This window comes from Conger conger, chromosome 3 (genome assembly GCF_963514075.1).
Source record: "Conger conger chromosome 3, fConCon1.1, whole genome shotgun sequence".
NCBI lineage: Eukaryota > Metazoa > Chordata > Actinopteri > Anguilliformes > Congridae > Conger > Conger conger.
In genome coordinates this window covers 49,369,893-49,514,071 of record NC_083762.1, presented here as the reverse complement: position 1 = coordinate 49,514,071, position 144,179 = coordinate 49,369,893, and the positions used below count along the sequence as shown (strand labels likewise).

At 42.7% G+C, this 144,179-nt stretch overlaps 1 protein-coding gene and 1 long non-coding RNA gene across 2 annotated transcripts; one reads left to right on the top strand and one right to left on the bottom strand.

Annotated features, from left to right (window-relative positions):
• The first annotated feature begins 79,649 nt into the window (after positions 1–79,649).
• LOC133124977 (tropomyosin-like) lies at positions 79,650–119,975 on the top strand. Its single transcript, XM_061236615.1, has 13 exons — positions 79,650–79,701; positions 79,813–79,981; positions 89,686–89,796; positions 89,903–89,958; positions 90,067–90,235; positions 97,852–97,962; positions 98,174–98,229; positions 101,658–101,826; positions 102,066–102,176; positions 102,754–102,809; positions 102,922–103,084; positions 105,636–105,709; positions 119,634–119,975. The coding sequence occupies exons 1-13, from the start codon at positions 79,673–79,675 to the stop codon at positions 119,782–119,784; spliced, it is 1,425 nt and encodes a 474-aa protein (XP_061092599.1). The 5' UTR covers positions 79,650–79,672; the 3' UTR covers positions 119,785–119,975.
• On the bottom strand, positions 89,560–90,436 carry LOC133124978 (uncharacterized). The gene is made up of 3 exons (XR_009708372.1): positions 90,368–90,436; positions 90,045–90,124; positions 89,560–89,688 (listed from the first exon to the last, which is right to left on the bottom strand). It is a non-coding gene; the product is annotated as an uncharacterized LOC133124978 (long non-coding RNA).
• Positions 119,976–144,179: the final 24,204 nt, after the last annotated feature.

Here is a 144,179-nt window from a genome sequence, read left to right as displayed (position 1 = left end):
TACGTGAAAGTATATGTCCACAATATTAGAAAAAAGCCATAGGGGGCGCTGTGTAGCCACGCCCAGATGAATGTGGATATGGATGTGATTGCACTCCAAAAGTGAATATATTTGTAAAATATCAGCCCGATCAGATGATGTAGAACGGAATTAAGCCCACTTCCTGTTTTTGGGCGTAACGTGTGTATTATACGCCTCGCCATTGCCAAACCGTTTGAGATATCAAAAATCCTTTCGTCATTTAGGGTCAGGACTATTCTAAGATCATGATGACTACATTTGGTGTGAATGTGATGAATACCTTAGCAGGAACGCATACAAACATGATAAAAACCTCACTTCCGTTGCCAGATGGTGGCGCTATAACATTGATTTCTTCTTGGTATTTGGATGTGATTAGACTCTAACATTGAACATATTTGTAAAATATCAGCCAGATCAGACAATGTAGACCATGAATTTATGGCTACTTCCTGTTGGCGTGGCGTGACATGAAAATTGTACGCCTCGCCATGACCATACCGTTTGAGATATCAAAAATATCCTTCGGAATTAGTATCATGACTATCCTGAGACCACTTTGACCACATTTAGTGTGAATGCAATGAACCCCCTAGGAGGAGTACTTAAAAGTGTAGTACGTGTAAAACGCACAAAATTCAAAATGGCTGACTTCCTGTTCACATATTTGATTCGATGCGAATGAGAAATGTGTTTGGGCAGAGGAGCCCCACAACCGTACAAAATTAGGTGAAGGTAGCTCAAAGTGCCTGTCCACAATAGAAGACAAAGCAATAGGGGGCGCTGTGGAGTCCCTTGGCCACGCCCAGGTCTGAGCATCTGACAGTTCTTGAGAGACACCACTTCTCAAGTGTGTGCAAAATTCCGTGAGTTTTCATCCATGGCAAGCACCTCAAAAATGCACAAAACATAGAAAAAAAAGATTATAATAATTATAGGGGGCGCTGTCTAGCCACGCCCCGATTGATATGTATATATTTGATATTGTATTCAAACAGTGAACATATTTCTAAAATATCAGCCAGATCGGACGATATCGAAAAAAAAGTCATTTTTTTGCACGCACTATGTCTACTCTACGACTCGCCATTTCCATACCGTTTGAGATATCAAAAATCCCTTCGCAATTTAGTGTAAGGACTATCTTAAGATAATGCTGACCACATGTGGTGTGAATGTGATGAATGGCCTAGCAGGAAGGCATACAAATATGATGAAGACCACACTTCCTGTTGCCAGATGGTGGCGCTATAACATTGACCCGTTCTTGGGATATGCTTGTGTTTATACTCCAACAATAAACGTATTTCTAAAATATCAGCCAGATCAGACGATGACGACCATGAAATTACGGCCACTTCCTGTTGGCGTGGCGTGACATAAAAATTGTAATCCTCCCCGTGACTGTCCCGTTTGAGCTATCAAAAATATCCTGCCAATTTAGTATCATGACTATCTTGAGACCATTCTGACCACAGTTGGTGTGAATGCGATCAACCCCCTAGGAGGAGTACTTAAAAGTGTAGAACGTGTAAAACGCACAAAATCCAAAATGGCTGACTTCCTGTTTGCATATTTGATTAGATGCAAATTTGAAATGTGTTTGGCCTGAGGAGTGCTATATGCATACTAAATATGGTGCAGGTAGCTCAAAGTGCCTGCCCACAATAGAAAACAATGCGATAGGGGGCGCTGTGGAGTCCCTCAACGACGCCCAGGTCTGAGCATCTGAGAGATCCTGACAGCCACCACTTCTGATGTGTGTGCAAAATTCTGTGAGTTTTCATTCATGGCAAGCACCTCAAAAATGCACAAAACATTGAAAAAAAAAGAATAATAATAATAAATATAGCTGCAAGCAGCAATGAACGGGCCCAAGCACCATGGGCGCAACCGCCTTGGTGGCATAGTTGTGCCAATGACATGTTTCACAATATGTACACACTTTGGAAATAATCACCTTCCTGGACAACGTATAGTGTGCACAGGAATTCCCCTTTGATCAATGAAGATGTTTCTGCTGCTATTGGAATGCATCAATGATATAAGCCTCACTTCCTATTGCCAGATGGTGGCGCTATAATATTGAGCCGTGTATGGTTTATGGATTTGATTTCACTCCAATAATTAACATATTTGTATATTTTCAGCCAAATTGGAAGATGTCACGTAAAATTTAAGCCACTTCCTGTTGCCAGATGGTGGTGGTATAATATTGAGCCGTGTATGGTTCATGGATTTGATTACACTCCAATAATTAACATATTTGTCCATTTTCAGCCAAATTGGAAGATGTCAAGTAAAATTAAAGCCACTTCCTGTTGCCAGATGGTGGCGCTATGCCATTGAGCCTTTCTTGGTATATGGATGAGATTACACTCCAAAAATGAACATGTGTGAAGTTTCTGCCACATCAGACAATGTAGAATGAAACAAAAATTACTTCTTGCTTGCACAGTGTAATAATATGCTCCAGTCCTGTATGGAGAGCAGAGATTAATTAATTTCAATAGATTTTACAGCGGGAGGCACAATTTACGCTTGAGAAGTCATTCGGTTATAAATATGCACTCAAAATAGAACCATTGGCGTAAAGAAACTATTCATCTTTATTGTGGCCGCACCGGGGATGGAACCGCGGACCTTGCATGTCTTAATCCACTGTCTGAACCATTAAGCTATGCTGCCCTCTTATACACGTGCGTTATCTATTGGCCAAAAGTTGTATGTTTCCTTTCATCCTGGTTAAATCATTTCTCTCCGAAGTGTCGGATAATATTGCATTAAACGTCGAGTTAGCCAGCATCATTCTTTTCCATTTCACCGGTAATTATGCTGCCTGAAACGCATTTGTTCAGCCAAATCTAAAGGAGATGCCAAGTCTCTGCCCTCAATCCGGTATTTTCATATTAAGTCAAAAATTCCTAGCGAAATTGTATGTTCTCTTAATTCGTGTTTAATGACAAGCAAAATAAACTAAAATATCTGGCGATTTAACTGAAAGTTTTCGATTCATGTAAACAAACGTAGCTGACCTGTTTTTTTGACTCACACAGACAGTGGACAGGCTGGCTGCTGTTAGCCAATGCGCGTCATCTCGCAACGACCTGCATGCCATACCTTTGTTGAACATAACGGTCTCATGTTAACACAGAGTTGGACCACAGCCATCTCAAACGTTAACGTTTCTTTTTGACTTTTGACTCTTTTAAATATATGCTACTCTCCTGCCAGTTAAAGACAGTCATTAAATGTCTTTAATATTTATTTCAGATATTCTATTCAAAAATGAAAATAGATGCAAAGAAACGTCGGGCTGGGTGTTGTCAATACATTTTGTCACGTAGGCTGCATCTTTAAATCATACATCGTTATGCCTACTGGCTCGCTAGAAAAAAAACAAAAACCTATCGTTGAAAAATCACTTGAAGGAAGAAAAATATAAAAGTTCCACTTTCTGCCAATAAATGGAATCCCCGTATCAGAAATGGGGGGAAGTTACAGCGACGCAGTTAGTCTGTGAGTAGAATAGATTGTGTAGACAACTTCACTGTTTCCACAAAGGTGATGTGCTTTTTAACAGGACTTGGTCAGTGTAATGATATAAATGCTAGCATTCGATTATGGTCAACGGTACCGAAAATGCCCGTTGCACCAGCCATCATAAAAAATGTCCCAATATAGGATCGATTTAAACCTCTATATATTTTTATTTCACGTTGACAGTGTAGGCTATTATGTGTATTCCGACGCGAATTACATTTAATTGGGTTACGGCATTCACTTCAACCGAATGAAGTCAAATAGAAACGGCTCGAATTCCTTAATAAGGCTTCTTGATTTTCAAGCTAACTTTCCGAACAGCTGTTTTGTATTGAGTCCTTAAAATGCTACAACACGGTTTTTTTTAAACCAAATAACATTGAACGTCATTGCAAGATATATGCAATACCAACTTTTGCCAGTAGATGGCAGTCGCGTATTAGAAATGGGAGAGTCATTTGCGACTTGCGTTGAAGTTTTAAGACTGGATATAATGAGTCTCCAGCGAAAATAGTGAACTATTATTGCTTAATGGATGTGATGACACTCCAACAATGAACATATGTGAAAAGTTGTAGCCTCAAAATCAGGCAATGTAGAATTTAATACCTTTATGAAATTATTTAATACATAATTGTATTAAAACATGAACTGTTTGGGCAGCATTTCAAGTTAATTTTAAGGCTGACCATAGCCATACCATTCCAAGATATTAAAAATCAGTTCATAGTTGTGTGTCAGGGCTAAAATATCATGCTGACCACATTTTGTGTGAATGTGATGAACCCCCTAGGAAGAGTATTTCAAAGTTTGGTACGTGAAAAAACACTTAAAAACACACAAAATCCAAAATAGCTCACTTCCTGTTGGGAAAACTTAAGGGATGCAAATGAAAAATGTGTGTGTCTTGAGGAGACCCTTATGCCTACCAGACGTGGTGCATTTACCTGAAAGTATATGTCCACAATATTATAAAAAAGCCATAGGGGGCGCTGTGTTGCCACGCCCAGATGAATGTGGATATGGATGTGATTGCACTCCAAAAGTGAATATATTTGTAAAATATCAGCCCGATCAGATGATGTAGAACGGAATTAAGCCCACTTCCTGTTTTTGGGCGTAACGTGTGTATTATACGCCTCGCCATTGCCAAACCGTTTGAGATATCAAAAATCCTTTCGTCATTTAGGGTCAGGACTATTCTAAGATCATGATGACTACATTTGGTGTGAATGTGATGAATACTTTAGCAGGAACGCATACAAGCATGATAAAAACCTCACGTCCGTTGCCAGATGGTGGCGCTATAACATTGATTTTTTCTTGGTATTTGGATGTGATTACACTCTAACAGTGAACATATTTCTAAAATATCAGCCAGATCAGACAATGTAGACCATGAATTTATGGCAACTTCCTGTTGGCGCGGCGTGACATGAAAATTGTACGCCTCGCCATGACCATACCGTTTGAGATATCAAAAATATCCTGTGGAATTAGTATCATGACTATCCTGAGACCACTTTGACCACATTTCGTGTGAATGCAATGAACCTCCTAGGAGGAGTACTTAAAAGTGTAGTACGTTTAAAATGCACAAAATTCAAAATGGCTGACTTCCTGTTTACATATTTGATTCGATGCGAATTAGAAATGTGTTTGTCCAGAGGAGGCCCACATGCATACCAAATTAGGTGAAGGTAGCTCAAAGTGCCTGTCCACAATAGAAGACAAAGCATTAGGGGGCGCTGTGGAGTCCCTCGGCCACGCCCAGGTCTGAGCATCTGACACATCCTGACAGCCAACACTTCTCATGTGTGTGCAAAATTCCATGAGTTTCCATCCATGGCAAGCACCTCAAAAATGCAAAATACATTGAAAAAAAAGAGAATAATAATTATAGGGGGCGCTGTCTAGCCACGCCCCGATTGATATGTATATATTTAATATTGTACTCCAACAGTGAACATATTTATAAAATATCAGCCAGATCGGACGATGTCGAAAAAAAAATCATTTTTTTGCACGCAATATGTGTACTGTACGACTCGCCATTTCCATACCGTTTGAGATATCAAAAATCCCTTCACAGCTTATGGTCATGACTATCCTAAGATCATGCTGACCACATTTCGTGTGAATGTGATGAATGCCCTAGCAGGAAGGCATACAAATATGATAAAGACCTCACTTCCTGTTGCCAGATGGTGGCGCTATAACATTGACCCGTTCTTGGGATATGGATGTGATTATACTCCAACAATAAACGTATTTCTAAAATATCAGCCAGATCAGACAATGTAGACCATGAAATTACGGCCACTTCCTGTTGGCGCCGCGTGACATAAAAATTCTACGCCTCCCTAGGACCGTCCCGTTTGAGCTATCAAAAATATCCTGGCAATTTAGCATCATGAATATCCTGAGACCATTCTGACCACAGGTGGTGTGAATGTGATGAACCCCCTAGGAGGAGTACTTAAAAGTGCAGTACGTGTAAAACGCACAAAATCCAAAATGGCTGACTTCCTGTTTGTATATTTGATTAGATGCGAATTAGAAATGTGTTTAGGCCGAGGAGTGCTATATGCCTACTAAATTTTGTGAAGGTAGCTCAAAGTGCCTGCCCACAATAGATGACAATGCGATAGGGGGCGCTGTGGAGTTCCTCAGCGACGCCCAGGTCTGAGCATCTGAGCGGTCCTGACAGCCACCACTTCTGATGTGTGTGCAAAATTCCGTGAGTTTTCATCCATGGCAAGCACCTCAAAAATGCACAAAACATTGAAAAAAAAAGAATAATAATAATAATAATAATAATCCTTCCAATAACAATAGGGTCCTTCGCACCCTACGGTGCTTGGGCCCTAATAATAATAATAATCCTTCCAATAACAATAGGGTCCTTCGCACCCTACGGTGCTTGGGCCCTAATAATAATAATAATAATCCTTCCAATAACAATAGGGTCCTTCGCACCCTACGGTGCTTGGGCCCTAAATATAGCTGCAAGCAGCAATGAACGGGCCCAAGCACCATGGGCGCAACCGCCTTGGTGGCATAGTTGTGCCAATGACATGTTTCACAATATGTACACACTTTGGAAATAATCACCTTCCTGGACAACGTATAGTGTGCACAGGAATTCCCCTTTGATCAATGAAGATGTTGCTGCTGCTATTGGAATGCATCAATGATATAAGCCTCACTTCCTATTGCCAGATGGTGGCGCTATAATATTGAGCCGTGTATGGTTCATGGATTTGATTACACTCCAATAATTAACATATTTGTACATTTTCAGCCAAATTGGAAGATGTCAAGTAAAATTAAAGCCACTTCCTGTTCCCAGATGGTGGCGCTATGCCATTGAGCCTTTCTTGGTATATGGATGATATTACACTCCAAAAATGAACATGTGTGAAGTTTCTGCCACATCAGACAATGTAGAATGAAACAAAAATTACTTCTTGCTTGCACATTGTAATAATATGCTCCAGTGCTGTATGGAGAGCAGAGATGAATTAATTTCCATAGATTTTACAGCGGGAGGCACAATTTACGCTTGAGAAGTCATTCGGTTATAAATATGCACTCAAAATAAAACCATTGGCGTAAAGAAACTATTCAACTTTATTGTAGCCGCACCGGGGATGGAACCGCGGACCTTGCATGTCTTAATCCACTGTCTGAACCATTAAGCTATACTGCCCTCTTATACACGTACGCCATCTATTGGCCAAAAGTTGTATGTTTCCTTTTATCTTGGTTAAATAATTTCTCTCCGAAGTGTCGGATAATATTGCATTAAACGTCGAGTTAGCCAGCATCATTCTTTTCCATTTCACCGGTAATTATGCTGCCTGAAACGCATTTGTTCAGCCAAATCTAAAGGAGATGCCAAGTCTCTGCCCTCAATCCGGTATTTTCATATTAAGTCAAAAATTCCTTGCGAAATTGTATGTTCTCTTAATTCGTGTTTAATGACAAGCAAAATAAACTAACATATCTGGCGATTTAACTGAAAGTTTTCTATTCATGTAAACAAACGTAGCTGACCTGTTTTTTGACTCACACAGACAGTGGACAGGCTGGCTGCTGTTAGCCAATGCGCGTCATCTCGCAACGACCTGCATGCCATACCTTTGTTGAACATAACGGAGTTCGACCAGAGCCATCTCAAACGTTAACGTTTCTTTTTGACTTTTGACTCTTTTAAATATATGCTACTCTCCTGCCAGTTAAAGACAGTCATTAAATGTCTTTAATATTTATTTCAGATATTCTATACATATAATGAAAATAGATGCAAAGAAACGTCGGGCTGGGTGTTGTCAATACATTTTGTCACGTAGGCTGCAGCTGTAAATCATACATCGTTATGCCTACTGCTGCTAGAAAAAAAACAAAAACCTATCCCCGTATCAAAAATGGGGGGAAGTTACAGCGACGCAGTTAGTCTGTGAGTAGAATAGATTGTGTAGACAACTTCACTGTTTCCACAAAGGAACCAAAAATGCTTTTTAACAGGACTTGGTCAGTGTAATGATATAAATGCTAGCATTCGATTATGGTCAACTGTACCGAAAATGCCCGTTGCACCAGCCATCATAACAAATGTCCCAATATAGGATCGATTTAAACCTCTATATTTTTTTATTTCACGTTGACAGTGTAGGCAATTATGTGTATTCCGACGCGAATTACATTTAATTGGGTTACGGCATTCACTTCAATCGAATGAAGTCAAATAGAAACGGCTCGAATTCCTTAATAAGGCTTCTTGGTTTTCAAGCTAACTTTCCGATCAACTGTTTTGTATTGAGTCCTTAAAATGCGACAACACGGTTTTTTTAAACCAAATAACACTGAACGTCATTGCAAGATATATACAATACCAACTTTTGCCAGTAGATGGCAGTCGCGTATTAGAAATGGGAGAGTCATTTGCGACTTGCGTTGAAGTTTTAAGACTGGATATAATGAGTCTCCAGCGAAAATAGTGAACTATTATTGCTTAATGGATGTGATGACACTCCAACAATGAACATATGTGAAAAGTTGTTGCCTCAAAATCAGGCAATGTAGAATTTAATACCTTTTTGAAATTATTTAATATATAATTTTCCTGTTTGGGCAGCATTACAAGTTAATTTTAAGGCTGACCATAGCCATACCATTCCAAGATATTAAAAATCAGTTCATAGTTGTGTGTCAGGGCTATAATATCATGCTGACCACATTTTGTGTGAATGTGATGAACCCCCTAGGAAGAGTATTTCAAAGTTTGGTACGTGAAAAAAAACACTTAAAAACACACAAAATCCAAAATAGCTCACTTCCTGTTGGGAAAAGTTAAGGGATGCAAATGAGAAATGTGTGTGTCTTGAGGAGACCCTTATGCCTACCAGACGTGGTGCATTTACGTGAAAGTATGTGTCCACAATATTAGAAAAAAGCCATAGGGGGCGCTGTGTAGCCACGCCCAGATGAATGTGGATATGGATGTGATTGCACTCCAAAAGTGAATATATTTGCAAAATATCAGCCCGATCAGATGATGTAGAATGGAATTAAACCCACTTCCTGTTTTTGGGTGTAACTTGTGTATTATACGCCTCGCCATTGCCAAACCGTTTGAGATATCAAAAATCCTTTCGTCATTTAGGGTCAGGACTATTCTAAGATCATGCTGACTACATTTGGTGTGAATGTGATGAATACCCTAGCAGGAACGAATACAAACATGATAAAAACCACATTTCCTGTTGCCAGATGGTGGCGCTATAACATTGACTTCTTCTTAGTATATGGATGTGATTACACTCGAACAGTGAACATATTTGTAAAATATCAGCCAGATCAGACAATGTAGACCATGAATTTATGGCTACTTCCTGTTGGCGCGGCGTGACATGAAAATTGTACGCCTCGCCATGACCATACCGTTTGAGATATCAAAAATATCCTTTGGAATTAGTATCATGACTATCCTGAGACCGCTTTCACCACATTTCGTGTGAATGCAATGAACCCCCTCGGAGGAGTACTTAAAAGTGTAGTACGTGTAAAATGCACAAAATTCAAAATGGCTGACTTCCTGTTCACATATTTGATTGGATGCGAAAGAGAAATGTGTTTGTCCAGAGGAGCCCCACATGCATACCAAATTAGGTGAAGGTTGCTCTAAGTGCCTGTCCACAATAGAAGAAAAAGCATTAGGGGGCGCTGTGGAGTCCCTCGGCCACGCCCAGGTCTGAGCATCTGATACATTCTGACAGCCAACACTTCTCATGTGTGTGCAAAATTCTGTGCGTTTTCATCCATGGCAAGCACCTCAAAAATGCAAAATACATTGAAAAAAAAGAGAATAATAATTATAGGGGGCGCTGTCTAGCCACGCCCCGATTGATATGTATATATTCCATATTGTACTCCAACAGTGAACATATTTGTAAAATATCAGCCAGATCGGACGATGTCAAAAAAAAAGTCATTTTTTTGCACGCAATATGTGTACTGTACGACTCGCCATTTCCATACCGTTTGAGATATCAAAAATCCCTTCACAGCTTATGGTCATGACTATCCTAAGATCATGCTGACCACATTTGGTGTGAATGTGATGAATGCCCTAGCAGGAAGGCATACAAATATGATAAAGACCTCACTTCCTGTTGCCAGATGGTGGCGCTATAACATTGACCCGTTCTTGGGATATGGATGTGATTATACTCCAACAATAAACGTATTTCTAAAATATCAGCCAGATCAGACGATGTAGACCATGAAATTACGGCCACTTCCTGTTGGCGTGGCGTGACATAAAAATTATACGCCTCCCCAGGACCGTCCCGTTTGAGCTATCAAAAATATCCTGGCAATTTAGCATCATGAATATCCTGAGACCATTCTGACCACAGGTGGTGTGAATGTGATGAACCCCCTAGGAGGAGTACTTTAAAGTGCAGTACGTGTAAAACGCACAAAATCCAAAATGGCTGACTTCCTGTTTGTATATTTGATTAGATGCGAATGAGAAATGTGTTTGGACCGAGGAGTGCTATAAGCGTACTAAATTTTGTGAAGGTAGCTCAAAGTGCCTGCCCACAATAGATGACAATGCGATAGGGGGCGCTGTGGAGTCCCTCAGCCACGCCCAGGTCTGAGCATCTGAGACAACCTGACAGCCACCACTTCTGATGTGTGTGCAAAATTCTGTGAGTTTTCATCCATGGCAAGCACCTCAAAAATGCACAAAACATTGAAAAAAAAAGAATAATAATAATAATAATAATAATAATAATCCTTCCAATAACAATAGGGTCCTTCGCACCCTACGGTGCTTGGGCCCTAATAATAATAATAATAATAATAATAAATATAGCTGCAAGCAGCAATGAACGGGCCCAAGCCCCATGGGGGCAACCGCCTTGGTGGCATAGTTCTGCCAATGACATGTTTCACAACATGTACACACTTTGGAAATAATCACCTTCCTGGACAACGTATAGTGTGCACAGGAATTTCCCTTTGATCAATGAAGATGTTGGCGCTGCTATTGGAATGCATCAATGATATAAGCCTCACTTCCTGTTGCCAGATGGTGGCGCTATATTATTGATCCGTGTATGTTTTTTGAATTTGATTACACTCCAGAAATAAACATATTTGTACATTTTCAGCCACATCGGAAGATGTTCAGCGAAATTAAGGTCAATTCCTGTTTCCAGATGATGCTGCTATAACATTGAGTCGTTTTTGGAATATGGATTTGATTACACTCCAACACTGAGCATCTGTGTAAAGTTGCAGTCACATCAGAAATTGGAGAATTTAAGTATGACCACTTCCTGTTTGTCTGGCATGATGTGTTTTTTATGTGCCTGACCATAGCTATATCATCCCAGTAAATCAAAAATCTGTTTTGTCAGGACCATCCTAGCATCATGCTGACCACATTTACTGTGAATGTCATGAACCCATTGAAAAATAATGCTTAGGAATGCAATGTAAGGCTCACTTCCTGTTGCCAGCGGGTGGCGCTTTGCCATTTAGCCTTTATTGGAAAATGGATGAGATTACACTCCAATAATGAACGTGTGAAGTTTCAGCCACATCAGACAATGTAGAATGAAATAAAAATAACGTCTTGCTTGCACATTGTGATAACATGCTACAGTCCTGTATGGAGAGCAGAGATTAATTAATTTCCATAGTTTTTACACGGGAGGCACAATTTATGCTTGAAAAGTCATTAGGCCATAAACATGCACTCAAAATGAAAACAATTGGCTTCAAGAAACTATTCAAATTCATTGTGGCTGCAGCAGGGATCGAACGGCTGAATTTGCGTGCCTTACACCACCGCCCTAACCATTACGCTATACTGCCCGCTTATACACGGGTGCCATCTATTGGCCAAATGTCTTTTTTTATCTTGGTTTAATAATTTCTCTACGAAGTGTCGAATAATATTGCACGAAACGTCTAGTTAACCAGCATCATTCTTTTCCATTTCACTGGTAATTATGCTGCCTGAAACGCATTTGTTCAGCCAAATCTAAAAGAGATGCCAACTCTCTGCCCTCAATACAGTATTTTCATATTAATTTACCATTCCTAGCGAAATTGTATGTTCTCTTAATTCGTGTTTAATGACAAGCCTAATAAACTAACATAGCTGGCGATTTAACTGAAAGTTTTCTATTCATGTAAACCAACGTAGCTGACCTGTTTTTTGACTCACACAGACAGTGGACTGGCTGGCTGCTGCTGGCCCGTGCGTGTCATCTCGCAACGACCTGCATGTGATACCTTTGTTGAACAAAACGGTCTCATGTTAACACAGCGTTGGAGCAGAGCCACCTCAGACGCTAAAGTTTCTTTTTGACTTCATGTGTTAATCTTTTAAAAATATGATACTCTCCTGCCAGTTAAAGCCTGTCTTTAAGTCTTTAAATGTCTTTAATATTTATTTTAGTTATTCAATTCATGTAATGAAAATAGATGCAAAGAAACGTCGGGCTGGGTGTTGTCAATACATTTTGTCACGTAGGCTGCAGCTGTAAATCATACATCGTTATGCCTACTGGCTCGCTAGAAAAAAACAAAAACCTATCGTTGAAAAATCACTTGAAGGAAGAAAAAAATGAAAGTACCACTTTCTGCCAATAAATTGAATCGCCGTATCAGAAATGGGGGGAAGTTACAGCGACGCAGTTAGTCTGTGAGTAGAACAGATTGTGTAGACAACTTCACTGTTTCCACAAAGGAACCAAAAATGTGCTTTTTAACAGGACTTGGTCAGTGTAATGATATAAATGCTAGCATTCGATTATGGTCAACGGTACCGAAAATGCCCGTTGCACCAGCCATCATAACAAATGTCCCAATACAGGATCGATTTAAACCTCTATATATTTTTATTTCACGTTGACAGTGTAGGCTATTATGTGTATTCCGATGCGAATTACATTTAATTGGGTTACGGCATTCACTTCAATCGAATGAAGTCAAATAGAAACGGCTCGAATTCCTTAATAAGGCTTCTTGGTTTTCAAGCCAACTTTCCGAACAGCTGTTTTGTATTGAGTCCTTAAAATGCTACAACACGCTTTTTTTTAAACCAAATAACATTGAACGTCTTTGCAAGATATATACAATACCAACTTTTGCCAGTAGATGGCAGTCGCGTATTAGAAATGGGAGAGTCATTTGCGACTTGCGTTGAAGTTTTAAGACTGGATATAATGAGTCTCCAGCGAAAATAGTGAACTATTATTGCTTAATGGATGTGATGACACTCCAACAATGAACATATGTGAAAAGTTGTAGCCTCAAAATCAGGCAATGTAGAATTTAATACCTTTTTGAAATTATTTAATACATAATTGTATTAAAACATGAACTGTTTGGGCAGCATTACAAGTTAATTTTAAGGCTGACCATAGCCATACCATTCCAAGATATTAAAAATCAGTTCATAGTTGTGTGTCAGGGCTATAATATCATGCTGACCACATTTTGTGTGAATGTGATGAACCCCCTAGGAAGAGTATTTCAAAGTTTGGTACGTGAAAAAACACTTAAAAACACACAAAATCCAAAATAGCTCACTTCCTGTTGGGAAAAGTTAAGGGATGCAAATGAGAAATGTGTGTGTCTTGAGGAGACCCTTATGCCTACCAGACGTGGTGCATTTACGTGAAAGTATATGTCCACAATATTAGAAAAAAGCCATAGGGGGCGCTGTGTAGCCACGCCCAGATGAATGTGGATATGGATGTGATTGCACTCCAAAGGTGAATATATTTGTAAAATATCAGCCCGATCAGACAATGTAGACCATGAATTTATGGCTACTTCCTGTTGGCGCGGCGTGACATGAAAATTTTACGCCTCGCCATGACCATACCGTTTGAGATATCAAAAATATCCTTTGGAATTAGTATCATGACTATCCTGAGACCACTTTGACCACATTTCGTGTGAATGCAATGAACCCCCTAGGAGGAGTACTTAAAAGTGTAGTACGTGTAAAATGCACAAAATTCAAAATGGCTGACTTCCTGTTCACATATTTCTTTCGATGTGAATGAGAAATGTGTTTGGCCAGAGGAGCCCCACATGCATACCAAATTAGGTGAAGGTAGCTCAAAGTGCCTGTCCACAATAGAAGACAAAGCATTAGGGGGCGCTGTGGAGTCCCTCGGCCACGCCCAGGTCTGAGCATCTGATACATCCTGACAGCCAACACTTCTCATGTGTGTGCAAAATTCTGTGAGTTTTCATCCATGGCAAGAACCTCAAAAATGCAAAATACATTGAAAAAAAAGAGAATAATAATAATAATCCTTCCAATAACAATACGGTCCTTCGCACCCTACGGTGCTTGGGCCCTAATAATAATAATCTTTACAATAACAATAGGGTCCTTCGCACCCTACGGTGCTTGGGCCCTAATAATAATAATAATAATAATAATCCTTCCAATAACAATAGGGTCCTTCGCACCCTACGGTGCTTGGGCCCTAATAATCCTTCCAATAACAATAGGGTCCTTCGCACCCTACGATGCTTGGGCCCTAATAATAATCCTTCCAATAACAATAGGGTCCTTTGCACCCTACGGTGCTTGGGCCCTAATAATAATAATAATAATCCTTCCAATAACAATAGGGTCCTTCGCACCCTACGGTGCTTGGGCCCTAAATATAGCTGCAAGCAGCAATGAGCGGGCCCAAGCACCATGGATGCGGCCGCCTTGGTGGCACAGTTGGAACAAGTCAACTTCCTAGGAAAACGTATAGTGTGCACAGAAATACCCCTTTGATAAATGAAGATGTTGGTGCTGCTATTGGAATGCATAAAACTATGATATAAGCCTCACTTCCTGTGGCCAGATGGTGGCGCTATAGCAATGCGCCTTTTTTGGTATATGGACTTGATTGCACTCCAATAATAAACATATTTCTACATTTTCAGCCACATCGAAGGATGTCGAGTAAAATTAAGGCCACTTCCTGTTGCCAGATGGTGGCGCTATAACATTAAGGCGTTTTTGGTATATGAATTTGATTACACTCCAACAATGAGCATCTGTGTAAAGTTGCAGTCACATCAGACATTGGAGAATTGAAGTATGACCACTTCCTGTTTGCCTGGCATGATGTGTTATTTATATGCCTGACCATAGCCATATCATCCCAGTAAATCAAAAATCTGTTTTGTCCTAGCATCATGCTGACCACATTTACCGTGAATATGATGAACCAATTGAAAAATAATGCTTAAGACGACAATATAAGGCTCACTTCCTGTTGTCAGCAGGTGGCGCTATGCCATTGAGCCTTTATTGGTATATGGAAGAGATTACACTCTAAAAATGAACATGTGTGAAGTTTCAGCCACATCAGACTATGTAGAATGAAACAAAAACAACTTCTTGCTTGCACATTGTGATAACATGCTACAGTCCTGTATGGAGAGCAGAGATTCATTAATTTCCATAGATTTTACACCGGGAGGCACAATTTATGCTTGAAAAGTCATTAGGCTATAAATATGCACTCAAAATAAAACCATTGGCTTAAAGAAACAATTCAACTTTATTGTGGCCGCACCGGGGATGGAACCGCGGACCTTGCATGTCTTAATCCACTGACGGAACCATTAAGCGATACTGCCCTCTTATACACGTTCGCCATCTATTGGCCAAAAGTTGTATGTTTCCTTTTATCTTGGTTAAATAATTTCTCTCCGAAGTGTCGGATAATATTGCATTAAACGTCTAGTTAGCCAGCATAATTCTTTTCCCATTCACCGGTAATTATGCTGCCTGAAACGCATTTGTTCAGCCAAATCTAAAAGAGATGCCAAGTCTCTGCCCTCAATCCGGTATTTTCATATTAAATCAAAAATTCCTAGCGAAATTGTATGTTCTCTTAATTCGTGTTTAATGACAAGAAAAATAAACTAACATAGCTGGCGATTGAACTGAAAGTTTTCTATTCATGTAAACCAACGTAGCTGACCTGTTTTTTAACTCACACAGACAGTGGACAGGCTGGCTGCTGTTAGCCAATGCCTGTCATCTCGCAACGACCTGCATGCGATACCTTTGTTGAACATAACGGTCTCATGTTAACACAGAGTTCGACCAAAGCCACCTCAAACGTTAACGTTTCTTTTTGACTTCATGTGTTACTCTTTTAAATATATGACACTCTCCTGCCAGTTAAAGATAGTCATTAAGTGTCTTTAATATTTATTTCAGATATTCAATTCATATAATGAAAATAGATGCAAAGAAACGTCGGGCTGGGTGTTGTCAATACATTTTGTCACGTAGGCTGCAGCTGTAAATCATACATCGTTATGCCTACTGGCTCGCTAGAAAAAAACAAAAACCTATCGTTGAAAAATCACTTGAAGGAAGAAAAAAATAAAAGTACCACTTTCTGCCAATAAATGGAATCCCCGTATCAGAAATGGGGGGAAGTTACAGCGACGCAGTTAGTCTGTGAGTAGAATAGATTGTGTAGACAACTTCACTGTTTCCACAAAGGAACCAAAAATGTGCTTTTTAACAGGACTTTGTCAGTGTAATGATATAAATGCTAGCATTCGATTATGGTCAACGGTACCGAAAATGCCCGTTGCACAAGCCATCATAACAAATGTCCCAATATAGGATCGATTTAAACCTCTATATATTTTTATTTCACGTTGACAGTGTAGGCTATTATGTGTATTCCGATGCGAATTACATTTAATTGGGTTACGGCATTCACTTCAATCGAATGAAGTCAAATAGAAACGGCTCGAATTCCTTAATAAGGCGTCTTGGTTTTCAAGCCAACTTTCCGAACAGCTGTTTTGTATTGAGTCCTTAAAATGCTACACTACGTTTTTTTTAAAACCAAATAACATTGAATGTCAATGCAAGATATGCGTTATAGGTGTTAATCTTTTAAATATATGATACTTTCCTGCCAGTAAAAGCCTGTCTTTTATTTTAGTTATTCAATCCATATAATTAAGGTAGATGAGAAAAAACGTTGCTGTGGGCTGGGTGTTGTCAGTACATTTTGTCACGTAGGCTGCCGCTGTTACTCATACATCTTTATGGTTACTGGCTCGCAAAAAGAAACAAAACTTGTCGTTGAGAAATCACTTTATCCAAGAAAAAGAGAAACAATACCAATCTTTGTGGGAGAGTCAGTTGCGACTTGCGTTGAAGTTTTAAGACTGGATATAATGAGTCTCCAGCGAAAATAGTGAACTATTATTGCTTAATGGATGTGATGACACTCCAACAATGAACATATGTGAAAAGTTGTAGCCTCAAAATCAGGCAATGTAGAATTTAATACCTTTTTGAAATGATTTAATACATAATTTTCCTGTTTGGGCAGCATTACAAGTTAATTTTAAGGCTGACCATAGCCATACCATTCCAAGATATTAAAAATCAGTTCATAGTTGTGTGTCAGGGCTATAATATCATGCTGACCACATTTTGTGTGAATGTGATGAACCCCCTAGGAAGAGTATTTCAAACTTTGGTACGTGAAAAAACACTTAAAAACACACAAAATCCAAAATAGCTCACTTCCTGTTGGGAAAAGTTAAGGGATGCAAATGAGAAATGTGTGTGTCTTGAGGAGACCCATATGCCTACCAGATGTGGTGCATTTACATGAAAGTATATGTCCACAATATTAGAAAAGAGCCATAGGGGTCGCTATGAATGTGGATATGGATGTGATTGCACTCCAAAGGTGAATATATTTGTAAAATATCAGCCCGATCAGATGATGTAGAACGGAATTAAGCCCACTTCCTGTTTTTGGGCGTAACGTGTCTATTATACGCCTCGCCATTGCCAAACCGTTTGAGATATCAAAAATACTTTCGTCATTTAGGGTCAGGACTATTCTAAGATCATGATGACTGCATTTGGTGTGAATGTGATGAATACCCTAGCAGGAACGCATACAAACATGATAAAAACCTCACTTCCTGTTGCCAGATGGTGGCGCTATAACATTGACTTCTTCTTGGTATATGGATGTGATTATGCATGGAAAATACCTCAAAAATGTCCATTTGCCTATAGAAAAAAGAATAATAATAATAATCTTTACAATAAACAATAGGGTCCTTCGCACCCTACGGTGCTTGGGCCCTAATAATAATCCTTCCAATAACAATAGTGTCTTTCGCACCCTACGGTGCTTGGGCCCTAATGATAATCCTTCCAATAACAATCGGGTCCTTTGCACCCTACGGTGCTTGGGCCCTAATAATCCTTCCAATAACAATAGGGTCCTTCGCACCCTACGGTGCTTGGGCCCTAATAATAATCCTTCCAATAACAATAGGGTCCTTCGCACCCTACGGTGCTTGGGCCCTAATAATCCTTCCAATAACAATAGGGTCCTTCGCACCCTACGGTGCTTGGGCCCTAATAATAATAATCCTTCCAATAACAATAGGGTCCTTCGCACCCTACGGTGCTTGGGCCCTAATAATCCTTCCAATAACAATAGGGTCCTTCGCACCCTACGGTGCTTGGGCCCTAATAATAATAATAATAATAATAATCCTTCCAATAACAATAGGGTCCTTCGCACCCTCTGGTGCTTGGGCCCTAATAATAATAATCCTTCCAATAACAATAGGGTCCTTCGCACCCTCTGGTGCTTGGGCCCTAATAATAATAATCCTTCCAATAACAATAGGGTCCTTCGCACCCTCTGGTGCTTGGGCCCTAATAATAATAATCCTTCCAATAACAATAGGGTCCTTCGCACCCTCTGGTGCTTGGGCCCTAATAATAATAATCCTTCCAATAACAATAGGGTCCTTCGCACCCTACGGTGCTTGGGCCCTAATAATCCTTCCAATAACAATAGGGTCCTTCGCACCCTACGATGCTTGGGCCCTAATAATAATAATTCTTCCAATAACAATAGGGTCCTTCGCACCCTACGGTGCTTGGGCCCTAATAATCCTTCCAATAACAATAGGGTCCTTCGCACCCTACGGTGCTTGGGCCCTAATAATAATCATAATAATCCTTCAAATAACAATCGGGTCCTTCGCACCCTACGGTGCTTGGGCCCTAATAATAATAATAATAATAATAATCCTTCCAATAACAATAGGGTCCTTCGCACCCTCTGGTGCTTGGGCCCTTATAATAATAATCCTTCCAATAACAATAGGGTCCTTCGCACCCTACGGTGCTTGGGCCCTAATAATCCTTCCAATAACAATAGGGTCCTTCGCACCCTACGGTGCTTGGGCCCTAATAATAATAATCCTTCCAATAACAATAGGGTCTTTCGCACTCTACCGTGCTTGGGCCCTAATAATAATCCTTCCAATAACAATAGGGTCCTTCGCACCCTACGGTGCTTGGGCCCTAAAAACATGCACTAACCAATTGAAATTAAATTTGTTCATCTAGGTCATGGGTATCAAAAGATGACAAAATATTGTAGCAAATCCAATTAGAAATATAAAATAAATTACATTTGTCAGCACTATTTGTCAGCACCAGTTGACAATGGGAGGGCTAATGGAATTTCCTCAATTAATATTTTTGTGGCATGCAGTCCTGCCAGGTAAGTAGGCTTTTCACACCTGGCCTACATACAATGAAGATGCCATTCACAAACAGATTCCTTGGGTACCTTCTGTGAATTGATCCTCAGCCGTTGGAGTACTTTGTGTTTCTTCTGAATCTTCATCCCTGAAAATAAAAGCAAAAAATGTTTGGAAATGTGGCATAGTTACATCATATAGCCTACAAACAAAGATGCCTCTTTAGCTATTAGCCTATGTCTAAGACAAAAACGCAGAGGTAATATTTTGAGATGTAATGGTGAGAATTGTTCATGGAATTCATAAGAGAGTGGGAACTTATAACTGAATATTCAGACGAACACAGAGAAGTAGCAATATAGCACACGTATTTACCAATATGATCGTAAGAAATACACTTGCTCTTGGAGTTGATCTGTTTTGCCAAGTTATTTTTTTCTGCTATTTCCCTGAATGTAGATACAGTATGCTAATATTGATTGTGCAGGGACAGAATCCTGGCAATGCTACTACACATTACGTATGTGTTATTTTGAGATGCGATGGTTAGTGTGGGAATTTACAAACGCATATGTTAATGAATATTCAAACAAAGCTGTCGAAATTGCAGTACACACATAAGAAATGCACTTACTCTTGAAGTTGGATCCTTTCAGTGTTCGAAGTGACACTGCTCTTCGGCTTCAGTGTCGGAATGAGTTGTTCGCATCTTCTTCATCTCCGCACTCCTACAAGGCATGCAAAACCTGTCCAGTCCAGTCATTCGTGCCATTTTCCGTAATGAAAAATGTTTACCTCAAAAAAGTGAATAGCCTATGCTTCTGTATGTCATTTTATCGTGCTTTACAGTAGGTGTTCTCGCACATGGCATCACCCCTCCCCCGTCAGATTATCACCTCATTTCAATGTGAATGAGATGGGCCGGAAATTCACGCTGAGTGAAACTCACATATTAATGAGTAAAGATGAAGAAATCACAGTGATTTCATTTAATTTAAAACATTTTAAAACAATTAATATTATGTGTCTATGTGCATTGGGAAGTCAAGATTCTGAGGTTTCTATCAAAATGTTTGTTGGATCTGTGTAAAACCCCACGCTAACCCAATGACGGAATTTAGCGAGGGCCGAAGGGGGTTTTGCGTGCTTGTCCTTCTGGCGTTGCTGGGAGAACATTAGTAGGGTTCATTATTATCCTCCGTTCAAGAACAGAGCACAATTATGTTTAAGAATATACTGGGTCCGTTGCCATAGGTCCGTTGCCTGCCCTATATCCTGCTTACAGCTGGCTAGAAACGGATCAGTACAATTCTTAATATTCTCCGTTCTCAAACGGGGCCGTATTGTGCGCTTAGTGGTTACTATAGTTTTACTCGTTTATCTGACTCCATTTAAAATATAATTTAGAAATTTGGGTTTGCAACTTACGCGGACCTCGGGAGGGATTACATTCGACTTGTACCTGCGCCACCATTACTCAATATATGCTCCCGGGATTAGCATTACTGCTGAAATCTCAGTTTGGTGGAGAACTCAGAGGCTGAGGGTCCAGTCAACACAATACATGCAAACCTGCCATGATAGTTGTGAGCCCAGGTCGGGGTAGCATTGTCTGGGCTCCTTAGAGCTAATTTGGCAGGAACCAGCGCCGTAACGCCCAAGGGTTCCCTTCGCACCAAATCACAAGAGCCGTGCGTCACCCGACCCTTTAAGGGACAGAAATTGCTGGCCGCACAGCTTAGAACTACCACAGGTGTACCGCCCCGCCGATCGGTCGGTCTTCGGCCACCATTTCCCCCTGAGTATTCAGTTGTAACTTAGGCTGAAGAGGTACAGGATGAATTAGAGTCATGGAGATCACGCAAGTTCCAAACAAAATAGTTTATTCGCAGACAGGTAGGTTATTAGCTTTAGAATATCACAATCAAGTATAAAATACACAAATTAAGAATAGAGATAGAGTAAATAATCATACCTAGCCTGCTTGGACTACACACAAACACAGAGTATAGAATATGCCGTGTGGAAAGTCGAATACGATCTTCCGCTGCTACACATACATACACGTACAATATGCTGTGTGGGAAGTCAAATACGATCTTCCCAGATTGGTCTGTCTCCCTTGCTTTTATGCCAAATCATACGTTTGGAACCAGGCGGCAGTGCCATAAATCAACCTGGAGGGGTGGTCAAATCTGGAATTTAGACCCCCACCGTTGGGGGTTGTTGAGTAGGGAAAATGAGATGATTACCAGGAGAGGACGTGTAGGTTTTCCCTTGGGATACTGAAACTATAGTTTATTAAATTCCATTTGGTATGAAATGTATCTCATCCGATTCCTTGATTTTATCAGATCACATCCATACCAAACAGATTACCCTTATGTTTTATTATGTTGCAGTTATCATGAAACTTCCCTCCTGATTATCCATTTTACATGCAATTCCTGTTACCATTATATAAGACTTAATGCAATAATACAAGGATCACATGGGCAATGTTTTCAAGGTGTTACCGGGTCTATTTACTATCTTAATAGCAGTTTTGAATATTTAATCTAGGAGAGCAGTCCTAGATTAAATGAGGGCACTGTGGCATTGTCCGGAGTCTTCCCCCTTGGAAGTGACCAGGTATGGGGTCACAGGAAGGTCACCAATGTTCGAGAGGATTCTTTTCCCATGACCCAACTGCCCTTGGACCACTCATACATCTTTCTCTTATCTTTGCCCGAAACTCCCCAAATCTAGTTTAAACAACATTGAAACCCCAGCTCTCAGGCCCCTCACAAATGGCAGCCCTTCCTGACCTTAACCACGATGCTACAGGCCGCCCCATCATATCTATGTATGCTGTAGTTGGGAGTTTTCATGATAACTGCATTATGCTGTAAATATGTATTTGTGCCTCTCATGGTAATATTCCTTTTGGATAAACCTGATTTGGGTGAATGAAAGGAAAGGAGACACAACCCCAGATTGCTTGGTTTCTTCTACTTATCTCCGAAATCCAGGCCTTAGTTCTTGACCCTAAACGTGAGTCACCCATCTATAATTTACAGCCAGGCCCACGAGGCAGGGGGCTAAAACACATGGCTTCTACAGAGACAGCTTTTGCCCAGTTTCCCCTCGGCTCCTGAATGGTTATGCTATCAAAGGTAGACTGTTACACCAGTCGCACTGAACCAATCAGAATAACACCAAACATTACTATATTCTGACCTGGGATTATATGAAACATCTTTATGGGATCTCCAATATTCCTGTGCTCTAACCTGTCAGGAATGTGAGAAAAGGGGGGCCCCCAGGGCCCAAGAAGGCGCCTCTAAGAATCCTTCTCTAGCTCTCCCCCACAGGCATGTGTGCCAACAGTGGGGGCTAACAATGTATGCTCCAGGAGGGGGAAGTCAGCAAGCTGACCAGCGCATGAGACCAAATGTTACTTATGACTGGTTTACATCTGTATGGCAAAATTTCACAAAGTTAATCATCCAAATAGAAAGGTAAGTTGATCTGATCTCGTCGACACCGCCGACCCCAGAGGGTTAATTTTGTGGTGGCGGAATCTCAGAAACCACTAGGCCCTGGAACTAGTGCTTTACTTATGTTGTGCAACATCGTTTTTGCTGATAACTCCAAAACTATATATCAGATCGGGACAAACAACATATCAATTTGAAGCTATACTATATAGGCCATGAGGCTGCACACCCAGTGCTCTTGCAACCAAACTATTAGAGGAAGCAACAAAATATGTATTCCAGTTTCAATATTAAGCAGAGTACTATAATCTCTTCAAATACGGAGCTTCTAAGTACCACCATTGTCGAGAAATGGCACTTTTTTGGCTGACAGTTGTCTATGCTGTTTGTCATTGCTCATCAGAGATGGAAATTCCCTGGAGTTGTGCAACATCATTTGTTTTGTGACGTTAGCCTACTTTTTATCTAATAGGGCGGCCATCTTAGAAAACATGTTTTTGCTGATAACTTCAGAACTATATATCCGATTGGGACAAACAGTGTCAACTTGAAGCTTGACACTGGGCACATATTTCTCAAATATTTCCCAAACACAAGTTGATATGGATACGTTCGGAATAGATGCAACAAATTTTGACCATTTTTGGGGCTAAAATTATGTGTGAAATGTGGTTTGCATTAAATCTATGCCATAGCATAGATTGGTCATTTTCTGGCCAGGCTCAAATTATACAAAGTTGAGCCAGCAATCACATGGGGTCTATCTTGAGTTCATGCTCCAAGATAGACCCCATTGTCCAGTGTCTCACGCTTGTTGCAAATGATACTGGGCGGGGGGTTCTTGTTAACTGGCTGAACTAGGCAACAATGGTGGTACTTTGAAGCTCCGTATTTGAATAAATTATAGTGCTCTGCTTAGTATTGAAATTGGAATACATATTTTGTTGCTTCCTCTCATAGTTGCAGGAGCATTGAATGTCCAAGATGAGAGCCTCATGGTGCGATGCCATGGCCACTAGGGCACTTGTGCAAAGGAGTTAAAAGGATTTAACAATGATTATTTTCTCATTGACTTTAAATTTCTCTCTTTAGTGAGACACTGTGATTATGAAGCGATTGTGTTATCCGATCATAGCCCCCTTGTTTTTAAATTGACATTTCTTAACAAGCACCTGCCCAAAACCTGGAGATTTGATAACTCGCTATTATCTAGCAAAGGTTTGGTTCAGGATATAAAATTCCAAATACATCTATATATCTATATATCTATATATATATATATATATATATCTATATATATATATATATATATATATATATATATCTATATATATATATATCTATATACATATCTCGACAAATGATACACCAGATGTTTCTAAAAGCACACTCTGGGAAGCCCTAAAGGCTTATGTTCGCGGGTTCTCTAAAAGTATCGGCCATGCGAGTGAGAATTGAGCAGCGAAATACTTTGTCTGATAAAATTCTTAATCTTGAACAATATGCAGTCTCTCCCTCACCCAAACTGTACAAAGAAAGGGTCTCCCTCCAAACTGAGTTCAATATTCTTTCTACTTCAGAGACAACTACTTTGATGACACGAGCCCGTCACAGATTCTATGAACATGGCTAAAAGGCGAGCAAAGGTCTAGCACTTCAAATCAGAGAATCAGCTGCTTCTAGATTAATCACAAAGATTCGTACTAGTTCTGGACAAATAACGATAAACCAACAAGAAATTAATCCATCCATCCATCCATCCATCATCACCCGCTTATCCGGAGTCGGGTCGCGGGGGCAGTAGGCAAAGCCGGGTATTCCAGGCGTCCCTCTCCCCAGCAATGCATTCTAGCTCCTCCTGGGGGATCCCGAGGCGTTCCCTGGCCAGGAGAGATATATAATCTCTCCAGCGGGCTCTGGGTCTCCCTCGGGGTCTCCGCCCAGTTGGACGAGCCCGGAAAACCTCCAAAGGGAGGCGCCCGGGAGGCATCCTGATCAGATGCCCGAACCACCTCAATTGGCTCCTTTCGACGCGAAGGAGCAGCGGCTCTACTCCGAGCTCCCTCCGGATGTCCGAGCTCCTCACCCTATCTCTGAGGCTGAGCCCGGCCACCCTACGGAGGAAGCTCATTTCGGCCGCTTGTATACGCGATCTCGTTCTTTCGGTCACTACCCAAAGCTCGTGACCATAGGTGAGGGTTGGGACGTAGATCGACCAGTAAATCGAGAACTTCGCCTTCCGGCTCAGCTCCCTCTTCACCACAACGGTCCGGTGCAACGCCCGCATTACTGCTGACGCTGCACCGATCCGCCTGTCGATCTCACGCTCCCTTCTACCCTCACTCGTGAACAAGACCCCGAGATACTTGAACTCCTTCACTTGGGGCAAAGACTCGTTCCCAACCCGGAGGGAGCAATCCACCGTTTTCCGGCAGAGAACCATGGCCTCGGACTTGGAGGTGCTGACTCTCATCCCGGCCGCTTCACACTCGGCTGCAAACCGCTCCAGTGCGTGCTGAAGGTCACGGTCCGATGAAGCCAGCAGAACCACATCATCCGCAAAAGGCAGAGATACAATTCTGAGGTCACCAAACCGGACACTCTCCTCACCTCGGCTGCGCCTTGAGATCCTGTCCATGAATACCACAAACAGGACCGGTAACAAGGGGCAACCTTGGCGGAGTCCAACACCCACCAGAAACGTGCTTGACTTTGTGCCGAGAATGCGGACACAGCTCTCACTTTGGTTATACAGGGACCTGATGGCTCGTAACAACGGCCCCGGTACCCCATACTCCCGCAGTACACCCCACAGGGTTCCCCGGGGGACACGGTCGAAAGCCTTCTCCAAGTCCACAAAGCACATGTGGACTGGATGGGCAAACTCCCATGACCCCGCCAGCAACCCTGCCAAGGTAAAGAGCTGGTCCACCGTTCCACGGCCAGGACGGAAGCCACATTGCTCCTCCTGAATCCGAGGTTCGACCGTCGGTCGGAGCCTCCTTTCCAGTACCCTAGAGTAAGCTTTCCCAGGGAGGCTGAGGAGTGTGATACCCCGGTAATTGGAGCACACCCTCCGGTCCCCCTTCTTGAAAATGGGGACCACCACCCCGGTCTGCCACTCTACAGGTACTGTCCCCAACCTCCACGCGACACTGAAGAGGCGTGTCAGCCAAGACAGCCCAACAATGTCCAGAGCCTTCAGCATCTCAGGGCGAATCTCATCTACACCCGGCGACTTGCCACTGAGGAGCTTTTTGACTACCTCAGCAACTTCCGCCAGGGATATAGGTGCAGATTCCCCCGAGTCTTCAGGCTCTGCCTCTTCCACAGAGGACGTGTTGTTCGGGTTCAGGAGCTCCTCGAAGTGCTCTTTCCACCGCCCGACAATATCCCCAGTCCGGGTCAGCAGTTCTCCTCCCCTGCTGAAAACAGCCTGAGACAAGCCCTGCTTTCCCTTTCTGAGTCGTCGGATGGTTTGCCAGAACTTCCTCGAGGCCAACCGAAAGTCCTTCTCCATAGCCTCCCCCGAACTCCTCCCATACCCGGGTTTTTGCTTCAGCGACTGCCGAAGCCGCAGCCCTTCTGGCCACCCGGTACCTGTCTGCTGCTTCAGGGGACCCCCGAGCCAGCCAAGCCCGAAAGGCCTCCTTCTTCAGCTTGACGGCCTCCCTCACCGCTGGTGTCCACCAGCGGGTTCTTGGGTTGCCGCCCCGACAGGCACCGATGACCTTCTGGCCACAGCTCCTGCTTGCCGCCTCTGCAATGGAGGCTTTGAACATGGCCCACTCGGACTCCATGTCCCCAGCTTCCCCCGGGATACGTGAGAAGTTCTTCTGGAGGTGGGAGTTGAAGACCTCGCGAACAGGGGCCTCCGCCAGACGTTCCCAGTTCACCCTCACTACACGTTTGGGTTTACCGGGTCTGTCCGGCAGCCTCCCCGGCCACTTGATCCAACTCACCACCAGGTGGTGATCAGTTGACAGCTCTGCTCCTCTCTTAACCCGAGTGTTCAAGACATACGGCCGCAGGTCTGATGATACGACCACAAAGTCGATCATCGATCTTTGGCCTAAGGTGCTCTGGTACCAAGTACACTTATGAGCTACCCTATGCTCGAACATGGTGTTTGTTATCGACAATCCATGACCAGCACAGAAGTCCAATAACAAAACCGCTTGGGTTCAGATCAGGCAGGCCGTTCCTCCCAATCACCCCCCTCCAGGTTTCTCCGTCATTGCCCACGTGAGCGTTGAAGTCACCCAGCAGAACTATGGAGTCTCCGGGTGGCACCCTTTCCAGGATGCCGCCCAGTGACTCCAAGAAGGCCGGATACTCTGAACTGCCATTTGGTGCATAAGCACAAATGACAGTCAGAGCCTTCCCCCCAGTGACACGTAGTCGCAGAGAGGCAACCCTCTCGTTCCCCGGGTGGAACTCCAACACAGTGGCGCTCAGCCGGTGGCTTGCGAGTATCCCCACACCCGCCCGGCGCCTCTCACCTTGAGCAACTCCAGAAAAGAACAGAGTCCAGCCCCTCTCCAGGAGTTTGGTTCCGGAACCAGTACTGTGCGTGGAGGTGAGCCCAACTATATCTAGTTGGTACCGCTCCGCCTCCCGCACTAGCTCCGGTTCCTTCCCCAACAGAGAGGTGACGTTCCACGTCCCCAGAACCAGTCTGCGACGCCGAGGATCAGCACGCCCGGATCCCCGCCTTTGCCTACTAAGAAATTAATGATGAATTTAAATCGTTTTACTCCAATTTATATTCTACAGATTCGGCCGGCAATCCTAAATTAATTGATGATTTTCTCAACAAATTAGATATACCTTCCATAAATCGGGAAGATAGGGGGAAACTCGACCTTGGAAGAAATACAACAAGCTATACGTAATTTACAAAGCTCGAAAACTCCGGGCCCAGACGGGTACACGGCAGAATTTTACAAAGCATTTACAGAACTTATTTCTCCTTTGTTACTTCAAGTATTTAATGAATCTGTCAGAACAGGTTCCCTGCCACCAACATTTTATCAATCTAGCATTTCTTTACTTCTTAAAAAAGACCCGCTCAATCCAAGTCCATACAGACCGGTGAGCCTTCTGGATGTAGATGTAACATTGTTAGCCAAGATTCTAGCTACACGATTGGAGAAAGTGCTCCCAACAGTGATATCCTCTGACCAAACAGGTTTTATTAAAGATAGACATTTATTTTTTAATCTTAGATGTTTGTTTAACATTATTTATTCTTCCAGCTCAAACCCACATAGTCCTGAGGTGCTCACATCTCTCGACGCAGAGAAGGCTTTCGACAGGGTCGAGTGGGACCTCTTCTCTTCTCGACCCTGTCGAAATTTGGATTTGGAACAAAATTCATTTCCTGGATAAGATTACTTTATGCCTCGCCTTTGGCCTCTGTTCATACGAACGAGTTTAGATCCGAATATTTCCCTTTAAGCCGCTCCACTAGACAAGGATGTCCTCTCTCTCCGCTTCTTTTCGCTCTGGCTATTGAGCTACTCACTATTTCTTTACGTACTTCAAATAGTTACACTGGTATCAACAGGGGAGAAGGGGAACATAAGGTGTCGTTATACGCGGATGATTTATTGTTGTATATTTCCAACCCTCCATCATCCATTCCTAGTATCCTATCTATCTTAGAAGGTTTTGGCAAGGTTTCAGGGTACAAGCTCAACCTTTCCAAAAGTGTTTTATTTCCCATCAATGCTAGTGCCCAGCAACAATCATTTAGCTCCTTCCCATTCTATGTCGTAAGTCAGTTTCGCTACCTAGGGGTGACTGTTACCAAAACCAAAAGAAGACTGTTACCAGGACTTCTTGATCGTACAGAACAAGATTTTGTTAAGTGGTCGAATCTTCCTATTTCATTGGCTGGCCGAATTAATATAATTAAAATGAACACCGAAATTTTTGTTCCTCTTTCAAAGCATTCCAATTTTCATCAATAACACTTTTTTCAAGAATCTGGATAAATTAATCTCCAAATTTATTTGGAATAAAAAGACCCCCTGAATAAGGAAAGATTTCCTACAAAGACCCAAGACGGAGGGCGGAATGGGACTAACCCATTTCAAACTCTACTATTGGGCATGCAATTTACGGGCACTCTCCTTTTGGCCTCAAGATCAAATGCCTGCCTGGCTCCATATTGAGGGGAAATGTTGCTCCCCAACTTCCTTATCGGCTCTACTCTTCTCAGCATTGCCCTCCACTCGCTCATATCCTTTAAATAATCCAGTAGTCTCACACTCCCTCAGAATTTGGTCTTCAATAAGAAAGCACTTTGGGCGGCTCCCTTCGTGCTCCTATAATTGCGAATCATTCATTTACTCCCTCTCTCTCTCGCAATATTTCATGAGTGGCACAGAAAAGGTATCTGCACCTTTCAAGATGTTTTTAGTGAGGATATATTTCCATCATTCCAACAGCTACAAACTGAACTTGATTTGCCCCACTCGGATCATTTTAGATTTTTGCAGCTGCGAGACTTCATCAAACACAACACTCCGTCCTTCCCCAACATCCCAGACAGTTCACCAATGGATTCTATATTTTTGTCAAATCCGCTAACAAAAGGAGGCATTTCCACTATTTATAATACACTTTCATGTCTAAATTGCACCACCTCTCTGGATTATCTAAAAACAGCCTGGATAAATGACCTAGGAGTGGCCATCACGGATGAACTTTGGTCGAAAGCTCTGACATTGGTACACTCCTCCTCGGTTTGTGCGAGACATGGGCTCTTGCAGTTTGAAGTGTTACATCGATTACACTTTTCAAAGGAAAAGCTCTGTAAAATGTATAAGAATATAAACCCTGCATGTGATAGATGTGGACAGTCACCAGCATCACTAGCCCATATGTTCTGGCCCAAGTTTAACAACATACTGGCAAAAACTTTTCCAATCTTTTTCGGACATCATAGGAAGAGTGATCGATCCTAATCCATTGATGGCAGTCTTTGGTGTTAAAGAACATGGTGACGTGCTATCCAGCTCTCAATATAATATGATGACATTTATATGCCTTCTAGCACGCAGACTGATATTATTAAACTGGAAGCAAGCTCAACCTCCAACTTGCTCTAACCTTATGAGAGATGTTATGCAACACTTGCATTTGGAAAAAAAAAAATTCTCATTGAGAGGATGTGAAGACAAATTTTACCGGATCTGGCAACCCTTTATCGATCACTTTAGCAAAGATTAGTCAACCCTTCCCCCAAACTAGCCTGTTTTAAATATGAAAGCACTACCGACTTACTTGACATCCACTTTCTTTTCCTCTTTCCTTTTTTTGTATTTTTTATTTATTTATTTATTTATTTATTTATTTATTTATTTATTTATTTATTTATTTATATTTATTTATTTTTATTTTATTTTATCTCTGTTGTCTGTATTTGGGCTGAATTTGCTACAAATAAGTTGCTCTGTGAAACAGCCCACTTATTTGCAGGACATAGAATGCTACACTCTTGCATTTTAATGTTTATTTCTGCCCAGTCTTTGTTTTATGTCTTCTTAATACTTGAAATATTGTATGTATGTTTGTTTGTTTAACTCAGAAAAACCCCAATAAAGAGTTGTTAAAAAAAAAGGTTTTAACAACAAGAATAGACACGAAAAGAAAAAGATAAAGGGATAGACAACCCACTTCCCTATTTGCTGCACTTAGAACCTCACATCACTCACAACATCCACTCTGAGATGCATCTCCTATCAACTCTGCCCCTTTGTGGTTGAGACATCAACATCCCAAATTATTGTTGCATTCATACACATCAGCCACAACATTAATACCACCTGTGTAGGTCCCCCTCATACTGTCAAAATAGCTCTGACCTGTTGAAGCATGGACTCCACAAGACCTCAAAAGGTGTCCTGTGGTATCTGGCACCAAGAAGTTAGCAGATCCTTTAAGTCCTGTAAATTGTGAGGTGGGCCTCCATGGTTCGGACTTGTTTATCTGGCACATCCCACAGATGCTTGATCGGATTGAGATCTGGGGAATTTGGAGGCCAATTCAATACCTTGAACTCTTTGTCATGTTCCTCAAACTATTCCTGAACAATTATTGCAATTATCTCGAATTTTTGAGAGAACCATATATTTGCTGAGACTATACCTAAGGGAATGTTGTCTTGAACTGCTTTGCAGATGTTTCGTATTTGGAGAGATTTGAAGACACTTGAGGACATCTAGGTGCAGTTTTGGAAAAAATGTTTTAATGCCTGTCGATATATTTACCAAATGTTGTGCACAAATATGAAGTAGATCTGGGTTGATGCTGGACTATAAAAACATAAGGCGTTTGGTAATTTCTTTGTATTTTAATGTTTCTTTTGTGTACACTATGTACTGTTGTGTTCATATAAATAGGCATGCGTTAAAGAAAGTGAATAAAGTGCAAATATTTTTTAATAGCTTTTAGTTCATTATTTCAAATGTAGTGGAAACATTACACATTCAATTCCAAATCAGCAAATTTGATCAAGTCTGCGTTATTCTTTTACAGGAAGCAAAGAAAGGGAATATTAATATTATAAGGTCGGGGACTGGCGGAGAGCCAAGAGTGACTAAGGGTATCCCTTATAAACGAACACAAAAACGTGTTCACCACAAAACCCCGGAACATCGAAGAAACAGAAATTGCCTTGGAAATAACGCCGGCAAAAATAAAAGGAACAGCCCACAAAACGGCCACCGGAAAATAAAACGACCCTTAAAAACCAGGGCGAACAACCCAACAAAAATGAGAGCTGAAAACAAGCACTGTAACCCCAGACCGGGGACAAAATAAAATAACAACCTAGTATAAAACACAAGGCAAAACAAAGAACCTTGAGGCGCAGCTCAGGACAAACCAAAATGCATGTACCGGGGACAACGTCCCTCACCCTAAAGCTCACACAAGCTGAAAATGAAATCAAACAAAACAAAGAACCTTTCGGAAGGCGTCAGCCGTGCACACAGCACCAACCAGCTGAGCGTCTTCCTTACCCTTTTCTTTTTTCTTTTTTCTTTTTTTAAATGAGACAGAAAACCCGAACCTGCACAATGCCTGCACGATACCTGACTCAATACAGCACAAGTCTTACCGCGTGCATACCGGCTTGGTGTCAGAGCGAACAGTAACACCAAAGCGTTGACCGATAGTCAGAGAGGGCTTTAAATACTTTTCAGGAGGTAGACTCCCTTGGCACTAATGAGAGTTTATTATTATTTTAAAATAATAAACCCCTGGTGGTCCCGACCGGTACTAACCCTTACAATATGTTAAAAAGAAATGGCAGTGTTGACATTTTTCTCTTCAAACTCTCTTCAAACTCTATAAACTGAAGACATTTTTCAAGATTTAACTTCACTTTAAATTACCGAACTAATATTTAGTTGCATAACCATTGTTTTTGATAACTGCTGTGCATCTGCGTTGCATCGAGTCAACCAACTTCTGGCACAGGTATTTCAGCCCAGGATGAACAAACTACATTCCTGTGAATTTTTAGGTTTTGCTTCAGAAATTGCATTTTTAATGTCACCCTCAATCCTTTTTGTCTGGAAAGAAGATGTTGCTCACTTCCTCATGTGTTTGTGGTTGTTGTCTTGTTGAAACACCCATTTCAGGGGCATCTCAATCTCTTCAAGTATTTTGATGTATTCAAACTGATCCGTGATCCCTGGTATACGAACCCAACACCGTAGTATGAAAAACATCCCGATACCATAATTTCTGCGCGACCATACTTCACTGTCTTCACAGCATACTGTGGCTTGAATTCAGTACCCAGGGGTCGTCTGACATACTGTCGATGACCACTAGACCCAAAAATAACAATTTTACTCTCTTCAGTCCACAGAATGTTACGCCATTTCTCTTTGGGCCAATTGATGTGTTCCTTGCCAAATTCTTACCGATTCTGCACATGCCCTTTTTTCAACAATGGTGCCTTACGGGGGCTTCTTGCTGATAGAAGATGTTTGATCAAAGCTGAGCTGACTGTAACAGCAGGTAATTGTAGATCATCATTTATGATCTACAATTCTTCCACATGTTTCGGGTTTTTGTTGCCATTTTAAAGCATTTGAGATAATTTCAGCTGAGCATCATTTCATTTGCAGCACTTCTTTATACGTTTTCCCCTCTCCAATCAACTTTTTAACCAAATGACGTTGTTTTTTTTTAATATATATATTTTAATTTTTTGGGATTTTTCCCTTTTTTCTCCCAATTTGGTAGCGAATTGTACCCCGTCTAATTCAATTAGAGCTAGTATTAGATACACTGCCCACACCCCGTCCCTCGGCGGCCCTACGAGAGCGACACGCCTTCTTCAAGCCGTCTCGCCACATACTGGTAACCGTGATTCCGAGGCGCCCGAGGTGCTTTTTGTGCGGCGATCTACTAACCCTGCCAAGTCCCTCCCCCTGGAGCAGCGAGCCAATTATGCTGCTCCACGTGAGCCGGCCAAATTTGGCTTTTGGCACCTGTTTTAAATGGCCCCTTTTAATGAGCAATTCAGAAGGAAATATATTTTATAACAATGTGTGAAACATTTGCTTCCCTTCTTCCTTAATAAAGAACAATTAATGACACCTGTTTTTTCACAGAATGAATGAATTCTCTAATTAAACTCGGAACTCAGAACAAACATTGTGCATGTCACGACAGTCGGGTCTGCTGTTTTTCTATTACACTACTACATCTAAAAGTAAAGTATTTGCCATGCAGAAATATCACTACCAGTAATAATAACAGTGGTTCATCAGGTTACTGATGTTGTACTACTATTTTCTTGAACACAACTGTACATGCTCTGGCATAAATTTGAATGGTACTTCAGGTACAAGCCTCTTCTTTAATTTCAGTCTTCAACCGTGTGTTTGCAGTAAATATTTGAGATATTGACACTTTTATAGCACTAGTAAAAATTGGAAATTGGAAAGGGTTAACCTCCCTATATAATGCTATGTTGCAGACTCATTGTCCAAGCAGGTCACTTGTCTCACTGAGGATGCACATGGATTACAGTCTGCAGTGTTCCAGCTCAACCAAGACAAAGACTTTCAACGGAAACAGCTGGATGACAAAGTAAATTGAACTGTGCTCTCTTTTTTAGATACTGTGTAGAGCTTTAGCAAGACCAGTAAGTTAATGAACTACTATTATCCAAGTTCCAAGACTGTTACGCTGATTACTGTGATTGTATTTAGTGAGGACTGCTGTTCTGATATCCAGTGCTGATTCAAACTCTCACTACACTGTTCTGTTTCTATAGCTCTTCACCATTCTATTTCCTGCTCTGATTTCAGTTATGGAATAGTTTCTGAAATGAACATTGCAATTGTAATGGAATTCTGCTTCTGTCTAGTGTGCTGCATTTCTGGTTTTTCTACCAGTGAATTTTTGAGTAACATTCTTTTTTATTTGTGGTTCAGGAGAAAACAATTGTAAATTTGAAGCTAAAGCTGGAGAAACAAGAGACAGCAACAGAGTAAGACCAGATCAGTCTGTATGATGTTCTACGCACTTCCTGCTCACATTGTCACTGTTAAACTGTGCTGTCCTGTCACTGTGATCCGTACACAGACAAAATGGGTATCCGGTACAATTAATGAGATTTTTCCAAACACAAGTGCTATACTGTGACATCCCTTGCTTTTCTGTACATTGGGCCTCATGTACACATACATATTTTCGGAAATCCATGTACATGTGTGATCGGAAATGAACTACCAACTTCCGCCATATTTGAAACGCGTAGACCCAGCTTTTTTTTCGTAACCACATGTGTATGTTGATAAATACCAAGTAATCGTACATCAAAGGCACATTCACCATTACATAATATGGAATTTCAGCTTTTTAAAGAGATAGCTTCTCTGAAGCGGAGACTGAAGTTCTGTACAACAAATCAAAAACATACACTGACCAGTTTTCATTCATTTTTTACAATCCTTTAAACTGTACAAACTTGTCTATAAACATGTAATATTGCATTCCAATTGAGGGAATAAGGGTGAAACTGATGTAGGATTAGATGCCATGCATTTTTAAATATGGCAGGTGGCCTTTATTTCTTGTTAAATATGAAAAATTATACAGGTCCTGGAGCATCTTTTAAGATAGACGTCATCATGAACACCAGTACGTACCAAGATATTTAAATAACAAAATAGTGCACCAAAGATTTCCATTTTCATAATCATGAAAAACTGGTTTAAGCAGGTGGTTGGCTGATTGGTACATTTTATTCCATAGTGTAAGCAGTGAATTGTCAGACCTGGGGATGACTAAAGCCTGGCAATATAGCATAGCTGTTGTAAACTCTTTCTCAAGTAACACGCTCTATGCAACAGGTAAAAAGAAAATGGTTTGAAAATGGCTTCGCCAACCATAGATGATCTGTACATATTATTACTTTGCTAGCAGCTTTTCTTTCATGTATATGTGTATTTATGTTACTGATATAGCTAGTTTGCTAAACCTGTTGCGATTAGTTTACTATTTTGACAAGCTGCTGCCTTCCAGGCTTCACTGAGGGAAGGAAAGTATACCTTGAGGAACGCATTGGCAAATTATAGGAGAGACCTAGAATCCCATCGGAGGGTGACAGCAGTAGCCTACAGCTGTGTTTTCATTTACAACTGCACGCTTTCATTTCCACACACAATACAAACAGCTGAGACCAGCTCCTACGAAAAAACTGACATCCGAAAACTTTGAACTTTAAATTTCGTTCGGCTTATGTTTAATAAATTGAGTTTATTATTTTATGGAAGACGACTTGTTGCAGCGTAAGTGGACATGGGTAAAAGGGTAATGTGTTGGTGAGGTTACGCAGGCTGTCATTCCTGCCAAGTACAGGGAAGCTATACTTAAACTTTCCCATAATGAGGTAGCAGGGCATTTAGGAATTAAAACCGTATAACTGGATTCTGCATAGGTTTTTCTGGCCTGGTGTAAAGAACTATGTAGCCACATACATCAAGTTTTGTCATGTGTCAGCTTACAAGTAAACCTAACCAGTTTCTCGTAGTGGGCTTCCTTACTTTGTGTGTCAGTCTACCCTTTACGTGGAAGCTTATCCATTGCGTTCCATTCCTGCAAAGTCTGTCTTGAAGGCTTTAACTAACTTCATGAGCATTTTTGGCCTTTTTGGCAATCTGCTAAGGTTCCTGAAAATGTGCTGGAATACGTAAGTGATTTGTATAGTGGCAGTGCTGCCGCAGGCTTTAGGTAAAGCACAGATGAAAATGCAGTGGTTGTTCGACCGGAATGCTAAAGAATGCAGCTTTAAAGCTGGAGACCTTATTGCCTGTAGTTGGCGGTCCATTTCAGGCAAAGTCCTTATGTTGTAGAGAAAAGTCTTTCGGAACGGAAATTATTTGATATGTCTGTCACATTAATTTGATGAAAGCATATTATTCCCCAGACACTGTTAAAGGGGTGGTACCCCCTGCTGTGTTTCCTGATGAGAAATTTCCTGTAGAAACAGTAGGTTTTAATATTTTCAATATCAGATGCAGTGTCTAAACCCATCTCCAGTCTCTCCGGGGTCGAGGAGGACATTACGGTGCCAGCTGAATGTGTTTTTTCAAGGCAGACTGAATAATTCTGCGTTTTAAGATGCTACGCAGTATGCGAACTTGGTTGTTTTAATCAATTGTCACTTGAGCATATTTGAGCATACTCCAACACGCACACCTTTGTAGAGCACGATGTTGATGTGTACTCCGTTCCAGTGTATATAACCGGAGGTTATAGTAATTATGTTGTTATTATGTCGAAACTTTTTAGGTTGCATGGTAGCACCCTTCTAATTGGGGGGCTTGCTCCCTTTTCTGTTAGTTGGGTTTACTTTTGTTGTTTTTCTGATAAAAATCTCTCAAATAATATACCATAAATCACAAACACTTGTGTGACCAGCGACCACACACAGAGGTAATGGAGGCAATACACCTCATTCAATACACTGGGCTCACATGGATTAGCAGTACAAGTAACTTCAGAACAAAACTGCCCCATACCTTGCATCATCCACACTACAGTACAGTCAGCCTAAACTAGCCGGCTAGGTTACCAAGGTTACAATACACAGGCTTATTTCAATTCAGGAGCTAAAAAAATATGAATTGACACAATCATTAAAACACTGTACTTACAAGTACGATTGATTTCTTTAACATCCCTGACCGGAGAGTGCAGTAAGGTAGATAATATGCAATATGCAGGTGCAATAAGGTCTGACCTAGGTAGAAAGCTCACTCCATACAAAGTGCCGCCATTAATGCTTTGAAATGTTTGGGCCGTCGTGGGTTAATTCAACGCAGTAATCCTGCTTTGTAAAATACCAAAAGTTCAGATATACTTGTATGTAGCAATAACAACAATAAGCCAACAGGGTCCACCATGAGAAGTGTTTAATGCTATAGTAGACCAACTGTTAGAATAACTAACATGAAGAACCAGAAACGGAGGCATTGACCAGTTAAACGTAGGCGAAGAATGGCTAGACATTATCGATTTTCAGACTTCCTCACACATTAATTACTCACAAGTTTGCTCAGACCACTTCAGATCACAGGTAATCTGACCAGGAAAATTGATAGAACATAACAAGCAAGCTCACTAGCTAGGTAGTTACATTAAAATGACAACAATCTCAGACATCCCAAGTCTCCTGGAACTTCTGGGAGAATCTCCAGGATTCACGTTGTACTGTTTCGCTACTTATTCCATTTTACATTACATTTTACATTTTTGTCATTTGGCAGACGCTTTTAATCCAAAGCGACTTACAAGTGCATAGGTTCTACCATAAGTCAAAGCATCACATCCAGAACTAGGAAAACACACATGGAATGCTGTTCTAAACATAGTCGTCATCATAAGTGCAACTTTTTTTTTTTGGGGGGGTTAGACAAGGATAGGGATGTCAGAAAGGAGGGGCGGGGGAAATCAGGAGGGAGGACTAAGGTAGAGTTTGAAAAGGTGGGTTTTGAGTCTGCAACGAAATAGGGGGAGGGATTCTGCTGTCCTGACAGTGGTAGGCAAGTCATTCCACCACTGAGGAACCAGAACGGAAAACAGGCGTGAACGTGCAGCTCGACCGCCAGGTGCACGCAGAGAGGGAACCATAAGGCGACCAGAGCTGGCAGACCGGAGTGGTCTAGCTGGGGAGTAGAGAGTGATCAAGGATTGTATGTAAGGTGGGGCAGTCCCCTTAGCAGCCTGAAATGCCAACACTAGGGCCTTGAAACGGATGTGTGCAGCAATAGGAAGCCAGTGGAGGCCAATGAGAAGCGGGGTGACATGAGCCGACCTGGGCTGACTGGTGATCAGGCGGGCTGCAGCATTCTGGACCAGCTGGAGGGGCTTGATGGCACACGCTGGGAGACCGGCTAGGAGGGAGTTGCAGTAATCCAGGCGGGAAATGATGAGCGCCTGGACTAGGAGCTGGGTGGCTTTCTCCGTCAAGAGATGACGGATACGGCGTATATTATACAGAAAGAACCTGCAAGTTCTGGCAGTGGAGGATACTTGTGGAGCCAGGGTGAGGCAGTTATCTAGAGTCACCCCAAGTACAGGAGGAGGAAACTACAAAGTCCTCAACAGTCAGTGAGAGGTCGATTGACGGAGAGGACATAGCAGGGATGTAGAGAAGCTCAGTTTTGGCAAGGTTGAGCTTCAGGTGATGGGAAGTCATCCACGCAGAGATATCAGCCAAGCAGGCAGAGATCTGTGTGGTGACTTGGGAGTCGGAGGGGAAGGAAATAAAGAGTTGGGTGTCATCAGCGTAAGAATTATAAGAAAAGCCATGGGAAGCGATAACAGAACCAAGAGACATGGTGTATAGCGAGAAGAGGAGAGGCCCAAGAACTGAGCCCTGCGGGACTCCAGTTTGTAGGGGGTGAGGGTCGGAGAATAAGCCCCTCCAAATCACCTGGTAGGAGCGACCAGAGAGGTAGGAGGAAAACCAAGTGAGTGCAGACCCTGTGACACCCATCCCAGACAGCGATGAGAGCAGAATCTCATGGTTGACTGTATCGAAGGCGGCCGACAGGTCAGAGGAGAGGGATTTGGTTTTAGCAGAGTGGAGTGCCTCAGTGACCGCAAGCAGGGCGGTCTCAGTGGAGTGGCCACTCTTGAAGCCAGACTGGTTGGGGTCATGGAGATTGTTCTGGAGAAGATAAGTGGACAGTTGGAAGCAGACCACCCATTCCAGAGTTTTAGGGGGAAGAGAAGAAGAGAGACAGGCCGGTAGTTGTTCAGGGCAGAGGGGTCAAGAGTAGGTTTTTTGGGCAGGGGAGTGACTCTGGCCCTCTTCAGGGAAGAGGGCATGGTGCCGGAAGAGAGGGAGGTGTTGATTAGAGAGGAGAGAAAAGGGAGAATGTCATCGGATATAGATTGTAGGAGGGGAGAGGGGATGGGGTCAAGAGGACAGGTGGTCGGGCGGTGGGATGTAAGGAGTTTCAATGTGTCGGCGTCAGAGAGGGGAGAAAAGATGGCTAGGGAGTTGGTGAAGGTTGGAGGGTCAGCAGGGGGAGAGGGTTGTGAGAAGGAATTGCGAATGGCATCAACCTTCTTTTCAAAGAAGGAGACAAAGTCATCAGGTGTAAGTGATGATGGGGGTGGGGGGGGAGGGGGGGCCAGAAGAGAGGAGAAGGTTGAAAACAGTTTGTGGGGATTAGAGGCGGCCGCGTTAATTTTCGAGTGAAAGAAGGAAGATTTAGCTAGAGAGACAGAGGAATGGAAAGATGATAGGAGGGCATGGAAGGAAGCCATATCACTGGGGAGACAGGACCTTTTCCATTTTCTCTTCGCTGCCCGCAGTTCGGTTTGGACAGCTCGTAGAGCATCAGAAAGCCAAGGACTGGGGGGGAGGCCTGAGCTAGTTTGGTGGTGAGGGGACACAGAGAGTCAAAGGAAGATGAGAGGGAGGACATGAGAGTTGTAGCCGCATCATCGGGAGACAGTAGAGAGAAAGACTCCGCGGATGGTAGGGAGGAGAGGATTGTAGATGAGAGGGTGGAGGAAGACAGGTGGCGTAGGTTCCGCCGACAGGTGACAGTGGATGGTGGGAGAGATGGATGGGTGTTAGAGGAGAGTGGAAGAGAAAAAGAGATGAAGGAGTGGTCAGATATATGGAGTGGTGTTACAGAGAGGTTGGTTGTTGTGCAGCTCCTTGTGAAGATGAGGTCAAGAAGGTTGCCTGCTTTGTGGGTGGGAGGGGAAAGAGTGAGGGTAAGGTCAAAAGAAGAAAGGAGGGAGAGAAAGGTAGACTGGGTGGACTCTGAGTTGAGGTTGAAGTCACCCAGAAGGATCAGGGGGGTGTCATTGACTGGTGAGGAGCTGAGGAGGATGTCCATCTCATCCCAGAATCTCCCCAGAGGACCCGGGGGGGCGATAAACAACAATAATAAACAGTTTGCACGGCAAAGTAACAGAAACCGCATGAAATTCAAAAGAGGAGAAGGCGAAGGATGAGGAGAAGACACTAGATCTCCATGAGGATGAGATTAGGAGCCCTGTGCCACCTCCTCTGCCAGAGGTTCTGGGTGTGTGGGAAAAAGAGAAGGCAGAGGAAAGGGCAGCCGGGGTGGCTGTGTTCTCTGGTGAGAGCCACGTTTCAGTTAAAGCAAGAAAGTCAAGGTTGAGGTGGGAGGCATAGGCAGATATGAAGTCTGCTTTCTGGACGGCGGACTGGCAGTTCCAGAGGCCACCAGCCACACAGAGATCAATACCAGCGGATCTGGGAGGGAAGATGAGGTTTGAGATATTCTGCCCATGTTGGCGGGAGGCGAACCTCCTACCTGACTGGGACCTGGGGAGAGGAGAGAGGACAGGGATGGGAAGGAAACACATGGAGGGAACTAGGGAGGACAAGAGGAATACTACGTAGTGAAATGAGGGCAGGCAGCGGAAACAAAAACACTCATCAGGCTCTCAGACAGCCTCGATGGACACCCGTAGATAGACACCCCCGACTTTGTACACCTGCAACTTCGTACACCGAGGCAAGTAGCCGAGGCTGCCGCACACAGCTGCCGCTGGTGCGCTACCCAACTGCTTAAATAACACTGACGCTGAATACAGAAAATTCTACCAACCCACTGCAGAACACTAATGCACACTGAAGTGAGTTCAGGTGTGCCAGTAATTAGACCCTAAGCAGGGTGCAAACTATTGGCTCCTCCTACAACAAAAGCTGTGGCCTGCCAGCCAGTAAAAACAATAGCCTAACTTAATAGGCTAGCTCACCTGAGAGAAACAAACACCTAACCCAGTTTCACTGTAATCTAAATAAACACCACTTGTATTAGCTAACAAACAAACAAATACACAGCAGAACACTATAATGACAACTAAACTGAATTTAGAGACAGCAAACAAACAAATGATACTTAACTAATCCCTCCCTGAATTGAAATATAAATTGCCTACTGCTACAAATTCTACTGGCAATTCGTCAGTTACGTGCAGGCTCCAGTAGGCTTTTCGATCCGTGTTTTGATGGCTCCCCATTCATCAATCCTAAGCCCAATCATCATCAAAGACCAATCAGACCATGTTCAGGGTAGGATTCGAAATATGTGCCCCGCACATAGTTTGTTCATGGCAATGGAAAAACCCACAGGTAAATCCACTGCTAGTGTATGTGAAAATATAGGTTACTGCATGTTTGAAACCACTTGAAGCCAAGCCGACCCTGGCACTGCACTGTGTGCAACAACACCAACTTTTCAATCGCCCAGCAGGGAAGGGTGGACAACTGTAAAATCGCTAAAAATACTATTCTTCAAAGTTACTATACCGCCATAGCTAAAAAAAAAAGAAGTGTGTTTGTGTATTGATTCATTTTACGATGGACTGGTGAACTGAAAAGACAGACACAGATATGGAGGGAATCATTGGCTTCCAGTAATGAATAAAACTGCATATTGCAGAACAAAGCACACCCTGCAGATACTGTATTTCGCTCTCGAACAGGCACATTCAAGAGGTGTGGTAAATAACCTTATACTAGTAATAATACTCAAGAATACTCATATTGGGGCAGTTTTTGTTTAATTGAGATTACAGTGATAGCGGCAGCAATCCGGAGTTGGTTTGCTGCATCCATAACACGTTTCTCCCTGAAATGCACTCTGAATCTCCCTCAAATCAGTTTTGTCAACTTGGGATGTCTGCCAAGTTTCCCAATTCCAGTCCTCAGGACCCACTTGCCTGATTTAACTAATCAAGGGCATTTTTGTGGTTTGATTGGTTCAATCATTAAATCAGGTGTGTGAGTTACTGGTTACAACAAAAACCTTCTGGCATGTAGGTCCCGAGGACTGGAGTTGGGAAACACTGACCTAAGCCAATAGAGTAGCAGAGTGAGAGTAATTTAAAAAGTAACTATGAAATATGAAATAAATGAGTATGCCTAGTATAATCACTCTCTTCGCTGTAGACCAAGCACTGCTTTGAAAATTTTAGCAAAAGACCACAGTGCAATTAAAAGTTGTAATATATACGAAACGGTATATTGGGTGATCGAGTCCAGGTTGCTTGCGATCTCGTCTATATTCTATACATTTGTCATGTAGTCCAGAGTTCTCTATCATGAAAAGGGTGTTTTTGAGGGTTTTTGACATTTTACTTCAGGAAAGCCTTAAGAGACACTTGAGGATTTGTTGTGCAACTCTCTTAAATTTAAAGGAAACTTAAGGGAAACCTTAAGAGGAAATTATACTTAAGGTGTTTTATGAAACTGGGCACAGGGGCTATTTGAACATCGGAATTATATTTTATTTATTTTGGTAATTTTTTTCATCGTAATACCGCAACACACAAATGTATGAACAAACCGCTTACCTAGCCAAATAAAACTAGCAAAGGTATCATCCTAATACACAAGTCAATATCACAGATAAAGACAACAGTTAAGGTTTACAGGGAGGTAGGGAGGGTCAAGGAGAGGTGCGTCTTCAAGATGGCAAGAGATTCTGCTGTTCTGACCTCCATGGGAAGTTTGTTTCACCACTGTGGAGCCAGAATAGACAGTAGTCATGTGCGGGAGGTGGAAGTTCAGAGAGGGGGAGGCGCCAGGCGGCCTGTGGTGGCCGAACGAAGAGGTCTGGCAGGAGCTGGTTCGAGTAGTGGGTGAAATTGGCAGATTCTCCACATGACCGGGTTACTGCTACAATGTTCTCAGAGAGGGACAGTCTGCTGTCCATCACCACGCAGAGGTTCTGTGCACAGGGTGATGGCGTCAGTGAGGTATCCCCTAGGGAAATGGAGAGATCCAGATGGGGAGAGGTACAAGCAGGAATGAAGATCATTTCAGTCTTACCTGGGTTCAGCTTTAGATGGTGGTTGTCCATCCAGCTCTGGATGTCATTCAGGCAAGCAGGCTGAAACCTGTATGTCAGATGGTGGGAATGAAATGAAGAGTTGGATATCATCCACGTAGCAATGGTTGGATAGACCATGAGCATGATAACAGGGCCAAGGGAATGAGTGTAAAGAGAAAAAAGAAGTGGGTCTAGGACTGAGCCCTGGGGAACTCCTGTGGCAAGGGGCTGAGGTGTCGATCCCCATTGCTGACAGGGAGGACAGGAAGATGGAGTGTACTGTAACTTGTTTTGAAACACATGGCTGTGTGTGTACAATGGTCATGTCTTCTTCATTCTTCATTACTTCACTGGCATTTGGCAGACGCTCTTATCCAGAGCGACGTACAGTTGATGAGACTAAGCAGGAGACAATCCTCCCCTGGAGCAATGCAGGGTTAAGGGCCTCGCTAAAGGGCCCAAAGGCTGTGCGGATCTTATTGTGGCTACACCGGGATTAGAACCACCGACCTTGCGGGTCCCAGTCCTTTACCTTAACCACTACGCTACAGGCCGCCCTATATCTCTATTGGCAGCCAGTCTCTTGACATGTGCAAAGGAAAAGTGAGGAAAATAACAGCAGCAGTAGTTTTATTGATCGAAGAGGGAGGAACCAGCCTATCACACCAATAACAGTATTAACTTTGTTACACGTTCGCTGCTGACAGCTAATGCAGCCAATGTAAAAAAAAAAAAAAAGCAGGCCAATTCTCCGATCACGGATCCAATTAATCATACAACATTTGTATTCAAGTCAATAATCGTTACGAGTACTTGTCTGAAATGGATACTCAGATCACCCATAATTCACACCCAACTTTTCATTTGCACATTCACACACATTGCTTAGAAATATGTGACACTCAACAGTTGTTTTTTATGTCTACTAAATTACTTGTTTGTTAAAAGTTTTTTGTTAAGATTTACAGACGGTCGTAACAATACAAAGTAGATCATAATCCGTGATGATTGGAGGATTGGCATGATTATTTATTATTTTCATTGGCTGCACATCAGTAACAAATGCATAATATAAACATAATACTGTTGCATGACAGGTCAGTATTATTAAGTAGCCGACTTTACCATTTGAAATTAGACAGTGGCAGGATGATGATCCGAGTAAAGTGGTGGTTCCCAACGTTGCACTTGTATGGGAACCAACAAAACCGAAACATTTTGCACAGTGAAAAAAAGAGTGTTTATTAAATGCTATACAGTTTATTTTACTAATTAGCTTTGCAGTGTGTCCTTTCAATTCATTTTAGTTGAAGGGACACACTCATTTAGTCCCTTCAACTCAAACTGGCAAGCCATTTGCCTGTGGCTCACAGATCGCAGTTGCTGTCTCTCCCTTTTTGTCCTTTCCCGTGTGCATTGGTACAAAGGAAAAAAGACTGCTTATATCTTTTACTGAACACAGGCAGTAAGGTTTTCCATACTTTTTATCCTGTCTCTAAGATTTCTGTAAATTTTAAAATAAAAAACCCAACAGGAGTCAAGCTGTCAACCTAGCAGCATTTCTTGAAATTAATCACTAGGTTCTTTTAAATAATTATTATTCCAAACATCTTCCCTGAGCTGCCATTTGAAGGAGAGGAGATAAAGCCTGGGGATATTATGGAATTGGAATGTCAGCACACGGATAACAGACAACAGGAAGCTGAAGCGTTTGTTTAATCATGGAAGTTTATTGGACCTGTCCCTTCTCTGTAAGTTCTGCATTGACACGTTTCTTTCTTTTACAGGCATGTTAGCCAGGTATGTCCCAGCATTCAGCAGTAGCAAAAGTCGTAGTAGCCACATTAGGTCATTACGCATTTCAAACAACTCTGGCGTATGTTGCCATTTAGACTATATTTATCTTAGAATTTAAACTGATACTATTAGATGAGAGAATTAAGGCCTCAGAAGTCCAATTGATTAAATGGAGGGAAAGGGCAAGGGCTTGTGATTATGGAAAGGCAGTTGATGTAAATTTAGTTTGTGATGTGAAGGAACCAGGCTCATGAGCTCGAAGGCCATTTGCACATTTACAGCGGAACACGATTTGATTGCCGGACCTTGCATTTAAACAATAAAATTACTATACAATTAGTATACAATTATTATTTGCGTTTATTGCATACATACTTTCATTTTTATAAAGGGTGCCAATAATTCTGGAGCTGACTGTATAACTTTATAGAAAAAAAAAAACATTGTTTTGTAAATGTTTTACTCTTGTGCTCAAATATACTGGAGCTGTTCTGTAAATAGTTGGTTTGCTCTTGTTGCTCAGCTGTGCCAGTTCTAGCCTATGCCATTCACTCTGTGACTTCCATGTGGATTTACTTTTTTCTTTTTTTGTTCTTGGCCTTTTGGGGCCTTTTGGCCTGACTTTCTACAGTCGGGCCAATGTGCATTGTATTTTTCTGCAATATAAAACCTCCCAACAATGCCAAAATATTTACCTGATTTTAATTTTGAACAGCAGGGCTGGATGGCCTACAGAAATGACAGCTGATTCTGAAAGACTGATTAAACAGCTACCAGACGAAACTCTGCCCATTGCCAGTTTAAACCATGCCCAGTTCCGATTACAGATACGGATACAGATAATATACACTTCCTAACTGTTAACCCCTTCTATAGTACCCCCCATTTCACAAGCCTGAAAATGATACACCCAAAGTAAAATTGTTACTCTTGAACCCTTTTGAGTTCAGGCATAATCCATCTCATGTGAAAGACTACCCTTGGTGGTTTGTGTTCCAATAGTCAGATTTACTCTATTATTGAAACAAAGTAACAGATGCTCAAACATTGTGGAAGTGGAGGTTTTTTGTGTGGATACAGATGCTTCTGGCTGTGTCTGGTGGCTTAGAAACATGATGGAGCTACAGCCACAACAATTGAAATCAAATCCTGGTTCAAATTCGATGACAAAACCACTAAAAATAAGCATTCTGCATTGGTTTTTTTTCAAAGCTATTACTCCAAATGACTTCAAAAGGACAATTGGTAACCAAATTAAATTATAGGTTTTATGATGTGTAATATACGACATATTCTATACTATAATTGGTTTCTTGAATTGCTCCTGGAAAAAAAAAGAGTGATTTCTTCCAAGGCCTCCAAATGTCTTCTGCTTCGAATTGGGCATTGCTAAATATTTTTTCTTTCTAGCTATAAATCTCAGCATTTGTACTGGAATACATAGTCCTCCTGTGCATTTCCTCATTGCTGAACTGTGCAGTACTGTACACTTCCACACTGATAAAGTATGATATTATGTGCACTTGATAACTGCAAAACTGTGGATTATGACAGCTGATGGAATGGTCTGTGTGTAAGCAGGAGTCTGCAGCAGGTCTTGAGATGCCATGATCAGGAGTTGGATGCCATTCGGAGGAATCGGAGCGAGGCAGTGGACAACCTGGACACTGCTATGAGAGAGAAAGAAGGCATAACACAGGCAAATTGCCAACTCAGAGATAACCTGGACAAGGCCTATTTGGAGCAAAAGGTGAGCAGTAGACAGGGAAAATAGGTTCCTCTATCAATGCCTAGGCAAGCAGCACTCATTACCTCAGTATAAACCAACAAATTGTTTCTCCATGTGTGTCCCTTGCTTCTTTCAGTATGGATGAAAAAAGTGAAAACATTTGTTGTAGTTACCTTGATTCCTTTATCATTGTCTAGCATCGTGTAATCTTCCCACTACAACAGAAATAGTAAATAAGGAGATATGCATCTTAACATAGCCCAGTCAGTGTATTTGGAGTATTTTTCAGAAAACTACAATATTATACAGCTGAAAATATATTTTAGAGTGAGTGTGATATTAAACGGAAACTAATAACCTGGTTTAAAACACCTTAGGCCCTGCAGCGCATTGTAGAGGGGTCCAACCAGGAAATGGAGACCATGCAGAAAAGGCTGCAGGAATACATCAGTGAGAGCTCCCACAAAAACAAAATCATGGTGTCCAAGGTGAGGGATCTGCCTATGGGTGGGAAAACCTATACACTTGCTTGATTGCTTGCACCTGATATGCACATCCTGTTTGATGGTTGGTCGAATAGTTTGTTGTTCTGGGTTTGTTCTACTGTTCTTTTAGTATGCAATTTGATATTAGTTAATTCGTTTATTTAATTTGTAAAAAGCAATCTGGATTTGCTCCAGGTGAAAATGTGTTGCCTTTTGGGACAGGGGTGACTGAAAGCTTCCGACAGTCATTTGAATACAATTGTGAATTGGTGACAGGACTAGGAAAAGGTGAGGAAGAATTTGTTGTAAATTAGGTGTAAAGGACCATTTTATACAAATTAGATGATGTAATTTACCTTGTAATTTAGCACAGTATATCCAACAGCCTACAACAGGGAAATAATGATATTGACAGAATTTGCAGCATAGAGGTAATGCTCAGGTAGTTTTGCATTGTCATGATCTGTGTTTTCTGTTATTGGTTTTTGTCTAAGTCCTTCGTGTTTCCGTTTCTTGTTACCCTCTGTGCTCATCGTAGTCTGTCAGTTCATTAATTCCCTGTCAACTATTTCAACTGTGTCTCTCTTCCTGATTGTTTTGCACACCTGATTATTATTTGCCCTTTGTTACCTCTGTTTGTTCTACTCGTTGCCAGATTGTCATGTGCTTTTACCATACTCTCCAGTGTTTTTTCCTGTCTGACTCCCCGTGTTTCGACCCGTTTTGTTTTTGACTTCTGTTTCGTGGATTATCCTTCTGTTTTGATTTGACCCATTGTGTATGGACTGCCTGATTGTTTTCGACCCTCTGCCTGCAAGCATTCTTTGGATTACCTGCATTGTTTCTGTTTGCCTGGATACCGAACCTTTGCTTGGACTTTTGATTACAAACGGCCTGATCTACATTATACCCGTTTGCTGGTTCTCCACCCCCACCTGTCTTATCTGCAGAAAAGTTAATTTGAACATCTGTGGTCTTGCTATTGGGTTCGTTGTTCTGGTGCCTGACATGAATTACTTTTGGCAAATTAAGGATCCAGAATTTGTTCTTTTAGGTGTGCCAACTTAAACAAGATGTGAGCTAATTGAATTAATATTTGTTGATCGGTACAGTTACTGTCAGTGTTGTGGACAGAAGGACCATTAGCAGACTGAAATGCAGGTTGACAGAATAAGGGTCTGGGTATGGCAAATCAGGGCAATACAGGAGTATGCAGAGTTTGTAATAAAGTCCAGGCAATGGGTCATGTGTCAAGCAAGCAGGGTACTGGGGATCAGGCAGAAGGATGTAGGAGGCCAGGCGAAGGTTGAAGCCTGGGAGTCAGAACACAGGGCGGGAGAAGGGTGAAGAAGGGTGCTGGAGGATGGTTTGGGCAGGGAAGGATATACAGGGTGAGCGAGGGTCGGATCAGGGGTAGGGCAGAGGAGAGGCAGGTGGCTGGACGAAAAACAAAAAACAAGCAGAGCAAAAGAAACAGACAGGTAACCAGGACAGAGAAGCAGAGGCTAGAACTAAGGGGAACAAGCATAGCAAGAAACAAAATTAACGAGCAAAGAAACATGGACAGAGGCAGGCTTAAAAGCCACACTAATGAAAGACAACGTGAAGCCGGTGAGACAACTGCCAGGAAGGAAAAACACTCAGTGAGCACTTTATTAGTTATTTGACTTATTTCTTTAGACTTAAGTCTTCTGCTGCTGTAGCCTATCCTCTTAGAGGTTTGACGCATTGTGTGTTCAGAGATGCTCTTCTGCTGTTTTAATGGTTAGGGTTAGGGTTAGGGGTTAGGGTTAGGGTTATTTGCATTACTGTCACCTTCCTGTCAGCTTCAACCACTCTGGCCCTTTTCGTCAAACAACTTTGCTCTGCTGCTCACTGGATGTTTTTTGTTTTTCGCATCATTTTCTGCAAATTCTAGAGAAATTATGTGTGAAAATCCAAGGAGATCAGAAGTTTATTAGATACTCAAACCACCCTGTGTGGCACCAACAATCATTCCACTGTCAAAGTCACTTAGATCACATTTATTCCAAATTCTGCCATTTGGTCTGAAGAACAGCTGAACCTCTTGACCATGTCTGCATGCTTTTATGTATTTAGTTGCTGCCACATGATTGGCTGATTAAATATTTGCATTAACAAGCTGGTGTACAGGTCTACCTAATAAATTGCTTGTAATGACACGTAGTCGGGAAAAGGGAAAACAGGGTCCGGAGCATGAACACAGAAAAAAGGGCACAGAATGTGGTGATTTTTCTTCATTATGGAGAGAATTCTTCTGTCACAGATGTGGAGGTCTTCCATGGCCTGCCAGTCCCTCTGCAATTAGTAAGTTTACCAGTGCTCTCTTTCTTCTTAATTATGTTCCAAACAGTTGATTTTGGTAACCCGAAGGTTTGGTTGGTCTCTCACCATTTTACTATTGTTTCTCATAATGGCTTCTTTGACTTTCATTGGCATAACTTTGCTCTTCTTGTTGACAGCAATAATAGTTTCCAAAGGTGACTAGAGGAAAGATTTGGTGCTGAGAGCTCTCTTATACCTGCACTAAGAAGGCAATTAAGCACACCTGAAGCCATGTGTCCCAAACATCATGGTGTCCTGAAATGGGAGAACTATGTATAAACACCACTGTAATTTCTACATGGTGAAACCGAAATGTATGAAAAAAACCCTCTAATACACAGGTGTCAAACTCCAGTCCTGGATGGCCGCAGTGTCTGCTGGTTTTCGGGTTGTTCTCAGAACCTGTGGTTGATTTAAGTCATTGATTGGCCAAAGAATGGACACATCTTGTTCTCAAGGCCTTAATTGACAGTTGATTGAAAGGAAACCACAAAAACCAGCAGACACTGCGGCCCCTTGGGAATTAAGTTTGACACCTCTGCTCTAATACAATCTGAGAATGTGCACTTTAACCACATGTTAATTGTGTGATTCCAAATCTAAAATTGTGGCAAATCAGAGCCAAATCAAGACATAATGAGTCTTTGTCCCAAACATTATGGAGGGCAGTGTACATGGCTAACTCAGTTTTTTGACATGTTGGGATAAAGTCAGGATTTTTGGTTTCACAAAGCGAGTTCACACTTTTGGAAAACTTGTTATTTACTTGTCTTTAACACAAACCTGAAGCTGCAATTAGCAGGATAGCTTGCATGTAGGCTATGAACTGTAAACAACCTTCTGAAATCAGACAGAAATAAGCTCATGTTTTCTAAGTGAGGATCTTGTCAATGAACAAGCCATCAATAGAAGAAAATAATGTGTTTTTATTGGTATGTAAAGACGGAAAAGACGTTTTCAGACGTTTTCATCTTTATGAACGCTGATTTAGTCGAAGGAATCATTTACCTCCAGTAATTAATAGAAGTGCATATTCCTTCTGGGATTTCAGTCTGGAGACTGAGATGGCAAACAATTTATGTGGCCGACTTGTTATGGTGAATTACCATCTGTGTCTTCTGAATTAACAGTTATCAGGTCCGTAACTAGCGACCCAGATGCGAGACCGAGGTGTAGATTTTATAATAGTCTTTATTATAAAATAGGCAGGTCAGACAGGCAAAGGTCAAGAGCAAACAGATTCAGTAGGGATAAGGCAGTTCGTAATACAGAGTCCAGGCAAAGGGTCAAAACTGTGTAAATGTGGAAGTCGGGGACGAAATAGGTTGGAACAGATCAATCAGAAATAAACGCTGGAGAATATGGTTCTGACACATAACAACCTGGCAGGGAACTGGGCAAACAAAGAGGTTTAAATAACACAGGTCATGAGAGGGAATGACAATCAGGCGTGGGAAACAATCAGGAAGTGAAACAGGTGAAACGAATTAATGAAGTGAATGAACTGACAGGGTGGCTACGGTGCGCACAGAGGTAAAAAAAAACATGGAAATGCTAACAACTTAGAATACAATACAGAAAACACAAATTCTAAGAGTTATTTGGCCCTTCTCATGCTGATAAAACATTGTTACACTGGTACAATTCCTTTAACACAAAAATCTTACCCATTGTACCTTTAAACTTCATATGACGTCATCTCCACTTGAAACATTTCATAAGTTTCTGTCTTGGAAGCATGGATTAGTATCTTGGACAAAGTGAAAATACAACAATATCTGGCATTTGGCAGATGCTCTTATCCAGAGCGACATACAGTTGATTAGACTAAGCAGGAGACAATCCTCCCCTGGAGCAATGCAGGGTTAAGGGCCTTGCTCAAGGGCCCAACGGCTGTGCGGATAGTGGCTACACCGGGATAAGAACCACCGACCTTGCGTGTCCCAGTCATTTACCTTAACCACTACGCTACAGGCCACCCCTGTATATAGTGAGGGCATCTTTGTGCATACTAGCTATGAAAACAAAACCTTCATCATCATCAATGAACGAAAAAATACCACCTTTTGCCAGTAGATGGCAAAGTATAAGAAATTAAGTTCTCAGCCTAGGGTTTTATTTTTAACACATACTTACAATGACCTATCAATTATTAGTTGGATCTCCTGATTTAAAATCTAAGGGGCGACATTGGCTCAGGCGGTATGAGCAGTCATCTGGCAGTTGTAGGGTTACTGGTTCAATCCCACCCTGGGTTTGTCAAAGTGTCCCTCACCCCTAAATGCCCCTGGTGAGCTGGTTCTCAAGCAATCACTGTTGATGTCTGTGTGTATAAATGAGTGAATGAGAAGCATCAATTGTACAGTGCTTTGGATAAAAGGTGCTATATAAATGGCAACCATTTACCATTACCATGAAATTAATAACAAAAAGGTTGTAAGTGAAATGTTTGCATTTGCTGTAAGCGTCAAAAGACAGCAAATGAAATTGATCAGCCCTAATGCTAATGTCAGCCTGCTCTCCATCAAGGTATTAGTAGAGATATTTGAGAACCTGCTATAGCCCTGTAGCTCATATTCAGTTTTTATAGCATTTGTACCATGGTCTGGGAGAAAAATCGATTCTGATTGGATGCTAAGTGGTGATTAAATGTCTAATCACCATTATAAATTCATATGCTGCCTGTTGATTGCTGCAAGGAGAGAGGCTTTTTTATTGACCACGATTTTGCCATGCCAATAAAGCGATTTGCATTTAAAAATGGTGAAATGGCATCTGATATAACTGTGAAGTACATTAATTACATATTAACAGCAGTAAGCTCTCAGTCGAAGGTTTTGCTAGTTTGCTAAAGCTACTAGCTATGTGTCGTCCTGAAATGGTTGTTTGTAATGGACCGCTCTAAATTAGCTATAGGTAGCCTAATCTTTTCCTTTAGTGCCAAGCTATCACCAGCACAAAACAGAGAAGCTGGCTATGTTGCCTAAATTGTGATATGGTTGTATAAGATGTAGCTAGCCCAAGACGATTTCTGTGTTTAAAAACCTTTCTGTGGAAATTGCACATCGGCATTGGTGAAACCAGGGTAAAGATTTAACGTGGACCGGGTATTACAAGTAAGAAGTTGAGAATAAGAAACCAAATCCTAGTTTAAAACCTTGAATTTAGCCAAGATAAAAAACAATAAAAGCCAGACTTAGGCAAACATTGTGTCAGGTGGTTCTACGCTTTCACATCATGTGTTAAAACTGTTTAACGACCACCTTGTCATGGATTATTTCTTATCAAATTAACGTGGCAGCATAGTACTATTTTGATAAATTCAACAGATAGAAAATAAATTGTATATATTACATAGTGGTTTGGGGAGACATTGTCATTGAGTGACTGTAAATCTACAGTAGTTAGTATGTCTTTGTTTAATTGGTCAATTACTTTTGGATTAATACAGGCCCATGTACACACATATTGTAGGCTATACTTGTGCTTCTACACTTTTATCCAGAATGACATACAGTAGGCATAAAGCAATGAGATCATAGCAACATATACACTTTAATGCAGGATCCATTAATTAATCACACTAGTCTAAAAATCATTTGCTACATACCAATGCGGTTTGTGGGCAAATTATGTTGAAAGACTGCATAATTAAGATGAATTCTTTGAAAGGTTTGAATCTTAAACACTCTGCCCAGTGGTGAGCACATTGGTTGTAGACAGTAGACATTATACTTGGCTGGAAGATTCCGTGATGGAGAGCAGGCTGATGTTAGCATTAGGGCTGATCAATTACATTTCCTGTCTTTTGAGGTTTTCTGCAAATGCAATCATTTCACTTAGAACATAGTTTTTTTGTGATTAACCCTTTAATGTTCTGCTTGACTGTTTGGTAGAGCATATCATATGTTTTCCTTTAATTGGCGAGGACATTAAAGGGTTAATTTATATAAAGTTTGAAGTGAGAGAGGATCAAAGATCAACCCTTGTGGGACACCTTTACAGACATCATGGAAGCCTGCTTTAAGACCATCAGTGACGATAGCCTTCTTACACAGTTCACCCTGTGAGACTGGCACGAAACCGGTTTAGGGAGAGCTCCTCCACACCCATTGTGGACAATTTATTTATTAAAGTGCTATGGTCAACCGTATTAATTGCTTTTCAATCTAACGCATTTATAATGCCATAAATTACACAGGTGGGAGCTGTGATAGTACTGTGTCCTGGCCTGATTGCCGAGGCTGCAAGATGTTAGACCAATTAATAAAAGCATGTAATTGGGAATGAACTAATGATTCAAATATTTTTGCTAAGCATGGTAATTTAGAGATGGGACAATAATTATTAAAACAAGTGGGATCACCACTTTTATCTAGGGGGGTGACATGAGCAGCCTTCCAAACACTACGGCTCCCATTCTCATTCACCCAGACCCTGAAGCCCAATTCATAGTTGAGGTAGATGCATGATACATATTGGAGCAGGAGCTATCCTCTCTCAGCGATCCTCTAAGGATAACAAGATTCATCCTTGTGCTTTCTTCTTGCACCGTCTTTCGCCTACCGAGCAAAATTATGATATCGGCAATCAGGAACTTCTGGCGGTCAAGTTGGCATTAGAGGAGTGGAGACAGTGGCTGGAGGGGACACCGGTGCTGTTTCTTGAGTGGACTGATCACAAAAACCTGGAGTATCTTCAGACCGCCAAGGGACTGAATTCTCGAGTACCCAAAAGAATTTAAACTATGAACAAGTGGAATCGCTACTAGTGATGCACCAACATGCAAGAGAGTAGGCTCAAGATTATCCTGTCCAATTGTTTACTTAGTGTCAATGTGGGACAAAGTTTATAAACTTCCAAATAAGTTACAGGATGTAACAAAAATTAATACAAAGGTTGTGACAATGGGTGGATTCAGAATCTAGTCTATTAATAAACTTGTCTGCCATTATTCAGAGATTTGACTATTTTCCAGAACCTAGAAGCATTATTACTGCAGAAAAAGAGGCAATATAGTAATTTGCTTTTACTTTTCTAATCATTTTTGTTCCAGAGAAGTCTGAAAGTCTGCCTGTCTACATGAGAGCCAGTGGTTATAGCCCTAGCCCTAGCCCTAGCCCCTGCCTTGTCTCTCGTATGGATTTCAGCAGCATGTTCAGGGGTAAACCAGGGGTTAGATCCAGCCGCCATACCATCTTGCACCCAGCTCCTGCCAAATGGCTGAAGCTAAGCAGGTGTGGGCTTGGTTAGTACCTGGATGGGAGACCTCCAGGGAAAACTAAGTTGCTGCTGGAAGTGGTGTTAGTGGGCCAGTAGGGCACAATCTTCCCTCTGGTTAAATTATCCCAAATGCCCCAGTGCAGTGAAAGGGACACTGTGATGTAGGAGACGCTGTCTTTCGGGTGAGACGTTAAACCAAGGTCCTGACTTAATGTGGTCATTAAATATCTCTTTGCAAAGAGTAGGTGGTTCCCAGGTGTCCTGGCTAAATTCCCAACCCTGGCTCTTTCAACCTGCCACCTAATCATCCCGTTTTAATTGGCAAAAATAGTATTCTCTCCGTCTCCACCTTAGCTGGTGTGTTGTGAGCTTCACCTATCTAATTTATAGGAGCGATGCCAATCTATCATAGATCTATGTTTGACTCTGAACCTCTGATATAGGACAGGTTTGTCTGCTATCAAGTTAAAGATGAGACAGAAGTAGTCCATGGCAAGAACAGGATCAGTGCCCGGTTGCATAAAACACCTTAAGTGTAATTTCCCCTTAAGGTTTCCCTTAAGTTTCCCTTAAATTTAAGAGAGTTGCACAACAGACCCTTAAATGTCTCTTAAGGCTTTCCTAAAGTGAAATGTCAAAAACACCCTTAACTATTGCATTCTCCCTTAAGTCATCCGTTAAAATCCGTTAAGTGTTGCATAAAACGCCTTAACGACAATTTCCCTCAGTAAAATTTAAGGTTAGCTACAGATTACCTTAAATCTCGGTAAACTAGTTTTTGTTAGCCATTGGAAAAAGAAAATGTCCCTCTGCGAATTTGATAGGGAAAATGCTCTAGACTTCATGACAGACGAGATCTATTTACGAGATCGCAAACAACCTGGAAGGCGAACTCACCCAATATACCGTCTATATATACTTTTAATTGCACTGCGGTTTTTTGCTAAAATTTTCAAAGCAGTGCTAGGTCTACAAAGAAGAAAGTGATTATACTAGGCAAATTCATTTATTTCATATTTCATAGTTTGCTACTTCTTAAATGACTCTCACTCTGCTACTCCATCGGCTCAGGTGGTCTGAGTCCACTCTCTAAACCACCTGGTATACCAGCCAGAACCGATGAGTCCTTCCCAAAAATGTATTTGACCATTTTCGTGGACTCTGATAAATCGGCTGAGGGCGGCCCACTTCCTATGTTAGTTTGGCTTCAACTGCACCGTAGAATTGTAGCCGATCATTTGGGCTTCAAACATTACAAAAATTAATTTTAACGTTACTTGAAATATGGCTTGCTATAGTTATCTATGGGCAGCTAACTAGCTAGCTATTATGCTAATTTAGTTCTCACTGGTTTTGCTGGATTCCCTCCAATAGCTAATTGCCCAATTCTTTTTTCACAGATACGCATATTCTCATTTTTTAACGACCTCCTCGATTATCTTCACAACTATATTTCTAGCGTTAATCTAATCTGTTATTTCCTCCCACATCTTCTGTTTTTGGTCGCTGTCACAGTTGGATTGAGTTCGCTTTTTAAAATGGTTTTTATTCTCATCCGTCCAATTTGGTTTCCTTTTTTGTTTTCTGTATTTAAATATAGCTAGGTTACCATAGGTTAGTGGTTAAAACCTTATTTTGTTGTATAGCCTACAGTTAATGATCATAACCAATGAGATAACGCATCCCCCCTCCACCCCACTCTCAAAATGAAAGTATACCTTTGTTTACATAACCTATTGAGGAAAAGCAACTTGCCCACCCAAATAATCTAGATGCCCACCAAAGCTGACATCCTAGTAACACTTCTGCCTTGATGTATCTACTGTATAACTAGTAGCAGCATGGGTGCTTGAGGCTGGTTTGATGCATTGGACCCTTGATGACTTAGCTAACAAATGTGTTCCATACTGTATCAGCATAATTTACAGCTGAATCTAGTCCCACCCCCCAATATCCATAGAGATCCATTCAAATGCAAAGAGTTATAGTATCACTTGTAGGACAACCTGAAAATAAGATATCCAGACTCTGGTGATGTTGATAGATCACAGACATCAGCAAGTGATGGTATGCATGGATATGCAACCAAATACAAAACATGAGTATTTTATTTGACATTACGTTAATTTGTCTCAAACATTGAAATGCAGGGCTATGTATAAAAAGGATATGAATTGTTTGATTAAAAATAGCCAAAAAATAGCAAAAAAGCCAGAAAAGGGCATGTTGTTTCCAGACTTTTGACTAGTATGTAAGAAGTGCACTGTCTGGGTGATGTTGTACAGGTTAATTGTAAGGTTCTGACTGTAGGGGCAGTCGAATTTGGATTTCGGCCTGTAACAAGCAAGTTAATTTGTAGCAAGATTGCCCAAAAAAATTGTGGTTTATGGTTTGGTTTTCACACAACCACCACCAGGTGGCAATTGTAAGGGTATAGGGTATATCTTCCACCGCAGCACTTAACCTTGTTAGAACTGGCATTTTGTATAACTTTCGTTTTCATCATTCTACTGACCAAGTGCTGATAAAAAGAAAATTGTATGGGTTAGTGCAATTGGCTTATGCTAGCTACATCATACTAACCTGATATGGGGACCAGTAAAGGCCAACAACACACTAGCACTTACTTCTTGTAAGTTTTATTACCACTGCTGTGACATAAAAAAGTGGGCAAACTGACATAAACAACATCCACGTTTCTATAACACTAGTCTGGACCAGCTCCTTAATACGAAGCAATGTATTTCAAACTCTCATAATGTGAACTATGTTGTCTTTTAATCACAAATCTAACATAGCCTGACTGAGAAACTGGCAGGTACTTGCAGGTATAATTATATTTGTGATAATACTTGGATTTACTTGCTTTCTAATAATGCCTGCACAATGAAACATGAAATTATATCATTCTTCATGACTTTATGCGCTGAGAAGATGAAAATAAAATACATAATTAAATGTTTCAGTGTGGTGGCATTATCAAAAAAGTTAATCAAAGTATACGGAGGAATAAAATCATAAATTCGTAATCAATTACGAACAATGGGCAAGTGGTATTGGGAACGCTATGGAAATATTTATTTGTTTGTGATTATGCATTGTAGCCTACATTGCATTTATGTATGAAACAATAGGGCAAATACATTTTATTGTATTAATCGCTGGAGGTAAATGATTCCCCTCACATCAAAATTGGAGGCACTCATAAAGATAACATTAAAAGGTCTTGTCGTTTTGAAGGAGATAAGATTTGCCCTTCTAAATGCTCTTACATAGATGGCTCGTTCATCAACAAGAAGCTTGCTAACAACAGCTGAGCTCATTTCTGCTGTCTGGGTGTGATTTCACCTGGGGGTTTATATAGGCTACGTACATATTATCCTCCTAACTTGAGATTTTTGCAGGTTGGTGCTTAAAATACTGTTGTCTCAGCAGCGAGCCCATCCATTTTCCACCAGGGCTGTCCGCAAAATACAGAAATTACACCCGTTACAAGGAAATCCATATTTAAAACTTTTTATCTGGGTTGTGTATAAATAGAAACAAAACATAACCATGATCAAATGTCGATTTCCCCCTGGCAAGCATTTTCGTACTGTACTTACTTCCGGAAACAGAGCTTTTTAAGCTGTTTCATGATAATGCAAGCATGATGAAAATGGAACATGAGACCACTGTATGCCTTCAGCCTGCGGAAGGCCTTTTTTCAATTCCCTCCTTGCACTTTCCACATAGTTGTTTGTATCATTCTCCCTGGTAGGGAGCTCTGACCTCAAATAAATTGCCCAAAGGGCACGTTTTCCATACATTTTTTTCGACATGAGTCATGTAGCTCTGGTGCTTCTGTGTGATTGCATCTTCTCTTATGACCATATAACCAGCATCTAGTGCTGTCTCGGATTCAGCATACACTAACTACTTGAAAAGCTGATGCTTTCAAATTTTTTTGGTACAGAGTTTTGGGCATTCCACAGCCATCTCCACATAGGCTGCAGCAATGCAGAGGGTGGAGTGCGATTATTGATACACTGCCTTTAGAGCCTCCCTGAGAGCTTGGCAGTCCTGTGTCATTATGATCTCTGGGCCAAGCTCTTCAACAGAAAAAAATGCATCTTCTGGAAAGATGTGATGTAATTGTATCCTATGATGTAGTTATAATCACTCGCAATGGCAGGCCAACATTTTTCCATTGTATCAATATTCTTTTAGAATGGTGATTCCACAAATGGGGTGCCATTTAGCCATACATTTTTTAATAATTCTTTTCAAAATTGAATCGAATAAAACATGTATTTAACCACACGATGGCTGCATTTGCAATTGTTTTAATATAATTTTTAAACAATAATTATTTTTGAACAATAATAACAACAATAATAAGAATAAGAAATTAATTCTGCATAGCCAAACTTAGATCTGAATGATTTGTCCAACTACAGGCCCATTTTGAATCTCCCGTTCCTGTCTCAAGTACTAGAAAAGGTCATTTCAAAACAGCTTTCTGCACCCCAATCACGTATTTGAAGATTTTCAATCTGGTTTTAGACCCTTCCACAGCACTGAAACAGCCCTGGTCAAAGTAATCAATGACTTACTCCTCGCTTCTGACAGTGGCTGCATCTTTGTACTTGTGCTTCTAGATTTAAGTGCAGCATTCGACACAGTTGATCACCTGATCCTGTTGGATAGACTTTAAAATCTTGTAGGCCTCCGTGGACAGGCTCTCTCTTGGTTTAGATCATACCTATCAGACTGATATCAATTTGTGCATTTTAACAATGACTCCTCGTATCAATCCAGGGTTAGATACTCTCTATATATGCTTCCCTTGGGACAAGTTATTCGCAAACCTGGCATTAACTTCCACTGCTATTCTGACGACACACAGTTGTATCTATCAGTCAAACCTGAGGAAGTTGTCCAGCTGTCAAAAATGGAAGCTTGTCTCTTGATGCCTTTTGGTCACTTGAGGAATATCTCCAAAATTCGGAAGATACTGTCCCTAAATGATGCAGAAAAGCTAGTCCATGCTTTTGTTACCTCAAGATTAGATTACTGCAATGCTCTTTTGTCTGGATGTGCAAATTCCTCTCTGAAAGGGCTCCAGCTAATTCAAAATGCAGCAGCTCATATTCTTACTAGAACAAGGAGATTTGAGCACATCAGCCCAGTGTTAGCGTCACTTCACTGGCTGCCTGTTAAATTCCAAATAGATTATAAAATACTACTTCTGACTTTTAAAGCCTTACATGGGCTTGCTCCTCTGTATTTAAACAATTTACTTAATCCTTATACTCCCTCACGAATACTCCGTTTGCACGGTGGAGGCCTTGTTATTCCTAGAATAACTAAAAGTTCCATAGGTGGCAGAGCCTTTTCCTATCGTGCTCCTTTCCTGTGGAACAAATTGCCTGTACAAATAGTGCAGACACTCTCACCTTATTTAAAGCTAGGCTAAAAACTTATCTCTTTAGTCTGTCCTATAGTTGAGGGGCAGGAGTGGGTGGCTGGCATAAGCTATAGAGTCTCTGGTGGACTTGGCAGTCAGTGCTGTCAGTGGATCATTGTTGGTAGTGCTGTGTTAAGCATAACCAGTCATGGTCTGGTGGTGACTGTCTCAAGCCTGCCCTCATGGCTGTGTTGGCCACTGCCTCTGTTTCCCTTAGCTATGCGGCCATAGCCTTATTTTGCCGGGATTCTCCTTATCGCACGCAGGCATCTTTCTCTCTCCTGCTGGCCCTTAACAATGTTATTTACCTCGCTAGCCCAACTTTTCCTGCGCACGCCCTACTGGTCTGAGACCAGCCCGAGACCCGACTCCCTCCTGCCACTGCTGATTCAGCAGTAGCACCAAGCCTGTCCCCTTGCCTGACAGTGCCACCCATTGGTGTTCCTGTCATCGCTCAACCTCATCTCTGCTTCAACTTTATAATTGGATATTTATGGATTTTTATTAATCTGGTTTTCTGTTTAAAACCATTGTTTCTACAAACCAGCGGCAGATGGGTTCCCCTACTGAGTCAGGTTCTGCTCAAGGTTTCTTCCTGTTGCCAGAGAGTTTTTCCTTGCCACTGTTGCCCTAGGTGTACTCTTGGGGACCGGTTTCTCTGTAAAGCTGCTTTGTGACAAAGGCCCTTTGTAAAAAGCGCTAAACAAATAAAAATTGAATTGAATTGAATTAAGTAGTATCTTGTCATTGCATCTATGTAAATGATACATTATTTTATTTCTCTCATTCGTGTTCATAAAAAAACTATGCTATTATTACTACCAAGAATTTTCTATTAGAAATTTGATGGCAACATGGATAGTGGTGCTGATACAAGCGGGCAGACATATATGGCTCAGCCAAAAGTGTTCCTGGTGAAATGGTTCACGCACGTTCATACAAAGTTTTATATAGACAGTTTCGTTTTTTTAACCTCTTCCTGTCGGGGCAAAATAGGCCAAATTCGCTAATTTTCACAAGTGTCAAATAATGATTTATATCTCAAAAACTACACAGGCTACAAATGTGGGTTAGGACCTTTATCTCCAAATTATCTCCAAATTATACAAACTAATATCAACCACAGACCTAACAATATCCCTCCCCATCCAAGCCTGGGAAAAAGACTCATCACTCAGCTACAATTCAGACTTCTGGACTCAAATCTGTAGGAACACCTTCACGATGACCACCAATACTAACCTGCAACTAATACAATACAAGGTCATTCACAGAACTCATATCACTCACCAAAAGATGTTTAAAATGGGATTTGTGGACTCAGACACTTGCACTCACTGCACTCACTTTGAATACCCCAGATAATTATTTCCACTCGACCTGGCTCTGCCCACCAACTCACCATTTCTGGAAACAAGTCACAGACCTAATATCTCTCATTATGAGCTGTAGCATTCCACTCTGTCCATCCCTCTGTCTACTAGGAGACCTCTCAACAATCAACCCACCAAATCAAAATACCAAACCTATACTCATTGCCCTAGCTTTCGTCAAGAAAACCATCCTCTTAAACTGGAAAACAAGACACAAAATAAACATAACACATTTGTCACGTTTCAGGTCTGTCTTGCCATGTTTTATGTTTATTCATGTTGTCTTAGTCACGTAGTGTCTTATCATGTATTATGTTAGTCTAGGTTCGTCTTGTTGTTTAGTTTATTTCTTGTTACGATTTATTTTCTCGTCATGTCTAGTTATGTTTCGTTACGATTATATTACCTGGTTATGTTGAGTGATTATCGTCTTAGTTTCGCTTTGTGTTATGTTTCGATGCATGTTTATTGTTACGTTAACTGGTCGTTGTTATGCATACACTTTTACATGTTTTTCCGCAAACCTTGCGTTCCGCCTTTTCTCTCTCTCTCTCTCTCTCGTTCTGTCCTTCACTCCCCTAGTGTTTCTATTTGTCTATTTACTAAAACTACTAACGCTAGATCAGGATTGGGTAGAAACTAACAAGACTAATCATGTGTTCATGTTACCTTACGTTTCTCGTGCATGTCATTTACTAATTTACTAATGCTAGGGCAGGATAGGTTTATTACTAACGATTACTAATCTCCTTGTTAAACTTGTCATCCATCGCACCTGTTTTCCATTTCCTTGCTACGCTCTAACTAATTGTCTACACCTGTCTACACCTGCATTTATAGCCCAGTCGCGCTACTGTTCACTGCGAAATTGTCTGCCTCTGTTTACCACGCAACTCTTGAGCATTATTTACTGTTTGATTACACGTTACGATCCACGCCTGTTTACCGACCATTGTTTATTGATTTCTGTTTTGTGACCATCGTTTGTTTTTTGACTTCGTCCTTGCCTACCGTTTTTGTACTTTTGCTTCGCTGATTGTTTCATGGTTTCGACTCCCGCTTCGTCCACGACTACGCCTCTGCCTGCCGTCCGTCTGTTCATCTGCCCCGCTGACAGCTCTCCTGCTACCGGACCTCCCTGCACGTCTACCGACTACGAGTTTGCCTCTTCCCTCGGCACCGTGCTTTTTGTTTGTTTACTTTTTGTTTGGCTGGATCTACGTGTATGGACTTTGCTTGTGTTGACTACTCTCCTGGGATTCGTCCCGAATAAAGCCCTGAGGGGTCTTTATATTACTATTGTTTCTGAGTCGTGCATTTTGGGTCCAACTCCCACGCACCCGTCTCAGAACTATTTCGCCACAATGGACCCTGCTGACTCTACTGCCATGTTCCACGCCCTCCAGGAACAAGGAGCCATCGTCCAGCAGCATTCACAAGGAATCTCCGAGCTTCACCTGGAGATTCGTGAACTGTGTGCGGAGATGAAGAAGCTCGCTGTCGCGGTCCTGCTACAACCACGGGAGGAGCCTACCCACCCACCCACATCCCCAGCGTTCAACCCCATGCAAACCTGGCAATTCCGGGAGCCCCAACAACCCCCCCCCGGAGAGGTTCGGTGGAGAACCTGAGAGGTGCAAGGCTTTCCTACTCCAATGTGACTTCGTATTCAGGCAACAGCCCCAGACCTACAACAGCGACGACCGTCGGATAGGCTATGTGATGGGACTGCTGAAGGGGAAGGCATTGGACTGGGCTACTGCAGTGTGGACCGGGGGTTCATCTCCTCCTCGTTACCCGGCCTTCGTCGAGGAGATTCGGAAGGTTTTCCAACACGCATCCATCGACCAGGAGCCATCCCAGAGACTGATTGCTCTGCGCCAGGGACGGAAGACCGCGGCAGACCACTCCATCGACTTCCGCACCCTCGCGGCGGCCACTAGTTGGAACGATGCGGCGTTGGCGAATCTCTTCCTGGCCAGCCTGAGTGAGACGCTCCAGGGCGAGTTGGCGCGACTGGACCCCATCACCCAGTTCGACCAACTCGTGCGCACCACGATCCGCTTGGACAACCGTGCCAGACTACGCCGGTCGGAGAGACCGATCCTTCCCGGCAACCCGTACCCCAGGCAGGGGCCAAATCCTCGACATGAGGAGCAGCAGTTGGAGGGACCCGAACCCATGGACCTGTCCCGGGCCAGTACCAAGATCTCTACCGAGGAACGAGCACGCCGGCTCGTGCTTCTACTGTGGGAGGCCGGGTCACACCCAGGCTCGGTGCTCCTTCAGGACCAGGCGATCAGTAGAGGTGAGAGCAGTCGACAGGCATGAGGGTTCTGACAGAGACAACCATCGTCCCACGCTCACCACCCTGCTGATTCTTCCCGACGGAACAACCCGGGTTAACGCATTGGTGGATTCTGGAGCGGACGCCAACCTCATCGACGAAGTTCTGGTGTCTGAACTGAACATTCTCACCCTCCCTCTACCCCACCCTGAGAATGCGCAGTCGCTGGATGGAAGGACGTTCTGCCGCATGACGCACATCACTATTCCCGTACAACTGATCATTTCTGGGAACCATCGGGAGATGATCCAGTTCCGCGTCATCCAGTCCCCTAATGACCAACTCATCTTGGGATTACCCTAGCTCCAGAAACACAACCCCACGATCAACTGGAGTTCTAACCAAGTGCAAGCATGGGATCCTAAGTGCCATCTGTCCTGCTTGCGTTCCGCCCCACCACCAGCAGAGGGAGTGCCAGCTCTACCACAGACTCCCAAACCCTCCCTGGAGAGGGTCCCCTCTCCTTACCATGACCTGGGCACAGTGTTCTCCAAGACACAAGCTCAGTCTTTGCCGCCTCATCGGCCCTACGACTGCACCATCGAGCTCCTTCCCGGTTCGTCACTCCCCTCTAGTCGCCTATACAACGTCTCCAGACCAGAAAGGGAGGCTATGGAGAAATACATCCGTGACTGCCTGGCTAACGGACTAATTCGCCCATCTTCCTCTCCCGTCGGTGCGGGATTCTTCTTCGTTCAGAAGAAAGATGGCTCCCTACGCCCGTGCATCGACTACAGGGAGCTGAACAACATCACGGTGAGGAACAAGTATCCTCTGCCCCTGATGGACTCCGCGTTCCACCCACTTCACGAGGCCACCATCTTCACCAAGTTGGATCTCCGCAACGCTTACCACCTGGTCCGTATCCGTGAGGGCGATGAATGGAAGACCGCCTTCAACACCTCTCTCGGACACTTTGAATACCTGGTCATGCCATTCGGCCTCACCAACGCTCCTGCTGTCTTCCAGGCCCTGGTTAATGACGTTCTTCGGGACTTGTTGGGCCGCCATGTGTTCGTCTACCTGGATGACATCTTAATTTACTCTAATAATGCCAAGGATCATGAGAACCACGTCAGGCAAGTGCTACAGAGACTTCTAGAGAACAGATTGTTCATCAAGGCGGAGAAGTGCGTCTTCCACTCTGACACAGTTGAGTTCCTTGGATTCATCCTTGAGAGGGGACGGATCAGGGCGGATCCCAAGAAGATTCTGGCGGTCACCGACTGGCCCACACCCACCTCACGTAAGCAACTCCAGCGCTTCTTGGGATTCGCCAACTTCTACCGAAGGTTCATCCGATCCTATAGCCAAGTGGTCTCCCCTCTAACCAAGCTCACGTCCCCTGCGGTGCCATTCCGGTGGAGCCCTGAAGCTGAGACGGCCTTCACCAAGGTCAAGAGACTGTTCTCTTCCGCTCCCATCCTGGTTCACCCCGACCCCACCCGCCAGTTTGTGGTTGAGACGGATGCTTCCGACTCGGGGGTGGGAGCTGTGCTCTCTCAGGTGGCGGCCGCGGACAACCGACTACACCCCTGCGCTTTCTTCTCCAAGAAGCTGTCCCCGGCGGAGAGGAATTATGATGTCGGAAATCACGAACTGCTGGCAGTCAAACTGGCGTTGGAGGAGTGGAGACATTGGCTGGAGGGGTCTGAGAAGCCGTTCATCGTTTGGACCGACCACAAGAACCTGGCATACCTCCAGACAGCCAAGAGGCTGAACTCCCGACAGGCCAGATGGGCACTGTTCTTCGGGAGGTTCAACTTCTCACTCACCTACCGCCCGGGTTCTAAGAACGTTAAGCCTGATGCCCTTTCTCGCCAATTTAACACCTGTCCTGAGCGTGAGGTTCCTGAGAACATCCTTCCGGCCTCCTGCACCGTGGGGTCCGTCACCTGGAAGATCGAGTCGGTGATCCAGAGGGCTCTACGGGAGGAACCCGATCCTAGGCCCAACCCCGGATTACGCCTATACGTTCCCGCAGCCGCTCGGACACAGGTGCTGCAATGGGCCCATTCATCCCTCCTTTCCTGCCACCCTGGCTTTACCCGCACCTTGGCGGTGCTGAAGAGGAGATTCTGGTGGAGTTCCATGATTCCCGACACCAGACGCTTCATCAAGGCATGTACCACCTGTGCCAGAAGTAAGGCCTCCCACCAAGCCCCGGCTGGTCTACTCCAACCTCTGCCTGTGCCCAGCCGACCCTGGAGCCACATCGGCGTGGACTTCGTTACCGGACTTCCCCCTTCCGAAGGTAACACCACCATCCTCACTGTGGTGGACCGATTCAGTAAGGCGGCCCACTTCATCCCCCTGCCAGGGTTACCCACTGCCCAAGAGACTGCAGAGGTACTTATCAAGGAAGTGTTCCGCATCCATGGAATCCCCTCAGACATTGTATCCGAACGGGGCCCACAATTCATTTCTCAAGTGTGGAAAGCTTTCTGCCTGGCCCTCGGTGCCACAGCCAGCCTCTCATCCGGCTACCACCCTCAATCCAATGGGCAGACCGAGAGGGCCAACCAGGATTTGGGAGCTGCGCTACGTTGTGTCTCTGCCCAGAATCCGGCCTCATGGAGCAAGATGCTCACCTGGGTTGAGTATGCGCACAACACCCTTCCATGCGCCGCCACCGGAAAGTCTCCGTTCGAGATCTCTCTAGGCTACCAACCTCCTTTGTTTCCCGACCAAGAAGCTGAGATCGCTGTTCCCTCCCTCGCCACCCACATGAAACGATGTGCCAAGATTTGGAGGGACGCCAAGGCCGCGCTCTTACACACGGCAGATCGTAATCGGCGTTTTGCTGATCGCCACCGCACTCCAGCTCCGGCCTACAAACCAGGTGACTCCGTCTGGCTGTCCACTAAGGACATTCCCCTCCAAGCCACTTCCCACAAATTGCAACCCCGCTTTATTGGTCCCTTTAAGATCCACAGTATCATCAACCCTTCCTCTGTTAAACTTTCACTCCCTGCTTCACTTAGGATTCACCCCACTTTCCATGTTTCTTGTATTAAGCCTGTATCCTCTCACCCCATATGTCCCCCGGATCCCCCACCACCTCCCCCCCGCATTATTGACAACCACCCTGCATTCACTGTTAAGAAACTCTTGAACATTCGTAAGAGGGGCCGTGGGGTGCAATACTTGGTTGACTGGGAGGGCTATGGCCCTGAGGAGCGTTCCTGGGTCGCTCCCAGTCTCATTCTGGACAAATCGCTCATCAGAGACTTCCATCGTGACCACCCTGATAAATTCCAAGGACCGCCAGGAGTCGGTCGTTAAGGGGGGGGTTATGTTTCGATGCATGTTTATTGTTACGTTAACTGGTCGTTGTTATGCATACACTTTTACATGTTTTTCCGCAAACCTTGCGTTCCGCCTTTTCTCTCTCTCTCTCTCGTTCTGTCCTTCACTCCCCTAGTGTTTCTATTTGTCTATTTACTAAAACTACTAACGCTAGATCAGGATTGGGTAGAAACTAACAAGACTAATCATGTGTTCATGTTACCTTACGTTTCTCGTGCATGTCATTTACTAATTTACTAATGCTAGGGCAGGATAGGTTTATTACTAACGATTACTAATCTCCTTGTTAAACTTGTCATCCATCGCACCTGTTTTCCATTTCCTTGCTACGCTCTAACTAATTGTCTACACCTGCATTTATAGCCCAGTCGCGCTACTGTTCACTGCGAAATTGTCTGCCTCTGTTTACCACGCAACTCTTGAGCATTATTTACTGTTTGATTACACGTTACGATCCACGCCTGTTTACCGACCATTGTTTATTGATTTCTGTTTTGTGACCATCGTTTGTTTTTTGACTTCGTCCTTGCCTACCGTTTTTGTACTTTTGCTTCGCTGATTGTTTCATGGTTTCGACTCCCGCTTCGTCCACGACTACGCCTCTGCCTGCCGTCCGTCTGTTCATCTGCCCCGCTGACAGCTCTCCTGCTACCGGACCTCCCTGCACGTCTACCGACTACGAGTTTGCCTCTTCCCTCGGCACCGTGCTTTTTGTTTGTTTACTTTTTGTTTGGCTGGATCTACGTGTATGGACTTTGCTTGTGTTGACTACTCTCCTGGGATTCGTCCCGAATAAAGCCCTGAGGGGTCTTTATATTACTATTGTTTCTGAGTCGTGCATTTTGGGTCCAACCCCCACGCACCCGTCTCAACATTGGTCTAATCTACTCAAAGAACACATATCCATGGAACTAATTTCACACCAGCGCCAAAGCTCACACATGGCAAACATTTGGGGTCCTTTCATAAAATCATTCAATTTGCCTGTGGACACCCAACCTAACCAACATATACTCACATACTCTAGAAACACTATCCATGCAATGCCATATCCTAATCCAACCCATCCATTTTTATTTTATTTTTTTCCCCATCGTTACTTTTATTACTATTACTTTTTCCTCCTCTTCTCTCCCTTTTGCCATACTATCCATTCAAGGCTCCAATCAACAACCACCCACTTGTCCACCTGTCTGTTTGTCTGTTCATCTTCCTGTCTATCTGCCCATTGGTCTGCGTGTTCATATGTATACACAAGTCACTCTTTCCACACTTTATAATTCTTTTTATTATTATTCTTTATTTCTTTTTTTTCCCACTTATTGTTATTTTTAGTGACTCTTGTCTGTTTTGTTTTACCCTCCCCTCAAAGGCTTCATACTGTTTTCTTCCTTCGCTCTCTCTCTCTCTCCCTCCCTCTCCCTCTCCCTCCCCCTCTCTCTCTCTGAAATTTACTAATGTATATATGTTTGTTTTTAAAAAATAAAATAAAATATATTAAAAAATAAAAAAAATAATGATAAAAAAATAATAAGGAAAAAAAGCTATTCTGACTAAATCAGAATAAATCAACGTCCTGCTTAATTACAGCAAGTTATGTACAGGGAATGTAAAAAAAAAAGTTCTAGAATTTTTCCCTGATGAACTACAAAAGCTATGGTGGATTTTTCTTCAGGCGAGCCAATTTGGTTACCAAATTGTGCCGAACTGTGCCAAATTGTGCCAAAAATGCCAATGTTCCAAAAAAGTGTCAATATGACTTATTTTTTATGTGTTTACAATAAAATAAGATATTTTGACAATAAAGTGAATTTTTAGAGATGGAACCCAACAAAAACATATTCCAATCGGAAAAGGCAGTCATACCCCTCTTTGCATCATTTTGCCCATCTGTATTATGGTCACTGCAGCACCTAGGAAATTTACGCAGATCTGGTTCTACAGCAGACTGTGTGAGGGAAAGGCAAGCTGTAACACCTCACATGGCTCCAATAGTCGTGAGTCTCAGGGCACCTCACAAGGCCTATGCTAATCAGCTCCCCAAAGTAGCGGTACAGCTCAACTGGTGCCAGTGGGATCCAAGGAGTGTGCTATCTGTGTTTAAACTGAGTGTTCTGCCTATGTTTTAAATAGGAATATTGTTGTCTAGTGACATGACTGCTTATTTTTGACGGTTTATGCTTGCCGTAGTTAGTTGTTAACGCAGTTAACAATGTATCGAGATGCAAACAATATCCTCCACTTTATTTGCTTCAGATAATTTATGTCTGTAAGTACAACCAGTTCACTTATTAAATATTTGTTGAATAAGAATGTTTTCCAACTGTCAATCTGTGGAGATGACTTTGATGATTTTGTGTCTGTAAAATTTGCTAGCTTGATGCTACATTTATGAATGGGATTTCCCATTGGAATTTAGCATGTTAAATTCGGTATTTAAAATGTATGTTTTTACTTGGTTGTTGTATCACTGTGCCTTCAATATGGCTAGCTCTTCTTATTTGGCGACATGGCTCAGGCAGTAAGAGCAGTCGTCTGGCAGTCGGAGGGTTGCCAGTTCGATCCCCCGCACAGGCTGTGTTGAAGTGTCCCTGAGCGAGAAGCAATGAGAAGCATCAATTGTACAGTGCTTTGGATAAAGGCGCTATATAAATGCCAACCATTTACCATTTGTATGTATCACATAATATGTATTGTGAATTTAAACAAGTCAATTCTTGTCTCTGTATTTTTTGCAGTTTTACAAAAGTATTCCGTAAAGCTTGTCAATCATTCTCTGTTTTGGGACATTACTGGATAAATGTTAACTGCCTGTTAAGTTGGGTTCGGGACACCTAGTGAGAGCCGGACTGTAAAAAGACAAACACTTTGGGCATGACAACAAGATAGGAGTGGAACACTTGCACGTGTCACAAGTGAGTGTCCTCAGCAATTAATTAAGCTCACAATACAGCAGCAAGATGAAACAGGCAGTGTAAAAGAACCTTGGAATATGACGTTGAAAACCAGGTCAAGATGTCCCAGTTCCAGTCAGTCAAGCCAATCACGTCTGTCATCAGCCAGCGCTGCAGCTACGAGAGCGTGTGCTAAAGGAGAAGCTGCACATGCTCAGGCCCTCTTTGTCAAGTGTGAAGCAGACACCATTAAAGAGCAAGCTTACCAAGAGGAAACCTATGTGGCTCAAGGAGAAAAGCAGAACTGCAAGCAGATCTACACATATTGCAGGTTGAGAGAGCTGCTGCTGCAGCACTAGCTGAAGCTGAGGTATTCCAAGCAGCAGCTGAGAATGAAAACTGAGAGCCAACATGTATGGTTGCAAATGGGCGTTGGTCGAATCTCATCCCATCACATAAATCCACCAGGCCCTCCCGCACCATACAATGGCCCAACAGCCATGGTCAAGGATGAAGCAGCAACAAGCCGCAGCATGGAACTATGATGGAGTGAACAAAGCGACCAGGAGTTCAGAGACTTGCCAGTACACACACCTAGCAGACACATAGAGGGGTCATTGACGGATAAGACTTTTGAATAGGCCAATTTTAAAATACTAAAAATAAGGATATATTTGACCATTGTTCAAACATTTGGAATGTAGTGTACACATGCATTTATGCAAAACCCCCAAATTAAGAGATTTTAGTGTTTTTAAAGTTGAATTAATAGGACACGGCCTTAAAAAAAGTCATTTGGGGCGACCGTAATTTCTCTCAAAATTAATATATTTCCTTAACATTATTAATATTTTAACAAGTATCAGTAATTAAATAAACAGTTTAAGAAAGACAGGCTTGTGTGCCCTTTCATTTTTTGTAAACCATGATTTTATACGTTTATCCTATAATGGCAGTGTCTCCCTCGTAATGCAGTTACAATACCCATTTTTGCTCTAAAACCCATAAAACTGATTTAAAATGTGTACAGATAGTATCCACTTAAGCATAGTATACCATTGATTAATAGTTGAGCCAAAACTGATGGATATTCTATTTTGAATTTAGTACAGTTATTGCCAATCGTTGGTTACCCCACATGACAGATGGTCGCCCCAAATGATAAGAAAACCGCAGGTAGTTAAAAGTCTATTTAAAATGTACACAATACAGTTCAGACGAAAGAAAACTGAACAAAGTTTTTATTACAATCTTTTCAAGTGGTCAAGTCAAAAATATTCTTCAATTCATTCAAATATCACAAAAGTAAAAACTCTTCATTTCCTTCCCCCCCGACACCCCAATCACCACACGGATCTGTGCCTGCTTGGCTGATATCTCTGCGTGGATGACTTCCCATCACCTGAAGCTCAACCTTGCCAAAACTGAGCTTCTCTACATCCCTGCTAAGTCCTCTCCGTCAATCGACCTCTCATTGACTGTTGAGGACTTTGTAGTTTCCTCCTCCCGTACGGCAAAGAATCTTGGAGTGACTCTTGATAACTGCCTCACCCTGGCTCCACAAGTATCCTCCACTGCCAGAACCTGCAGGTTCTTTCTCTATAATATACGCCGTATCCGTCATCTCCTGACTGAGAAAGCCACCCAGCTCCTAGTCCAGGCGCTCGTCATTTCCCGCCTGGATTACTGCAACTCCCTCCTAGCCGGTCTCCCAGCGTGTGCCATCAAGCCCCTCCAGCTGGTCCAGAATGCTGCAGCCCGCCTGATCACCAGTCAGCCCAGGTCGGCTCATGTCACCCCGCTTCTCATTGGCCTCCACTGGCTTCCTATTGCCGCACGCATCCGTTTCAAGGCCCTAGTGTTGGCATTTCAGGCTGCTAAGGGGACTGCCCCACCTTACATACAATCCCTGATCACTCCCTACTCCCCAGCTAGACCACTCCGGTCTGCCAGCTCTGGTCGCCTTACGGTTCCCTCTCTACGTGCACCTGGCGGTCGAGCTGCACGTTCACGCCTGTTTTCCGTTCTGGTTCCTCAGTGGTGGAATGACTTGCCTACCACTGTCAGAACAGCAGAATCCCTCCCCCTATTTCGACGCAGACTGAAAACCCACCTTTTCAAACTCTACCTTAGTCCTCCCTCCTGATTTCCCCTGCCCCTCCTTTCTGATATCCCTATCCTTGTCTAACCCCCCCCCCAAAAAAAAAAAAATGCACTTCTGATGACAACTATGTTTAGAACAGCATTTCCTGTGTATTTTGCTAGTTTCTGGATGTGATGCTCTGACTTATGGTAGAACCTATGCACTTGTAAGTCGCTTTGGATTAAAAGCGTCTGCCAAATGACTAAAATGTAAATGTAAATGTTAAAACGTGAAACGCACGGTAGGTTACAAGCTTTGTCAGGAACATTCAAATATCACAAATGTTAAAAACATAAAACATTTAAAAAGTTAAAGTGCAATGCACATTACATGCTTCAGGAACTTGTTCAAGAACAAACATTTCACAAATGTCCATTTTCATTGTGGATGTGACCCTCTTCCACTGCTCCCAGGTGACTTCTGTGCTGCTCTCTGTCTCAGGGAACTGTACTTCCTCAAAGCAGCACTTGGCACACACGCGATCCATACAGGCTTTATTTTTTGGGTCACACACTATCATGCCCAGCAGCTCAGAGATGCTCTTTGTTTTCAACAGCCCTCTGCTGTAGAGCTTGTTGGCCAGCAGGTGCACATTTTCGTGTTCCATGCATGCACATGTGTCCCGATCCTTGGTCTTTGGCTCAGTGACATAGAAGGGGCGTCTTCTGGCAAACTGCCTGTAAGATAGGCGGAGACTCTTCTTCATCTCACTGTTGTACAGCGCATGGAGCTCTGTGAGCGGCTTCGTTAGAACTCTTCGTTGTTTTTTTACTTTGTTTTTTGTGATGGTGTCTTTCTTTCCCGGTAAAAGTCGACTGTTCTCGTCTCTAGTCAGAAAACTAACAGCAGCTAGCTTTCTCTCTGTTCCCAGTTTCTTACCCCCTTTTGGCTTACCCTTTCTTTTGCCCTCATCTCACTTTTTCTGGCTCTTTCCTTTTCTTTTCTCATCTCTGCTAGTTTTTTCTTCAGATTTATGTTCTGCTTTCTTAGTTTACGTTTCTCAGCCTGCAGTCTTTTACAACGTTTCTCTGCTGATGTATTCTCTCTCTGTTCTCTCTCTGGTGTGGAGGACACCGGCGGATTAAACTCCTCATTTAGAGGTAGGGGATCAACCACAGCTTGCCCTGGATTCTCCTGCTGCTCTTCGACTACTTCTACACCAGCCAGAACTGGTGGAGTGTTCTCCATGGATGGTGGTGTCAGGTCCAGCATCGCCTTTTCCATCTTTTTCCTTTCCCTGTAACCTCTGGATACAGCCTTCCACTTGTCTCTCCGTTTTCTTTTCTCCCTCTCTGATAGCTCATCTGACTTCACATATTAAATCTTGCCCTGTTGTTTTCTTCTCTGGTAGCGAAACAATAGTGTATAATGTGATACTGATCCAGGTGGCCTAAATTACATACAAACTTAAGTTCAAGATATTACAGAAAAGGTCATTCCTAATCCTACTAACATGACAGTTTGAAATACACCAAAGACATATAGTTTTTTACCTTCTTTTTTCCTGGCAAGATAGTCGGCTCTTGCTGCAGGGTCTGCGTTGACCGGCTGCCTGTAGCGAGCAGTCTTCTGTTTGCTTGTTTGTGGTGCCATCTAGAAAATAGGTTAAACTAGTTAAACATGACTAATACATGTGCAATTACCTAAATGGAATGTCATGCTATACAGTTTTTACATTTCTCTCATAAGATTGTACAATAATCAAAAAGAAACGTTCATTCCTAAATAGGAATGGAAAATGACTGAAATTTAGAAAAATATATGTTAAAGTATACAAAGAGTTATGCTAAAACAAAGAACTTTATGTATATAAATCATGAATAAAATATAAATATACAGAAACTACAAATACAGGACATATATCTATCATGTAAAACACTCAGCAGTGGTCGCCCCAAATGATACTCGGTCACCCCAGATGATGTTTTCAAGTTCAGTTAAATATTACAGGCTAACAGTTAGCTACAGAAACCAAACTAGCTACTTCTTACCACATGTCACTATCAAATTTATCATCAAAATATAGATTTGCAGATAAAACTTATTATTCACAGTTTTGGGGCGGTCGTCCCACATGATATCCAAAAGTGGCAAGTACATTACAGCAGTTAAAAAAGAGATTTATTTGCAAATATGAGATAGACTTACTAACCTGCTAGTTGTTTCTCTGGGTCCCGGCTGGCTGATGCAACACCTGTGCTTGAGGTGGTTTCAAAATAAAAGTCCCACAATTGTGTTTTCTTGATGGTCGCCCCTGACAATATTTCATAAAATGAACATATTCGGACAACATTCGTTTGTATATTATGATGGAAATATATGTGCAAATGCTTCATAATTTTGTCAATGAATGCAAAACATGTTTGAAATTATGCCAAATAGGGCAAGGGATATATTTAAATAGATTTAAAGTGATTTTAAACAGGTTGTCCAAGTAGAAGTCAAGGCTGGACGGTCGCCCGACATGATGTTTTGACACTTCAGATAGCAGAAAAATGATCAATAACTATGAGTGGGCATGTATATGGGGAAGGTATGAGACATACATGTTATCTTTTTATGTATTTTGATGTTTTTTTTAAGGTAAAAAATTCAGTTGGACAGAAAAAGTATGCGTCACGTCATTGACCCAGAGACTGCTACTATGGCTCATCCTCACTGCAGTGCAGCCACCGTTCGAGAGCAACTTCATTGGAAATGAGAAGACAGTCACAGAGTAACAACATCCAACTCAGCTCAGCCTCATATTCAGTCTTTCCAACCACTCCCTGCTTCAAACCCCAGACAAAGCCCACCTGATACACCAGGTACATCAGATTTAGCAAGATACCTGATACGTCAAGAGATGGTGACTTCTGGCCTCCAGAAGTACAATGATCTCCCAGGGAACTACTGGGCATGGAAAGCATCTTTCCTCCGCTCCACTAGAGACTTGACACCAGGAGAAGAACTTGATCTCCTGTCCAAGTGGCTCGTCCTGAATCATCTGAACATGCCATGAGAATCAGAGCAGTTCACATACATAACCCCGCATCAGGACTTCAAATGGTATGGCAGAGACATCCTTTTAGAGCTAGGTGCTGCAAAAGCAGATGGATATCTGCCTGGCCTGGCGTATCTAGACACAGCTCATGGAGTCAGCCAGAGCATAGAGAAGCTTCCCTACAAGGTAATGGAGAAATGGAACAGGCTAGGGACAAAATACAAAGAAGAACACCACATCACATATCCACCTTTCTCCTTCTTTGTGAAGTTTCTTGTGATGTGGTAAAAGCAATGACCCTAGCTTCCCTCCACTAGAACCCCTCAGTCGACTAAGGCCTATGAAGTAAAACTATACAAGACAGGGTTCTCATCTGAGCCCAAAGTTAACCAAAAAAGCTCTTCAGGGAAAATTATAGAGGAGAAACAGTGACAAACAGTGTCCACTGCATAACAAACCTCATCCTCTGAGAAAATGTTGTAGCTTCAAGAGCAAGCCACTAGACGAACGCAAGTCTTACCTCAGAGACAGAAACATTTGCTTCAGATGCTGTGCTTCTACAAGACACCATGCAAAAGACTGTGAAAAAACAGTACAGTGCAAGGAATGTAGCAGTGATAACCACCTGTCCATAATGTATCCGGGGTCAGCCCCATGGAGAGTAGAACCCTCCACAGTCACTGAAAGCCATGGTGGGGAGCAACAGCTGAGTACCCCATCTGCAGTAACCTCCAAGTGTATAGAGATATGTGGAGATGCAGCTCGCTCAAGATCGTGCTCCAAGATATGTCTGGTCAAAGTGTATCCTGCTGGCCACCGAGAGAAGGCAGTTAAAATGTATGCCGTTTCGGACGAATAGAGCAAGGACAGTCTTTAGCTAGGACAGAATTATTTGACCTTTTTGAGATCAGAGGAGATGTAGCTCCATACACCCTCAAGACCTGGGGCCTCATTTATAAACGTTGCGTAGGCACAAAAGAATGCGTACGCCACTTTTTAAGCAAACTTTGGCATTTATAAAAAACGAACTTGACGGGAAAATGTGCGGTCCTCCACAGAAACTCTGACCCATGCGTACGCACATTAACTGGAGAAATGAGAAACTGTGCCTGTAATGCTCGTGACGTAAGACCAGGAAAACGGGAAGTGAAACAGGATGTAAAAAGGTATAAAGATTTGCCGGGAGTTGTGGCTGGGTATGGCTGCTGTAAGGACGTGCTTCGTCCCTGTTATACTTATTAAAGTGTTGTGTTGTTGAATCTCGCTATACGGGTTCTCTCCCTTCCTAAGTGCAACACAACATTTGGCGACGAGAGAAGTCGAAAATGATATACAACAGATACCACTGTGTAAAATAAATCGAAATTGATTGTTGTTGATTGTACTCTTAAAGGGTTCTGATTTTCTGCATGTTTACACTAGGACTCGGAACTATACTGTCCTCTCAGGTCCTCTTTGCACTTGTTCTTGTGTTTAATTTGCACTTTGTTGTACGTCGCTCTGGATAAGAGCGTCTGCTAAATGCCATGCAATGTAATGTAATGTAATGTAATGAAATATTACCTCTCACGTATCATATACGAAGAGTTAATTTGCAAAAACGGATAAAAGCCTCTCTTACAACGAATAAACAAACAGCTGTTTGATTGATGCTCCCTGGAGTGCCCAAAAAATATGATTTAGGATGATAAATATAAACGGAGATGTTGTTGTAAAATAATCCCTCAAATATGTAGACGAATTGTTAAACAATACTTCATGTTATTAAATGTATTCTCATAAATAATATGGTGAACAGTCGGACAAATTGCGCTGCACTGATGCCGTTTACAATGCATCAGTCGGGCAGATACGAGCATAGTTTCATATATTGTTATCATATTCATATATTATGTTTTATAATGTGTTTATTGTTATAAATTTTTGTTCGTTTTATCTCTTAATTTTGTAACTGTGTTTTCAATGGTGCTAGACAAATAACGTGTATTATTATTATTATTATTATTATCATCGTCATCATCACATTCGTTGTGCAGAACTGTTCGTCATTTACAATCAATCAGGATAATTCCCACACCTTTTTCAGAGGCAATCAAATGGCTGAAATCCCTTTTCTTGGCCTTCTTTTCAGCGTTTGCCATTGTCGTCTTCGTGAAATGCATATTCATTAGGGGTGTTTCACTGCCTATTTATAGGCAACTGTGGGCGGGACATGAAGCTGGCAAAGTTGCGCCACATTTAGAGTTGATTGTGATTTATAAAGGAAAACTGGCGTGGGACGTGCGTATGCACTGTTTTATAAATCAGAATATCTTTTTGCGTACGCACGTCCTAGGTTTCATGCTTACGCAACCTTTTGACGTGAATCCTTAGCACAGTTTTATAAATGAGGCCCCTGCTCAGGAGTAATGAAGACTACAGGGAGAAGAGCAAGCAACTACGTTGAAGAGTCGATAGATGGTAAAACACAAATCGCTCTCCCCACTCTCATAAAATGTAACATGATGCCTGATGATAGATCAGAAATTCCCTCTCCTGAAGCTGTGCTTCACTATGTTCACTTCAAGGCAGTGGCTGATAAGATCCCAGCACTTGATCCAGATGCCGCGGACAAACGTGCTGCAAAATGGTCGCACATCATTTTTAAAACCCTGCACCAACAGTATGTATGTTGACGAGAGAGTTGAGCGACCTAAACAGAATTATAGTCTCCAAAGCAGCCTGGACACAGCCGTCTCATCTGAAAAGACAGACGACCTCGGTCTAAACGTGTTTGAGAGGACATGAGAGGATGACAAGATTGCCATATCTATTGAGAATACAGTCTTCCTCGAGACCATGGACAGGGATGTCTACACAGATGACCCAAACAGCTGGGTAGCGCCCTTACCTTTCCGCTCACCTCAACCTCACCTTCCCAATAATAGAGAACAAGCAGTCAAGCTTCTCTCTTCACTGCGGCGAACATTGGAACGCCATTTCTCCTTGGGCCAATCGATGTGTTCCTTGGCAAAATTTAACCGATTCGGCATATGCCCTTTTTTCAACAATGGTGCTTTATGGGGGCTGCTTGCTGATAGCTTAGATCAAACGTTTTCTGACTGTAACAGCACTTATAGGTAATTGTAGATCATCTTTGATCTTTCTGGAGCTGATTAATTGCCTTTGCCATCTGACTATTCCTCGATCCGTTTTAACAATAGTTGCTTGTTTTCTTCCACTTGTGTCAGATTTTTGTTGCCATTTTAAAGCATATGAGATCATTTTAGCAGAGCATCCTATAATTTGCTGCACTTGTTTCTACATTTTCCCCCCTCCAACTTTTTAATCAAATTATGTTGTTCTTTCGAACAGTGTTTTGAATGGCCCATTTTACTTCTCAATTCAGAAGGAAATATATTTTATAACGATGTGTGAAACATTTGCTTCCCTTCTTCCTTAATAAAGGACAATTAATGCCACCTGTTTTTTCACAGAATGAATGAATTCTCTAATTAAACTCCACGCTGCTATTATGTTGAACACGCCCCTTTCAATGAATGAGTCAATTACTCAGAACAAGCATGTTATGACAGTTGGGTCTGTTGTGTTTCTATTACACTACTAAATCTACAAGTAAAGTATTTGCCATGCAGAAATATCACTACTAATAATAACAGTGGTTCATCAGGTTACTGATGTTGTACTGCTATTTTTTTCAACATGACTGTATATGTCACTGTGCAAACGTCATTAAATGTGCAGTTCCATTAACAAGCCTATGGTTAAAAGAAAGGACAAAGTTTCAAATTAAAATGATGCTAATTTCCAGGATACATTTTTTATTATAATCCGATTTTCATTTGTTTTTTAAAAATGGAAAATAAACCCCCAAAATTCCCCCCAAAAACGTAATAAAAAATAAACTCCAAAAATGACAAGCCTTATGTATTATGTATTTTGACAGGTACAGTTACATATGAATAAGAGCACAATAGCAATATTAAGTAACTGATTTCTGTGTAAAAGTTCCTTTTATAATTGCATTTCATTTCAGGACAAAGTAATTGAACGTCTGCAGCTAATGGTTGAGGATCTGGGAGAGACGTCAGAGTAAGACTGTGTTACAAATACAATCGCAGACAGCAGTAGTCATAAAGTATTAATATTATCTTTGAACCGACACATGAAGCAATCTGACCTCTGACTCTTTCGCATGACCAGGAGCCTACGGCAGGCCATGGACAAAGGAGAGGACGAGACGGAAGCTGTGAAGAGGAAATTAATTGACACAGAGGAAACCTTGGATAAAGTACTGAAAGAGAAGGAGTCCGTGCAGGAAGTTAACACTCAACTCAGAGATAACCTTAACAAAGCCCAGCAGGATATCCAGGTGAGTAGGGAAAAAGGTAAAGGAAGTTCATACCTCATTTTCCTGGCAAAGATAGAGCAGTATCCTTACACAATTGAAGCATCAATACATTTTTTATTATTAATCACAAAAACTATATATATTTTAAAGGTAATTTCTGACTTCTGGTAATTTCTTCTCTGTGTTGAAATTGATCGGCCTTAACACTAACATCTGGCGGCTCTCCATCAAGGTGTATCAGCATAGATCTGCTGCAGCCCGGTCGGTATATGACATACAAGTGTTATGGCCAGATGACTTGGTTGGAGCATCTCCGAAATGGCAAGGCTTGTAAGATGCTCCCGTACCACCCACAAGTAAATTGTATTGGAGAAGGAGGCAGACTGAGAGTGGGATAAGGTTGGTAGAGGGATTAAGATAAGAAATAAATAGCAAAATCCCAACTCCACACACAAAGGTACTCTCAAAGAGCCTAATTCAGGGAGTTCTCTGTACAGTAGGCTACATTGGCAATTTTGAATATTTGTCAATAATCAGGTGTGCACTCGCTTGGTTTTCCTCCTACCTCTCTGGTCGCTCCTACCAGGTGACTTGGAGGGGCTCAGTCTCCGACCCTCACCCCCTACGAACTGGAGTCCCGCAGGGCTTAGTTCTTGGGCCTCTCCTCTTCTCGCTATACACCATGTCTCTTGGTTCTGTTATCTCTTCCCATGGCTTTTCTTATCATTCTTACGCTGATGACACCCAACTCTTTATTTCCTTCCCCCCCGACACCCAAGTCACCACACGGATCTCTGCCTGCTTGGCTGATATCTCTGCGTGGATGGCTTCCCACCACCTGAAGCTCAACCTTGCCAAAACTGAGCTTCTCTACATCCCTGCTAAGTCCTCTCCGTCAATCGACCTCTCATTGACTGTTGAGGACTTTGTAGTTTCCTCCTCCCGTACGGCAAAGAATCTTGGGGTGACTCTTGATAACTGCCTCACCCTGGGTCCACAAGTATCCTCCACTGCCAGAACCTGCAGGTTCTTTCTCTATAATATACGCCGTATCCGTCATCTCCTGACTGAGAAAGCCACCCAGCTCCTAGTCCAGGCGCTCGTCATTTCCCGCCTGGATTACTGCAACTCCCTCCTAGCCGGTCTCCCAGCGTGTGCCATCAAGCCCCTCCAGCTGGTCCAGAATGCTGCAGCCCGCCCGATCACCAGTCAGCCCAGGTCGGCTCATGTCACCCCGCTTCTCATTGGCCTCCACTGGCTTCCTATTGCCGCACGCATCCGTTTCAAGGCCCTAGTGTTGGAATTTCAGGCTGCTAAGGGGACTGCCCCACCTTACATACAATCCCTGATCACTCCCTACTCCCCAGCTAGACCACTCCGGTCTGCCAGCTCTGGTCGCCTTATGGTCCCCTCTCTACATGCACCTGTCGAGCTGCACGTTCACGCCTGTTTTCCGTTCTGGTTCCTCAGTGGTGGAATGACTTGCCTACCACTGTCAGAACAGCAGAATCCCTCCCCCTATTTCGACGCAGACTCAAAACCCACCTTTTCAAACTCTACCTTAGTCCTCAGTCCTGATTTCCCCTGCCCCTCCTTCCTGATATCCCTATCCTTGTCTAACCCCCCCCCCCCCCCCAAAAAAAAAAAAAAAAAAAAAAAATGCACTTATGATGACAACTATGTTTAGAACAGCATTTCATGTGTATTTTGCTAGTTCTGGATGTGATGCTTTGACTTATGGTAGAACCTATGTACTTGTAAATCGCTTTGGATTAAAAGCGTCTGCCAAATGACTAAAATGTAAATGTAAATGCACAATAACGAATGAATGGGAATGAATGGGGAGACAGACAGACTATGGAAAGCACAGAGGGAAACAAAAGGCGGAAACGTTGGGGACTGATACATAAAACAGAACTGAAAACACAGATCATGACAATATTAAAGCTGAAGATAATATACTTACCGATTTTGCACTTTTACAAAGATACATTTTTATCATGCTTCATTTCCAACATGTCCTTGTGTCATTTTTTGACACTCTTTCAGCAGAGCTTGTCCACAACTGTTCCTGTATGAAGCATATAATAGAAAAAAAATGTGTATGTTACGTACAATTACATTGGGTTTGATTGGGGGCTGGCAAATCTACAAAGAAACCTTAGATCAGTGTATATGGGCTTGCTGGCTGTTACATTGCCGTTACGTAAAAAAAAAAAAAGGGGGGGGGGGCAATTGCGCATTCACTAAATTTTTCCTGAAAACCATAGGTGAAGTGAAGTGAAGTGAAATACAAGTTTAATCTCCAGTCTAAAGGAAATTGTGTCATTCCATCACTTCCTGTTTCACTAGATTATACAAATGAGGTAACAAGCATGCAAAATCTCTTTGTCAACTGTTACGGCCCAACCTCTCCCATGGAGCATGAGGGCACAGTTGGACTGCAACCTATAACTAAATTACTAATAACAAAAGTACAAATTAAAAAAACTTAAAAAGCTGCCTTCACAACTGACTCTTCACAGTCTCTTCCAAAAAGTCTCTTTTTCCAACTGCAGAAACTTCCAGGGGGACGTAACACAACAATATCATGGCAAAAGCCAAAGAACTGTCCATTCAGAAGGCACAGATTTGTGATTGACCATCACAAGTCAGGTAATGGGTACAAAATAAATACAGTGGTTTCGTGTTTCATTTGGCAGTTTTCTTATGTGGTAAGAATTTCACTGGCCGGGAATAAATACTTGCGAGGTTCCGACAGTAGGGGCAGTTACATTGCATTTCATCTTGTGACAGGTGGAGCAGTTGTCGTGTCTAGGAAACGACAGAGTCCAAATCTTCAATTTGTCGAAAAACATCTTCACGAGGGAAAAGACGACACCACGGCAGCAAGTTCTTCAGGAAAATCTGACTTTATTAGCACACGTGCATAAAGCCGGATCAGTTCTCCAGAACTGAACCCCGACTGTCATTTTTACACCCATTTTATACAGTTACTCTGCAACTTTTTTAATGACCATATTCATTACTTCTGTTTGTCTCACTGTCATTTTCTCATACCTCAAAGGAAATTTCCCCAATTGGGAGTTTCCATCATCTCAATATACGAGTGGAAAAACACTAGCTCTTATGTCATTTTTAATGAACCTATTCATCACTGGTATTTGTCTCCCTGTCATAATCTCTCCTTGGACTCTCTCCAAACTTTGACTTCATACAAGCCAGAAGTTAGTGCCCTCCACCATCTCAACACACTCTTCAGGTGCCCCTCTCCGCGGCGCCTTAAGGGATCTACAAAGGACATCCAGCCAATAGCTGAGTGTAAATCATCCTCCAACTCTTCTACAGTCAGTCCTTTTAATCTATCCAATAAATTATCAGATTATAATCAGGAAGGCCCTGAAAGCCTCTTAATATTCTTTCGGTATTGACATCCCTTCCGTTTTCCTTATCTTTTTGCTTTAGCCAGGCATTGTGCCCCTCCCCTGTAGGGTTGGGGTATTCCCCGACTGCTCGCTCAGCATGTTGAATCTCCTCCAAGGTTATGCTGGAACTCATTCTATGCATAGCCTCAGTCAGAACTTTAACCTTGCTCCTTAAAACCCTAAATCTAAGTCCCCCGACTTCAGACTCCTCTACTGACAAGTATGGCTGCTCATTATCTCTGAACCACATATTTTTCCTTTTACGGGCGTTCTTGCTACCACCTCAATGGCGGGTGCGAGGGGTTAACAATGCATTCCTTCCTAACCCATCCCCCGTCAATCTCTCATCAGGGGGGCCTAGGGCCGGGTCCTCGACAACTCCACCTACAACTCCTCCTCAAACCTCTTTCTGGCAAATCACCCACACTGTTCTTATCGTAACTCCTCCCAAAGCTCCTCCCACAACGTCATTGTGGCAAATCACCAACGGTCCTTATGCTCTGCCAACTCTGTACAAAGTTCAGGGCGTTCTGCCAACTACGAACAAAGTTCAAGACTCCCCCTGTCCTCACTTCACCCCGCACCTGCTCTTGGCAAACTACCAGACCTCATAAAGTTCTGGATGCCCCCCCTCTAACACACACGTCATCCATACACGTCACTCTGTATCTTTCGCTTTTATAAGACGAACTAAGCAGCAGTAATCATTGAAAATATACAGACATACTAAACATTTCATTAATATTCACTTATAAACTTTTCTAATATACAGACATACAAAACATTTGATTAATTATTCTCTAAGGGAGTAAATGTACGTTTCATTCTTTGCTCTCATTTCAACAGTTTTCACTGTGGTTTCTTATGTTTTCATAAGCTCAGCTACAATGAATGTTCTCGGTTCATTTGATTTGATAATGAGCAGCGTACATGGGATATAGTGAGTATAAGTCACTTGCATATAGATACACTTCTGGCATAAAACATTGAGAGTCCCGGAGAAATCAGCTGTAAAGTCATATCTCGCTCTGCCAGTGTCCTTGACAGTTCGAGACGCCTCCCCCCCAGCTGGCTGGCTCACTGTGTAATTCTAGCACAATTTAGCAGTTAATCAGTTTGAAACTATACAGGGTACATATCATACTTTAATATGGATATATTGATACACTTTTAGCATATATCGTCGAGAGTTTTGGAGGAACCAGCCTGCTCACTAAGGTGGAGTCTGATTTTGACTTGTGATTGTTTATCATGCTTTTAGGAGGGAGATCTTTTTTTCTGTGAATTTTCCCCTACACAGTCATTTGTAGGAAGATGACCCAGTATCCAAAGTGATTTGCTTTTCACACAACCACCATCAGGTGGCTTGTGGCACTATCTTGTTTTCAGTTAAATTATTGTCAATTAATACATGGTAGCACAGTAGCTAACCTACAATATGACTACAGTATCAACCATGTGTTTTACACATATTTTTGCGAAATTGTAAAAAAACAGAACTCTTCTCCATTCAGAGTAGTAGGTCGGAATTTCCAGGTTGAAAATTCCAACTTCTGACCTCCAAGCATTCCAGGTGCACTCCACAAAAAGCAAACAGTGTGGCAAGTGTGTAACTATTTGAACTGTCCGCATTCTGCACTGATCAAACAACAGAAATATACCAGTAACATTACTTGATAACTATGCACACGTCTATAAGCTATTAATTTTCCCGACGCAGCTAACTAACAGCATTGGTGACATGTTTGACATCCATTTCCATGCATCACAGATTTTGATAGATCCCTGTATCATTTTTTCATTTGTTATTCATTTCTGTTACACTGGTAAAAGAAATGGCCATTTTTGAAAATTGAAAAGAAAGAAAAACCTGGTTTTTCAAAAACCTTTCAGATCAAAGTGAGGTTTCTAAACAAATGCATAAAAAGAGGGTTATTGGACTGATAAAATTAAAGACTGGTAAAGTTGTTAATGGGCATATTTCATATCGCTATGGTAAAAGCTTATTCTCCAGCAAAGCAGTATACCATAACTTCCGGTTGTATTTAGGGTAGGCATCCAAACTAGAGATGGAGGGTGTCAGGCTAAACTATGCAAGACAATCTAGATAGCTTGCTAAGTAACATAATGGAGTTCATGTCTTCATTTCAAGATCAACCAAAATTTTACATGAATGATGTTCACCAACTGACAGATTTACACAATAAAAGGGTCAAAACTAAAGCAAGGATATAAGCATATTTATAGGTTTAGTCTATATATCACTGCACATAAAAGTGTCGGACAAAATGAAAAACAAAATGCTTCCCAGAAATATATGTTATGCTCATTCATTAAACATAGTTTAATTCTGTTTTGGAGCATTGTAGCTAATGTCAGCTCTGCAATAGGGTATATCTTCCACTGCAGCACTTCAACCTCATTAGCACTGGCATCTTGTATATAACTTTTAAAGATTTAAATCAATCCTATAGTGAGAGTTCTTCTGTTTATCAATGGTGCGATTTTTGGTGCCGTTCACCGTAATCGAGTGCTGTTAAAACGGTCTATATTCTAAAGCTATATTTTTCCCTCCCGATATGAAGTTAAGAAGCTTTATAATATATTCCTTGTAAAGTTGCATCCCTGTCCAGGTTTAGAAGCAAATATCAACAGCTAACATCAGCTAGCTAACTTGTATGTTTAACAAACATGTGTTTACAGAACGTTAAGTTAGTGTTTGTACTGAGCTAACGTTAACACAATCCACATTTCAATAACACTACCTGTTCCGAATACATTGTATTACAGACTTTATATTGCAGTCTGGAACATCTCCACCCTGCACCACATATTTACAATGTAACATACAGTACTAAGTCTTTGGCACCCTTGACTTTATTATATATACACACCTGGACAAAATTGTTGGTACCCCTCTGTTAATGAAAGAAAAACCCACAATGGTCACTGAAATAACTTGAAACTTACAAAAGTAATAATAAATAAAAATTTACTGAGAATTAAGCAATGAAAATCAGACATTGCTTTTGAATTGTGGTTCAACAGAATCATTTAAAAAAATAAACTCATGAAACAGGCCTGGACAAAAATGATGGTACCCCTAGAAAAGATTGAAAATAATTTGACCATAGGGACATGTTAAACTAAGGTGTGTCCTCTAATTAGCATCACAGGTGTCTTCAAACTTGTAATCAGTCAGTCTGCCTATTTAAAGGGTGACAAGTAGTCACTGTGCTGTTTGGTGACATGGTGTGTACCACACTAAACATGGACCACAGAAAGCGAAGGAGAGAGTTGTCTGAGGAGATTAGAAAGAAAATTATAGACAAGCATGTGAAAGGTAAAGGCTATAAGACCATCTCCAAGCAGCTTGATGTTCCTGTGACTACAGTTGCACATATTATTCAGAAGTTTAAGGTCCACGGGACTGTAGCCAACCTCCCTGGACGTGGCCGCAAGAGGAAAATTGATGACAAATTGAAGAGACGGATAATACGAATGGTAACCAAAGAGCCCAGAACAACCTCCAAAGAAATTAAAGGTGAACTCCAAGGTCAAGGTACATCAGTGTCAGATCGCACCATCCGTCGTTGTTTGAGCCAAAGTGGACTTCATGGGAGACGACCAAGGAGGACACCACTGTTGAAAGCAAATCATAAAAAAACGAGACTGGAATTTGCCAAAATGCATATTGACAAGTCACAAAGCTTCTGGGAGAATGTCCTTTGGACAGATGAGACAAAACTGGAGCTTTTTGGCAAGGCACATCAACTCTATGTTCACAGATGCAAAAATGAAGCATACCAAGAAAAGAACACTGTCTCTACTGTGAAACATGGAGGAGGCTCGGTTATGTTCTGCTTTGCTGCATCTGGCACAGGGTGTCTTGAATCTGTGCAGGGTACAATGAAATCTCAAGACTATCAAGGCATTCTGGAGAGAAATGTGCTGCCTAGTGTCAGAAAGCTTGGTCTCAGTCGCAGGTCATGGGTCTTCCAACAGGATAATGACCCAAAACACACAGCTAAAAACACCCAAGAATGGCTAAGAGCAAAACATTGGACTATTCTGAAGTGGCCTTCTATGAGCCCTGATCTAAATCCTATTGAACATCTGTGGAAGGAGCTGAAACATGCCGTCTCGAGAAGGCACCCTTCAAACCTGAGACAACTGGAGCAGTTTGCTCACAAGGAGTGGGCCAAAATACCCGTTGACAGGTGCAGAAGTCTCATTGACAGTTACAGAAATCGTTTGATTGCAGTGATTGCCTCAAAAGGTTGTGCAACAAAATATTAAGTGTTAGTATAAAAGAACACATTTGAGATTTCCAAATATTCATTTTCCAAAATATTTGATTTTACAGAGACATTTTTGTATTTAATTTAAAAAAGTAACATATTACTGTAAGCAGTTGACAACTTTTTACATAAAAACTCTGTCTGAGATCAAAAGCAAAATACAAACCAAAGTCTGCAGAAGAACTGTGGCAAGTTCTCTAACATTTTCTGGATTCTCGTTTATGACCCCTGCCTGCTTCTCTGGACTCTTCTCTTGTTTCCTCCCACAGTCCAAAGACATGCACGTTAGACTGATTGGAGAGTCTAAATTGCCCGTAGGTATGAGTGTGTGAGTGAATGGTGTGTGTGCCCTGAGATAGACTGGCGACCTGTCCAGGGTGTATTCCTGCCTTTCGCCCAATGTATGCTTGGATAGGCTCCAGCCCCCCTGCGACCCTGATCAGGATAAGCGGGTTCAGATAATGGATGGATGGATGGATGGATGTTGTTGTTCTGGGAGGCCACAGTCATATGTGAAGAGTGTGTACAGCAGGGGACAGCACACAGCCCCCTGCTGTACACACTCTTCATATGAGAGGGCAGAAATGGAAATTGGCAAAGGAGAAATTCCGTACAGATATTAGGAAGTACAGCAAGTTATTTTTCAATGTGTGGAATAGCTTGCCAGTACATGCACTGGAGGCAGAAACACTGGGGTTTTCAAGACCAGGCCTGATACGGTGTTTAGACACAATTTAGCTTTAGGAAAACTAGGCAATAGGTACACTTAGAGGTAGGAAAAGGTAAGCATTGCTGGGCTGAATGGCCTGTTCTTGCCGTTATGTTATGTTATGTTATGTTATGCAGTCTGACAGGCTGTGTCAGGTTTGGGGGACAGAGGAACCAATCACAGACTCAGTGGTATGATAAAAATGGCACGTTTAATGAAGTAAATGGGGCAAATCCAAAATGTAATCCAGGGACAGGCAATGGTCGAAATCCAGGCAGGCAGGTACTGCTTGGGTAGGCAGAAAACAGGCAGGGTTCAATAACAAGAAAAATCCAAAAAGAGCAAAACTAGACAGAATAACACAATGGCAGAAGTATGGGGACACGAAGGCTAGAACCAGGGGAAAGGAATACAAGGTGTACAGGCTAGGAAGTTTCTGTTTCACTAGCAAAGTATAAACAGCCTTGTAAGTATAGACAGGTATAAATACACAGGGGAATGAGACAACCTAGGCGGGGCATGGGAGTGAGGGCGGTCTAACAAATAGACATCAGGTGAGAAACATGAAAGGGCAATAATACAATAATGAGGGATTCACTAAGATGCAGACTGGATTCAGAAAGACACACATGACATACAACCGGTTCCGGACTAGGGAGTGGACAATTGCACAGAGTTAAGGAACGTAGTCATAGGGGAGAGCAGGTGCAAACACTTTGCTGAATCAAGGCAAGCAATTTATGGATAGAACAGGGAGGCAGAATTATAGAGCATTATAGAAGTAGAGAGTTAGTGTGTTAGTTTACATGATTAAATCACAACTACCCAAAACTAGTGACTGTTGTTAGTTAGTTAGTTAGTTAGACAGACAATTAGTGTGTTAATATAAATTTAATACTGTACAAAATCTATGTTAGTAGTTATTAGTAGATTAGTCTTCAAACATGAAGGAAGATAAAGCAGGTAGTAAGAGAAAACGAGACTAAGAAGGAATCGTGGGAAACCGGGAAATTCCAAAACCACCCGAATAGTGAATCACGCAGACAGGGATGTGACTTGGGCTCAGAACTACATAAAGACACAGACATCACAGGGGAAGACGAGTGGAATGAATAAGAATGTAAACAGAAAACCAGACATGATAATGAAAAATAATACATTTACAAGAAGAACAGACAGAACTCAGGATCATGACAGGCTGGCTGGTTTCTCCATCTGTGTGTAGTATCTGACAGATTTATCTCATGTCTTCACTTATGTGTGATGGTTGACTGGCCAGTCTCTTCCCAGGCCCTGCAGCGTATGATAGAGAAGTCAAACCAGGAACTAGAAGAGCTGCGAGGGAAACTGAGTGATTATATTATGAACATGTCCTGCCTTGAGGAGCAGCTATCCTACAAAGTAAGTCTTTTCAGTTGGAGCAGTGAGAATGTTTTAATTATTTAATAACAAAATGTTTACATTCATTTCTGCTGTAATAAATTCTTTTTTGAATTTCTTATTTTAGGACAACGTTATTGATAGCATGCAGATGATGATTCAGGAGCAGGAGGAAATTATAAAGTGAGACAAGATGAGTCTATGTCCGGGGATGTTAAACTGTTACATTTCTACAGCAGTAGGATTGAAGGGAGATGATTATACTTGACCCCTGATGGCTTCTATGTGCAGGAATATGGAGCAGGCCATCAACCGAGGGCAGCAGGATTTGGCAGCTGTGGAAAGGAACCTGAATGACATGGAAGAAAAACTAGACACTATTATGAATGAGAAGGAGGCCATGCTGCTAGCAAACACTGAGCTCAGAGGGAACCTGGAAAAGGCCAGTTCAGATGCCCAGGTGAGTGAGTCAGTTAACGCTTTGTGCAGATGCCAATCCTCCCTCATTTCAGCACAGTCCATAAGTATTTGATATAATATTGATGAATAAATATGAATTGCAGATTGTCAGCTTTAATTTAAGGGTATTTACATCAGTTGATCCTTTTAGAAATTGCATCCCTTTATGTACATAGTCCACCCATTTTAGGTTACCATAACCAGCCCTTCGTGCAGGTATGGCCTCAGCTGTGACTGCTATTATTATTGCAATCACGGTAGCTGTGGCTAATTACCTCGTTATGAGGGCTGCAAGAGGAATGGGATTTGAATTAAGACACAATTGGGGTTTGGGAGCTGAATGATGAAAACTGCATAGGAGATTTTAGTTAAATAATTTTGTCAATTATTTTCGTTCAGACGATTTTGGTTTCAAGTTTTTCTTTGTTTTAAACTTTTGTTCTATTTTAAAAAAAACCCAAGCCCTGCATCACAGTTCTTATATGCTCAAATCAAATCCATTTTCACCTAGATTTTTTGTATTTGCAGCACTTTATTCATTGCTAATGTAGAAAAAAAAAAACTAGTAAATGGTATCTTGCTTCATTAAATTTTTCACCTAATGTTGTGTTACACCTTGTAAGCAACTCAATTACCAGTCATTATCACACGTTTTTATTTTTTTGGAAATATTAGTCTCATTCATTTGAAATGCTACTTTTTTTGGTAAAATAAGCACAATTTATGTGTTTGACTTTAGTAAAGACCGGTGGGAAACTTTTAAAATAATTATTACAGACTGGTATGTGCCAAAGAGTGTCTTGAGGGGTGAACCATACCAAGATAGACCCAAATATCCTGTAGTGTGCACATAGCATTAGAATCACTCTAATGCTGGAGTCCCAAATAAAACATTCCCACATTCAAGCACATTTGTAATTTATGTGGTCTTGCAGATCATACCATATTGGTATTTATTGCCAAATGTCATTTATTTAATTAAAAAAGGTATCAAACATCCATATCACTTTGTGAAAATCTAAACGTAAACGTAATTCAGTCAAGACAACTCACATATTTAAGTACACATATTAATGAATATGTAAGCACATGATTTTAGGTTTGGTGCTGAATGGATCTGCTTCAGGTACTACCGTGCATGCATAATCCTGCACTACCCTATCAATAAGGAGCACATTACAACATATCGGATTTTCACGCACACTGGTCTCGAGAGCAAAGAATGGTGAAAAAATACATTTTAAAAAATCCAGTGAGCAGCAGTTCTGCAGACAGAAACACCATGTTAATGAGAGACGTCAGAGGAGAATGGCCAGACTGGTCAAAGCTGACAGGAAGGTGACAGTAACGCAAATAACACATTACAGCAGTGGTATGCAGAAGAGCATCTCTGAACACACAATGCATCATAACTGTAAGTGGATAGGTTACAGCAGTAGAAGTCTAAAAAAATAAGTCTAATAAATACCTAATAAAGTGCTCGGTGAGTGGTACAGTCCGTTTACTGCTAAGCTACATATTAACAAATACATGGGCTCATGAAGGCGTCTCTGAATGGATATTACTGCTATTGAAACTGAATTGTGGACAGACGTGCTCTTTAGTGTGCTGCCTAACAAGGAGGCATCTGATAGTTAAGTTGTGTTTTGTAGTTCTTTCAATCAATAAGACAGGATAAAAGGGGTGGTGGTATTGTCACTATCTTTTCTGATCAGTTTTGTTGCTCTGAAATTGATCTGGGTAAATTGTCATCTTTTGAATACCTCACTATTGTGTTGAAAGCTGATTCAAATGTGCTTATTTTAACAATATACAGACCATCCAAGCAATCCTCAGTATTTCATCCTAAATTCTCAGAGCTTTTGTCCACTATTCTTACTAATTATGGCCGAATAATCCTTAGTGGAGATTTAAATATTCCTATCAAAAATGACTCATGGGCTATGGAGCTTGTGAATCTCTTAGACAGCCTAAGACTAACGCAACATGTTACCGAAGCTACCCACGAATTGGGCAACACACTCGATCTGGTAATATCACATGGGATAAAGATTGAGAATGTTCTAGTATCTGACATTACTGTCTCCGATCATTACTGTGTATTCTTTGATGCTGTTAAGTACACCTTGCAACAAAATAAAATGTATTACTTAAAAAAGGTATCTAGACTCCAGCAGAAACAAAATTCTGTGTTGTTGCAAACTCATTCAGCCCATGTATTGAACATTTCTCGATAAACGAAATGGCTTTCAATAATAATTTGAGAAGAGCTCTAGACACTGTTGCACCAGTTAAAACTAAAAAGAGGCTAAAAACGAAAAAAATATTGCCGTGGTTAAATAGTACTATACAAGATCTTAAGAGAGTAATGGAGTGCCCACAGAAAAATGGCAGAATCAGCCTTCTTTTATTATGCAACTAAAATATGGAACACTCTACCTAAAGAAATCAGAGAGGTGGGCTCAGTGGACCTTTTTAAACAGTGTTTGAAAACATATCTTTTTAACCTGGTTTTTAACTAATTAGTAATGCCTTTTGCTTTAACCATTTTTATTTGTATTATGTTACTGTTTTTATGCTTTATCATTTCTTTCATTATTTGTGCTCTGTAATCTGTCTAGTGTGTCCTTTTTATAATTTTTTATTCTTCTGTCTTATTGTCAAAGCACTCTGAGCTGCTTCCAATGCATGAAAAGTACTTTATAAATAAAGTTATTATTATTATTATTATTATTATTATTATTATTATTATTATTATGTACAGCAGAGTACCTGCTGCTTGCTGATAGATCAGGATGACCATACAGACATCCCTCCAGTACAGAGACGGACCAGGACTGTGATCCTGGATCAGTCATTGACCTTATGATAGTAGACTATATGTACACCTGCACCTGTTCAAATCAATATCCCCGTTAACTACTGCAGAAGCAACACCGGGATCAGAAAAGGACATGTTACTTAATGTCCAGCAACCACCTGTCTTATTTTTGCATTTTTTAAAATATGCATGCAAATTGAAATGCTCCCATTTGAGGCTGATTGACGCCCTTATTATTGCACCTAGTGAAGGAATCAGAAGCAGCCTATGACTGTCATCATGATTTTGAGCTTGGCTTTGAGAACTTAACAAGCTGCCATGCTAACTGCCTGAGTTTAGTACAAAATGAGTGTAACTGGCATTGGTCATGAACAGAGGCTACATAGCAAGATGAAATTGAATGCCTGTAATTTCATGAAGCCAAATTTAACAAATATACTAATTCTCTTTTGTATGTTCCCCCAAAACTGTGAGTTTGCATGAAATCTTTAAAGATTTACCTGAACTGCATCAAAAGAATAAAATTACGCTTTATTTCCTCTGAATAGTGACTAGTGGCACTGTCATGGGTTACCTTGGTCTTTTAAAAGATGTGTTGTGAAGACTGTTTTCTTCTCTATACTGAAAAGAAAGCAGGAACTTCTGGTATTTAGGATTACAGTGAGGTGTTGTTTATTTCCTCGCCCTGTCTTATTTTCCTTTCCCTCACCTGTACTCTCACTCTGAGATGCGCAGTTTTCCGGGCTGCTGTCTGTTTCTGTCTCATCCCTCCTCCGGGTATTTTGCTTTATTTCTTGCCTCCGTTTCTGGGGACACCAAGAACAACAGCACCATCTAATGGTCAGAAGAAAAACATAACGTCTGACCAATATTTTAGCTACAGGGCTACCTTTTTCAGCCCCCGGTCAGCATATTACAGTGTCAAGTGTGTGCAGTGCTTTACCTACAGTGACTCAATTTTTTTTATCCAGTAAAGGCGTGTCATTAGTGGTGAATTGATTAAATGGGGGGCACAAATATGAACAAGTTGGACTATATACTTTGCTAATCATCTGTTTTATTAAAAAAATTTTCTCCAAATGTAGTAGCCTCTAATTCAATTCAAGTTAGTGTTACACCCCGCCCTCTGGTGGGCCGAGGAAGAGCAACACACCTTCTTCAAGACGTCTCATCTCTCTAATTATGTCCGTGGTTCCAAGGCTGAGGCGCTTATTGTGCCGCGCTCAGCTAACCTCCCTCTGGAGCGGCGAGCCAATTATGCCACTCCACGTGAGCCGGCCAAACTTGGCTTTTGACAGGACTGGGAATCAAACCCCGGTCCCCGATGTGCAACTGCAGCGAACTGCAACCGCAAGTCTGCTGCATCTTAGCCTGTTGCGCCACCGTGGCCCCCTAATCATCTGTTTTCTAAGATGTATGTTGAGGAAATACTCAAAATTGTCAGGGCTTAGAACACATGGAATGGCTGAGCGACTAAGAATCAGGAAACTATAAGGGGAGCGGGTTCTACTATAAGGACCAAACACAACCGAGTTCAGTTCTAAAAGTTACCGACAAGACGTGGGATAACCACTAATATTTTCTGGGGGCATCCCTAGAGACAAGGCTAATAAATAATTAGCAATCTAATTCACTGATGAAGCAGGATTACTTTAAAAAGAGAGAGGAACCCATGAAACACATTAACCCTCTAATTCACCTGTTGCAGCAGGAATACTACAGAGGTAGTGTCACGACTACCTAGCTCACAGTAGCAATGACATAGGGGAGACCACACCGATTCAAAGTTCAAATCAGAATCATTTATTAAATCATATGCTTCCAAAAGATCAGTAAGTGTAGGCAAACAAAAATGTTGTGAAAGTCAGCATAATGTAATGAAATGCAAAAAGAGAGGTGAGCTGCAGCCAGCCCTCGTAGCACAGGGCCAGAGCAGCAATGAGAGAGAGAGAGAGCGAGCTGCCATGGAGGAACTGGTTTTAAACTCCCCCCCCAATCATTAGTCAATTAGCCACAATGGCTACCAGCTCCCCCTGCAGACCGATAGGGAGAGACTCCGAAATGTAATATGTGAAGCCAGGTAGAATGAGGCGGACCCAGCATGGCAAAGCCAGGCGTGACAGGTAGAAAGTGTACACAAAGTCAGCAACCACAGATAATTGCCAAAATGCTCACCTAGGCTCAACTGACCATGCTGGAGCCCTACAAAAAAGGGAGCTGAAAACACGAGCAGCTCTCCCACTGAGAGCCATGGGCTATCGGAGGTTCCCACCACTATCAGCCAAGACGGGCTTCAACTCCAAGACACGTGTAGTAACCTAAGAGTAATATATAATACAGACCTGCACTAAGAAGGAAACGAAAAGCATAAGCCCCTCGGGTATGAGGCATATGCGGACGTAACCTAACAATGCAATCCGCTACAAGGATCTACAACAGGTCCCCAAACTATTGGAGCGCAAACTCCGGCAGCAGTGAATTGAGACATAGTGTTATACATACAATGACTTACATAAGTCTTACGAAAACAAACATAATAAATATTAAAAGTGAAAAAACTGAAAAACCATCCACTTTAACTCAGCCTACAGCTAGGGAGGAGGACAACCGAAAAATTTATTTCCGGAAATCAACATGAATATTATGATAAAAATTTCAGTTTAACCTTAAATTAACGTGTTGTGGACAATAATTCTGCTTAGGTGGAATTTGAATGTGATGAAATTACTGTTTTTGTGGCTTTTAAGCGCTCATTTTACCAGCATTCCATCAAGGTTAAATGCTGGACCCCGACGGCACCGAAAAACGGGCAGATTTCACCCAACATTCCATTGTTTACATTTATGGAGCTCGAAAATGGTGATGCAACAATAGCGCTCTTACATGGCAGTTGGTGGCAGTTCGAACTCTCAGAATTGTGACTGTAGCCAGGTCAATATTTTCGCTGGATACTCGGTATGTCCAGCCTTATAAGTCCAAAGTCCCTGGTTACTTTTTAATAGTTTCAATGGATTTTGACAATAGACATGTCAGACTTCAATCATGTTAACGCTCTTGAGTGTGCGTCTACGTTTAAGTAGCAAATAACCGTGTTGTATCCTTCTAATGTAATTTACATAGCAACTTAACTCTCGGATCACGCCGAATCACTGATAGCAACAAGATAAATTAATGACGATTCAGAAAATTCAGAAACTTTTAAAGATTTAAATAAATCCTATGGTGGGACTTTTGCGATTTATGGACGGTGCGACAGAAATATTCGGTGCCGTTGAACGAAATCGAATGCTTTTATTTCTATCGTTCGAATGACCAAGTGCCGTTAAAAAGCAAATTTTATGGCTTTGTGCTATTCGCGTATGCTAGCTACATCATGATAACCTCGTACAGGGACCAGTAAAGGCTTAGAACACGCTAGCACTTAGTTATTGTAAGTTTGATAACCTATACTGTGAAGTAAAAAAGTGGACAAATTACGTTTTCTGCGAGAAATGTATTGGCGAACTCACGTGCACAAACAGCAGTCTACATTCTAAAGCTCCACTTTGTCCTCCCTACTACAGCTCCTTACTTGACAAAGGCAGCTGTTAAAACAAGGTGGAAAAATAAACTAGGTGGACGCACAGCATGAGAGTATGCGTACAGCAAAGGGTGCAATAAAACTCAAACCCTGCACAACATAAAAGGTGAAGGTGAACAGGACAGACTATCCTCACTACACTAAAGTGCTGAAGAGTTGCTGGGTGTTCAGATCCCAAATACCTTGACACAGGTAACTGGGACTCTTCAGTCACACCTCACAAAATGCACAAATGAGAAATAAAAACAATGTGCTATGGGGATTGGAATAAAATTATATTTTATCTAGATCTGACAAACAAGCCCTGATTAACCAAGACGCGGGACTTCAATGGAAAGACATGCAGCTGACCTTCAACGGCAATCAGACCATGCACGGCAGACAAATGGAATCAGTAGTCAGTATGAGGGTATTAATAATGTGATAGCCAAAGTAAACTAATCATCAAATTGGCAAAAATGACAAGTGTGCCCTCTGACGGTTGTGCCTAGGAATTACTCAGAATAGAGCTGAGAACCGTGACAGGAAACAATAAACAGGTGCAATGCATAATGGACAGAAAACAGAACTACAGAAAGCCATGAGGGATATAAAAGGTGAAATGTTATGAAAACAGACAAAAACTGAAAACAGGAAAACACAGATTATGACACAAAGTAAAAACAAAACAATGTGCAGCTTAGACGTTGTGTTTCTTGGTGTGAACAAAAGTGCTCCTTTAAATATTTATATTTATAATTTCTGCAGGTCCTGGAGGTAGACGTGATCATTTAAAAAAAAATTATTTTGAATGCTATTCACTTATGAGTATCTGCTTATATGTATTATATAATGAAATATTAAGTGTTTATAGGCAGTTTATACAGTTTAAAGCATTTTTAATCATGAAAAAACTGGTTTAATCAGGTGGGTTTAATGTTGTGGCTGATTGGTGTTTGTGCATATCATGTACTTGTGTCTGCTTTTGGTTGTGTCTGCTCTGCTGTGTTTTTACATTTCTTCATTGAAGTCACTTTTTGGGAACCACATTGAAAACGTTATTTTAAGAAAAGTGCTTTATAAATACAATAATAATAATAATTGTTGTTAATAATAGTAATAACAATAACAACAAATATAGATTATTATTATTATTATTATTATTATTATTATTATTATTATTATTAATAATAATAATAATAATAATACAGTATTCCATTGTTTGGTCTCTCCCCAGGCTCTGCAGCGTGAGATAGAGGAATGTAAGCAGGAAGTTCAGAATCTGCAGGGAAATCTACAGGAGTGTGAAATTGACATTTCCTGCCTGGAGGAGCAGCTGTCATACAAAGTAAGTATGGATCCAGTGAGAGGGAACAGGCATACATATAGTACATGCTAGCATACAGACTTCCAAGTAAACAAGTATACAGGCAAACAGGCATGCAGGCAAACAGGTATACAGAGGCATTCAGGTAAATATTCAAGTTAATTGAATCGTTAGGGAAAATTTGCATTTGTGTGTACTACTGTGTTCAGTCTGTGATTTAATTACATCACAGGATAAATTCATTGGACATCTGGAACTCACAGTCAAGACCCTACAGACTTCAGCAGAGTAAGACCTGTAAAGTATGAAATGGAGATTTTACTGTACTGCGTTGTGTTCCAGTGCGCCCCCAATTTATTCACATGACATGCTTGCATTACAGGCATTCTGCCAATGCTCTTATTCAGAACAACTTACTCAATTTTTGCCTTTATACAGTTGCATATACTGTATACTAATGCAGTTTAGGCTTTAGTATACCGCATTTAGCAGTTGCTTAATCCTGTATTTAGCTGTATTTAGCATTTGCTTAATCAGGGGTACAACGGTAATGTCCTCCCTTGGAATCAAACCAGCCATTTTTCTTGTCTTTTTTATCAAACTTTACTTCTGCAGTACAGTGAGCAGTACAATGCTGAGTTTACTGGGTACGATACTGTCATGTATCATAGACTGTTAAGTGTATTGTAGACTGTACAAAATTTCATCAGCACACAAATATCTGATTCCCAGTACATGTAGAGTGAGCCAAGACAGTGGGATAGCACAGTTTATTGAATGTCGCCATGAGGTCACAACCAGTGGAAGGTTCATAGGATGTAATGAGTAATGAAATAGCCCAGTGGTTCTCAACAAGGTCTGCCTCAAAAGAGGGCCTCAGGGATCTGCCTGGGTGGTCTTGAGATGATAGGAAATTTTTGAAATTATTGATTATTTATTCAGCTATATAGATAACACAGGGCGAGCAATTAATAGCATTTAAAACACAAGATCACAACCTATGTTATGTTCAAACAGTGGAAAGTAATTATATTTCAATACATTAGCTCTCAGAATGGGGGTTGAGTATTCCTGGGATTTTCGCATGATTTTTACACTAGTCTCTAGAGTTTGCATAGAATGGTGCAAAAACAATAAAAAATCCAGTGAGCAGCAGTTCTGTAGACAGAACGTGTTAATGAGAGACGTCAGAGGAGAATGTCCAGACTGGTCAAAGCTGACCAGAAGGTGACAGTAACGCAAATAACAAGACATTACAGCAGTGGTATGCAGAAGAGCATCTCTGAACACACAACGCATCATAACTGTAAGTGGATAGGTTACAGCAGTAGAAAATAAGTCTAATACATACCTAATAAAGTTCTTGGTGAGTGTATATTGGAACATAGCCTATTAATCAGAATGACATGCATAGAAATTATTGCAAAAAAACATGGCAAAATGAGCAGTAGTATACCTGGAGTAGCTAATATGTTGTTATTCATTCTTTATTGATTTAATTTGTATGCTTCATTATTTTAGATTAACACATGTGCAGTGTAGCCTATTTACTAGTTTTTGATAGCTTAAAAAAGAGATGGCTAGCGTACTGTGCACTGAACTGGTCATCCAAGGAAAACAACAGCAGTTGATGACAGAAACATTGTGAGAGCTTTGAAGAAAACCCCCAAAACATCAGTCAGTGGCATCACAGAGAATTGAAAGAGGTGGCAGTAAAAACATGAAAAGTATCACAAAAGAAGAATGCAACAGTTTGGTGACATCAATGGGTTGCAGGCTTGATGCAGTTACTGCAAGCAAGGGATATGCTACCAAATATGTGTATTTACTTTAATTTAGTTAAATACGCTCTGTTCCAATACTTCTGCTCACATAAAAATTGGGTGGTCTAATACCAAAGGTGCTATTGTAAGGCGGGAATGATTAAAATCTGGTATTATCACTCTGATAGGGTGGCAATATGTGGCTGTAAAGTAATTTAACCCCAGGAGCATATACCGTTAGCCCCCATCTTCTCAGCACCCATACGGGCAGGAGCCTGTGGGGGAAAAACTCATGCATTGTTCCCAAAACAGCTGTCTTCCTGAACCCCCTGTAAAGGATGCAATCAGGCTCCCCTGCACACCGTGCACGTAACTTCTATATACAGGGTGTCAGTAGCCAGACCCTCATATGTAGCTTTTATTACCAGGTATGACTTTTTAAGAATCCGTGATTTGGTTTCTTTTGGAGTACTTTTATGTATATTTTATTTGGAATTTCAATGTGATTAAGTACGTACCCTGCCTGGTCAAATAAAATGTTTAAACTTGATCTGTGTGGTTTCGCTTACTGACACTCAATGTTACACAGGGAATGCTTGGTTACCCCCTAGAGTTGGTCTAGGGAGGACGTAAATTTACACTTAATGTATCATGGCGTATTGCACCCGTAGACCTCTGTCGGTAAATCACTCGCCTCAGCGTGGTAGTTCATTCATGTCGAGAACAGTCGTAGCTAATGTTGGTCTTCTTGGGTCCATGAGCTGCAAACAGACATACCCAAAAGTAGCTATTGCTGCGACCTCTGAAATGACTGCAGATATCTAGCCAGCTCGTGAGACGTGCACATAATGCGCGATGTGACATGCGGTGGAACCAGCAGAAGACTGTTCAGAAGAGTAACTCTCAGTACAGGATTGCCATAGCGATCAAGTCAAAATTATAAATAAGACATCTACCAAAGGTAGATAACTAATCAAAATTATTATTCAAATGGAGTCAGACAACGAAGGTGAATGTATTGGCCCTATTGTGGAGATTCTTGGTCAGCCCGGACCAGTAGAGAGTGGAAGGCAGAGTGGTACCACTGTCTTTGTATTGTGGTTTATTTATTGGCTGATCTAGACTCTCCGCATAGCAGCCACTAATATTTAACCCTCCTAATATTCTTCCAGCAACCCCAGAAGAACAAGCACGCAAATACCTTCGGCCCTCGCTAAATTCCGTCATTTTGTTCTAAGTAGTTTAACACATCTAGGTGTACATACAAGGAAATACAAGCTGAAATTCTGAACTCTTGTCTCCTGTTCATCTTTTTATCTCAACCCCAAATTTATTCAGTGTATTACAAAAACGAAGAAATTGGCCTTGCTGTTCCAGTACTATTGGAGGGGACTGTATGCCGAGATCTGTTCAATATATCATAAAAATAAATCCAATGTAAACACAGTGGAATAATGCTTGTGTTGGCCTCAGCGAGAATCTTAACTTTCAAACACATTTTCTGGATTGAAAAAGAGTTAAGAAATGCTTATTTTATTAACATTTGATTGGGAGGAGTGCTTTTTTCCCAGCTTCGACCCAAGCCACCGCAAAGGTTTTAAGTAAAGCCCCATTAAAATTGCACAATTCAGTACACATTCCAGTTTTTGTATTACACTTTTCACACAGAATAAATATCACAAAGCATTTCAGACTCAGATCCCAGGCGTCTAATTGGAATGGCTGAGATAGACCTCCTTTGATTGAAAACTTTACAGCAAAAAGCATGTTGTAGGCAATGTTCCATTAACTCTTCTGTCCCGCTGTCTTGGGTCACTGCATGTACTGGGGCACTGATATTTGCATACTGCCCAGTCTACTATGGTGCAATAAAGTTTTTGTGGACTCAGCAGTGTGCTTATATTCTGACAGCAGTAACACTGCTCTATACATTCAATTATTTCTACTTTGCAGGAATCAGCAGCAGGCTATGAACAAAGGTGACTGGGAGCTGGAATATGTTCAAAGGAAATTCTCCAAAATGGAGGAGGATCTGGCTGCAGTCATCAGTGAGAAAGAGGCTGTGTTGGAAGAGACCACTGACCTAAAAAATGACCTTGAAAAGGCCAAGATGGAGAATCAGGTGAGTGGGAAAGATATGGGAAGTGCCTGCTCAGTAGAACACAAGAGTAGGATCCAACTCAACATATCAACTTGTATCATTTACAAATTAACCAGCTAAGCATCAGCTATTTGGGTCCACTTTGTAGCTGCAAACATTGCTAAAGAATGAAACCAATGAAAGACTCTTGATATTTCCCAGAGTGTGGCCTTGAAAGTATTTTTCTGTGTGTTAATTCTCAATGCTCATTCCCTCACCAGGCCTTGCAGATCAAGCTTGATGGGTCCAACCATGAATGCGAGATGTTCCACAGGAAGCTCCGGGACCTTTTCACTGAATGTTCTAACACCAAGAAGCTCCTGTCCTCCAAAGTCAGGCCTGACACTCATTGTGCTGCACTATTATTCAGCACAAAGTAATGTTAAACTGGCATTGCAGCAAGCAACTAGTCTGTTAGGTCCAGTCAATATTATGGATGTTATGCATTTCAAGTTGAAATGCAATAGTATGTTGCAATTGTCATAGGCCACAGCTTACTGTAACAACTGCAGCATCACAACACTACATGAATATAAACTCAATACAAACTATATTTCCTTGGTACAAACTAACATCTCACTACTTTTAACCAAATATTTTTATTTATTATTAATGGCATTTGTCAGACGCTCTTATTCAGAGCGACGTACCGTTGATTAGACTAAGCAGGAGACAATCCTCCCCTGAAGCAATGCAGGGTTAAGGGCCTTGCTCAAGGGCCCAACAGCTGTGCGGATCTTATTGTGGCTACACTGGAGATCAAACCACCCACCTTGCGGGTCCCAGTCATGCACCTTAACCACTATGCTGCAGGCTGCCCCCTACATCACATCACCACATCACCACATCACACTGTCCAGTTGGCCAGTCCTGTTCTATTTTGCCATTTGTGATTTAATTGTGTTTTAGGAGAAAGTTATTGGACGTTTGCAACTCACAGTTGAGGAAATCGAACAATCAACAAAGTAAGACTCAATCTTACTGTTAAAGTGTGTGGAGTAGCATTAAAAGGATGAGTGTTACTTTCAGTCATAACTCATGGAAGAAGCTAACTCCAGGTGCCCTCTGTGTGCTCAGGAGTCAGCAGCAGGTCTTGAGAGTGCGGGATCAGGAGCTGGAGGCTGTGCATAAGAAATTGGCTGACACAGAGGACAATCTGGCCATTGTAATGAAGGCAAAGGAGGCCATGCCACCTGTGAATAGCTTCTTTACAGGCAAGAAAGGCCAACTGGACAACCAGGTGAATGGGGAGAGAGGGAACAGCAGTGTGTATATATGAGTACAGGCCAGACCAGACCAGTCCGTTTGTTTCAGCAGAACAGACCAGAGCTGTGAGGTACTGTATAGTGAAGATTTTCTTGCACCAGCACCAGTGCAGTAGCTGGCTGGTCCAAGACTTCTTAGCATTGACTGGATAATCTCAATCTGGACGCAGGGGACCTCTCTACCACTTTAGTACACATTCTGGGCATGCTTGGAATTATCATTTGCATGTGAAATATGTGACCCGACACGAGCTTCAGATACATGTCGAGCTCTCAGCCATTTCACAGGGAAGAGAGAACAAGCCAACCAAAAGGGACTAGGCGAGAGTCAAAGTGGAGAAATATGAGACAATGGTCACACACAAAATCCAATCCTTGTGCTGGCTACTAGGTGGGCTATCGTCACAAGTAGAACAATAACCTTTAAGATAACAATAAGGATATAGGCAATCAAAGTTGCATACACTACAATGATTAGCCTATTATAAATGTAGCAGAAATGGTAACAATAAATTTGGATAGCACAGCGAGCTATTTTTTTTCATGCAAGCAGGAATGCTCAAAGTATTTTTAGCCAGCGTCTTTCACTGACACTTATTTGAAAATTGACATTCTGTCCTGTGTACATCACTCGGTTACGGTATGGCATTTAATTCATACAGTTACCTTGTTCAATGAAAGCGATCCAGATTATAAGTTAGTCATAGAAAGGGCTGAAATATGGGCATGCAACTGTGCCTTTTATTTTAGAAAACAAATACAGTAGTATGAGATTAAATGGTTGTCCTTCCAAATGACACTTCACAGAACGATACAGTGGAACATTGTGGAACAATATCATACAGTTGGTCTGCTTGTGAAACTTTGTATCATGTAGGAGTGATTCCTGTACCTAGGGTAGGTACTACATGCTGCCTTTCGACAAGTGTGCACTTTAGTATTACATTTACATTTTTGTCATTTAGCAGACGCTTTTAATCCAAAGCAACTTACAAGTGCATAGGTTCTTCCACAAGTTAAAGCATCACATCCATAACTAGTAAAATACACATGAAGTGTGTAATTTTTTTTTTTTTGGGGTGGTTAGACAAGAGGGATAGGGATATCAGAAAGGGGGGCGGGGGAAATCAGGAGGGAGGACTAAGGTACAGTTTGAAAAGGTGTGTTTTTAGTCTGCGTCGAAATAGGGGGAGGGATTCTGCTGTCCTGACAGAGGTAGGCAAGTCATTCCACCACTGAGGAACCAGAATGGAAAACAGGCGCGAACGTGCAGCTCGCCCGCCAGGTGCACGTAGAGAGGGAACCATAAGACGACCAGAGCTGGCAGACCGGAGTGGTCTAGCTGGGGAGTAGGGAGTGATTAAGGATTGTATGTAAGGTGGGGCAGTCCCCTGAGCAGCCTGAAATGCCAACACTAGGGCCTTGAATCGGATGCGTGCGGCAATAGGAAGCCAGTGGAGGCCAATGAGGAGCGGGGTGACATGAGCTGACCTGGGCTGACTGGTGATCTGGCGGGCTGCAGCATTCTAGACCAGCTGGAGGGGCTTGATGGCACAAGCTGGGAGACCGGCTAGGAGGGAGTTGCAGTAATCCAGGCGGGAAATGACGAGCGCCTGGACTAGGAGCTGGGTGGCTTTCTCCGTCAGGAGATGACGGATACGGCGTATATATTGTTGTATAATGACACATTGGATTTGCACATGTTGGATAACTCATTATCTAATAATCAGTGTTTGTTGATGGAATCCTAACACCGTAGGATAAGAGTAGCCATGCAGGTACTTTTTGGTGCTTTTTTCAATCATTGTTTGATTCATATGATGCAAGGTAGCTACCTAATCAATCTACTACAGTCGAAATAGGTACTGTTTTATATCCCTCAACACAGTATAGTTTGCTCCATTCAGCTACCAACTTATGATTTTACTGCTGATAGGTAGGGTAGTAGAGAGGTAGGCAAACAAGAGTGTTAGTTTACGCCAAGCATTCATATGCAAGGTATTGTGGGATAGCTACCTGGCAAGAAGTAATTATCTGTAGATGAAGGCTAATTTGTGGGCATTATTCTGAAATCTCAGTCAGGAGAGCAGTTTTCAGTGTTTTGAAGTTACGTGATAATGGAGGGATACAATACAATTGGTCCGGGTCTATTAATCTTTAAAGCCAGTTTTCTCAAAACTGTTTTTCAAAAATGCAACATTCATAAATATTTACTGAATCTTACCAAGTGATACCTCTTTGTGTAGCTCTCATTCTGTATTTAAACTTGACGATACACTGAAAACATTTTACATTTTTGAAACATGTATCGGAGGCATGGACCTGGCCACATACACTCTTTTGCCATACTCTGCACTATGCTGGTCTTATACACTCAGTTGTTGCTCTGAGATGCTAAACTACAATGTAAACTACATTGTTTATTTTGCACACTGTTTGTACTCACTGTAATGTACTGACAAAAAGCAATGACGTAATGGACTGTTTGATATCCTGCATATTCTCTGGGATGAAATTCCATTTCAGATGTTATCTACACTTCAGGATAAAGGCCCTGGACAATTGCAATTCGGCGCTGAGGCACTCGAGATGTCTGTAAAGTAAGATGAGATCTCAGTTTACTCTGAAATTGTGATAATACTCATGACAGAAGTGTTGTAGTATTTGTAGTTTTAAAATGTTTATTTTTTAATTTTTTATTTATGTTGTGTTCAGAGATGCTCTTCTGCATACCACAGTTGTAATGTGTGGTTATTTGCGTTACTGTCACCTTCCTGTCAGCCAGTCTGGCTGACATGATTGTATGCATTGCACTACTGCCACTCAGTTGGCTGATTAGATAATGACATGAATAAGTAGGTGTAATAATGTTCCTAATAAAGTGCTCGGTGAGTGTATATGTTCAAATATATGGTAAAACTACAGCCGTATACTTTTATTCTAATACATTTCCTCTCATGTTTTCATGTTTTTTATTAAATCATGTAGTTTTTTTCTAAAAACCATGGGAGCCAAAATTATCGGTACCCCTAACAATTTTAAATACAATTTTGTGGGATAGCCAGTGGCAGTGAACAAGTTAAACTGACAGAAATACCAGTTTACAGTGTGGAGGCCGTCTAATGTCAACCAAACGTGTAAACAGTGAAAACTTTTATTCATACTGAAGTTTTGCTCACAACATTCACGTTATTTCAGGGGAATTAGGTTGGCAAGCTAGACTAATGCTGGCTGCACACTGTGTGATAATGGCCGTCTTTTACGATTGTTGCATCACACTGTACTGTACTGATAAGATAATTTCATTGCTGTCAGGCTGTGTATTCAAAAAGTATCACTAAGACAAAATATCAAACTGTGTACTTGCACTTGTGGACAAGCTCTTTTACAGTTCTTTGCGAACTCTGCCGCTGTTTTCAGCCGCCATTAAAATGTTGTTGAAAAAGTATAACTAAAACAAAATATCGAACTCGTTGTGTACTTTACACTTGTGGACGAGCTCTTTTACAATTCTTTGCAAACTCTGCCGCTGTTTTCAGCCACCATTAATCTAACTGATGTAAGAAGCAAAAAGTTAATCGCGAAGAATTATGGGATATCCATTCCAGTGAAGGATACATCGATGCAGCCTTCAAAATCAGTCAAATGAAGGCAACTTAGAGGGCAACATTTCTTACACATTTTGGATACGGACAACACTCAATGCCTCTCTGCATTGAGAATAGCTTTGACAACAACTTGGAATGTCCTGAAAAAGAAAGAAACCGCTAGCATACTGCACAACAGACATCGAACAGGCCGACCAAGGAAAACAACAGCAGTTCATTACAGAAACATTGTGAGAGCTGTGAAGTGAAACCCCAAAACATCAGTCAGTTACAAACCATCTCCACAGGGCCGGGGTGAAGGTATCTCAATCAACCATTCGAAGAAGACTTAGAGAGCAGCAATATAAAGGCTATATCACAAGATGCAAACCACTCATCGGTAGTAAGAATTGGAAGGCGAGAGTACAATTTGCAAAGAAGTACAGACATGAGCCATAAAAGTTCTGGAACAGAGTTTTATGGACTGAGATTAACCTCTAACAAAGTGATAGAAAGGCCTATTGTGGAGAAAGAAGGGATCTACTTGTGATCCAAAACATACAAGCTCATCTGTGAAGCACAGTGGAGGAAGTGTCATGGCTTGGGCTTGCATGGCTGCTTCTGGAGTGGCCTCGCTAATCTTTATTGAAGGTAGCAGCAGGATGAATTCAGAAGTCTACGAAAACATTCTGTCTGCCAATTTACAGAGAAATGCGTCCAAACTAATTGGTAGGAACTTCAGCATGCAGACAATGACCCAAAACACACTGGCAACACAACAAAGAACTTTATGAGGGAGAAAAAGTGAAAGGTTTTAGACTGGCCAAGTCAATCACCAGACCTGATCCCTATTGAGCATGCATTTCACCACCTGAAGAGGAGATTGAAGGGGAAAACCCCCAAACAACACCTGAAAGAGATGGCAGTAAAAGTCTGGAAAAGCATCACAAAAGAAGAATGCAACAGTTTGGTGATGTCAATGGATTGCAGGTTTTATACAGTTATTAATAGCAAGCAAGGGACATGCTACCAAATATTGTTATTTACTTTCATTTACTTAAATACTCTCTGTTCCAATACTTTTGCTCACCTAAAAATTGGGTGGCCTGATACCAAAGGTGCTAAGTAGTTCAACACATCTAGGTGTAAATACCAGGAAATAAAACCTGAAATTCTGAACTCGTCTCCTATTCATCTTTTTATCTTAACCCAAAATGTATTCAGTGTATTGCAGAAACAAAGGAATTAGCCTTGCTGTTCCAATACTTTTGGAGGGGACTGGACATCATTTTCATCACCACTTCATTTGCAAAGCTACAGCTGGTGCACCAGCAAAGAAGGACCAATAGGAAGTATGACTGGACTTGGGTATTTGTTGGGTATAGACAGTTTAAAGCATTTTTAATAATTTTTTATAATTAGCACCTTCCGACTGGGAAAAACAGTTCACGTCACAACATTAAATGTGAGGCAAGGGGTGTCTCGGTGGCGCAGCCTGTAGAGCACTGACCGCATGCTCATTGTGAGCCGCGACGTCGGCGGTTCGAATCCGACCGTCCGACATTTGTCGCATGTCTTCCCCTCTCTCTCGCTCCCATTCTTCCTGTCTCTCTATACTATATACTGTCCAATAAAGCTGAAAAAGGCCTAAAAAATATCTAAAAAAAAAAAAAAATGTGAGGCAAAAAATTTAACTTGTAAAGAAATCAGCCACATGCCACTTCTGTAGCATACCATGATGTTCGCTGGTGTAACTTGAACTTGAACTCACCATTTAGTTCATTGTTTCGTAGGCGTAGTAGGCTACACCATGCCGATGTAAAATTCCAGTTTTATGGAATTTATATTCAACTCCACTTAAGCATTAATTAATCAGGATTTCTGGAATGAATCACCCCTTTTAATGTTGAATCCTATTGCGTTTTTATATAATATGTATAATTGTGAATCCAATTGGCATATTAGAATAATTTAGCCACTCAAAATAAAATAAATGTTATATTTTATACGTACAGTACTGTGCATTTTAGTCATTTGGCAGACGCTTTTAATCCAAAGCGACTTACAAGTGCATAGGTTCTTCCACAAGTTAAAGCAACACATCCATAACTAGTAAAATACACATGAAGTGCTGTTCTAAACATACAGTCATCATAAATGCAATTCCAATTTTTTTTTTTGGGTTAGACAAGAGGGATAGGGATATCGGAAAGGGGGGGATCAGGAGGTAGGACTAAGGTACAGTTTGAAAAGGTGTGTTTTCAGTCTGCGTCGAAATAGGGGGAGGAATCCTGCTGTCCTGACAGTGGTAGGCAAGTCATTCCACCACTGAGGAACCAGAATGGAAAACAGGCGTGAACGTGCAGCGACCGCCAGGTGCTTGTAGTGAGGGAACTATAAGGTGACCAGAGCTGGCAGACCGGAGTGGTCTAGCTGGGGAGTAGGGAGTGATTAAGGATTGGATGTAAGGTGGGGCAGTCCCCTTAGCAGCCTGAAATGCCAACACTAGGGCCTTGAATCGGATGCGTGCGGCAATAGGAAGCCAGTGGAGGCCAATGAGAAGTGGGGTGAATGAGCCAACCTGGGCTGACTGGTGATCAGGCGGGCTGCAGCATTCTGGACCAGCTGGAGGGGCTTGATGGCACAAGCTGGGAGACCGGCTAGGAGGGAGTTGCAGTAATCCAGGCGGGAAATGACGAGCTCCTGGACTAGGAGCTGGGTGGCGTTCTCCGTCAGGAGATGACGGATGCGGCGTATATTGTAGAGGAAGAACCTGCAGGTTCTGGCAGTGGAGGATACTTGTGGAGCCAGGGTGAGGCTGTTATCAAGAGTCACTCCAAGATTCTTTGCCGTATGGGAGGAGGACACTACAAAGTCCTCAACAGTGAGTGAGAGGTTGATTGTTGGAGGGGATGTAAAGAAGCTCAGTCTTGGCCAGGTTAAGCTTCAGGTGGTGGGAAGTCATCCACACAGAGATATCAGCCAAGCAGGCAGAGATCTGTGTGGTGACCTGGGTATTGGGGGGGAAGGAAAGAAAGAGTTGGGTGTCATCGGCGTAAGAATGGTAAGAAAAGCCATGGGAAGAGATATGTTATCTCTACCAAGAGACATGGTGTATAGAGAGAAGAGAACTGAGCCCTGCGGGTTTGTAGGGGGTGAGGGTCAGAGACTGAGCCCCTCCAAGTCACCTGGTAGGAACGACCAGAGAGGAAAACCATGCCAGTACAGATCCTGTGACACCCATCCCAGTCAGCGATGAGAGCAGAATCTCATGGTTGACTGTACCAAAGGCGGCCAACAGGAAGATTTTTTTTTTTTTTTTTTTTTGTCCCCGGTATCTTGGGCAAGCAGTATAATTGATCTGGGTGCCGTGTGTTTTGGGGCCAGTTTGATCTATAACAGGGGAGTATTGGTACCCTTGTATTCTTCCAGAGGTGTCAGATGTTCCCCCTGTTGCTTATTTCATACTTTATTTAGGCATATGGGGATGGGATATGAGATGGGGGGGTGGGGGGGTGGAGTAGCAAGTCTTCGTCTTCGTCTTCGTCTTCTTCCCTGAGTAGGCTGTTACTGCTCTCCTCCCCCACGCCGCAGATTGAGGGGGGCCGGAGGGGGAGGGGGAGGGGGGGGGGGGGGGGGAGTGGCATAGGAGAGGGGAAGGGAGGGGGACACAAGTGATGGGGAGAGACACCAAACATAACAAGACATACGTTCAAGACAGTACAAAGACAACTACAACACTAAAGACTTGGCTGTAACAAGAGAAGAGGTTAGCATCAAGATGAACCAAATATTCACTAAAGTGGTATGTGTGTATACGCGCATGTACGTGGGCGTGAGCAGGTTTGTCACTTCCTGTGGAACGTTGGTGGATGAGGGGCGCGACAGGGCGCGGCTGGCCCCGCCAACCAGTGGCCCCCAAGCATCGGGCCCCCCGCGCACACCCCGGCCGGGTCCCGGGGCCCCTGCCCCCAGGCGGCCACAAGCCCGACCACGCGGGGCCGGCGGCGGGGGCAGGCAGACGGGAACGCCACCCCCCGGTGCGCGGGGCCCATGGGCACAACAGCCCACCACAACAAGCCGGGCCCCCCCCACGCGCGTCGCAGCAGCGCCCACCGGAGCCCCGGCCCCCAGGCGGGCGAGGCGGCGCCCCCCGCGGCGCCCAGACGGCAAACCCCCAGGCCCCGCAGAGACGGGCGGGGCGGGGAGCGGGGGAGCGGGGGGGCGAGGGGGGGGGGCCCGGGGAGCGCGGGGACGCCCACCGCCGGCACCCACCAGCCCCCCCCACCGGCCCCCACCGCTCCTCCCCCAGTGTGGGCGCTAGGTGTGAGCGTGTAGTGTGTATGTGTGATTGTGTGAGTTGTGGGCTGTGTGGATGTCTATGGAGCATTAAAAAAACAAATTGGGAGGACAGTCATGGTGCAGGGGCCTAAACGCTGGCCAACTATCCCTGTCCGCCTCCCAAGGCCCTAGTGTGATATGTGGTGTGGGTGGAGTGTGTCTCTGACTGACGTGCAATTAAAATTGGGGGGAGTGACCAGGGCAGGGGGCTCCCACCGCGGTTGGGCGACAGAGAGCTAGTCTGCCCCATCCCTCCCCCCGGAGCCCTAGTGACATATGGTGACTAATGTTGAAGGTTGAAGTCACCCAGGAGGATCAGGGGAGTGCCATTGTCTGGTGAGGAGCTAAGGAGGATGTCCATCTTGTCCAAGAAGCTCCCCAGAGGACCCGGGGGGCCATAAACAACAATAATAAAGAGTTTGCATGGGGAAGTAACAGAAACCGCATGAAATTCAAAAGAGGAGAAGGAGAAGGATGAAGAAGAAGACACTAGATCTCCATGAGGATGAGATTAGGAGACCTGTGCCACCTCCTCTGCCAGAGGTTCTGGGTGTATGAGAAAAAGAGAAGGCAGAGGAAAGGGCAGCCAGGGGCTGTGTTCTGTTGTGAGAGCTACGTTTCTGTTAAGGCAAGAAAGTCAAGGTTGAGGTGGGAGGTATAGGCTGATATGAAGTCTGCTTTTTGTTCCAGAGGCCACCAGCCGCGCATAGAGAGCAACACCAGCAGATCTGGGGGGGAAGATCAGGTTAGAGATATTCCGGCCATGTTGGCGGGAAGCAAACCTCCTACCTGACTGGGACCTGGGGAGAGGACAGGAATGGGAAGGAAACGCATGGAGGGAACTAGGGTGGACAAGAGGAATCCTACATTGTGAAGTGAGGGCAGGCAGCAAAAACACTCATCAGGCTCTCAGACAGCCTCGATGGACACCCGTAGATAGATGCCTGCCACTTTGTACGCCGAGGCAAGTAGACGAGGCTGCTGCACCCAGCTGCCGCTGGTGCGCTACACAGTACAGAGTTAGTACAAAGTAGGCGTTACGAGGTTCATGTGTCTGGTGTCAGCTTCCGGGATTTTGGGGTTGCCGGTTTGGACCGGCCCCTAGGGTCCGTGCAGCAGCCGTTGGCTGGTCTCTCTCTCTCTCTCTCTCTCTCTCACCTTCGCATACCTCTCCCAATGCATAACTTTTGCGTGGCTGTGTTGCGTTGGCCCTTCCAGGGTTCACCACCCACGTGGCGCAATATTACATTACATTACATTACGTGGCATTTAGCAGACGCTCTTATCCAGAGCGACGTACAACAAAGTGAAAATCAATCACAGGAACAAGTGCAAAAGTAGACCTGAGAGGACAGTACAGTTCCGAGTCCTAGTGTAAACATACAGAAATTCAGAACCCTTGAAGAGTACAATCAACATTCAAACTAGCATACCACAGTTGGTAGCTAGAATACAACAACAGCCAATAAAAACAACAATGCCTATACAAGTAACGATATCTATACATAAGTGCCATTACGGTCTAAGGCTAATCACAGTGATTGTGAGTTGGGGAGGGAAAGGTGTAGCCTGAAGAGATGGGTCTTCAGTCTGCGCTTGAAGGAGGTCAGAGACTCTGCCGTTCTGACATTCACCGGGAGGTCATTCCACCACCGTGGGACCAGGACAGACAGCAGTCGTGAGCGTGAAGTGCAGGTGTGGCGAGGGGGAGGCGCCAGACAGCACAAAGTGGCAGAACGGAGGGGTCTTGTTGGTGTATAGGTCTTGATAAGGGATTGAATATACACAGGGGCTGATCCTTTAACTGCCTGGTATGCGAGCACCAAAGTTTTAAATTTGATGCGAGCCATAACAGACAGCCAGTGGAGGTTGCTGAGCAGGGGGGTGACATGTGAATGTCTGGGAACATTGAATACCAGACGGGCTGCAGCATTCTGGATGAGTTGTAGGGGTCTGATGGCAGATGCTGGAAGGCCAGCCAGCAGAGAATTGCAATAGTCCAGGCGGGACAGGACCATTGCTTGAACAAGGAGCTGAGTGGAGTAGGTGGTGAGAAAGGGTCGGATTCTTCGGATGTTGTACAGGAAGAACCTGCACGCCCGGGTCACCGTAGCGATGTTCGTGGAGAAGGATAGCCTGTTGTCCATCACCACTCCAAGGTTTCTTGCACTAGGGGATGAGGTCACTGTGGTATCCCCTAGTGAGATGGAGAAATCAGAGAAGGGAGAGGTTAAAGCAGGGATGAAGATCACCTCCGTCTTATCTGGGTTGAGCTTTAGATGGTGGTTGCCCATCCAGCTCTGGATGTCTCTCAGGCAGGCGGAGATACGGGTAGAGACCTGTGTGTCTGATGGGGGGAAGGAGAGAAAGAGTTGGGTGTCATCGGCATAACAATGATAGGAGATGCCATGAGCAGAGATAACGGGGCCAAGGGATCTTGTGTAGATGGAGAAGAGGAGGGGTCCGAGGACTGAGCCCTGGGGGACTCCTGTAACAAGGGGGGCGAGGGGTTGACACTCCTCCAGCCCAGGACACCTGGGAGGACCGGCCAGAGAGATAAGATTGGATCCACTCTAAGGCTGTGCCACAGATCCCTGTAGATGCCAGGGAGGCTAAGAGGATGGAGTGGTTGACCGTGTCAAACGCCGCAGAGAGGTCAAGAAGGATCAGGACAGAGGAGAGAGAGGTTGCTCGTGCAGCCTGAAGGGACTCGTTGACAGAGAGGAGTGCAGTCTCCATCGAGTGGCCAGGTCTGAAGCCGGACTGGTGGGGGTCCAGCAGGTTATTCTGAGAGAGGAAGGAAGAGAGTTGGTTGGAGGCGGCTCGTTCAATGGATTTGGATAGAAAAGGAAGGAGAGATACCGGACGGTAGTTTTGAATGCAGGAGGGGTCAAGAGTGGGTTTCTTTAGGAGCGGGGTGATGTAGGCCCTCTTGAATGATGTGGGAAAGCAGCCAGAGGACAGAGAGGAGTTAACAAGGGAGGTGACAAACGGGAGGATGTCAGGCGTGATTGCCTGAAAGAGGTTTGAGGGGATGGGGTCCAGGGCACAAGTAGTAGGGCGGTGGGAGAGCAGGAGGTGAGACACATCAGCATCTGTAAGGGGACAGACAGAGGAGAAACAGGGGGCAGACACAGAAATGGATGCAGGCATAGAAGTGGTGGTGGTCGCGAAGGTGCTGCGGATATCTGCAATCTTCTCGTCAAAAAATACCGCAAAGTCATCAGCAGTGAGTGAGGACTGAGATGGTGGGGGAGGTGTGCTGAGGAGAGAGGAGAAAATGGAGAACAGTTGACGAGGGTTAGAAGTGGAGTTCTGGATTTTTGTTTGGTAGTAATTTCTTTTGGCAGTGGTGTAAGCGGAGGAGAATTCCGCCTGGAGAGACTGGTAGGAAGACAGGTCCGACGGGTCTTTTGATTTCCTCCACTTCCTCTCAGCTGCACGTAGGCCTGGCCTGGAGGAACGTAGAAGGTCAGAAACCCATGGGCTGGGAGGGGAGGATCGAGCAGGCCGGGAGACAAGAGGACAGAGAGAGTCAAGGGCTGAGGAGAGAGAGGAAAGCAGCACGGAAGATGCGGAATCAGTGGGTAGTTTGGAGAAGGATTCAAGAGGAGGGAGGGAAGCGGTGACTCTGGGGGCAAGGGAGGAGGGCGATAGAGAGCGGAGGTTACATCGGACAGAAACAGTGGGGGTGAGAGAAGGGGAGGGAGGTAGAGCAGCTAGGGGGATGGAGAAGGAAATGAAGTGGTGATCGGACTTGTGTAAAGGGGTAACAGTGGGGTTAGAAGAGGAGCAGTTCCTCAGAAAGATCAGGTCAAGAAGGTTTCCAGCCTTGTGAGTTGGGGGAGAGTGCTGCAGAGAGAGGTCAAAGGAGTGAAGTAGTGGTAAGAAGGCAGCAGACTGGGAGGCTTCCAGGAGCAGGGGCAAGTGTATTTTGATAAAACCCACATTATTTGTGGGATTTCCGATGGATTTACGTTTGATAAATGAGGCCCAATGTGTTTTATTGGAGATTTGCAAATTGACAGAATGTTTACAGCTATATTGGTTTGGCACTGCAGGGACACTAGCATTTGGAACACACTGGCATTGAATGGGTTCATTTAGTTAATCTCAGTCTAAAGGAACAATATTGTGTCATTCTGTTACTTCCTGTTTAGTTAGAGCATAAATTGAGGTAACAAGCCTGCAAAATCCCTTTGTCATCGATCAGCCAAAAAACTCATTTTAGCAGAGACAGATGGCAATTGACCATCACAAGTCTGGTAATGGGTACAAGAAATACATAAACAGAGATTGCTGGCATCTTGGGGTCACCATGTCTAAACGAAAACTCTTTGGAAGGGTGGCATGAAGACAGCCCTTACTGTGCACAAAGCCAATCATCTGGAGTTTGCTAAACCTCATTGGAATTATGATTGGAAGACGATTTCAGATCAATGGCACAAAGAATTCAACAAAGTACCAGGGCTGCATTTCCCGAAGCCTTCTTAACGCTACATCGCTCGTAAGTTATACCTTAAGCTCTACCTTAACATTTCAGCATGTTTTCTGAAACATTCTGAGCTAAGTATACCGTAGCACTTTTGTAAGGTTGGTCTGGACCACTCTTAGCTATACCTTATCAATGTTGTCAGTTCACTCCGCTAGTGGCCACCACTGTTATGACCACAAGCTGCTGAAATCAGCTGTTGCTCTTAGTTACATCTCAATCTGTTAAACAATATGTACACTAATAATTCTACAGTTGTAGTTGGCTAATAATATTAATAAAATACCATATTAATAGGACTGTTTTCATGCAAAGAATTAAATTGTACATTTCAAAGAATGCATGTTGCACTTTATTGAACATGTTGCCATGATATTCATAAATTGACGATTTCCCACTCTCTCTGTGGGCTGGAGCGATGTTTAACCATAGTTCTTTCTTTGTTTTGTTCGACACCGTAATCCTAAAACTGGAAAATAATGTTTCTTTATTCAGCACCATGTCCATCTCCATTTTGTTTGCTGTGAAGCTGGTGGACCGCTTCTTTGTTTTTTTTTCCACCATAGCTTATGTTGTTTTGTGTGGGTGCATTTAGCTTGTTGCTGCGCTTTTATTGAAAACGTCAGCTAATCAGAGAAAATAGTGAATTATACCAGTAATTTGATGGTGCTTCTGGCAAATCAACCCTGATTGGAAAGTAATTTAAGGCACCATGACAAAGATATTAAAATAATGTCAATTAAACATGACATGCCAAAGAAGGCCTATTGTTAGGTGGTGTAGCGGGACGAGGTGTGATACCACGTCCTGATATCACAAACGGTATATATAATTTGGCGAAAATTATATATACAGTTGGATAATTTTGTTTGTAAGTTTTTTATTCTATTCATAAGTTTCCACCAGTCGTGATGATGCAATATTTTTTAAGTATTCCTGCACTGTTTCATGAAGAACACTACAAGTTAGCAGTTCATTCATGTGGAAAACAGGAATAGCACATTTTGGTCTTGTTGGGTCCCTGAGGCGCTAACGTCCATACCTAAAATAGTCGCATCCTTTGCGATGCACATAATGACCGATGTGACATGCGGTAGGATCAGTAGACAAGAGTTCAGAGAGCAAGTTACGGTACAGGATTCCTTCAGCAATCAAGTGTAAATTATAAATAATCTACTAAAATTTGATATATAAATGAAATTCTTAAAGTGGAGTCAGATTAAATGAAGGTATATTTATAGGCACTATTTTGGAGATGCTTTGTCAGCCCTTACCGGAATAAAGTGGAAGTCAGAGTGGTACGACTATCTTCTTAACTTGGTTTATTCATTGGCCATCATTGGGTTAGCTTACAGATTTTCCAAGGAGATACCACACTTACTCCATCACACTGTGCAAGGAACCTCGGTGTGGTGATGGACAGCAGACTGTCACTCTCCGAGAACATTGCATGCAGGTTCTTCCTATACAACATACAGAGAATCCGCCCCTTTCTCACCCCCTACTCGACCCAGCTCCTGGTCCAAGAGATGGTTTTGTCCCACCTGGACTACTGCAATTCCCTCTTGGCTGGCTGCCCAGCGTCCACCATCAGACCCCTCCAACTTATCCAGAATGCAGCAGCTCGTCTGGTCTTCAACCTTCCTAAATACTCACGTCACCCCCCTCCTTACTTCCCTCCACTGGCTGCATGTCATGGCTCGCATCAAATTCTAAACATTGGTGCTAGCCTTCCAAGCAGTTAAGGTGTCTTCCCCAGCTTACCTCCAAAAAATTATCATACCCTACACCCCTGCCAGACCTCTTCGTTCAGCCTCCACAGGCCGCTTGGCACCTCCCCCTCTCCGAACTTCCACCTCACGCTCATGACTACTGTCTGTTCTGGCTCCACGGTGGTGGAACGAATTCCCCGTTGAGGTCAGAACTGTAGAATCTCTCCCCACCTTCAAGCACAAGCTGAAGACACACCTCTTCAAGCAGCACCTCTCCCTATCCCTCCCTACCTCCCTGTGAACCTTAATTGTTGTCTTTGTGATTTACGTAGTGTTTCGGTATTTTTAGTTGGCTAGGTAAGCAGTATTTGGATAGTTAAGTTTGGTCACTTTTGCTTTGTTGTTTGTTTATTTGTTAATTTAAAAAAAGGCCCTGGTCCTTATCTTATTGAAATTGTACTTCCCTCTAGGGTCTTTCAGCACACTTAGCCCTGGTTATGGGTATGCACTTTGTTGTACGTCGCTCTGGATAAGAGCGTCTGCCAAATGCCAATAATGTAATGTAATTTGCGTGTTGCGGTTTGTAAAAAATATTTTTCTAAATCAAATAGGCCCTGGTCCTTATCTTTGTTGTGCAGGTAGCAGTTGAAATTGTACTTTCGATTGTTATACGTCGCTCTGGATAAGAGCGTCTGCCAAATGCCATTAATGTAATGTAATTTAAGGGCTTACAGATTTAAGTCTGGAGACTGAGATGGTCATGGAACATGGTTGTTTTTACTTAACAATTTCTGTATGGATTGTCCGTTATGTACGGTACTGAGGACCCAAAAGCAGACCAAGGGATAATCGAAAAACGTTGTTTATTCAGTCCAAGGTTCAGAGCCAAGAGATAAACAGTCAATGCCCAAATCAGAATGCAAAAGAAAAGTCAAAAAAACAATCAAAGGTCAAAATCCAGGGAGTTACAAAAATGAAGGTACAAAAGGGTTTGAAAAGGCGAAGCAAATAATCAAAAAACCAAAGAAACAGATGGGCAACAAAACAAGAGGACAAGGCAAACTCGGAAATCAAAACAAAGAAGTAAAAGTCGTAAGAATCTCAATAAACAGGCATACTTAAATCTCAGCACTGAATATGATCAGCATTCTGACAATGAGAATTGCGGAGACTGAGGTTTAAATACATGAGGGAAGGTGACAATCTAGGAGGGGCTTGGGAGAAATGTGGGCTAAACAAATAGACAACAGGTGGGAAACATAATAGGGTAATGATACAATAACAGGGGGGTTTGCAACCATTCCTGGCAGGTTTGCAACCATTCCATATGTTTTATGCCTTTTTATTATTTATTACAGTGCTAAGCGATATGTTTAAGTGTTTATTTATTTTTTGGTACCCATTACCTGACTGTGAATTACCATCTGTCTCTTCTAAATTGACTGTTCTTTGGCTTGTCTTATGCTGATGGTTGACAAGAGAATTTTGCATGCTTGTTACCTTATTTTTATACTCTAGTGAAGCAGGATGTGATATAACGACACAATATAGTTCATTTAGACTGACTAAAATTAGTCATTTAAACTAAATTAAAGTAAAATTGTATTGCTAAATTGTATTTGTTTTTTTGTTTTATTTTGGTTTTGTTTACTGATCACTCTGTTATAGCTACAGATAATGTGCAGACACCCCCCTCAAGCTGGTCTAGGGCATTTGCACATTTAAACTTATTGTATCACAGATACACACGTATGCACACGTATAACTTAGTCATTAAATGAATCTCCTCCGCTTAACAGTTCTTATCAAATCTTACCAGATTGTTGAGTCTGTTGAGTCGCAATAATTTTGGCAGCTATGGTTTTCAGAACAAAATATATAAAAACATTGAAACATGAAAGTAAATGTATTTAAATGAAAGTATATAGTTTCCTATATGTTTGAACATAAAATATAGATCATTATCCATGTTGTTTATTATATGCTGCAATTGTGGGTAAATTATGAGTTCAAATATTTAAAAAATATAGCTGCCATTGCCCAATATGTGGGCATTAAACAAAATTAAATTGTCAAGCTAATTTTATAGGTGTTTGCAGCTGATTGTTTCATTCGGCTTTAACAAATTATTCTAAAATGGAAGTACACAAGTTATCCTTGGAGATTGCTGACTCAGAGCTCATCTCAGTTGCTTATTTGCATAAATTACTTGGTGACTAAGACAAGAATGCTATACTCTTAGCTCAAGCAACTGGGGCACAAAAAGAATGTGCAACCCATCTTTACAATGCAATGTTATGTCAATTATGTGTTGGAAAATGTGTTGGTTTGCTGTTCGTGTGCTGTCCCACGCATGACATGAGCTGACTCCTGACCTCATCTGTGTGCCCAGTGGTGTGCGGAGGGTGATACATGGCTGGGATAGAGAGGCGGACTCCATGTGGATGAACTCACCTGGCACAGGAAATGCATCAGGCACTCCGGTGAAGGAGGAGCAAGCTGCAGTGACTCAGCTGCTAGAAAGGAGACAAAATCGGCACTAGCCTTGTATGCATTTTGCTGTGAAACATTAAAAAATGTGGCCTAAATCACACAGGATAAGATGAGGTAACTGATTCTTGACTCAATTAAAACAAGTGACAAATAAATAATTGATAATTGTAATGAAAGTTATTTAAACATAAATCTGAAAACATTAAGCTTATTGTTTATTGTCTGAAGGTAGTGTAATTCTGTAGAGCATGCACATCTTGCAAATATGCAGAGATGTAATCGTTCATAAATTCAGAGCAGGGTGGTAACTTACAAAAGCGCATTACTGAATATTCAGATGAACACAGAGAGAAGTTGCAATACAGCAATGTATTTACCAATATGATCGTAAGAAATACACTTGTTCTTGGAGGTCTGTTTAGCGAGTTATTTAGTTAGTTATTTCTGCTTTTTTCTCGAATGTAGATACAGTATGCTAATATTGATTGTGCGAGGACACCCAGTTTTAGAATCCTGGCTATTCATGGGCTGGAATTCATGTTGAATGTGAATATTATGTTCACTCACATATTAATGAGTAAAGATTAAGAAATCACAGTGGTTTTATTCATCTAATTTAAAACTTTTAAAACGATTACTATTGTGTGTCAATAGGTGCATTGTGAAGTCAAGATTCTTAGGTTTGTTGCATCTGTATGGTAAAATCTCATAAAGTGAATCATCCAAATAGAAAGGAAAGTTGATTTGATCTTGTCGGTGTCACTGGTTACACTTCCAGCCCCAGAGGGTTAAGCAGTTTACATAAATACAATAATGCAGATAAAAATCACTCAAATAACATACCATAAATCACAAACACTTGTGTGACCAGTGACCACATTCACATCCAGATCCTCTCATCTGTGTAATACACCTCACTCAATACACTGAGCTCGCATGGATTATTGGTTTCAAAATAAGTAAGGTTGAAACAGAACTACACCACACCTTGCTATCCGGTGATATCTGTCCCTCACCCACACTATGGTACAGTCAGCCTAAAGTAACCAGCTAGGCTACCAACCAAGATTACAATGAACAGGCTTATTTCAATTCAGCTACTTCTCTATTTTAGGAGCTAAAAATGTATTCATTAACATGACCAGAGCTCACGCCATACGAAGTGCTGCCATTCATGCTTTGAAATGTTTGGGGTATGTCTATATTATACACGTATTGGTTGCAACCCAGAACATACAACTGATAAGGTTTGGTTAGGAACACCCAGTGACTATAGTTCATACCAGGGCTGCAATCAAGACAGCGAAGGTTCATAGCGAACTATGTTTGCAGCAAACAGTTATTGTTGAATGATTTTAAATGAACATTCCATTAGTTTTTTAATTCATATTAGATTCCGCAGCTATTTCTGTTTGTGGCGCCTACCTTTTCAAATTGTGCCGCTCCAAACTTAGCTTTTGGCAGGACCGGGAATCAAACCCCAGTCTGGGACCAGGAATCGAACCCCGGTCCAACTGCAACGAACTGCAAACGCAATTCTACTGCATCTTAGCCTGTTGTACCACCACGGCTCTACTAATTGCCATGTGAGAACAATTTGTGATGGTTTGTGATTCCTTGTTTGTCTGTTTATTTACATCTATGTTTTCTTGTTTAGTATATTAGATCTGTTGGTCAGAGTTGGTCATATGTTGCTATTGCCATCACTCTGATATAAATTAATCTTCATCTAATAAGATCTTTTTCCAGAACTGTGGTTGCTCTTTTACAGTGTTTCATTTTGCGGGCTGCTTCTGCGGTAAGAATTTTGCTGGCCGGGAAAAAAAAATTGCGAGGTTCCGACAGTAGGGGCAGTTCTGTTGTATTTCGGCCAGTAACAGACAGAGAAGTCATTTGTAGCAAGATTGCCCATAATCCATAGTGGTTTAGGGTTTGCTTTTCACAGAACCACCACCAGGTGGCAAATGTGAGGGTATAGCTGGTATCAGAATGTGCGTAAACAAAGCTTGCAAAGATACTCCCAGGTGGTGGTGTGGGTTCTCAGGTCAACAAATTATCAGTCCAATTACAAATAAAAATCCAATTTATGAAATCAGGAGTAAAGTGTTGAATAATAGGCCTTTATTCCATCAGATGGAATCCAAGAACAAAAAAAAGCAGCAGCACACACACACACACACACACACACACAAACACACACACAAACACACACACACACACACAGCGTGAGCAGAACAAGCTAAATCATCTGAGCACTCTGAGCCCACACACTTTGCAAAACAGTTTCTTATATCTCATTTTCGTGGCCTCTCCCTCTGTCTGGGTACAGCTACATCTTCTCCAGTCACGCCATAGTTGTTTCTGATTGGCTTTTACACACAGCGCGATTGTCTTACACCTTCTCATCCATATCTCAGAAACTTTTCATCAACCCCCCTCAACATTTTACTCCAAGAAAACATTCTTTCCAGTGTTTTAAGGAGAAACAGAAATAATACAATTCAGTGCAGTGTACTTCAATGCTGGGAATATATAAAAAATAATACAATACAGTGCAAATATCATACTTCAGTGTACTTCTTCAGTGTTGTGTTAGTGCAAATTAGTACAGATACTGATACATAGAATAACATAAGATAATCATACTGATTAATAAGGTAAACACAGAATAACTAGGAATAACTAGGTAAAATATTCTATAGTGGCCACTGAACAAATTACTTCAAAACCGACGGTAGAACTATGTAGAAACAGTTCAATCGTATTGTGTTTTGGACTGTAATGCCAAATGTAATCAGGCACAGTGGATTGGGTTTTTTCTGATTCTTAAAAGGGAGGATCCTACAGTCTTAGTTTATAGGGCGATCTTAGTTTTGACAGGTGCTTGCAGTCAATGACAGCTGACAGAGACACACGACATAAGTTTCAAAGTGTCAGAAACAGGGGAATTGTTTTGTACAGATAACGTTAGCTAATACACACCAGACATCATCAGTGGCTATATAGAGAAACACTGGGATGATAACTTTGCAAACGTGAAACCTTAAATCCGACTTTGCCTGTTGTAAAACTAGTTAGCTAAGTTGTAAACAGAAAGAGTTGTTAGCTGATACAGAGAGCATTTCTAAATGAGAAACGGTTTGGCTGCATCGAGATGGGAAAGTCTGTCTTTGCTTATCCGTCTTAGTTTTCAAAAGCAAGTGTATCTGCATATTGGGCCTCTGGGTCGCTGCCAACACAATGAAACATTATAATATGTCATTTTTAATGTATTCCCATGCACTGGGAAGATGAAAAAATAATATAATTCAATGTTTCAGTCTGGTGGCATTTTCAAAAAAGCAAGTAAATTAAATTAGACTCAAGAATAAAAGCATACATTTGTAACCAATTACTTGTACATAGTATGAGCAAGTGGTTAATATTTATTTGCTAGTGATTATGTGAGTGATTATGCACAGTAGCCTACTTCTTGGCAAACTGAACGTTGCCATGCTGTTTTTGCGGCTAACCAGTGGTTTACATCTTGCAGTCAGGGATGTGATTTGTCTGTCTTAATGACCCAAATCAATGACTCAAGTGAATCATGGGGATCTGTAAAATGTTTTTTTTGTTTTTGTTTTTTTTTTTTTTAAACTTTCTTTTTATTTGTAAACATTTTTCACACACTAAGAACAACACACAAAAATAAGAAAAAAACTAACATGAGGTCATGGAATGATCAGTCAGTTAAAACAAATTTGCTTTTCCAAGTTAAATAAAATAAAAAATATCAGTGCAAACAATCATGAGAGATCAGTCTCATTGGCTAAATAAACTGTAGACCCACCATAACACTTCTCCCACCATTTTTCTCCTAACTCTTTTTGGAGACGTATGGAGTAGGTCATCTGCTCTCGAAGATGCAATTGCTTGACAATACTGATAAAGAGGCCAGCCGTCGGACCATTCTTCTGAAGCCAGGTTTTCGTAATGGCCTTTTTACTTGCTGCCAGAAAGACCTTTAAAAGGTAGGTATCACCTGTACTTAGCCCATCAGGGATAAGTCCAAGATAAAGGGATGTGAATGATATACTGACACTAAAACCCAAGGTTCTTGAAATGATTGCAGCCACTTCCCTCCAAAAAGTCTGAATAGATGGACAAGACCAAAAGATATGTGCATGATCAGCCATGATCTCTCCACAGTCCCTCCAGCAACAGAGCTGAGTGCCAGTTTGTTTAGACTTCTTTTTAGGAGTGATAAAAAAAACGAATCAAGTTTTTCCAACAGAAGTCTCTCCAGGTCAGGGAGTTGGTGGAGGATGACTGTATTTTCCAGGTATTCAGCCACATGTCCTCAGTTATTTTGATGTCTAGCTCTTTTTCCCATCTTTGTTTCACATAATCTGTCGTGTTCTTATTCAGGGATGTGATGCCATGATATAATTTGCTTATAAGGCCCTTGGTACCTCCTGAATTGTAAGCATCAATAAATATATGAATGACCATTGGTGGATCTCTTGGATTAGGACCTTTTACATCTTTATAAAAATAGTCACGAAGCTGCAAATACCTATAAAAGTCCTGTCTATCCAACCCATATGTCCGACATAAATCATCAAAACTATTAAGTTCCCATTTTTTTAACTATTTTACAGATGGAGGTGATACCAGAAAAGACCCATCTTCTATACCTACCATCTTGCGATGCTAGCCTAAAATCAGGGTCATATGCTGGCCATCTAAGCAGTTTAACCTCCCTTTGGAGTTGGAAGCGTTTAACCACCTCCACCCAAACTTTCAATGAAAGATTCACCCATTGACTCTCCGTCTGTAACAGTTCCTTCTTCCTGCCAACAGAGCCAAGCAATGACTGTATTGGTATATCTATTAAAGATAACTCCATGCTCTTCCATTTGGCCTCATAAGATGGGTTACACCAGTACACAAGAGGCCTCAATTGAGCAGATAAATAATAATCCCTTAAGGATGGGAGGGCCATGCCCCCACTCTCCCCCGGCAACCGAAGAGAGAAATTTCACCATTGGTCTATTTTTGTCCCAAATAAATCGTGAAATCTGTTTATTCCACTCTCTAAATTGTTTCAGAGGGATTTCTACTGGAAGTGATAAAAAAAGATATAATAACCTGGGAAGAATGTTCATTTTAACCGTTCTAATTCTGCTGCCAAAGTCAAGAGGGAGCAAGCCCCATCCATCAAGGTCATCATATATTTCCTTGCTAATATAATTATAGTTAATAGCAAATAACCGTGACAAATCTTTGGGTAAACCCACTCCCAAGTATTTGATGTGTGACGAGTCCCAATTAAAATTATACTTTACGGTGAATTCTTGCGTGGGAGTGTAGTGAAATGTCATAACCTGAGTTTTGTGCATGTTAAGGACATAACCTGAATATACCCCATATGTTTCCAACATTTTCATTAGTAGAGGCAGCCCTGAACCTGGATCCTTGATTGTAACCAGAACATCATCCGCGTATAACCCTATTTTATACTCCACTCCTCCTATAGATATACCCTTCAATCCTGTCTCCTGTCGTATTGCTTGGGCCAGAGGTTCAATGAATAAATTGAAGAGACTGGGACTGGCGGGGCAGCCCTGCCTGCAGCCACGTTGCAGAGTTATGGAATTAGAAAGGCTACCATTAACCTTTATTCTTGCAGTAGGAGAAGAGTAAAGTGCCTGAATACAACGTATAAAATCTTCACTAAAGCCGAATCTGCTCATTACTAGATAGAGAAACTCCCACCCCACCGAATCAAAAGCCTTTTCAGCATCTAAACTGAGAACAACAGCACTAACATTTTCCTTATTAATCTGTTCAATGTAGGGCTCTCCTTATATTATCTTGAGTTTGTCTATTTTTTAGAAATCCTGTTTGGTCCTCATCTATTAACATAGGCATTACAGCTTCCATCCTCTTTGTTAAGATGGTAGCATAAAGTTTATAATCTGTGTTTAAGACACTGATAGGCCTGTATCCTTTACAATCCTTCCTGTCTTTTCCTTCCTTGGGGATAACTGATATGAAAGCTTCCCTCCAAGATGGGGGGGTCCTTGTTATACATAAAGAAGTAGTCTATCCTTGAATAGACTGTGTGTCGTGCCGAATAAAAGGTGTATCCTGGGGCTGATCCATGCACGGACCGCCATACATCAGTTAGTCCCAGGTCTTTAAGTACCTTGTCTATACGTTTTTCAATAGGAGTCCTTCTTCTTTTCCTGTTGGTTGTATCCAGTAAAGGGTTGAGAAGCATATTAAAGTCTCCTGCACAGATAAGGGTCCCACATGTCTCTGAAGCAATCAAATCAAAGATCTTTCTAAAAAAAGACATATCACTACCTGGGGGGGCATAAACATTAAATAATGTAACCTCTTTTTGGTCTATTTTCCCCTTTATCAAAACAAATCTACCCTGTCTATCACTTATTTCAGATATGTATTCAAACCGAATCGAATTGGAAATCAATACAGCAACCCCCCTTTTTTTACCGTTTTTATATGATGAGAAAAAAGTATTCCTAAAGCCCAGTTTTTTCGTGTTCAGTACCAGAAAGATGAGTTTCCTGCCAAAATGCTATGTTTACCTTCATATACATTCAATGAAAGTATATTATAATGTTGGTAATGCATTAGTATTATGTTTGAAACCTTGCACTTGTACCATCCCAGACCTCAAAAAATAACAATATAACACACAAAAAAGAGAACTTAAAAAACTATAATACAGAACATTAAACTGAGCTTCCAACTGAAAAGGCGCCATGTCGCCTTTGACAGTGAGGGGAGTTGGCCACTAACCCTCTCTACTATCTCTGCATGGATGACTTCCCATCACCTGAAGCTCAACCTTGCCAAAACTGAGCTTCTCTACATCCCTGCTAAGTCCTCTCCGTCAATCGACCTCTCTCACTGACTGTGGAGGACTTTGTAGTTTCCTCCTCCCGTACGGCAAAGAATCTTGGGGTGACTCTTGATAACTGCCTCTCCCTGGCTCCACAAGTATCCTCCACTGCCAGAACCTGCAGGTTCTTTCTGTTTAATATACGCCGCATCCGTCATCTCCTGACGGAGAAAGCCACCCAGCTCCTAGTCCAGGCGCTCGTCATTTCCCGCCTGGATTACTGCAACTCCCTCCTAGCCGGTCTCCCAGCGTGCGCCATCAAGCCCCTCCAGCTGGTCCAGAATGCTGCAGCCCGCTTGATCACCAGTCAGCCCAGGTCGGCTCATGTCACCCCGCTTCTCATTGGCCTCCACTGGCTTCCTATTGCCGCACGCATCCGATTCAAGGCCCTAGTGTTGGCATTTCAGGCTGCTAAGGGGACTGCCCCACATTACATACAATCCCTGATCACTCCCTACTCCCCAGCTAGACCACTCCGGTCTGCCAGCTCTGGTCGCCTTACGATTCCCTCTCTACGGGCACCTGGCGGTCGAGCTGCACGTTCACGCCTGTTTTCCGTTCTGGTTCCTCAGTGGTGGAATGACTTGCCTACCACTGTCAGGACAGCAGAATCCCTCCCCCTATTTCGACGCAGACTCAAAACACACCTCTTCAAACTCTACCTTAGTCCCCCCTCCTGATTTACCCCTCCCCCCCCTTCTGATACCCCTATCCCTGTCTAACCCCCCCCCCCCCCCAAAAAAAAAAAAAAAAAAAAAAAATTGCACTTATGATGACGACTATATGTTTAGAACAGCAGTCCAGGTGTATTTTTCTAGTTCTGGATGTGATGCTTTGACTTGTGGTAGAACCTATGCACTTGTAAGTCGCTTTGGATTAAAAGCGTCTGCCAAATGACTAAAATGTAAATGTAAAATGTAAGTGGGGCCCCTCGGTTGCAAAAAACAAAACGAAAAATAAAATAAAATAAAATCTTGTGGCTCTGTCTAGTGTCTATGAACTTGTAGACAAAAAAAAGTATTGTGACTGTCTATGAACTATAGGTATCAGCCTACATTATAATCCGACAATAAGACGAGTAAATCGCTCACTCATCCTCTGCTGTAGATTCCACCCCTATCCTATGATACTCCTTCAATCTCTCCCGAACTTGCCGTTGGAACCGGGTCTTCTCCCCGTCGTTCCGGGGCTCGGTCGTCTCCCACGGTAGAAGTCAGGCCAGCGTTTCCTCTGTTATGCCCTTTCTCTCGGTCCCACGAATGGCTTCGCCCAAGGTGAATCCCGTTTTCCGAAGATCCTCCACTGCTTGCGTCGCACTGTTATACAGAACAGTGCCCAATTCAAAGAAGACGCGCATTCTGGTCAGCGGAGTCTGGAAGCGTATTCCCCTCAGCATTCTCCTTCAGCGTCTTCTTAATAGGTATATATTCCTTCCTCTCGTTTTGCACGTCCGCTGCATAATCATGGTCAAAATACACTCGCTTGGTTTGGAAACTGGGTTGCTTCTTCCAGGCAGTATGGAGGATCTTCTCTTTGATTGAGAAATGGAGGAACCTGACCACCATAGAGCGTGGTGGGGCTTTTGCGGGTGGTTTTGGTGCGAAGGCACGGTGTGCGCGTTCTATCCCCAAGTCACGGTCACGGTCCCAGCCGAGACCGTCTCCCAATTCCGATTTTATCAGGCTTTCAACGAACCCAGCTGCGGAGGTGCCCTCGGCGTCCTCCGGGACGCCATAGATCCTGATATTGTTGCGCCTAAAGCACCCTTCTAGGTCAGACACTTTATCTTGTAGCACCCGTTGATCACTGAGCAGCTGGGTGAGGGTGTCTTTGACTCCAATATCCCACCGTTCCATGTCAGCCATAGCTTCCTCCATCCTCCCCAAGCGCTCCACTGCTCCTGCTATCTGGCCTACCGCGTCTTGAATCCTCAGGTTTATTCCCGTCGTGAGTTTGTCCATTTGTTTTTTAATGTCTTCTCGAATGTCGTCTCTGAAGTCGGAGAAATTGCTTTTCAGTTCCGCCTGAAGCGTTGCCATCCCCATACTCAAAGCTTCGCTCACCACTCTTCGAATTGAGTCCAACATTTCGCTCTCTCTGGGGCCTCCATCTTGTCCTGTCGCCATTGGGACTTCGCTAGCCGCCCCTTCTCTCCCCTTTTCTCGTTCGTTAGGCTTTCGTAACCCACCACCTCTTTTCTTTCCTTTATCCCCATCCATCATTACGTCAAAGTATATCAACTTGAATGAATACAAATTCTTGAATTAGGGAAAATTTAAGGCTGATACCGGAGCTCTGTAAACTAAGCTGCCATGTCACGTAGCGTGCCACCGGAAGTCCCTGTAAAATGTTTTTGTTGTGTATTAATTTCCCCTCTCACTTTGCCATTCACTCTGATGTTTTGACTTCTTCTATGATTTCAATATTTCTGCTGAAACTCGTCTATAAATTTTATTAAATCCCTGAACCCACATAAATCACTCCTTTCACCCCCTTACATTCATTTTATTTTTTTCTAAGCAGAGACAATGGAGGGTATTGATATAATTTCAGTCGAAACACAAAACTTTTGTTAAAACAAAAGCTATTGAGATCTAAGATCAATGTTATTTTTCATCAAATATGGTTAGAGGTATCAGTGTTTGTATTTGCTTAATGCTGGGAAGTAGACCTTGAATTTTTTAAATAGAAACTACATTGGAGTCGAAAACAATGTTTTACTGCCACAGTCTCTCGCTCCCCAGCTCCCATTCCCCCCCACCGCATGGACTTTGACTATGGGTGAATTCGGGGGGGGGCTTGTGTGGTGATCATACATTGTAACATAATTCACCAACGGAACTGTTAGGTTAGGCAAAGGGCTTTCGCCAGGGTTCCATTTAGAGATACACAACTACTGTTCACGCTCTTTCTTCTGTTTTGCTGCTGTTGACATTTGCGGTATTAAAAATGCTGGGCTAATGTTGAATAAACGCCTCAATTTCAACACTCCGCCTCCGACTGCCGTCTCTCGGCACAACAACATTTCCATTGACATTGTGCAGTATAACCTAACAGTTGCAGAAATCTGTAGTTAAATCCCTGTAGTTTACCTCCAGGCATGCTAGTCGATCGTGTGTCATTTTTTTAAATGCATCGGTTAAAATGATAAGTTTCATGTTCCCTATGGCTTCTGCCTGATGGACTTGATTGGCATGTAATCTGTAAATATGCTGCTGTTAACAACTAATACAATCGTATCAGTGATAAAAGCACACACAGTGTCCTACATTAAAATACTTATTTGCAGCGAAAGAGCGCATTAAACAATATTCCACTTAAGTTTAAAATGACTGGTCATTGTTGTTTACCATGTCAATACCATGGTCTTCCAATTCTCATTTGAAGTTGCGTTATCATAAAGCACATGATTACTGAACATGTCATCACCATTCGGATTATTGATGTTGCAGATATTCCCTTCATTTTCAAAAGCAACACACAACAGAGATACAAGTCTGTTCACAGTATAGTCTGCTTCTGCTTATATAAAATGTAAACAGAAGACGTAAGAGTGCGTATGCCTCCAGCTCTCCAGAAAATATGGTCAGAGGGGAGGTTGGAATTTGGGTAAAAGGGGTACAGTGCTGTTTCATCTGCCTGGTAGCGGCATACATACATTTTTTTCTGCAGTAATTACTTGTTGTTTGCACAACCACCACCAGGTGGCATACATGCACACTAATCAACAGCGGTCTGACGTACTTGCAGGTTCTGACAAATGGGAGCAACAGTGCCCTTTTGCATCATGAGAAGCTTGCGTTATCACAAAAGAGAAGTCTCTTTCTGGAAGTACAGTACTGTGCAAAAGTTTTAGGCAGGTATTAAAAAATGCTGTAAAGTAAGAATGCTTTCAAAAATAGAAATGTTAATTATGGGGCTTTTGGCACTAGAGAAGTATGCGCACTGGGTACTGTGGTGACCCGCTGACTGTGAGAGAGAGTGAACACAACAAGGAGGTAAGCAACTCAGCTGAGACCAGAATGAACGGTAAGGTAACAGAGTTTTATTTCTCTGGCGCCTGTTAGTGTGTGAGAAAAAAAAAAAAAAAAAAAAGTCTGAAAGTTTGTCTGTCTCGGTCTAGGAATGCAGACGGTTTCCTCCCTCTTAGAGCCACATCCCCGCTCCGGTCCAGTCGAGGCCCAGGCTTGCTTCCACCTGAGAACAGAGGTATAGAGGGTTCGTTTTCCAATGTTCGGGCTTTTATGCTCACGTGTTCCCAAAGTCCGGTTTCTTCCATTCAGGGTTTCCCGCCAGACGAGTGGCGTCTTTCGTTCTCTTTCCTCCAGGCAGTTCGGGCCACGTTATTCTGTTGTCGACCAGGTTGTGGCTCAGCTGTGTGGGTCAATTAAACATTATTTGGAGCGTGCCTTTTCGCATTCTCCATGTGGCTCACCTTTCTGGCGCCGTTTGTGGTGTTGAATCCCCACCCGGGCTCTCTCCAGGGTGCTGCACAATTTATCAAGGAAACTGGGAAATATTCACCGTTAATCACTTTTCCCAGCTCCTGATGCTTGCTCACTGGTCTCTCCACTACAGTGGGGTACCAATCCCGGATCGGGCCACCACAGTACCTAAACGAGAAGGATCACGGTATACACCAGTAAACACAGAGCAATGATGTAAGCCATGGGGACGTGCTGTGAGAATTGAGAAAGTGGAAGTTGTCTGACGAACTGTTGCCTATGGAGTGTAGCTACAGGATTTTATGCGAGAGAACAAGCGACTAGCTGTGACAAGGACATTTTTGATGTGGCTTCTATATTTCTGTGGGCACTTATGGAACCATTCAGCGATATTTAACTGTTACATTAGTTACATTAATATAGCCTACTTACGGAAAAGCCAGCTAACAAAATCTTGCTTAGCACTCAAGAACACTTATGTTTGAAATTCTAGCTATCGAGCTGAATCACATTCAGTTGCCCAACGCTTTTATCGTAACCAATATGCAATCTTTAATGCATACCAAAGGTCACTGGAATGAACAGAAAGATTGGATAAATTACTAATATCTATCAAGGCTAGCTAGCATTATGATCAAATGTAACTTTCCATTTGGCTATCCTTTAAACAAATAGCCTATGACACGAATAGCCTGCAACTAAAAAGGAAAGGCATCGAAATAACCTCGTAAATTATAGAAAGTGCCATGTATTTTTATAGTAGTACAATTTGCAATGCCATAATTACATTCCTACAGTATAAAGTCACACAATCAATGTCATGTACAGTCAGGTCCAGAATTATTGGTACCCTTGATGAAAATGAGCAATAAAGACTGTAGAAAACAAATAATACCATTACTCAGTTATATTGTCATTTTCCAACATGTGGAAAATATTTTACTTTATTAATTTATTAAAAACTACACATTTTTCTAATTATAAATTTCTTCCCCCCAAAAAAAGGCTGCACAATTACTGGCACACATTACTGGTTTTTAGTACTTGGTGCAGCCTCCCCTGGCAAGGATACCGGCACAGAGCCTATTATTTTTGGAAATAAATATTTCTATGTTTAATAAGGTTGGAGAACACATTTGGAGGGATCTTGGACCATTCCTCCATGCAGAACCTTTCAAGATCCTTCATATCCTTAGGTTTGCACTTATAGACTGCCCTCTTCAATTCAGACCACGTTTTCGATAGGGTTTAAGTCCGGAGACTGAGATTGTAAAACATTGATTTTGTTTTCACGGAACCATTTCTGTGTTGATTTTGAAGTATGTTTGGGGTCATTGTCTTGTTGGAAGGTCCACCTACAGCCAAATCTCAGCCTCCTGGTAGAGGCAAAAATGTCCTGGTACTTGGTGGAATTCATTATGCCATTGATCTTAACAAGAGCCCTTGGACCACTGGCAGCAAAACAGCCCCAAAGCATCAATGATCCACCACCATGTTTGACGGCAGTGTTAGATTTTGGTGTTTTCCAGATATAACTGAGTTAAAATGTTTTACCCACAAGTTCTGCTCCTATTCCCTTCAAATGCATGTCCCCACAGTCACCCTTGTTTTCCCCACTCTATTTAAATTTCCCCAATCTTGTGACTGAACTCATGTTTGTAAACCGTCAGTTTCCCCTGACTAAGAAGGGTGAAAATCCGTGCCTGAGTAGAGAGCGATTTAGTTATTAAGGTACTAAGGGATTTATTCAGTCGTGTTTGAAGTTGGAAGACGTTGAAAGGTACATTGAAAATAAATATGACTTTCAAATTGACAAAGATAGGGTTTGGAGCGTGAATGATGCATTTGGTAAATTTCAACGCGTGCCGGCTAAACGTAAGCTCCTCCTTGCCGTGCTAATTGTCAGTCATATGCGACGGCAGAATGAGATCAATGTCAAGGTCTGACAGACCGACTCCTTGACATTAAAAGAGAAAAAGTAAAAACTCTAGCCAAGGAATTGAAGAGTGTCAAAGCAAAGAGGGCTAAGAAAGACGCAGAACTAATAGCATTAAATACAATTATTGGCCCCTGAGAGTGAAGTGTTGGCACGATCAGTTCAACCTTCTGCCCCACCTTCTTATCAGGAAAGGACACGGTTGCTTCAGCTCGTAACGATGAATGGACGAGCAGTGATAGTGAATCAGAAAATGACATAGCACCTTAGTTAAGGGCAGTAACACAAAGACAGGTAGAGGATGAAATTCAGTTCACTCATAAACCAACCAAGCCCCAAGATATTGACAAGTGGTCACAGGATTTAAAACATCCGCGTGTTGCCAGCAGGTGGTTGCTGTTTTTGCTGAACGGTTTTCTGAAACCTTTCTAAGACATTCGGGAATCAAGGAGATAAAACGTGACAACTCTTTCAGTGTAAATGGCCCTCTCAAAACAAGGTTCATCCAATCGTTGTTACCAGAGCTACGATCTGCCACGAAATTTTGCATACCAGATCGAGTCGCACAAGTTTGGCGGAACCCAAAAGCTAAGCAATTCATCCAGAGGTGTGCCCTTCGTCAGCGTAACAATAGTGACAGGCGTGTGAAAGTTCCTGTTAAACGGACACCAGCACCCCCCGGGCCGTTTCGTCACCTGCAAGTTGACTATATTTCCTTGCCTAGGAGTAAAGGATACAACGTTGTTCTGCTCATTGTTGATAAACTTCCGTCAAACAAGAAAACTTATCTGACAAAGAGGGGGACAGCTTTACACACAGCAAAGGTCTTGGAACAGATTGATTCCGTTCCAGGGAAATGGGTAATGGTGTACAAACCACAACACGTAATATTAGAGGCGAAGTGGGATGGGCCATTTCAGGTTCTGTTGACAACTGACGCAGCAGTTAAACTGTAAGGCAAAAATAGATGGGTTCATGGTAGCTTTTGTAAACTTATTGAGCCCCCTAGTGATGAAACATAAAATCATAGCCATTCCTGTTCATGTTTATTTTGAAATACAACGGTGTATATAACCTACCTATAAGTGCATGTTTCTTCGATACTGCCGCATTGTTTTCTCTCCTGTCTGATTCAGATTGGAGACGACCAGACATTCCCGACATTGTGATGTCAAAAAGCAGTCGACTCTGCCCTATGGCAAGACAATGAGGCCTCCAAGAAAGGAACATTCATTGCTGCAGTCTTGGAGCCCCAAAAATAACAACAAATTCTTGCTGTAAATGGGACCAGAGACAGAGACAATCACAGACACATACCAATACAAACTAGACGTATTTATACACCTAAAGCGAAGTCAAATCTTTATTTTATTATTGTATGTTATCATTTCTTTAGGCGGCACGGATGGTGCAGTGGGTAGCACTGCCACCTCACAGCAAGGAGGTCCTGGGTTCGAATCCCCGTCGGCCGGGGCCTCTCTGTGCGGAGTTTGCATGTTCTCCCCGTGTCTGCGTGGGTTTCCTCCGGGTACTCTGGTTTCCTCCCACAGTCCAAAGACATGCAGGTTAGACGGATTGGAGACTCTAAATTGCCCATAGGTATGAGTGTGTGAGTGAATGGTGTGTGTGCCCGGTGATGGACTGGCGACCTGTCCAGGGTGTATTCCTGCCTTTCACCCAATGTACGCTGGGATAGGCTCCAGCCCTCCTGTGACCCTGTTCAGGATAAGCGGGTTCAGATAATGGATGGATGGATCATTTCTTTATTCCTCGTATTTCATTTTTGTGTTTTTCATTTTATTTGGGCGGCACGGTGGAGTGTGGAGTTTGAATGTTCTCCCTGTGCCCGTGTGGGTTTCCTTCCTCCCACACTTATTATTGTTATTATATTTCGGGCAGCACAGTGGCGCAGTGGGTAACACTGTCGCCTCACAACACAAGGTTCTGTGCGGAGTTTGTATGTTCTCCCGGTGTCTGCATGGGTTTTTTCCGGGCACTCCAGTTTCCTCCCACAATCTAAAGACATACAGGTCTAGACCAATCCACAGGGCTTTGCTGCAAAAGAGCATGTGAGCTCAGTCAACTTTATTATTATTATATTCCATTTCAAGGTCAGCATACATCACTCATTGTGTCATACCGATGTATATTTAATTTCTATTTCTGTACTCTCTTGAAATGATGGTTGATCATACATGTATATGTGATCATATGATCAGAGGGGGAAATTGTTAGATATTGGTGTTTTCAAGATATAACCGAGTTAAAATATTTTACACACCAGTTCTGCTCCTATTCCCACACCTTCAAATGCATGTCCCCACAGTCACCCTGTTTTCCCTACTCTATTTAAATTTCCTTTCAAATGCCTTGATTTGAGGTCTAGGTGCCGATAACCATTTGTCTTTGGCCTAACCAGGAAACCTGTCAATAGAAATGATCATATCTAAAGGAGTGCTTTGTCACAGAGGATGAAGCACTTCCTTTCAGTTAGTTTTAATTGGTTAGTAATTTGTTGAGATACTGCATATAAACTGTGTCATTCCCAATAAGGATAGTGTAAGATTGGTGAAAGCTCAGGAGAACGTACACATTACCTGGAACCACAAATAAAGAGCTGAACTTGTCTTGCACCCTCAAATTTCGAGTAATGACTCTTTCTTTCCTGAACGTGATTAGAAGTACCAGCAGCGAACAGTTATAATTAAGAAGAAACAAGAATTTCTTCAGTAGGTATGACATGCTTTTCCTTGTACGTATCCCTTTTTGGAGGTGGCATCTTATGGTTGATTTTGAGACTTTGTGACCCCAAGATGCAACTAAATCTGCAGTTCTTGAACTTTGGTCCTTGGGTTCTTCTTTGCCTCCCTCACCATCTTCCTCACTGTGCATGGGGGCAACATGCACTTGCGTCCTCTTCCTGGTAAGTGTTCCAGATGTTCAAAACTTTTTGATTATTTCCCTATTAACCCTTTATGTATTTTTTGTACCCGTTACTTGACTTGTGCAGGTCAACAATCTGTCTCTTCTGATTTGACAGTTTTCATAAAAAATAGTATTACTCAATAAAAAGAAAAGAATATTTTGAATAATTGTATTCAGATAAGTATATCGTTTTCGCATATGTTTGGACATAAAATATAGTTCATTATCTGTGTTGTTTATTTTATCCACTAGAGCCGAGGGAAGCCAGCAAGCAAAAATGCCACCAACAATTACATAGTCAAGCACTAATAACAAAAGAACATAGCGATGGCTAGTAGCCACTTCCAGCTATCCGAGTTACGGCTAACAGGCAGGAAAGGGGAGATGCAACCTTTAGCCAGCGAGGAGAGCGGGCCGCACAGCGGACGATAGGAACAGAACAGCAATATCCACAACCGCCACACAGACCCTGCAAAGGGTGCATAATCAGTACAACAATATTACACGGTACTTTAAGTAATTAACTGGATGGACGAAACACCTACCGTGCGACAACGTAATTTTAAGTCGAGTTACCTTGCCAATTAACCCATGTACGGTAGAAAGGAGGAAAAGGTAAACAGCCTACCTGAATGCAAGATTTCGAGCACACAAGCAACCAGTTGACGAACACGAAAGTAACGAGGCAACCCAGCAATAAGATCCCGGAAATGCAGCACGCCACGGCAGCTAGAATATAAACGGGAGATTCGAAATTTTCCGACTCAGAGAACCAAAAGCATTACAAGACGGATAAATGTGCATACCTGTAACCCGATGGCAACCCGTACGGAAGATTGAAAAGAGGGGCGAGAGGCCGCGACAAAGTCGTCCCGGGAAAAGGCGGATGTCTCCCGTGCAACCCTGCGCCCTATTTATGGAATAGGCGGGGCAGGGAAGAGAGATTCAACCCACTGGTACAGGTGAGAACTCTTCCTGTTACACAAGCAACGCTGGCAACACTCCGCTAACATCACTTAACGTTACAGCAAGTCACTGGCTAGGGACTAGTGATGGGAACATTCGTTAATTTAGGTGAGCCGGATCTTTTGGGTCCGTTCATTCAAAAGATTTGTTCATTTGGCTCACTCATTCATTCAGTTGTACTTCCGGGAAGTATGGGCATGAGTCTCAGTCATGTGTAGGGATGTGTACCGAGAGCCGGTATTTTTTGGTACCGGTTTCTAATTGGTCGGTACCAGAGTACCGCTAAAGATTCTGGACAAACGATACTGTTTTCGGTATTTTTCAAGAGTCTACCTAACCGTCGCGTAATTATGACACTGCCGCCGTCGACAGGTTATGACGCAGCGCCCTGTTGTTTTCTCTAGTAGTCAATATGTAAGAGCTAAGCACTTCAAGGTATGGGCTCACTTCATCAAACTCAATGAATCCTCGGCTCAATGCAATATATGCAAGAAAGTAGTTAGTTAGGGGGTAACACCAGCAACATCATGAAACACTTGCAGTCTACCCATAGCATAAAGCTGAAGGAGTGCGGCGTGTTATACAACGCATCTAAAGTTAGCAACCCGGCAGACGCTAACAACACCATGCCCTCCTCCGTGCAGGCAGACTCCGACAGTGCTTCTTCATCAAGTCACGGTGAGTGTATGAATCATTAAAGGGGAAGTGAAATACTAGATTAAGTTGGCATCATTTACAAGATTGATTCCCAATATATACATTACATCCTTAAAGGTTTAAGACTGCAAGTAAAGCTGGATTAAAAATAATAAGTAATTAAATTACCCTTTTTTTAAACTTGCGCAGTGCCATTTTATCCGAGTGTATAGCGTGACGTCACTGTCCAGAGCGATCTCGGCTGCTGCCAGAGAAAGTAAATATGTTGCTTTTCCTTAACAAAAACTGTTAGGGCTAAATGCGTCAGGAGAAGCGCCTCCCTTACACTGTTCTGTTTACATGTATGTGTCTGTTGGGTTGAACATGTAGGCAAGGGCTTTGGTCATCTCCCTAGGTTTTTTTAAAATTTCATCTATTCTGAGAAGCATTTGTAATTTTAAGTTCTGTTGAAGCATTATCACAATGACAGTTACCTTTAAGGCTGTATGGAGCTGCCTGCTCGTTTTTTGACATACCTCGCACTGCACGTTGACTTGCTAAGGGCTTAAAAGGCAGGTGCTGTAAGTTGTTTAATGATGTTGCTGGTGTTACCCCCCTTGTGGAAATAAAAAACGATTGAATCTTTTACCATCTTGTAACGTCTTTATTTTCTACACTAAATTACACGCCGTGGTATCGATAAGAGTATCGATAAATACCGGCACCGATAAGGAGTATCGGTATTGGTATCGGTATCAACAAAAATATGGCTGCCTACAGTGCTCAGCGTAAAGGAGTACACCCCCTTTGAAAAGTAACATTTTAAACTATCTCAATGAACACAAAAACTATTTCCAAAATGTTGACAAGACCAAGTTTAATATAACATCTGTTTAACTTATAACATGAAAGTAAGGTTAATAATATAACTTAGATTCCACATTTTTCAGTTTTACTCAAATAAGGGTGATGCAAAAATGAGTACACCCCACAACAAAAACTACTACATTGAGTACTTTGTATGGCCCACCATGATTTTTAATGACAGCACCAAGTCTTCTAGGCATGGAATGAACAAGTTGACAACATTTTGCTACATCGATCTTTTTCCATTCTTCAAGAATGACCTCTTTTAGAGACTGGATGCCGGATGGAGAGTGATGCTCAACATGTCTCTTCAGAATTCCCCACAGGTGTTCAATTGGGTTCAGATCAGGAGACATACTTGGCCACCAAATCACTTTCACCCTGTTTTTCTTCAGAAATCCAACAGTGGCCTTAGATGTGTGTTTAGGATCATTGTCATGTTGGAAAAGTGCATGACGACCAAGGGCACGGAGTGATGGTAGCATCTTCTCTTTCAGTATAGAGCAATACATCTGTGAATTCATGATGCCATGAATGAAATGCAGCTCCCCGACACCAGCAGCACTCATGCAACCCCACATAAGGACACTGCCACCAGTAGGCACCATGCATTTTTCTTTGTATTCCTCACCTTTGCGACACCATACAGTTTTGAAGCCATCAGTTCCAAAAACATTTATCTTGGTCTCATCACTCCAGAGTATAGAGTCCCAGTAGTCTTCATCTTTGTCAGCATGGGCCCTGGCAAACTCTAGGTGGGCTTTTTTGTGCCTGGGCTTTAGGAGAGGCTTCCTTCGTGGACGGCACCCACGCATGCCATTCCTCTGCAGTGTACGCTGTATTGTGTCACGAGAAATAGTCACCCCAGTTTGGCTTTCTACTTCCTTAGATAACTGCAGTGAACATGCCGATTTTCTTCGACCCTTCTCATCAGAAGACGCTGCTGTCGAGGTGGTAACTTCCATGGACGGCCTGGACGTCTCTGTGAGATGGTTGCAGTTCCATCTTTTTTAAATTTTTGTATCACTTTTGCTATAGTATTCTGACTGATAAGTAAAGCTTTGCTGATCTTCTTGTAGCCTTCACCTTTGCGGTGTAAAGAAATTATTTTCTTATTATTTCTCTCAACAGGTGCAGTGGGTAGCACTGCCGCCTCACAGCAAGGAGGTCCTGGGTTTGAATCCCCGTCGGCCGGGGCCTCTCTGTGTGGAGTTTGCATGTTCTCCCCGTGTCTGCGTGTTTCCTCCGGGTACTCCGGTTTCCTCCCACAGTCCAAAGACATGCAGGTTAGGCTGATTGGAGACTCTAAATTGCCCATAGGTATGAGTGTGTGAGTGAATGGTGTGTGTGCCCTGTGATGGACTGGCGACCTGTCCAGGGTGTATTCCTGCCTTTCGCCCAATGTATGCTGGGATCGGCTCCAGCCCCCCTGCGACCCTGTTCAGGATAAGCGGGTTAAGATAATGGATGGATGGATGGATGGTCTCTCGACATTTCTCTTCCATGTGGTGCCATTGCTAACAACATGAAATGGGAAGGGAAGTAACACCCTTTTATAGTCAACCGTCTGCTGGACACCTGTGTAATGAATAATTAGACTCACCTGTGGTTGATTATTGTTAAATTAGACATTTGTAGTCTAAAATTTAGCTTTGCTCCAGAGACTGTCAGTGGGGTGTATTCATTTTTGCATCACCCTAATTTGAGTAAAACAGAAAATTCTCTAAGTTATATTATTAACCTTACTTTCATGTTATAAGTTAAACAGATGTTAAATAAAACTTAGTCTTGTCAACATTTTGGAAATTGTTTTTGTGTTCATTGAGATATTGCTTAAAATGTTACTTTTCAAAGGGGGTGTACTCTTTTACGCTGAGCACTGTATATATATATATATATATATATATTGTGGCGCCCCATGGGGAGAGAGAGACAGAGAGAGCAAGAGTAGATCAAAAAATAAGGTTTTAATTATTTTCCCACGTGCCTTCAGGGCACTTTCACAAAGTTTCAACCAAACAGTTCTCAAAAAACGGGAAAAAAAAATAACCGGCCAAAAAATTAGGTACACCGGTCCGTCGGTGACTGTGGGTGGTCCGTTCCGCCTTCGCCTTTCGGTAGGGCCTCCGAAGACCCGCGGTTCCACCGTGGTGTCGTTGCTTGTTTCTAATTGCTGGTTTTTTCAACTCACTGGGCTTTGCCTCCGTCTCCCTCCGTACTCAGCCCCGCTCTGTGGTTGCGCCCCGTCTTTTGTAGGGCCTCTCGTTCCTCCTTGGAGTCAGTCCGGCTGCGCCTGTCCAATTAGAAATGTTAATTCATTCCTAGCTCGCATTCCTCACGCGTCTTTTCTCCGTGTCGCTGGCCATGGTGCTGATTCTCCCCGCCGGCTCTCTCTCCTCGGTGCGGCTCTGCTAGATACGAACAGGGGAAATACACGTGATTAAAGACCTTTCCCAGTGCTTGGCGCCGGCGCACGGGCCGTTCCACTCCAGTGGTGTACCGATTCCTGATCGGGCCACCACATTTCCTCCCCCTCAGCTCCACGCCCTCGGCGGGAGCGTCACCAAAGAACCCCTCGTTCATTCGGGACAGGGCGTCTGCGTTCCCTTGGAGTCTCCCAGCTCGGTGTTCCACCGTGAATTTAAAACTTTGGAGTTCTAAAAACCATCGGGTCACCCGGGCGTTAGTGTCCTTACACCGGTACATCCATTGTAGTGGGGCATGGTCGGTTATAAGGATAAACTCCCTCCCCACAAGATAGTACTTAAGTTTCCCCACCGCCCACCTTATAGCCAGGCACTCCTTCTCCACCGTGCTATAGTTCCTCTCATGTTTCAACAATTTCCTGCTGATGTAGGTAATTGGGTGCTCTGTTGCGTCCTGGATTTGGGAGAGGACGGCACCGAGTCCGGTCTCGGAGGCGTCGCTCTGTAAAACAAATTTTTGTGAGAAGTTAGGGGTGGTTAATACGGGTTCATTCCCCAAGGCGGTTCTCAGGTCTAAGAAGGCGCGGTCGGCGTCCTCAGTCCATGTTATCGTGTGCCGGTGGTCTTTCCTTGTCAGCTCGTGAAGGGGGGCCGCTCTGGTGGCAAAGTCAGGTATGAACTGCCTATAGTACCCCACTAGGCCCAGGAATGTGCGCACTTGCCTTTTTGTGATGGGTCGGGGCCAGTTTGTTATTCCGTTCACCTTTTGGCTCTGGGGTCGGACGCACCCTCGTCCCACAGTGTGGCCCAGGTAGTCGGCCTCCTCCAGGCCCAGGCGACACTTCGCCGGGTTAGCTGTCAGGCCGGCCTCCCGGAGCGCTCCGAGCACTGCCTTCAGCCTCCTGAGGTGGCTCTCCCAATCAGCGCTGTGGATCACAATATCATCCAGGTAGGCGGCAGCATACTCCCTGTGGGGCCTCAGTAGGTTGTCCATTAGCCTCTGGAAGGTGGCGGGGGCTCCATGTACTCCGAAGGGCAAGACCCGATACTGGAACAGGCCATCCGGGGTGGCAAAGGCCGTCTTCTCTCTCGCCTGTGGGGTCAGCGGTACCTGCCAGTACCCCCGGGTGAGGTCCAGGGTGCTGATGTAGCGAGCGGGTCCCAGCCGCTCGATCAGTTCGTCCACCCGGGGCATGGGGTAGGCGTCGTACCGGGAGATTTCATTTAACCTCCGGAAGTCGTTGCAGAACCGCCAGCTTCCGTCCGGTTTGGGGACCAACACTATCGGGCTGGACCAGGCGCTTTGTGATTCCTCTATGACCCCCAGGTCTAGCATCCTCGCCACCTCCTCCCGGATGGTCTGCCTTCGTGCCTCCGGGATCCGGTAGGGCCGCAGTCGAATCCTCCTCCCTGGCTCCGTGACGATGTCGTGGTGGACCTTTGTAGTCCGGCCCGGGAGGTGGGAGAGCACATCCCGGTGTTGGCTCACCAGCTCGCGGAGGTCTTGTCGTTGTCGGTCCGTCAGCAGGTCTCCAGTGGCCACTTCTGGGGTTCCAGTGACGCCACCTGTGGTTAAGCAGAGGGGAGCAGGGTCGTGCACGGGTTCGTGCCACCTCTTTAGCAGGTTGATGTGGTAATTTTGGAGCTGGTGTCTCCGGCCCACCTGTCTTACCGTGTAATTTACGGGGCCGACCTTGGCTACGACCTCGTAGGGGCCATGCCATTTGGCCAGAAACTTGCACTCGTTAGTGGGGATCAGCACCATGACCTTATCCCCCGGTTGGAATTCCCTCACCTGGGCTTTCCTGTTGTACAGTCGAGCCTGCTCCTTTTGAGCCTGTTGCATGTGTTCCCGGACCATGGGCCAGATCCTTGCCATCCGCTGGTCCATAGCCTCCACATGCTCCAGGAGGGTGCGTTGTCGGGATGGCTGATGCTCCCAGGCCTCCTTGGCGAGGTCCAGTAGCCCTCGGGGACGTCTCCCATACAGCAACTCGAAGGGTGCGTACCCCGTGGACGCCTGCGGAACCTCACGGATGGAGAATAACAGGTAAGGTAATAAACGGTCCCAGTCCTTACCGTCCGTTGTGATCATCTTCCTTAGCATCGACTTGAGGGTTTTGTTAAACCTTTCCACCAGCCCGTCGGTCTGGGGGTGGTAGACGGATGTCTTCACTTGCCGGACCCGGAGCAGGCGGCACATCTCCCTCATCACGCCCGACATGAAGCACGTCCCCTGGTCCGTCAGGACCTCTTCCGCGATCCCCACTCGGCTGAAGAGGAGGAACAGCTCCCTCGCGATGCTCTTCCCCGTCGCGGCCCGTAAGGGTACGGCCTCCGGGTACCGGGTGGCGTAGTCGACGATCACCAATATGTACCGGTGACCCCAGCTGGACTTGGGTAGGGGCCCCACTATGTCCATCGCAATTCGGCGGAAGGGCACATCTATAATGGGGAGAGGGATTAGTGGATTGCGATACGTCACCCGGGGGCTGTGAAGTTGACACTCCGCGCACTGTCGGCAGTAGTCCTCCACGGCCCGTTTGATGCCCGGCCAGTAAAAGCGAGATAGGATTCGCTCATAGGTCTTCTCCCTTCCCAGGTGGGCCCCCAACAAGTGGGTGTGGGCGAGGTAGAGCACCTTGGAGGTGTGGGTCTGAGGTACTAGAAGCTGGTCCAGCTCTCCCGGGTCACTGTTGCAGGTTCGATATAACAAGTTATTTTTTACTTTGAAATATGGGTAGGCCGGTCTACTCACCCCTCCTTGTGGGACGCCCTCAATGTATGCGGCGGCTCTCCAGGCCTGGGCGAGGAGGGGGTCTTGCAGCTGGGCGGAGCCGAAGTCCGTTGGGGCCCTCTCGAGTTCGGGCTGGAACTCCGAAAACCCCCCCGTGCTACCCCCTTCCCCCTCCCGGGGTGGTGGTGGGTCCGGTCGCTCCGGGGCTGTATCTGTGCTCTCCGAAGGGGGTTGCGTTGTCGGTCTCCTCCCTCCTTGGGGTGGGGTCTCCTCCTCCTCACTCTCCCTGGCGGGGGCTACCCAAACCGGGTGTGGTTCTTTGTGGCCCTTCCGGCGGGGTCGGGGGTTGGGGCCGGGCCTCTCAGGGGTCGCCCTCTCATTCCAATAGCTGAGAAAGAGGGGGCAGTCTCTTCCCAGCAGCACCTCCACTGGGAGGCTCTCGACCACTCCCACCTTTCCCGTGAACTTGCCTCTAGGGGTGATGATGGTCACCTCGGCGGTGGGGTAGCTCCGTACATCGCCGTGGATACAGGTGACGGCGATGTCTTCTCCCCTTCTCCCCCCTGCTAGGGTTGGCCTCACCAAGGTAATCGC

What these genes read in the sequence shown, in the direction of transcription:
- LOC133124977 (XM_061236615.1), top strand. Translation starts at nt 79,673, where the DNA reads ATGGTTGAGGATCTGGGAGAGACGTCAGA. An exon ending in GAAATCGAACAATCAACAAA is followed by an intron (nt 102,810 to 102,921) that starts GTAAGACTCAAT and finishes CTGTGTGCTCAG; the next exon opens with GAGTCAGCAGCAGGTCTTGA. An exon ending in AAGGCCAACTGGACAACCAG is followed by an intron (nt 103,085 to 105,635) that starts GTGAATGGGGAG and finishes ATTCCATTTCAG; the next exon opens with ATGTTATCTACACTTCAGGA.